The sequence below is a fragment of the Dasypus novemcinctus genome, chromosome X (genome assembly GCF_030445035.2).
Source record: "Dasypus novemcinctus isolate mDasNov1 chromosome X, mDasNov1.1.hap2, whole genome shotgun sequence".
In the NCBI taxonomy this organism is placed as follows: Eukaryota; Metazoa; Chordata; class Mammalia; order Cingulata; family Dasypodidae; genus Dasypus; species Dasypus novemcinctus.
In genome coordinates this window covers 122,435,526-122,557,421 of record NC_080704.1, presented here as the reverse complement: position 1 = coordinate 122,557,421, position 121,896 = coordinate 122,435,526, and the positions used below count along the sequence as shown (strand labels likewise).

Here is a 121,896-nt window from a genome sequence, read left to right as displayed (position 1 = left end):
TTATACTCTCCTCCAAGCCTCCCTCTCCTGTCTTTTTCTTTCAGGCTCTAAGACTTCCTTTAATATTTCCTACAAAAATGGATTCTTTTTATGAACTCTCTTGGATTCTGTTTGTGAATATTTTATATCCACCTTCATATTTGAAGGACAATTTTGCTGAATAAAGAATTTTCAGGTGAAAATTTTTCTCTTTCAGTAACCTAATTGTATCATACCACTGTCTTCTCACCTCCAAGGTCTTTGATGAGAAATCTGCATTGTCTTATTGGGTGTTCCTTGTATTTGATGGTTTGCTTCTCCCTTGCTGCTCTCAAAATTTTCTTTTTATCTTTGACACTTGACATTCTGAGTAGTATGTGTCTTGGAGTAGGTCTGTTCACATTTATGTTAATTGGGCTACAGTGTACTATTTGGATATGTAAGTTCATTCCTTTAGTGAGAGTTGGGAACTTTTCAGCTATTATTTACTCAAATACTCTTTCTGCTCTTTTTTCCTTCTCTTCTTCTGGAGCTCCCATGGCATGTATGTTGTTGTTTATTGTGTTGTCATTCAATTCTCTGAGCCCCTGCTCAATATTTTCCATTCTTCTCTCTCTTCAATTTCAGCCATTCTGTCTTTAGTATCACTTATTCTTTCTTCTATCATTTCAAGTCTGTTGTTGAATGCCTCTAATGTGTTTTTGGTCTCACCTATTGTGTCTTTCATTCCCAAGAGCTCTGTTAATTTTCTGTTTGGGATTCTAAATTTTTCTTTGTGTTTGTTCAAAGTTTTCTTGACATGGCTAACACTTTAGCCATGTTTTCTTTGAACTCATTAATTCAATTTTAGAAATTTTGTTCATCTTTTTAATTAGTTCTCTCAAATCCTGCATCACTTCTAGAGCTTTGATATATTCCTTTTCTTGGGCCATGTCTTCCATTGTCTTAGTATGGCTCATAATTTTTTGCTGATTTCTAGGCATCTGATTAAAATGGTAGTTTACTCAGATGCTCATTTCTCTTTTGTACAATTTAGTGGTGGGAGACTGTGTGTTACTGCTGCTCTTTGATAATTGGTTAGACCTGGATCAATAGGATTGTCCCTGTTATTTGCTCAAAACTGAGCTATGGACCTAGTAATGGGTTGCAGACCTGCTTCTGAGGGCCTTAGAGCAGGACGCTAAAAAGGCTGGAAAAAGCCTTTCTTATTTATATATAATTTTCTCCCATGCACTTTCTTGGTCTGCCAGCAGATGACTTTCTTTGGAAACCCTCTCAGTTCAATACCTGGTTGGAGTGTGTTTGAGTTTTGCCATCACAATTCCCCTCCTTTGTCCCCCTCTCCTGGATGGTGTCCAGAATTCACCTGGTGCCCTAAACCTTAGAAGATCTTTTTCCAGGCCATTCAGCCTGTCCTCTAGCCATTTTTCTGGAAGAGAAGAGACCACTATTAATTTTTGAGCGTTGACCTTGCTTTGCACCACTCTGTTGAAGTATTTTATTAGCTTTAGTGTTCTGCTCTCGGGATTTCATGACTTTCTATACCTGGGTTCATGTATTCATGTCATAGTGAATATTTTACTTCTTCCTTTCCAATTAGGAAGCCTTTTATTTCTTTGCCTAATTACACTGGCTAGAACCTCTAGCACAATATTGCATAACAGTGGTGACAGTGGGCATCCTTGTTTAAGATCTTAGAGAGAAAGCTTTCAGTCTTTCACCATTGAGTACTATTTTAACTGCGGGTTTTTCCTATATGCACTTTATCATGCTGAGGAAGTTTCCTTCTCTTCCTACTTTTCTAAGTGTTTTTACTAAGGAATGATGCTGGATTTTGTCAAATGCCTTTCCTGTGTCAATTGAGATGATGTTTTCATTTTCCCTTCATATTGTTAAAGTACTATGTTACATTACTTGATTGTCTTGTGTTGTACCTTCCTTGCACACCTTCGATAAAACCCACTTGATCATGGTGTGTAATTCCTTTAATGTGTTGTTGGATTTGACTTGCAAGTATTTTGCTGAGGATTTTTACATCTATATTCTTAAGGGAAATTTGTCTGTCATTTTCTTTTCTTATAGTATCTCCATCTAATTTTGGCATTAGGGTAATGTTGGTGTCATAGAATAAGTTAGGTAGTGTTCCCTCCTCTTCAATTTTTTTTGGAAGTGTTTAAGCAGGATTGGTATTCATTCTTAGAATGATTGGTAGAATTCACCTGTGAAGTCATCTGGTCCTGAGCATTTCTTGGTTGTGAGGTTTTTGATGACTGATTCAATCTATTTGCTTGTAATCGGTCTGTTGAAGTCTTCTATTTACTAGATTCAGTGTAGTTTGTGAAATTCTAGGATTTTTTCCACTTCATCTATGTTGTCTAATTTGTTAGCATAGAGTTTTTCATAATATCCTCTTATGACCCTTTTTTATTTCTGTGAGGTCTGTAAAAACGTCTCCCCGTTTCATTTTTTATTTTATTTATTTACATCTTCTCTCTTTGGTTCTTTGTCAGTCTATCTAAAGGTTTGTCAATTTTATTATCTTTTTAAAGAAGTAACATACAATATTGTTAAATCTTTCTGTTTTATTTTCTTCTCAATTTCATTTATTTCTTCTCTAATCTTTGTTGTATCTTTCTTTGCTTTGGGATTAGTTTTCTGTTCTTTATCTAGTCACTCCAGGTGTGCAGTAAGGTCTTTGAATTTAGCTCTTCTTTTTTAATGTGCCTAGGGCTATACATTTCTCTCTCAGCACTGTCTTCAGTGCATCCCATAAGTTTTGTTATGCTGTGTTCTCATTTTCACTCATCTCAAGATATTTACTAATTTCTCTTGCAATTTCTTCTTTGACCCACTGATAATTAAATCATGTGTTGTTTAACTTATATATGTTTATAAATCTTCCAGTTCTCTGCCCTGTTATTTATTTCTAGCTTCATTCCATTATGGTCACAGAAAGTTCTTTGCATAATTTCAATCTTTTTAAACTCATTGAGACTTGTTTTGTAACCCAAATTTAGTCTATCCTGGAGAATGATCCATGCTCACTTGAGACGAATGTATATCCTGCTGGTTTGAGGTGCGATATTCTGTATATGTCAGTTATGTTTTATATATATATATATATATATATATATATATATATATATATATATCTCATGTGTCTGTATGACAGTATTTATCACATTATTCAAGTTCTCTGTTTCCTTATTGACTCTGTCTGGAGATGTTCTATCCATTTGTGAGAGTGGTGTGTTGAAGTCTCCAACTCTTATTGTTGAGGTGACTATTTCTCCCTTCATTTTTGTCAGTGTTTGCCTCATGTATTTTGAGGCACCATGGTTAGGTAAATAATATTTATGATTGGTATTTCTTCTTAGTGGACCGCTCCTTTTGTTTGTATATAGTGCCCTTCTTAGTTTTTTGTAACAGTTTTGCATTTAAAGTCTGTTTTGTCCTATGTTAGTATAACTACCACACTCAAATAATTTTTAAGAATATCCGAGACCTCATACCATTTCATATATAAATATTTCAGTATGCATAAAGATGAAATTTTTCAAAGTGAAAAATGTAAAGCCCTACCCCTGGAACTAAAAAATGTAACCGACCAAACAATCACAACCTTTGTTTGACCTTGCCACTTATGAAATTTTGTTTGATACTACAACTCCTACTTTAAACCGAAACCAAAATCTTTCATAAACTGGAGGTTCTTATTTTCCCACATCTCACATATTAAAGGGTAGAATATATTCTTTGCTCCTCAGTATCAGTTTCAAACCATTATTTGTATTCCACTCATATTAAAAGCTCTGGGTTTTTAACAATCCTGTCATACAGCTGCTCCTTGTTACCCTCAATTACTTACTTTGTTCGTATTCCAAATGCACTAATGATTTAAGCCCTGGATCAGTGTTTTCCTCTTCAGTCCAATATACATTGTCCCCCTGGATGACTTCAGTGTCCACATGGACCCCCAAAACAATACCTTGGCCTATCAGTTCCTTGTTCCCTCCAACTCCATTCATTTCCACATCGACTCCATTGCAGCTCACTGTGCTCATGGCTAACCCAGATCAGATCATCATTCAGAACCGTTCCATTGTGGAAATCTTGTACATCAAAGCCCCCACTTTGGCCACAATCCTCCATCTTCCAAGTTTTCCTAATCTGATTCTGTCTGCCCTTTGATTTCAGAAAGATATCAAGTCCTTCAGTTCCTCCATTTCCTCCCAGGCTTTTATCCCTTAGCTACCTGATCTGGGCCCTTACGGTCCATCACCTGAGTCCTCCATTCACTGATACCCTCTAAAAACTCAACCACTCATCACAATAGAGAAAATCATGAGTCATTCTTGACACCTTCTTTTCCTCATATCCATTTTCCAATCTATCATCTATTGAAAGTGTAATTTTATTCAGATGTTGCTTATATATAATCCATTGTAAGGTATACAAACAGAAATTTTTAACAGTAGTTATTTTTTTCTTTTAAATACCACTTTAAATTCACTTTACAACAGCACTGGCAATAACTAGAAGTTGACAGACACTCTGATTCAGTAAAGAAAAATTATCTGCTACTCCAGCTGTTACATTCTCACTTGTCTTTAATGAATTAAAATATACCATGTATTTCAGTTTTATATTATTACAAGGCTTTCACACAGTTTAGTCACTTGGCACTCAGAAAAGTTAGTGAAGTTCTAAAATTGTACTTAAATGAAAATCTCAAAGTGCATTCCCTTCTTTCCATCTCTATTGTCAGCAACTTATTGTAAGCTACCATTCTATCTTATCTGGTTTATTTCAATATCCTCCTAAGGGATCTGCCAATTCTATTCTTGTCCTTTTTATAACAGACTCTGTTCAGAAACAAATGTAATCCAGATAATGGTGTTCCCCTGCTTAAAATCCTTCAAGAGTTTTCCATTTAAATGTGGTTAAAATGGGGTCAGGGGAAGTAAAACAACTAAAAGTTTGTTTTGTAGTTATTGATGAATTAGGAACTAGGACCCAGATATTCTCTTATTCCATCAGAATCATTGTTGTGCTTTGTTCCGAGTACATTATTTTCCTTGTGCTCAAAGGAAACCATGGACATGACATTATTTTCTCTAACATTAACCCAGAACAGTGTTTCTTGAAGTGGTTTCCAAACCATCTGTATTAAAATCACTTTAGATGCTTAATCAATACAGTCCCTGGACTTATCTCTGTATAAGCTTATCCAGTAGTTCCAGGAATTTACATTTTAACAAGCTTACCAGGAGATTTTTATGTAGCTGTTCTTTTTTAAAATTTTTTTATTACATTCAGAAAATATGAGGTCCCCATATACCCCCCAACCCCCTCTACCCACTCCTCCCCCCATAGCAACAATCTCCTCCATCATCATGAGACATTCATTGCATTTGGTGAATACATCTCTGGGCACTGCTGCACCTCATGGTCAATGGTCCACATCATAGCCCACAGTCCCCCAAGTTCCATCCAGTGGGCCATGGGAGGACACACAATGTATGGTAATTGTCCCTGCAGCACCACCCAGGACAACCTCCAAGTCCCGAAAACGCCTCCACATCTCATCTCTTCCTCCCATTCCCCACATCCAGCAGCCACTGTAGTTGTTCTTGAAAGTATTTACTTTGAGATGCACTGCAGGAGAATTTCCTAAAATTTATATTACTTCGCGTCCTCTACAGTCCCTCTTCTACATAACAGACTCCCAATTGCCCACTGTCAAATGGATAAACCCACTCTGGATGTTAGCTATCACGCACACCCTTACTGCAAGGGACAGTCATTTCCTTCTTCATTTACCCTTAGAACTTATGGTGAAATGGCTACCAAGTTTATCCCAAGATATGACTCTAAGGGTTGGATTTACTGCTCTGATCTAATACAGTATGTTGTTGGTTACCTTTGTTATTGGTTTACATGGTTTATAGTCCTTGAGGCAACCACAACCACATTTGTAATCTTGGACAACTCATTTAGTTCCAGTGACCATTCTGTAATATGAGGTCACTGGATTATGATCTCTAATATCCCTTCTGGCTCTTACATTCCATGATTCCATGAGACTAAATACTGCCTCTGAGGTAATAAATTCTTTCACGTGGATCCAAAATTGGCTATGAGGCACAGATAAAATATATTTTAAAATTTAAATATACTGAAAATATTCTACTGGCCTGGAGATCTATTTATTAAGCCTCAATTGTTTTTCACTGGTTCTGAACAGATTTAACATTTTATTCTCCTATCTTGCTTATTCTTACTCCATTCTCATATTTTGCATGCTGTTTTCCTAAGAAATCACATCCATGATAATAAATTCCCCAATGGGAAGGCAAGATAATTTGCAGTTCTTTTCTTATAAATATTAGGTTGATTTATAAGAGTTGCTCTGGGCAGTTACAGTTTGTTTTCAATGAGGAAGGATCTAACTGTGAACATACTGTACATGGCAATTAGACGTTATTGGTGACCATAGGAATTGCTGAGGACAGGGAGAGGGAGGAAGAGGTGTGATATGGGGCATTTTTAGGACTTGGAGTTACCCTGAATGATATTGCAGGGACAGATGTAAGACATTGCATATCCTGCCATAACCCACTGGATGGACTGGGGAAGAGTGTGAACTACAATGTAAACTATGGTCCATGCAGTGTGGCTGTGCTCCATGGTGTATTCACTAAATGCAATGAATGTGCCTTACTGATGAAAGGAGATGTTGATGTGGGAAGAGCAGGAGGTGGATTGGGGAGTCGGGTATATGGGAAATGCTTATGTTTTTAATGTAACATTTTGTGTGATCTATTTATCTTGAAAAAAAAGACAATTTTAAAAAATTGAAAAAAAAAGAAGTTATTATGGCAAGAAAAACCACAACCTACTTCTTACAGCAGCACTGAAATAACCAGAGAACAATAGCCAAAATTTAAGGATTAAGGTAGTGTTTGTTTTTTATTTATAGAGAAAAAATACCTTTACAGAAATCTTAAAGGAAAGAAATAACTTGCACTCATAGAAAAAGATATCAGAATATAAAACTGCAACTATGTGACTGCAGTCCTTCCCTATCTCCTCAAAGAGCAGATTGGAAGAAGGCAGTTTCAGTGAAGCCAATAAGCAATCTGCAAAACAGGAAGACTTAGAAACTGTACAAATACAATTAAAATCTAAACTTGTTTTGCTTTTTTTAAAAAAATTAATAAATTGAAAGTCCTGCTTTAGTGACAAACTACTCCCAACAGAAAATAACCCCAATACACTCTTGCTGGGAATAAACTTAAGTTTACCAGCCAACTTATATTGCCAAACTCTGTGTGTATATAAGCATATATGTATCTTTTAAGTAGTTTTCTCCTTTAGAAAAACACACATATCCACACACCTGTATATATTTACATATAAATGTATGTATAAATTTACATATAAATATAAAATACTACTACTGCTCTGTGTTATAAATGGAAGACAAAGGAATAAGAGCTTTTTCTTCTTCTTAAGGTATGTATATCCATTGAGTTAATACTCTGGGCTTTGCTTTCAGGTTGGGGCATTCAGCTTCAAGCAAGGGAAGCATAACAGCCAAGAGACCAAAGGGATTTTCCTCCTGATCTCCCTAACCCTTCCTTCTCTACTAATTTCAAATTCAAAAAGAAATTTGGTTATAATCTTTTCAAATAATGAAACTTCCCACCAAAATGGGGTGATGTTCTAAGGGAACTACAGAGTAAATCAGGGCTCCCTTACCTTCACCTACCTCACAGAAAAAGGCCTGCTCTCCCTTCACAAACACAGATGCTCTCAGTCCAGATAGCTATGCCTACGGGACAAACACACCTGCTTAAATGGAAGCTGTGGTTATATCTCCCCACTCCCTCTTCCCACCAGTGTACTGTTTTCAAAAGCTCTAGTGATAGGAAAAAAAGAAGGATGGAGTGGGTTTGCAGAGATTAACAACTTAACCCCTCTACCTTAGATCAAAAAAGCAAAAATTGTTAACTGGATATAAGGAATAAAAAAGACTTTGATATTCTGCCCTCTGATTTACAGTTAGTAGGACAATTGGGAGAGAGAAAAAGTGGGAATGAACATGAAGAACTGGGAGAGGTTTGATGGCTAGAGGTCTGGTCCACTTAGTTTTTGTATTGGAAGTGTTCTTCACCGGTCTTGTTGAGAAGACTTGTGCATATGAGGACTCCTGTTACTGTATGGTGGTCACAACTGGCAGAGAAGAAGCAGTCTTCAAAGTAACCCTTCTTGGAGGTGGACTTGGCCCAGTAGTTAGGGCATCCACCTACCACATGGGAGGTCCGCAGTTTAAACCCCGGGCCTCCTTGACCCATGTGGAGCTGGCCCATGCGCAGTGTTGATGCGTGCAAGGAGTGCCCTGCCATGCAGTGGTGTCCCCCACATAGGGGAGCCCCATGCGCAAGGAGTGCGCCCCATAAGGAGAGCCGCCCAGCATGAAAGAAAGTGCAGCCTGCCTAGGAATGGTGCTGCACACATGGAGAGCTGACACAACAAGATTACGCAACAAAAAGAAACACAGATTCCCAAGCCGCTGACAATAAAAGTGGACAAAAAGATGATGCAGCAAATAGATACAGAGAACAGACAACCGGGGTGGGGGGCGGGGGGGATGGGGAGAGAAATAATTCTTTAAAAAAAAAAAAACAACATCAAAGTAACCCTTCTTCTCCTGGTCAACAGTCTGAGGAATGTGGATATTCGAGCCACAGTTGGCCATGCTGGCAAAAAAAAACACAATTTATGTTGCTTGTTTCATGTAATCCAGTTAGGCACTGGGCATTCTCCAGGTCCCCTTGGGATCATAGGAGCAGATGTGGTACTTGTGTCACTTTGCTTAGTCTCTCAATGGACTCCTCAATGTACTTCAAACCATTCTCTTCTCACATGGCAGTGATGCTGAAGTTGGTATGGCTGCGTGCACCATTCCAGTCCCCAGGAATGGGCTTAGAATTAAAGGTCACTATTCACATATATGGTATAAGAAGAAATGGGGCACCCAAAGATGATCTCCCATGTTGATTCTTTCAAAGGGTCCTACTTGGAATTCCCACTGGGCAGGCATGACCTCATCATTTGTTCCCTCAATCCAGTGCACAAGCAGGCTCAGAAGTGGGCCTCCATAATGTCTAAGCCATAGGTTCTGTCTGCAGTAATATGTCATACAGTAATATGAGCCATGGGACCCAGAGAAGCCTTTGAAAGACCAGCTGAAGGAATGTTCATCTGGCCCCATCACGATATATTACTGCTCCATTCCAAACCAGGGGTGCTGTTTGCTCACCATGCCTATTATTCATTTACAGGTGTGCCATAAATTGGTCTCCACAGGCTTTTGGTTATACTTGAAGTCTTCACAGAACACCAGTTTGTTATGTTTGTTGGGGACCTTTTGGAAAGTGTCCCAAAACATGACAACGGGGAAGAGATACATGTCACTGTTGGAGTTTTCACACTGAAGATTCCTAAAGATATCAAAATTGTACCTGGACAGCTCTTCAACACACTTGGGCTCCCTGTGCAAGATGTGGGTCTTGCAGCACAGTCTTTCTCAGTGCCATTGATCCAGATATACATAGTTTGGATTTTCTCACCCTGAAGCAAAGTCAGGTATACCTTCTTAATGTCTTTGTTCAGGTGGGATCTTGCTGAGGTGGCCGTGGTGGAAGGTGTTTTGGGTGGTGAGCAGAACAGAGGGTGAGCAGTCCATGAGAGTGATGTGAGGAGAGGAGTCTGGGCTTGAAGGTCAGATGCGCAATTCTTCTCTATTCTCAGTGTTATTTTTAATGAGTCTTTGGTAATTTGCACTTATCCAATTCTAGAGGACTGAGTGACAAAAACAATGGAGAGTAAATGGGAAAGAATTAGGGCATAAGCCATGTTTTAATAAACGACCAAGAGAAGCATGGAGGTCACTGAACCACCATGGTACCATTGTGACTACCTAGAGCTTTGAAAAGCATAAGGAAAATAAAACCATTTTGTGACCTGCTAGAGGTTAAAAACTAGTTTTATGGCAGACATATAATTTATGTATTCTTCCCTACAGTAAATGTTATAAATAATATAAAAAGCATATCTTTCTTTCACTCTCAGTGGCAGATCCACCCAGCTCAGAATATATGGATGGCCCTCTTCAGGATAAAGAATTTTAAAACTATGCATATAGAATGAGATAGTGAAGCATTTAATTAGAACCAGAAATCACAACTAATTGCATATTTAAAAAAACTGGCAATGCCAAAATATGACAATAAAAAGAAAAAACAGTATTTTTTTAAAATAAATCACATTTTAATTACCTGGCTTTGTTCAATCCACAAAAATCAGTACACAGCTTTTTCTAATATATTTTCCCTATGTGGCCAAATGTATTTTCTAAAACCTTTCACGTTCCACCTTTCATTTTGCAACCCCAGAGCCAACTCCCCTAACATTCCTCATCAATGGCTATTGCAGTCACCTCAAATAATGATGGAGCGGGTGATGAACTATAGTTGCCCAGACCTTCACAACAATAAAGAACTAAAATAAAGGTCACCAAGGAAGATAGCTTCCAAAGTCCCCTGGAATACCTTTTCTTGAATGTTTTAACCCTCCTGAAACTTTCCCTCCCTGTGGCTGCCATGGTCTTGAACTTGCAGCACTCCTTTCCTTCTGTCATTTACTTCAGGGGCTGCAAGGATCGTAAGGTGCTCCTCGGAGGGGTATGAAGTATTTCTGTGCTTATGACCTAACCTGTGTTTCTTCCACGCTGGGCGAGCGGGTTTGTATCCACAAGCCCACAACCAGCTGCTGTCTTCTGGCAGCACTTTAGACCCTTGGCATTAAGCATAAGTCGTTTTTAAAAGTATCAACATAAAAAAACAGAAATAAGGATTTTATTTGCTGTACTTTCCACTCTTCCTTTGGAAATTTTCTCTTTGGTTCCCCTGAGGCTGACCCCCCCTCAAGCATGACCTTGACCTCTCAAAGGATAAAGAACAAAGAATGTTGCCTGGGGGTGGGAGCCCTGGGAAGTGAGAGGGGAGCAGTCAATTTTAAAGTTAACTGCCTAACACAACTCCGTAACAATTTTGGGTTGTATTTTCTTTGTTTTCTTCTTCATCTGTCATTGGTTTATGATATGATTTTCTGTAGAGAAAATAGATAATTCAGTCTTTTCACAAGAATGGTTGATAAAAATTTATCATTGCTAGTTAGGAAGCTAAAGCATGCAACTTCACATGCAGATGTTCTCAATGCTTATAGAACTGCTACAGTTTGTGCCCTGTTAACATATGAATCATGATAAACTATATTTTACACAATTGCCATCAAAGAATAAATAAAAGTATTATGCACAGTTTCATACACTGTATTTTTGAGTGCATTCCTGTCAGAAGGAAACTTCCTTTTGGTTAATTAACAGTGAGAACTGAATCTTCTGCATATATTTTTGCACATCAAATGATTGAAGAAATTTTCCATAGACTAGTTTCTGTCTATATACATTTCCAACCTTGCCTGTCTTCAGATAGGCACATACTTTCATTGCCAAATGCCGTACAGTACATTCATATAGGGAGGATATCTCTGGCTTTGTAACTTTCTTTTACTATGCTGAATAAGTCTGACCAGTGAGGAACAGGAGTATTTCTGGGAACTATTCCTTTTTCAAGATGGTTAGCAACAATTTATCTATACATAAGACTAACTGCAAGCCATATAAATATATTCCACTACATTTAAGCTAAACTCAACTTCTCCTTAACTGGCTCTGAAAAATATTCACAGCTACTTCAACACCCCCTGACCTTAGAGAAAGGGAAATGGATGGAAATCAGAGTAGAAAGTGATAGTAGTCAATCAATGTAATAAATAGGTTAAGAAATCCTATTTTTCACATTTTATAAAAGCACACTACCATGTGAATCCATTGCTGGGGATGATCCCAGGGCCAATTAGCACCTCTCATCTAATCCATCATCCAATCCCATCAGCTCCACTTTGAAAATAGCTCCAGAACCAGATCATTTCCATTGAGCTATACCAGCAAAAGTTTCATGTCCTTCTGCTGAATCATCAGCTCTTCCAGAGTTCATTAATCTCTGTTTTGGTTTGTTCATTCATGGAATTATTATTTCATTATTTTATACAATTTTATGAAGGAATATTCAGATATAATTTTTGTCCACACAGGAAAATCATTGTGGTTTGTTCCTCTGTTGCTCTTTTCCACTTTTGGAAAATAGAGTATTTTGACTGATGCTTTGACAGTTCCTTTTTATTCATTAATTATCATTGAACGATTTGGATTATCCTTTCTCACTTATTTGCAAGAGGCTCCAATAATGAAAAATGGGTCAGGGTAGCATTCCATATATCACATTCCAAAGACTCTACACTCTGTTGGCACAGAGGCAGAATATTTTCTGCAAATATGGTTACCGTGTTTGGTTCTTTGTCTATCCACACTTCTTTGACTTCTCTAAGTCAAATCTACTTCAGGGGGACTGTATTAGTCAGCCAAAGGGGTACAGATGTGAAGTACCAGAAATATTTTAGCTTTTATAAAGGATATTTATTTGGGGGAAAACTTTACAGTCACAAGGCCATAAGGAGTCCAACTCAAGGTACATTAAAGGCATTTTCTTAACCAAAATCTGTTTCCACGTGTTGACACAAGATGGCGGGCGATATCTACAAGGGTTCAAGGGTTCAGCCTTCCTCTTTTTTTCTGAGTCTCTGTGGTCACAGAGTCTTCTGATCTCAGCTGTAGGCTGGCATAAGGCTCATCTCCCTTCCCACAGCTCCTTTCTTTACAGGCTCATGTGTTCTGTTCTCTTCACAAGGTCAGCTGTAGACTATCAGTGTCATCTCTTATGTTAATTATTTCAAATCAGTGTTATCTCTTAGGTTAATTATTTCAAATCACTGAGATCATGCAATATTTGTCCTTTTGTATCTAAGTAATATTTCGGTTTATGTACATATCACATTCTATTCTTCCATTCATTGATTGATGGACACTTGGGTTGCTTCCATCTTATGGCAAATGGGAGTAATACTGATATGAACTTCAGTGTGTAAATATCTGTTTGAGTCCTTGAGCCCTTGCTTTCAATTCTTTGGGGTATATACCAAGTAGTGGGGTTTCTGGGTTATGTGGTAGCTCTACTCTTAGCTTTCTGAGGAACTGCCAAACTGTCTTCAACAGCAGATGCACCATTTTACATTGCCACCAGCAATTAATGAGTCTTCCTATTTCTCTGCATCTTCTCCAACACTTGCTATTTTGCACTTTGTTAGCAGCTGTTCTAATAAGTGTGAAATATTATCTCACTGAGGTTTCAATTTGAATTTCTCTAATGGTTAATGATGTTGAGCATCTTTTCATGTGCTTTCTGGCCATTTGTATATTTTCTGTGGAGAGATGTCCATTCAAGTCTTTTTAAAAAACATATTTTAATTTATTTTTAAAAGATACATAGAACATACAAAATGCTACATTAAAAAATATAGGAGCTTCACATCTGCACCACTCCCCACACCCCCACCCCAATTTTGCTACATCAACAACTTCTTTCATTAGTGTGATACATTCATTGCATTTGATGAATACATTTTGTAGAACTACTAAACAGCATGGATTATAGATTATATTGTAGTTTGCACTCTCTCCAAGTCCATTCAGTGGTTTATGGTAGGATATATAATGTCCTGCTTCTGACTCTGCAATATCATTCAGTATAACTCCAAGTCAAAAAAAAAGGCCCCCATATCACACCTTCTTTCCCTTTCCCTGCCTTCAGGAGCTGTAGAGGCCACTGTCTCCACATCAATGGTGTAATTTCTTCCATTGCTAGAGTCATAATAAGTCTACAGGAGAGTGCCAGTAAGTCCACTCTAGTCCATATTTTATTCCTTCATCAGAGGACCATGGGGTGGCAATGCTCACTCTGATTCTCAGTTGAGAGGGGATTTCAGTCCTACACTACTGATGAATGGTACTCTCCCACCAGCAACTGTAGACTCTCTCAGTTCCTTGGTGTGGTGGTTGTCCATTCTAACCTCCCTGTCAACTGACCTGGTTAAGAACAACAAATGGAGAGTAGGTGCTGCAACATCCCTGAGGCTCAGGGCCCATCTGGCACATGGACATCCCAGAGATTCAAGTCTCCTGGCCATACAAAAACCCTAATACCAATCACAGGTTCAGTAAAAGTGACAAAAGAGGCATGCATAGAGAGGTCACATCTGAGTCCAAATCCATCACAGTCAGGAACACAAATTCCAAAGTAAGGCCCACTGGCAAGGCACTGAACTCCAGAGCCATCTGCCATGACCATAGGACCTGGGTGTCTCCATAGCCCTCAGGAGCACCAATACCTGGGATTGTATCTTCTGTGGCTGCCTCTAAGATCCTGTTGAGATGTGCATAAGCATGACCCTTCTGAAGACATCCTGATTTTTAACCATATAAACTCATTTGACTTTACAATTTCCCTTTTTTATTCAAGATATTTTACTAGTTGCAACACCAGTTGGTGCTTGGTAGTAATCTCTCAGTGCCAGGGAGGGTCATCCCCAGGAGTATTGTCCCACACGGGACAGGGGTGGGGGGAAAGTAATGTATTTATTTGCTAAGTTTGGCTTAGAGAGTGGCCACATTTGATCAACATGGAGGCTCTCAGGAGGTAACTCTTAGGCACCCTGCAAAACTACACCAAGTTGAAATTTCTAGCACAACAGGCTCATAAGCATAGTAATCACTATCAAGGGCCCATCATTGGACCTTCCTTCTTCACTGGGCATTGCCCTTGCACTTGGTGGATTGTTGCTGTTCCATTGGGTAATGTGGCAACAGCTCCCCAGGATGTGAACACAGCACACCCTCAGTTGTCGTGTTTTTCTCTACCCACTGTGTCAATACACAATGAACATCTGAACATATCTATATACACTATATGCATGCCCAGGTGAACTCCCTTCATGCATCCCCCATTAATGACACCCTAAACCAATGCTCCTGACCTGCCACAGTTGAAACCCTCTATTATCAAGAACTTCTTTGAAAATGAAGCCTAATATACCAGGAAATTCAAATAATAGGAACATGAAATAGTAATAATAGGTTTAAACATTAGAAATAAAATACATAACAATTTAGAAAAACTAAAATAAAGTAAAAATTATTAAGGGTATTAAAATGAAAAATATTATAAAATTTTTCTGATATTTTACCTTTCATCACTGTAATATATGTTCTCATGTGTGCACAGTGTCAAGACAATCTCTTCCTTTTCTTCCTCAGTGTCTTAGCTCTTTTTTTTTCATTATATCTTCAAAGAAATTTTAGGTCAAAGTAAAGTCACATACAGAATACAGGAGACTCCCATGGACCCGACATCCTCTCCTTTTTGACTCATCCCCACCAATGATTTTTTTTACATGTGGATGTTACATTTGATAAAACTGATGTACAAATATTGAAACATAGTTACTAACCATGCACATTAGTTTACATTATGGTTTACATCAAGCCCACTCAACTGTTAGAGAATGCCTTCTTCAACAAATGGTGCTTGGGGAACTGGATATCCATATGCAGAATAATGAGAGAGGAACACCACATCACATTTTATACAAAAATCAACTCAAGATGGATCAAAGATCTAAATATAAGAGCCAAGACCATAAGGACCTTGGAAGAAAATGTAGGGAAGCATCTACAGGATATTGTAATATGAAATGGCTCCATGAACTTCATAACCAAAGCATAAGCAGCCAAAAAATAAAAATAGATAAATGGAATCTCCTCAAAATTAAAATATTTTATACCTCAAAGGAGTTTGTCAAGAAAGTGAAAAGACAGCCTAACTAATGGGAGAAAATATTCAGTAAATATATACCTGATAGGAGCCTAATATCCAGCATATATAAAGATTTCCTACTCCTCAAAAATAAAAAGTCAAACAACCCATTTTAAAAATGGGCAAGAGAATTGAACAGACACTTCTCCAAAGAAGAAATGCAAATGAGAAAAATGCACATGAAAAGATGCTCAACATCACTAGCTATTAGGAAAATGCAAATCAAAACTACAATGAGATACCATTTTACACCCATTAGACTGGTGGCTATTAAAAAAACAGAGGACTACAAGTGTTGGAGAGGATGTGGAGGAATAGGAAACCTCATCCACTGCTGGTGGGAATGTAGAAGGATCCAGTCATTCTGAAGAACAGTTTGGCAGTTCCTCAAAAAAGTAGCTATAGATTTGCCATATGACCCAGCAATTCTACTGCTGAGTATATACCCAAAGGAACTGAAAACAAGGACACGAACCAATATACGCACACCAGTGTTTTTAGCAGCATTATTCACCATTGCCAAAAGCTGGAATCAACCCAAATGCCCATCAACAGATGAATGGATAAACAAAATGTGTTACATACATACAATGGAATAGTACTCAGCTCTAAGAAGAAATACTGTACTAACACATGGGATAACATGGATGAATCTTGTGCACCTTATGTTAAGTGAAGTAAGTCAGGTATTGAAAGACAGATACTACATGGCCTCTCTGATATGAATTAAGCAAACCAAGCTGTCTCAGAGAGCTTGAGTGTGCAATATAGGCTTATAGAAAATAGTGGGGGAGAGGAAGGTTGTGAACCAATGCCTACATGGGCAAAATCTATGATAAGGCAGAGGTAAGTAGTTGTGCAGTGAAGGGATGTGACAGTGGCTTAAGGACAATATTGGCTTGGACTGTGCAGGCTTGAGAGGGGCTAGGGTTGGGAGGATGGCTCGGATGGTCCACGGAATTGGGGGACATTGTTGGGGGGAGCAGGTGAACCCGGAGATTGGCGGATACATGGTTGAAACTATAATGTTGAGAAAACTCTTTTCACAATATAATAAGGAAGGGTTACAGTTTTAGGGTATTGAATGGGGAGCATTTGACACAGGGTGCACCTACAGGAGGCTTCTAGGGAGTGTGAGTGCTCATGTTGTCATAGAGCGTTATATCAGTGGGTGGCGACCCATACAATTAGCAGGAAGTTGTTGTACCTCCCTCTTGGGGAGTCCTGATGTTCTCAAACAGAGGACAGGGTGTCTCTTTAGGGCATGGGGGCTCCCAATATGCTAGTATAGAATAGTGTGTCTTTTCAAGACTTTTCCCCATTTAAAAAAAAATTGGGTCTTCATGTTTTTGTTAAGTTGAAGGATTTTTAAAAATATATTGTGAATATTAAACTTTTTTCCAATATGTGGTTTCCAAATATTTTCTCCAATTGTATAGGTTATCATTTTACTTTCATGATAATATCCTTTGAAATGCAAAATTTTTAATTTTGATGAGGTCTCATTTATCTATATTTTCTTTTATTGCTTGTGCTTTAGGTATAAATTTTAAGAAATGATTGACTCACTTAAGTTGTGAAGATACCTCCCTGCATTTTCTTCTGGGAGTTTGATATTTCTAGCTTTTATATTTAGGTCTTTGAATCATATTGAGATGGTTTTTGTATATGAGGTAGGAGTCCTCATTTTTTGGAAATGGAGATCCAGTTTTGACTTCACCATTTGTTGAAGAGACTATTTTTTTCCTAAGTGAGTGGTCTTTGCCCCCTTGTCAAACACCACATGTCCATAAATATAATGGTTGATTGCTGAGCTATCTATTCTATGCCTTTGTTCTATACAATACATTAGTCCTTGTGCCAGTACTGTGCTATTGTGATTACTGTTGCTTTGTAATAAGTTTTATGATCTAGAAGTGTGAGTGCTCCAACATCATTCTTCTTTTTCATAATGACTTTAGGTAATTGGGGATTACACTTACTTGATGTGGAGACATAAGTTTGATGACTGACTTTTCCATTTCTAAGGAGAAGGTAATTGAAATTTGATTGGGATTGCATTGTTTCTATCTATTTCTTTTTGTAAGATTGACATGTTAAAGATATTTAATCTTCCAATTCATGAACTTGAAATGTCCTTCCATTTATATAGGTCATTTTTAAAATTTTTAATTTAAAAATATCTAGATTATGAAAATGTTACATAAAAATATATATGGGATTCCCATATGCCCTTCTCTCCACACTGCCCATATTTTCTCACATTAACAACTTCTTTCATTAGGGTGTTACATTCATTGCAATTGATTAACAAATTTTGGAGAATTGCCACTAAGCATGTATTACAGTTTATATTGTAGATTACAGTCTCTCCAATACAATTCTGTAGGTTATGGCAAGATATAAAATGACTTGTATCTGTCATTGCAATATCATTCAGGACAATTCCCAAGTCCCCAAAATGCCCATGCATTACACCTGTTTTCCCTCTCCCTGCCCTCAAAACTTCCAGTGACCACTGCCTCCACATCAATGATATAATTTCTTCCACTGCTAGAATCACAATAAGTCTCTGGTAGAATAACATTGAGTCTATTTTAGTCCATTGTTCATTCTGCAATCTTGAGGATTCTTGGATGGTGAAATCCACTCCACCTTTAACTGAGAGGGGTTTGTGATCACATAGGACTGATGTATGGGACTCTCTTGCCTGCAGTTGTAGACACTTTCATTTCCTTGATATGGTAGTTGTCTATCATCACCTCCTTTTTAGTGTCTTGAATGAGGCCAATGAACTGGAGAGTAGGTATTGCAATTCCTTTGAGATTCAAGGCCCAATTGCCATATGGACAGCCCAAAGATTTAAGACTCTTGGACGTACACCTAACAACTCTAGTACTAATTATAGGTCCACATAGAACAACAGAAGAGTCTTGTGTAGGGAAACCACAACTAAATCCAAATCTGTCACTCTGGGTAGCATAAATACCAAAGTAAGTCTCACTGGCAAGGCACCAAACTCCTGAGCTATCTGCCCTGACTACAGTGTCTGGATGTCTTCAGAGCCCTCAGGAGTTCCACTATTTGGGGTGCTATACACTTTGGCAGTCAATGAGATCCTGCTGAGACATGCATAAGCCTAACCTCTGGAGTGACCTCCTGATGCACTTTAAAGTCTCTTAATCATGTAAACTCATTTTCTTTACCTTTTCCCCTTTTGGTCAAGGTCTTTTTCCAGTTGCACTGCTAATTCATGCTTGGTAGTAATCCCTTGGTGCCAGGGTGGCTCATTGCTGGGGGTCATATCCCATGCTGGGAAGGAGGTAAAGCATTTATATGCTGAGTTTGGCTTAGAGAAAGTACACAATTGAGCAACAAGGAAGCTCCACGGAGGAGAACTCTTAGACACCCCATAATACTAGGCTAAGTATCCATTTCAAGAGTAAAGGTTCATAAGCACAGTCATCTATATCAAGGGTCCATCAGTGGACCATCCTCATTCACTAGTTATTTCCCCTGTACTCAGGGAATTCTTGTTGTTTCAATAGAGAACATGGCAGAACTCCCCAGGATGGGAACTCAACATTCCTTCAATTATTGTGTAAATCTTCACCCACTGTGACAATGCCCTATGAACATGTGAACAAATTTGTATGCCTTATATGTATGCCCAGGTGAGCTTCCTCCCATGTATCCACCATTACTGGCACTCCACAACAATGATCCTCATCTCCCACAGCTGTTACCCTTTTGTGATCCAAAACTTCTTCAAAAATTAAACCAATAAAATAGCCAAACACAATTAATAAGAAAATTAAATATTAATGAAAGTTTCAAAAATAAATAAAATGTAAAAAATTAAAAAAATACAAAAATTAGGATAATAGAAACTAAAGAAAAATATTAAATTTTTTTACACTTTGCCTTTATTCTTTTATATCTACAGTGACATTTTCTTCTATTTATTACTGAAGTGTCTTACTTTTTCCATTTTGTCTTCAAAGAAGGCTTAGGTTACAGAAAAGTCACATATTAAATACAGGAGATTCCCATATACGCATCAACCTCCCCAATTTCCCCCTTCCATTATTAATAACACTTTATATGTGGATGTTACTTTTGTTACAGCTGATGTACATATATTAAAACATAGCTACCAACCATGGTCAAAGGTTTATATTATGGTTTACACTTTGGACCATACACTTCTTTAAAAATTAATTTACTGAAGTATATCACTCATACATAAACATACATAAAAAGTAAGTGTATAATATAGTTGTGAACTTACAAAACAAGTGTATATAACATCATACAGGAATCTCATTACTCACTATACCACCAATAATTTGCATTGCTGTTAAATCTTTTAAACTAATGATTAAAGAGCATTGTCAAAACATTACTACTAACCAAAGTATTTTCCCCCAACCAACCCTGTTATTGTTATCTTTATATCATTTATATATGAGCATACATAAAAAATTAAGTGTATAGTAAAATTTGTGAACTTACAAAGCAAACATGCAGAACATCATACAGGGGTCTCATACATCAACCCTCCACCAACACCTTGCATTGTCATGAGACGTTTCTTACAAATTATAGAAGAATATTGTCAAAATCTTACTACTAATCATAGTACTTGCCTTACATTTGGTGTGTTTTTCTTCCAGTCCACCCTATTTTTTTTAAAATATTTTTATGACAGAAGTTTTAAACTTATGAAACAATCATGCACGTGTGCAGAATTCCCATACAACACTAATCCATCAACACACCACACTGTGGTGAATTATTCGCTACAGATAATATCATCTGATTGTTACCATGTCCATAGTCTATATTTGGCTCACATTTTTCATACTGCCTCATTATCAACACAGTACATCTTTTGCACGTATGCAAGAATATTATATTATTACTGCTAACCACAGTTCATAGGTCACTCCAACTGAATTTTTCCCATGATTCTCCACATTGCCAGCACCCTGCAGTAGTGATGAACATTTTCTCTAGCTCACAAAGGACACTCTTGCATCTGTACCATCAACCACAATTCTCCCCCATCTCTTTATTTACTGTGCTATGCGGTTCCTAGATTATTCTCTAGAATTCTGTCAATTGGCATTTACATACTTAGACTAACATTTTCAGTCACATCCCCATTTATAAATTAGCTGTTACTGTGTGTTACCATCCTCTCTATACATTTCCACATGTTTACCATAAAGCTAATTAAAACTTCTATATACATTATATATCAGTAGCCTATCTCAGTCCTCCTCCTATCTCCTTTAAGTATCCAGCACCTACTCCAGATCATGAAAATATTTTCCTATAATTTCTTCTAGAAATTTAAAGGTTCTTGCTCGTATTATCGGTTTTTTGATACATTTTGAGTTAATTTTTGGGTAAGGTGTGAGATAGGGATCCTCTTTCCTTCTTTCAGATATGGATATCCAATTCTTTCAGCACCACTCATTGAATGCACTGCTCTGCCCAAGCTGTGTAGGCTTGACAGGCTAGTCAAAATCACTTGACCATATATGCGAGGGTCTGTTTCTGAACCATCAGTTTGGTTCCATTGGTCTGTGTGTCTATCTTTATGCCAGTACCATGCTGTTTTTACCACTGTAGCTAGGTAATATGATTTAAAGTCTGGAGATAAAGGTTTGCTTTTAATTTATGTGTCTGGCTATTCAGGATCCCTTACCCTTCCAAATAAATTTGATGATGGTGTTTTCAATTACTTTTTTAATGCTGGTGGAATTTTTGCCGGGATTGCATCAAATCTGTATATCAATTTGGGTAGAATTGACATCTTAATATATTTAGTCTTCCAATCCATGAGCATGGAATGTTCTTTCAGTTAATTTAGGTCTTTTTAGATTTCTTTTAACATTGAGCTGCAGTTTACTGAACAGAAGTGCTTTACATCATTGCTTAAGTTTATTCTTGCCTATTTGAGTTTTATCTGTCATATTTTATTTTCATGATTCTTTTGATCATTATAGTTACTTTTATTGATAAACTCTTCATCTCTATACTCACAACTAGGTCTCTCTTTCCTGTCTCTTCTTTTCAGGCTCTAACACACCCTTTAGTATTCTCTGAAAATCTAGTCTCTTGCTTAGAAATTCTCTCAGTTTCTGTTTATCCGTGAATATTCTAATCTCACCCTATTTTTGAATGACAGTCCCTCTGGATATAAGATTCTTGGCTGGAAGGTTTTCTCTTGTAGTATCTTTAATATATCATACCACTACCTTCTTGCCTCTATGGTTTCTGGTGAGAAATCAGCACTTAATCTTATTAGGTATCCCTTCGATGCTATGCATTGTTTTTCTCTTACTGTTCTCAGAATTCTCTCTTTGTCTTTGGCATTTGACATTCTGTTTATTATGTGTGTTAATGTTGGCCTATTCAGATTTTTTTGGATGGGAGTATGTTGTGCTTCTTGGACATGGCTATCTATGTCCTTCAATAGGGTTGGGAATTTTTTTTTTTACCATTATTTCTTCAAATATTCCTTCTGCCCCTTTTCCCTTTTATTCCCCTTCTGGGACACGCATGACATGTATGTTTTCATGCTTTTTGCTATAATTTATTTCCATGAAACCTTGTTCAATTTTTTTCCATTCTTTTCTTCATCTATTCTTTTGCATGCTCACTTTCAGTGGCCATTTTTTCAAGCTGACCAAACCTTTCTTCTGCCTCCTCAAATCTGTTATTATATGATTCCAATGTTTTTTTAAAATTTCATTTACTGCAGATTTCATTCCTATAAGATCTGCTATTTTTTTATGTATGCTTTCAAATTCTTCTTTGTGCTCATCCAGTGTCTTCTTAATATCCTTAATCTCTTTAGCCAACTTATTGAAGTTATTAAGGAGATTTGTTTAAACGTCTATGATTAGTTGTCTCAACTCCTTAATGTCATCTGGAGGCTTATCTTGTTGCTTTAACTGGGCCATAGCTTCCTGTTTCTTGGTATGGATTGAAATTTTAGGTTGGTGTCTTGGCATCTGGCATACTAGAGTATTTATTCTGGGTACAGTTTTTCTCTTTAGTTTATGGCTTCCTCTCCTTTCTCCCTTGCTGGTTGTGCAGTAGGAGCCAAGGTTGTAATTGGTGCTATAAGCTGTGGAGGCTCAAGCTGCCCTCATTGCACCAGGAACCAATGAAGCTTTTCTCAACTTTCTCTTTGCCAGGCATAGGGACAGAGTCACAGCTGTGTGGAATAATACAAATCATGCAGGCTTAGACTGTTGTCACCCAGAGATACTGATGAAGCTTCATGCCCCTTTCTTTCCTGCCTGCAGCTGCAGGTGTGGGGAGCAATCTGTGCAGTGTGGGTACAAGATGAACACAGTTACCCCAGGAGACTTACAATTTTCATTCCGTGCCAGCCAATGGTACCTATAGCTACCTGGATAGGCTGGTGCAGGGGTTGCCAGCCTCCTCCCTGCCTGAGGTGGGGCTGAAGCTTAGTCTAGGGCTGCAGGCTGATCTGGGAGAAAGAAACTTATTCCTACATTCACTGTGATTTTTTCAGTCAGCCGGGCTTTCCCTCAGGCTCTGGGAGGAGTCAAAATACTGTCCGCTGGCCTCTTTCTGAGTTGGGAAGATTCACTGCCCAACTCTTCCCAGGCTTATATCTTAGCCAGCCGAACCTACCAATCAGTAGCTGAAATCAACAGCCAACTGTTTCTTCCTCCCCTGTGTTTGGGAAATGGTGCTTCCAACTCCAGACACAAAATAGCTCCTGGGGTAGCTCATGCAACCAGAGTAGGATAATCACCAGCCTCCATGGCTTGGCCAGTAATTTCCAGGAGAGGCTGACACAGGTTCACACTGCTTCCTCCCTGCTGGAGGTGGCCGTGGGGCCTAGGCTAGAGCTTCAATCTGACTTGGATGGAAAGAAGTTGGTCCCCACCAGCACTATGATTTTCAGTCTGCCTCACTTCCCCTCATGCCAGATGCAGAGTTAAGATGGCAGCTACCAGCCTCTTTCAGGCTTGGACAGGTTCAAACTTTAGCTGTTCTCAGGATTATACTGTAGCCCACTGAATTAACTCATCAGCAGCTGAAGTTGGTGCCCAACCATCTCTTCCTCCTCCATTTTTGGGAAGTGGAGCTTTTAATTCCTTCCATGGAAGAGCTCCCGAGGTGACTTATGCCTCCAGTGGAAGATGTGCCCTAGCCTCCATGGCATGGAGTGCTCTACTTATGAGTCTTCTCTGCAGATGGGCAGTCTCCTCCTTCCATTCTTTCAAATATGTTGCAGGATACTCTGCTGGCCTCCTGGAGTTCCCAAACAGTTGCTTCAGTTACCTCGAGATATCTCTGGGTGTTTACTAACTGCTGTGTACCAAGAACAGTCTCTAGGAGTTCTGTACTCCACCGCCATCTGGCTGGTTGTCTGGACCATACATTTTTATAAATTTTTGCTGAAATTTAAAATGGCTTATATCCATCATAGCTAGATCAAGTAGAACACTTCTGTTGCCGCCCAAATACCCCAATTTCATCTATTCTATTCCTCCCTTCCCCTCTGCTCAGGACCCATGGCAATCAAAAGGCTTCACTAATTGAAGTCCAAAATACATAGTTACTTGCAACAACATGGAGGATTTAATATTATGGATTCTTCTCCCTGTTAGGCACTACCCATTCTCTTGAGAGACACTTGACCCTCTATTTCAGATCATAACAGTCCTCCCCATGATGGGAGTCCCCCACCTTGCTGATCATTATGTTGGTCTTCACTCAGTGATATAACTCACTATGACAAGATGAACACACATGCACTTCCTAGAGGCCTGCCCCAGGTGCACCCTATCCCGAATGCCCCCAGCATACAACACCAACATACAACACCCCAAACCATCAACCCTCACTAGCTCTATTGTCCACAGAGTATTTCCAACATTGTAGTTTCAACTATATACCCGCCAATCCCCAATATTCACCTGCTCCCTCCCCCAATCCTCCCCCCAGTTCCTTGGACAGAACCAACCCATCCTCTCCACCCCACCCCCCTTACAAACCAGCACTGCCCCTCCCAACAGTATCATTACACTATGGTAATGCACCTCCAATATAAAACTACACACTTTCAACTTACAGATTTTGCCCATATGGGTGTTGGCTCACAAACTTCTTCTCCGTTTCAATTTCCAGCAAACCTATCTTCCAGACTCTAGTTCTGTGAGTCTGCTCAATTTGCTTAATTCCTATCAGTGAAGTAATGTAATATTTGTCCTTTAATATCTGGCATGCTAGACACAACATAAGGCCCTCAAGATTCATTCATATTATCCTGTGTGTTAATGCTGTATTTCTTCTTACAGCTGATTAATATTCCATTGTATGTATATACCACAATTTGTTTATCCATTCCACAATTTGTTTATCCATTCATCTGTTGAAGGGCATTTGGTTTGATTCAAAATTTTGGCAATACTGAGTAATGCTGCAATGAACATTGGTGTGCGTATATCTGTTCGTATCCTTGCTTTCAGTTCTTCTGTGTGTATATCCAGTAATGGAACTGTTGGATCATATGGCAGGTTTATAATTAGTTTTCTGAGGAACCACCAAAATGTCCTCCACAATGGCTGCACTATTCTATGTTCCCACCAGCAGGGGATGAGGGTTCCCATTCCTCCACATCCTCTCCAAAACTTTTAGTCTTCTGTTTTTTAATAGCTGCCAGTCTAATGGGTGCAAGATAATATCACATTGTAGTTTTGATTTGCATTTTTCTAATAGGTAGTGATGCTTAGCATCTTTTCAGGTGCTTTGAAGTCATTCGTATTTCATTTTTGTAGAAATGTCTATTCAAATCAGTTGTCCATATTTTAAATGGGTTATTAGGCTTTTTGTATTTGAGGTGTAGGATTTCTTTATATGTGATGGAAGTTAGGTCCCTAACAGTTATATGGTTACTGAATATTTTCTCCTGTTGAGCAGATTGCCTATTCATTTTCTTGACAAACTCCTTTGAAGTGCAAAAGATTTTTTTAATTTTGAGGAGGTCCCATTTATTTATTTTCTTCTTTCACTGCTCATGCTTTTTGTGTGAAGTTCATGAAACCATTTTGAAATATAAGATTCTATTTAAGCTTCCCTACCTTATCTTCCAAGGTCTTTATGGTGTTGGCTGTTATATTTAGATCTTTGATCCATCTTAAGTTAATTTTTGTATCTGCTTTGAGATGGTGTTCCTCTTTCATTCTTTTGGATATAGATATCCAGTTCTCCAAGCACCATTTTTTGAAGAGACCATTCCCTCCCAGTTGAATAGACTGGTGGCCTTGTTGGAGATCAGTTGACTGTATATGCTAGGGTCTATATTAGAATTCTCAATTTATTTCCAGTGGTCAGTATGTCTATCTTTGTGCCAATACTATTCAGTTATGACCATTGTAGCTTTGTAGTATGTTTTAAAGTCAGGTAGTGTGATTGCACCAATTTCATTTTTCTTTTTCAATATGTTTTTGGCTATTCAGTGCCTCTTGCCTTTCCAGATAAATTTCATAGTTTTTCCAATTAGTAGAATATGTTGTGGTGATTTTATTGAGATTGCATTAAATCTGTAGAATAATTTGAATTGTTTAGATATCTTATTGATGTTTAATCTTCCTATCCATAAAGAGGGAATATTCTTCCATTTATTTAAGTCTTCTTTGATTTCCTTTAATAGAGTTGTGTCATTTTCTTCTTTAAGTCATACACTTCTTTAATTATATTCCTAGGTATTTTATTATTTTATTTGTTATTGTACCTGAGATTTTTTTTCTTGATTTCCTCATTAGATTGTTCATTATTGGTGTACAGAAATGTGACTGATTTTTGTGCATTAATTCTTTTTGATTTTTTAAAATTTATTGAAATGTATCACTCATACATAAACATACATAAAAATAAGTGTATAGTTATAGTTGTGAATTTACAAAAAAATCATATATAACAACATAGAGGACTATCATACTTAAACCTACTACTAATAACTTGCATTATTGTTAAACATTTTTAACTGATTAAAGAGCATCATCAAAATATTACTACTAGCTAAATTATTTCCCCCTAACCCACCTTATTATTCTTATTATCATTATATCATTTATATATGACATACATAAACAATAAATGTATAGTAAAAGTAGTGAACTTACAAAGTAAACATGGATAACATCATACTGGTGTCCCATATATCAACCCTCCACCAACACTTTGCATTTTTGTGAGATTTTTGTTACAAATTATGAAAGAATATTGTCAAAATCTTACTATTAATTATAGTCCTTATCTTTCATTTCCTGTATTTTTCCCCAACCCACCCTATTGTTATTATTTATTATTTTTATTATCTTTTTTCAAGATACATAGATCACACAAAATGATCCATTAAAAAATATGAGGTTTACATATACTGTACTCTCCACAACTCCCACTACTCCCACAACGACATCTTCTTTCATTAGTGTGGTAATTTCATTACATTTGATGACTACATTTTGGAGTATTGCTACACAACATGGATTATAGTTTATGTTATAGTTTACATTCTCTCTCAGTCCATTCAGTGGTTTATGGCAGGATGTACAATGTCCTGCATCTGTCCCTGAAATATCATTCAGGACAACACCAAGTCCCAAAAATGCCCCCATATGACACATCTTAAACACTCTCCCTACCCTCAGCCATCCCCATGGTCACTGTCTCCACATCAATGATATAATTACTTCCATTCTTAGAAACACAATACTTCCACAGCAGAATACTATTAAGTCCACTCTAATCCATATTTTATTCCTCCATCCTGAGGACCCTGGAACGGCAATGTCCACTCCACCTCCAAATCTAGAGGGTGCTAAGATCCCTCATGATTGATGGATGGAATTATCCTACCTGCAGCTGTGGACACTTTTGGTGACCTGGTGTGGTGGTTAACCATCCTCACCTCCCTGTTAGCTGACCTGGGTAAGTCCAATGAACCAGAGAGTAGGTGTTGCAACTCTGCTGAGGCTCAGGGGCCAGCTGGCACATAGACAGCCCAGAGATTCAAGTCTCCTGAACATACACCAATCCTACCACCACCCACAGGTTCAGCAAATTGAAAGAAGAAGCATGCATAAGGAAGTCACATGAGTCTCACTCCATCACACTAAGGAACACAAATTCCAAAGTAGGGCCCACTGGCAGGGCAATTAATTCCAGAACTATCTGTCATGGCCATAGGAAAAGGGTGTCACTGTAGCCATCAGGAGCATGCCTACCTGGGGCTCTATCTACTTTGGCTGTCTCTGTGATTCCTGCTGAGTTGTACATAAGCACAGCAACTCTGATGACCTCATGACTCATTTTGAAGTCTCCTGGCCATATAAACTCATTTGTCTTTACCATTTCCCCCTTTCATTTAAGGACTTTTTATAGTTGCATCATCAGCTGGTGCTTGGTAGTAATCCCTCAGTGCCAGGGGTCTCATCCCCAGGAGTTGTGTCCCAAACTGGGGAGAAGGTAATACATTTACATGCTGAGTTTGACTTAGAGAGTGGCCACATTTGAGCAACATGGAGGCTGTCAGGAGGTAACTCTTAGTCACCCTGCAGCTCTAGGCCTAGTTGAAATTTCAAGGACACAAGCTCATAAGCATAGTTATCCGCATCAAGGACCCATAACTGGCCCATCCTTCTTCACTAGTCTTTGTCCTTGCACTTGGGGGATTGTTGTTGCTCTACTGGGGAGTGCCACAAATTTTCCCAGAATGGGAACTCGGCATACCCTCAGTTGTCATGTGAAATCCCATCCCCTATGTCAGTACCCAATGAACATATGTACATAACTATACGCTATATGAATGGCCTGGAAAACTCCCTCTCACCCATGCATCCCCCATCAATGACACCCCACACCAATGCTCCTCCCCTGCCATAGTTGATCCCCTCTGTGATCCAAAATTTCTTCATAAATGAAGCCTAATATATTGCCTAATTCAACTAATTGGAAAATGAAATAGTAATGATAGGATTAAAGATTAGAAATGAAATACATAACTTAGAAAAATTAAAGTAAAGTAAAAAATAAATTAAGGTGAAAAAATGAAAAACATAATAAAAATATTTTTGATGATTTGCCTTTCATCCCTGTAATAGGTGTTGCCCTAAATTTACAGTTTAGCAAGACAATCTCTTCCATTTCTTTTTCAGTGTCTACATTCTTTTATTTATATGTCTTCAAAAAAGTTTTAGGTCACAGCAAAGTCACATATAGAATAGAGAGAACTCCCATATACTCAACATCAAAACCTTTTCCCCTTTCCCAAGCAATGATCCTTATAACTGTGAATACTATATTTGCTGCAGCTGATGTACAAATATTGAATCATAGCTACTCATCATGGTTCCATTATGGTTTACATTATGGTTCACATTTTACACCGTACACTTTCATATATTTTCTGTTACATTGTGGTTCACATTATAGTTTACATTTTCAGCTGTACTCCTTTATAAATTTTGGTGATATTTAACATGGCCTGTATCCATCATTGCGGGATCAGGCAGAACACTTCCATTGCCCAAATTTACCCCCTCTTCCAAATATTCTATTCTTCTCTCCCCTCCCCTTTGGGACCCACAGTGATAACCAAGCTTCACAGATTGTAAGACAAGATTCATAGATACTTACAACAATACTGAGGGTTTGACACACTAGTCTGTCCTTCCTCATTGGGAGCAACCCATGCTCTTGAGAGACAACCTCCCCTCTGTTTGAGAACATCTGGCTCCCCAGGATGGGGGCATAACACCTTCCTGCTCATTGTGTGGGTCTCCACCCACTGACATAACACAATATGACACGAGGAGCACTCACACACTCCCTAAAAGCCTACCCTAGTTGCACCCTGTGCCAGATGTCCCCTGTCAAACAACTTATATCAGTAACTCTTATTATATTTTCTAAAGAGTTTTCTCAACATTAGAGCTATGAGTTTCCTTCTCAGTGCAGTTTTTTTCTGCATCTCATAGGTTTGGATACATGGTGTTGTAATTTTCATTCATTTCAAGGTAGGTACAGATTTCTTTTGCAATTTCCTCCTTGACCCACTGTTGGCCCATGAGTGTGTTGTTCAACTTCTATATATTTGTGCCTAGTCTGGATCTCTGTCCTTACTATTTTACAGCTACATTCCATTGTTGCCAGAGAAATTTATTTGTATGATTTCAAACTTTCTGAATTCATTAAGTTTTGTGCTATTATCTATCATGTTGTCTCTCAAGGAGAATGATCCATGTGCACTCGAGAGGAATGTATATCCTGTTGTATTGGGGTGTAACGTTCTATATATGTCTATTAGGTCCAGATCCTCCAATGTATTACTCAAGGTCTTTATATCATTATTTATTCTCTGTTGAGATGTTCAGTCTAATGGTGATAATGGTGTGTTAAAGATCTCCATTATAATTGTAGAGCCATCTTTTCCTCCACTTAGTTTTTCCTGTGGCTGCATCATGTATACTGAGGTGCTTGGTTAGGTGCATCAATGTTTATGTTTGTTTTTTCATCTTGATAAATTACCATTTTCATTACTACATAGTTTCCATCACTGTCTCTGGCAATAATTTTGCATTCAGAGTCTATTTTTTTCTGATATTAGTATAGCTACTCTCACCCTTTTTTTGGTTATTGCTTGTTTGTAAAATTGTTTTCCAAGCATTCACTTTCAACCTCCATGCATCCCTGGGTCTAAGGTGGGTTTCTTGTAGACAGTATATAGATGGATCATATTTCCTTATCTATTCTACCAATCTGTGTCTCTTGACTGGTGATTTTAAGCCATTAACATTCCATGTTATTCCTGTCAAGTAATTACTTATATTAACCCTATTTTTTAATTTATGTATGCCATATGTTGTTTTTATTTCTCTTCTTAACTTTTAGTTGTGTTTACACTCTCCTCCACCTCTCATTCCTGTTTTATCATTTCCACCTGTAGAACTCCCTTTGTTATTTCTTGAAGTGCAGGTATCTTACTGACATATTCTGTTAATTTTTATCTCTGAATATTTTTAACTCTTCTACATTTTTGAACGCTAGTTTTGCTGGATAAAGAATTCTCAGCTGGATATTTTTTCTTTTTGCATCTTCACTATGTCATACCACTGCCTTCTTGCCTTCATGGTTTCAGATGAGAAATCAGCACTTAATCCTTTCCAACTTCCCTTGTATGTGATGGCTCTCTTTTCCTTTGCTGTTCTCAGTATTCTCTCTTTGCTTTGAGCATTGGACAATTTGACAAGTACATGTCTTGGAATAGGCCTGTTACAATTTACACTGTTTGGTGTGTACTGCACTTCCTGGACATGTAGGTCCATGTCCTTCAGTAGGGTTGATAAATATTTAGCCATTCTTTTCTTCACCACACATTCTGCCCCCTTTCCCTTTTCTTCTCCTTCTAGGATACCTATAATATGTATGTTTGTTCATTTCATGCTGTCATTCAAATTCCTGAGGCCCTGGTAGATTTTTTCATCTGTCTGTTCTACCTTCTGTTTGATTTCAGCTGTACTGTCTTCCACATTACTGATTCTTTCCTCTGAATGTTCAAATCTGCCATTATGTGCCTTCAATGAATTTTTGTTTTCTCATATTATAACTTTCATCACCATTATATCTATTATCTTTTTTATGTATGCTTATAATTTCTTCAGTGTTTTCTCTCAGTGTCTTCTTTATAACCTTTATCTTTTCCTTCACTTCATTAAGTTGATTCATGATTTTTTTGGAACCTCTGATTAGTTGTTCCACGTTTCAAATCTCCCCCTATGTTTTAGTGTGTTGAACTGGTCCATGTCTTCCTCTTCCTTAGTATGGTTTGAATTTTTGTTGATGTCTAGACATTGGTCTATCTTGATTAGTTTGCTCAGAGGATTAGGTTCTATTTCTAATCTAGCGTTTTGTTTTGTGCTTTGCATGTGCGTGTGGTAAGTATTCACTTTGACTCTTTGTTCCTCTTATATTATTTCCTTGCTTTTGTCTATGTTCCCTTGGAGAAAATATTAGGGCCAGAGAAATTGAAAGAATTATGGCAAGAAAAAGGGTAGTAGTAATAATAATAGTAAAAGATAGAAGAGAAACTATATAAGACTTAGGAGAATGAATAATGGCGTCAAGTAAGAATTGCAAAGGAATAAGAATACAAAATTGGATTACAAACAATGAAATGAGAGAAGTATATAAAATGGATTAAATGGTCAAGATGATGAGAAGAGAGGGAAAGAGAAAAGTCAAAAAGAAAAAAAAATAAAAAAGGAAGTAAACTGAAAAAAGGAGAGAGAAGCCTAACAAAAAATAGAAGATTAACAAAAAGAGGCTGAATGAAAATAAAACAGAAAACAGAAGGTAGAAAAATCAAGGAACAAAAAGAAATAGTGTAGGTAGACAAAACTGGTAAACAAAAAAAGGGAAACAAAGGAAGGGGAAACAAAACAATGAAGAAAGAAGACAGCAGCTACTAAATAACAAATAATGGGGGGAAGAAAGTGGATAAAAAAGCAACAAAAGAACAAAAAAACAAGAACCATGGAAATACATCCTTACCTCTTAAGCTCCTGAGGAGCTTCTCAGGATGCCAGTGTTCATCAATCAATTACCCTGCAGCCTATTTTCAGCAGATTGTTGGTTTTTTTTAAAGATTAATTTTTAAATTTATTTCTCTCCCCTCCCCCCAGCTGTCTGCTCTTCTGTGTCCATTCGCTGTGTGTTCTTCTGCGACCACGTCTATCCTTATCAGCGGCACCAGAAATCTGTGTTTCTTTTTGTTGCATCATCTTGCTGTGTCAGGTCTCCATGTGTGTGGCGCCATTCTTGCACAAGCTGCACTTTCTTTCACACTGGGTGACTCTCCTTATGAAGCACACTCCTTGTGCATGGGGCTCCCCTACACAGGGGACACCCCTGTGTGGCACGGCACTCCTTGCGCACATCAGCACTGCACATGGGCCAGCTCCATACAGGTCAAGGAGGCCCAGGATTTGAACCACAGACCTCGGATGCAGTAGGCAGACGCCCTATTCATTGGGCCAAGTCCACTTCCTCCTCAGCAGCTTTTGAATCAGGTTTTAGTGAGTAAACTAAGTTAAACTGAAAAAAGTAAACTTTTTTATAAGAGATCCAAGAAAAGCTAATACAAAATGAATGTCTATATATTTCTTGTCCTAAAGTATCTGCTGAATGTCTGATAACTGTTGGATCACTTCTCTTAAGAAGACCTGGAAATTGAAGCCTCTGGCTCATATATTCAAGGCAGGAACTTCTCCACTGAGCTAATCTTTTTCCTTGGGTCAGTTAGCCTTTGAGAATGCTATCCACCCACTTTCCCTTGGTCAGATTAGAATCTTTACACTTGGACAGATTCTTGCTCATTAGGCATCTGTCTGGCCCTGCGGCCTTTCTATTCTAATTGTCTTCTCTCCCAGGGCAACTGGGTGTGACATCCTTTGTGAGCAGATTCCCCCCTCCCCTCTTCTGGTCAGGTTAAGATCCCTTCTGAGATTCAAAGGGGACCCTGGAGATTGAGCCCACCACAAAGAAACTACACTCGCCCCTCTGCTAGAGCCCTCCTCCCAGGGGAACCTAAATAGGCCCTTGAATTCATATTGAGGCTTCGTACCACTCATGTCCATTAGGGGAGTTAGAATTTTTATAGTGTTCAGCACAGGACTAGTTTGTTGTTTGTATCTACCCTCTCCCCACCCAAGTTCCTGTTTCCCAGGGTGGCTGAGTGCATCAGGCTGCCTGAACAGATTCCCCTTTCAACTCTTCATTGGGACACCTCAGTGCCAGCTGGCATGATCTCCAAAGTTCAAAAGAGGCCCACATAACCAAACCCACAGAAAGGAAACACCTCTCCACCCTTCACCAGAACCCTCTTCCTGCCAGAAAATGCTGCCTCCCACTTAGTGGCTGGTGGAGTTAGGAGACTCCCAGAGGTTATTGCCCTGGGAATAGAGTTTAGACACCTGCCATTTCCAGCCACAAGGGTAAAAATCTCACGATTTTGCCATGGGCTTTTATCTCTATGTCCAGTTTCCTCCAGATGGATGCCCTAAAGCCTCCTGCTTTGTGAGTTCACAAAACAGCTCACTCAGGTAGGATTTTGCCCCTTCCCAGCTGTTTTTTATGAAAGCTCTCAGGAGTGCACACCTAAGCCAACACCTTCTTGCTGGAACCCCCATCCCCTGGTGTATATTTCTTTTAATGTGCTGTTGGATTTGATTTGCAGGTATTGTGCTGAAGATTTTTGCACCTATATTCATAAGAGAAATTTGTCATTTTCTTTTCTTGTAGTATCTCTATTTGGCTTTGGTGTGAGGATGATGTTGGTGTCATAGAATAAGTTAGGTAGTGTTCCCTCCTCTTCAATTTTTTGGAAGTGCTTAAACAGGATTGGTATTAATTCTTCTTGGAGTGATTAGTAGAATTCACCTATTTTTTAAATTTTATTTTATTTATTCATTTTTTAAAAAATATTACATTCAATAAATATGAGGTCCCCATTCACTCCCACTGCCGCCACCCCACCACTCCCCCTGCATGTAGGTTCATGCTATATGCAGATAATGAAAGTTTTACTTCTTCTTTTCCAATGTGGATACCTTTTATTTCTTTTTCTTCCCTAAATGCTGTAGCTAGAACTTCTTACACAATGTTGAATATGAGTGGTGACAGTGGGCATCCTTTTCTTGTTCCTGATCTTAGAGAGAAAGCTTTCAGTCTCTCACCATTAAGTAGGATGTTATCTGTGGACTTTTCATATATGTCCTTTATCATTTTGAGGAAGTTTCCTTCTATTAGTGTTCTAAGTGCTTTATCAAGATATAGTGTTGGATTTTGTCAAATGCCTTTTCTGTAAAAATTGAGATGATCATGTGCTTTTTTTCCTTCATTTTGTTAATGTGGTGTATTACAGTATTTGATTTTCTTATGTTGAATTAACTTTGCATATGCAGAAGAAATCCCACTTGATCATGGTGTATAATTCTTTTAAATTGCTGTTGAATTCAGTTTCCTAGTATTTTATTGAGAATTTTTGCATCCATATTCTTAAGAGGTATTGGTCTGTAGTTTTCTTTTTTTTGTAGTATCTTTATCTGGCTCTGGAATGAGGGTGATGTTGGCCTCATAGAATGAATTAAGGAGTGTTCCATTTTCAATTTTTTGGAAGAGTGTGAGCAGAATTGGAATTTGGTCTTCTTGAATTGTTTGGTAGAATTTCCTTGTAAAGCTGCATGATCCTGGACTATTCTGTGTTGGGTGGTTTATGATTACTGACTCAATCTCTACTAGAAATCAGTTTGTCAACATCTTCTATTTTTCCTTGTGTCATTTTAGGTATCTTGTGTGCTTCTAAGACTTTGACCATTTCACCTAGGTTATCTAGTTTATTAGAATACAATAAAATATCCTCATAGAGTCCTTTTTATTTCAGAAAGTTCATAGTAATGTCTTCCTTTTTATTTCTGATTTCCATTATTTGTATCATCTTTCCTTTTTATTTAAAGATTTATTTTATTTATTTCTCTCCCCTCCTCCCCCCAGTTGTCTGTTCTTTGTGTCCATTTGCTGTGTGTTCTTATTTGTCTGCTTTTGTTGTTGTCAGCTGCACGGGAATCTGTGTTTCTTTTTGTTGCATTATCTTGCTGCATCATCTTGTTGCTCTCCTTGTGTGTGGCACCATTGCTGGGCAAGCTGCACTTTCTTTCTCACTGGGAGGCTCTCCTTATGGGGCATACTCATTGTGCGTGGGGCTCCCCTATGCGGGGGACACCCCTGCGAGGTATGGCACTCCTTGCGCGCATCACCACTGTGCATGGGCCAGCTCCACATGGGTCAAGGAGGCCCGGAGTTTGAAACGCAGACCTCCCATGAGGTAGATGGATGCCCTAACCAAAGGAGGCCCAGTGTTTGAACCACAGACCTTGCATGTGGTAGATGGATGCCCTAACCACTGGGCCAAGTCTGCTGCCCAACATTAAGGAATTTTAATGAGTTCATCCTCTTGCCACAGCCCTGTGCTAAAACTTGGGGGTAATACAGTAAATTACAGGTCTAGGTCCCTGATTTCAAGAAACTTGTAATTCAAAAAGACCGAATGAATGTATATGAAGTACTTAGAAGAAACTTCAGTGCTAAAGTCTGTGGTGCTCTCTGCATAACAGAATTTTCTGCTCCCCAGGGGACTAGTGTGTCTCTGTTAGTTTATTGATGACTGCTGAGATTCTTTATAACTTTAATATTGACTCCAACACTAACCTCTTGAGTGATGTTCGACACTGTCATAGCTCATTTATATCTATTTCTTTCTCCATTGAATGAAATAATAAACCCTGGTTCATTTTAAGGGTCAAATGAGGTATTGAACTAGAACATACTTCTTTTAAAGTATGCTCTACAAATACAACTATGATCTTCATTACAGAAGCATTTTATATTTGTTTTTGTGTTTTATATTAACATTCATTTTTCTTATTTAGCATGTTTACAGTTGGAATCCAATTGATCCAATTTCCCTCTCCTTCTTAGAGGGAAGATAACTGAGTCCTAGATAACTGGGGTACCTAATGAAATATGGCCTAAAGCAAATACCTCTTGGCAGGATATACACATCTAGCCATTGAGATGGCAATGAGGTAGGAGTGAAGGGTGGGGGATAAGGAATGTAGACTGACAGACACATTGACTGTTGTCTCCTTTATCCTATGTGTGCATCACTTACCTGCCTTTGCCTTTACAGATAATGCTTTCAGGCTACACTTGATGTCTGTTTTCATTCTGCCTACAGTACTTACCCACACTTCAGGTATAGGCAGCCTTGCACACAGGATCCATGGAGGAAATGGCTACAAATCAAGAAGAATAAGAACCCCTTCCTGGTTGGATGCCTAAAACACAGGGAGGAGTCATGTATGGTGTGTGAATGAGTGGCATCTGTACCCCAGACAAGGATCACTAAAATTCAGTGTTAGGTTTGTCAAATTGACAACTAGTTTCTAGCAGCGGGTTCTTTGTGTTTTAAACTGAAGCCACATTTCTAAGCAAATTGCTGATTCCTGTGGGAAGGCTGGCCAGATTAGTTCATGAAAAGCTCAGTTGCTGAAGCAAGGAACAGTCTGTTTCTTTTTTAGTGGTCAAGTTCTGTGGAGGCATTCTGTAGCAGATGGGGTTATTTCTGCATATTCTATTGTTATTTTTGTTGTTGTTTCTTTAAAGCTAGAAGTAAAATTGTAAATTGAAGTCAATTTAAAAATTAAAATCATTTTTAATTTTTATTTTGTTTTTTTAAATACTGCTGTTGCTGCTTCTGATTTGTGTTCTGTTTAACGTGCCTATTTATTCCTAGGAACCCAAAGGAACAGGAGCTCTTTCAGACTGTATCAACTTAGTAACCAGTGCATCAAGACAGAATAAAAAATCACAGGCTTGGGGTCTTCTTTCTGCACATGCCAATCTGCTGGTCACCCTTGCCTGTTACTAAGCTGCCTAAGAAAACATTTGGTTTCTAGATGCTATGTTTGTTCACTGGTAGTATTGTATCCCAGAAGAATATGTTCTTAATCTTAATCCATTCCTGTGGGCATGAATCCATTGTAAATAGAACCTTTTGAGGAGATTACTTCAGTAAAGGTATGGCTCAAATAAATCATAGGGGTCTTAACCCTATTACTGAAGTACTTGTAGAGAAGGTCATAGAGAGAAATGCAATGGGGGAAGAGCCAGAATCCAGAAAAGAGGACCCCCATTTACATTGCCATGTGATGTCAGAAAAGCCAGGAACCCCAAATTTTGCCAGCCAGCTAGATGATACCAATCCTTGGAGGAAGTAAGCTTTTTAGCCTCTGAAATTGTGAACCAATAAATTCCTGTCATTACTCAATGATGATATGAAATAAGCAAGCTGCCTCAGAGAGCTAGAGACTGGAAGATAGGCTTACAGGAAATCAGGGGGTGGAGGAAGTATGTGAGCTGACGTCTGCAGGGGTGGAATCTATGATGAGCTGGCGGTAAGTATGGGCACAAAGGAGAGATAAAATGAGGGCATGGGGTTACCTTTGGGTGGGGCTTTGCTGGTTTGAAGGGAGCTGGGGACGGGTGGATGGGTAATATTGCCCAAGAAATTTGGGGGGAAGGAGGGGTAACATACGAACATAAGAGATTGTCAGTTGTTGATTGAGAGTAAAATGCTGAGAAAACCGTATCAAAATATAATTAGGAGGGTTACCTGTTTAGGATGCTCGGAGGGGATGGTCTGACTTGGGATGGACTCCTGGGGAATGTCTGAATGCTCATTTTGCCAGGGTGGGTTGTACCATTGGGTAGAGACCCAAGTAGTGAGAGTGGGGGTGGACCCACATCCTGGGGAGGACTAATGCCATCAAATAGAGGAAACTGTATCTCTCGAGAGAAAGGGTGGCTTCCAGGGCATTAGGGCAGTTGAGCAAGTCAGGCCCTGAACACTGTTGAAAGTATCTCTGGACATGGCTCATCGGGAAATGGAGATTGGCTGTCGCTGTGGGCCCCAAGGGGAGGGGGAAATGGATGTTGAATGCATGGAACCAAGGTAAATGTGGGGGCAAGTGAGGTGTTTCGCGAGAGTATATAATAATGTGGAATGGATGTGGGAAGGGTAGCCATGGTGGCTGCTGGGTTTGGGGAATGGGAGGAAGAGATGAGAAGTGGAGGCGTTTTCGGGACATGGAGTTGTCCTGGGTGGTGCTTCACGGACAATTACAGGACATTGTAGATCCCCCCAGGGCCCACTGGATGGAACGTGGGAGAATGTGGGCTATGATGTGGACCGTTGACTTCGGGGTGCAATGATGTTCAGAGATGTACTTACTGGGTGCAATGGATGTCTCATGATGATGGGAGAGAGTGTTGCTGTGGGGGGAGTGGGGGGTGGGGGCGGTGGGGTTGATTGGGACCTCGTATTTTTTTAATGTAATTTGTAAAAATAAATAATTTTAATGAAAAAAATAAATAAATAAAATCCGAAGGAAAAAAAAATAAAAATTAAAAAAAATAATAAATAAGAATGGATATAAAACATTTTATATTACACCAAAAATATATAGGGGACGACAGACTAATAATGTAAACCATCATGTAAAACATAGGATAACTAAAAAATTTAGAAAAGTGTATAGCCTAAAGTATGGACCACAATGTAAGCACAGATGTCACCTTGTTTGAAAGTTATTGTCTCAGAGTCTGTACATCAGTTTCAGTGAATATGATATGAATAAGTTAAAAGATTATTGCTGTGGAAGGGAAAAGGTTTTATGGTGGATGTGTGGGAGTACTGTATATTGTATATATGAATTACTTTGATCTAAGACTCTTGTGAAGAGAAGCTCAATAATTAGGAAAAAAGAAAAGAAAAAGATAGGATGTAGAATTTTTTCAAATCAATATGTATTCTATATCTAACCTTTAAACTCATCGCTATATTCCATTTTACTAGTAAGGGAACCTGACATATTGGGCTTCACTTTTCAGGAAGTTTTGGATCACAGAGTGGTTCAACAATGGCAGTGGAGGAATACTGGTATGGGATGTTATTGACAGGCGATATATGGTTGACAGGGAGTTTATATAGGGCATGTGTCCAGGGTGCATGGAAATGTTGGATATACTCATAGTGGAAACAATTAAAAACAACAGCTGGGGGGTATTGGGTTCCTGGCTGGGGGGGGGGCTCTGTCGTGGTCCCTAGGGGAGCAGCGGCAGTCCCCCAGGTGCAACGGTAAGGACCATGAAGGAATGAGGGTCCAACAGTGAGCCCCTGATACTAATGACTATGCTTGTGAGCCTATACACCTGAAATAAGAACAAGGCCTAGAGCAGCACTGTGCCTAAGAGTTCCCTCCTGAAAGCCTCCGTGTTACTCAAATGTGGCCAGTCTCGAAGCCAAACTCAGCATGTAAATGCAATGCCTTCCCCCCAGCGTGTGACATGACACCCGGGGATGAGCCTCCGTGGCAGTGAGGGATCACTACCAAGTACCAGCTGATGATGTAACTAGAATATGAACTTGAATTAAAGTTTCAACGTGGACCAGCAGAATATCCCTGTCTACCTATAATAACAGGAGATAAAAATGCTGTTTGGCCTAAAGTAATGGGGAAATGTAAAGGACAAATGAGTTCATATGGCTATGAGTCTCTAAAAAAGAGTCTGGAGGTTGTCAGAAGGATTGTCCTTATGCACACCTGAGCAGAGTCTCAGAGACAGATAAAATAGATACAACCCAAGGTATTGGTCCTTTTGAGGGCTAAAGAGACCCACAGGTTCTATGATCATGGCAGATGGGGTTCACTGCCATGTCAGTTGGCCCTTCTTTGGAGCTGGTGTTTCTGCGTGATGGAGCTGGACTCAGATGAGATCTCTTTTCACAAGCCTTTCATGCTACTTTACTGGAATTGTAGTTGGTGCTGGTATTTAAGATATATCTAGGGGATTTGAATCTCTGGACTGACAATATGACAGCCCTGAGCCTCAACATACTTCAGCTCCTACACTCTGATTTATTGGACTTGCCCCACACAGCTAACATGGAGTTGAAGAATGTCAACCACCACACCATGGATCCTAGAGGGCCTAGAACTGAAAGCAGGAGGATTACATCCAGTATCCATGTGGAATCTAAGCCCCCTCTTGACATAGATGTGGAATGGACACAACCAAGCCAAGGTCCACAGGAAGAAGGAATACAGTAAGGATTAGAGTGGACTTAATGCTTCATGAACTATTGTGGTTGGTAATCGAGAAAATGTGGCATTGGTGTGGAAAAAGTGGCCATGGTGGCTGCCGGGTGCAGGGAATGGGAGGAAGAGATGAGATATGGAGGCGTTTTCGGGACTTGGAGTTGCCCTGGTTGGTGCTCCAGGGACAATTGCCGGACATTGTATGTCCTCCCATGGCCCACTGGATGGAACGTGGGAGAGAGTGGGCTATGGTGTGGACCACAGGTCATGGGGTGCAGCGATGCCCAGAGATGTACTCACCAGATGCAATGGATGTGTCGTGATGATGGGGGAGAGTGTTACTGTGGGGGGAATGGTGGGGTGGGGGCGGTGGTGGTGAATGCGGACCTCATATTTTTTTAATGTAATATTGTTTAAAAAATGAATAAATTGAGTAGAATTTAGAAAAAAATAAAATAAATTCCTGTCATTAAGCAACCCATTATCTAGTGCTTCTTTTAGCAGCTATGCAGGACACTATGTAAACCATTATGTAAGGTCATGGCCCTTCTTGTTTTGAAACTAAATCCTTTATACTTTTTAATTTTATTTTTGTGTTTTTGAACTTTAGAATTGGTATGGTGCCTTTTTAGTCTTTATTTTATTAAAAAATATAAGAGGTCCCCATACATCCCTCACCCCCCTCACCCCGCCTCTCCCACAACAACAACCTCTCACATCATTATGGGACATCCATTGCACTTGGTGAACACATTTCTGAGCACTGCCGCAACACATGGTCAATGGTCCACACTATAGTCCACACTCTCCTCCAGTCCACCCAGGTAGACCATGGAAGGACACACAATGTCCAGCAAATGTCCCTGCAGTACCACCCAGAACCACTTCAAGTCCTGAAAATGCCCCCACAACATATTCCCTCCCCCACTCCCTACCCCCAGCACCTACCATGGCTACTCTCTCCATGTCAATGCCACACTTTCTCTGAATATTAATCACAATAGTTCATGAATAGAATATCAGTAAGTCCACTCTAATCCATACCCTATTCCTCCACCCTGGGGAACCTGGAATGGTTATGTCCCCTCCACATCTATATCAAGAGAGGCCTTATATTACACATGGATGATGGATGCAAGTCTCCTGCTTTCAGTGTGGACCCTCTTGGCTCTGTGGTGTGGTGGTTGACCTTCTTCACTTCCATGTTAGTTGGCTGGGGTAAGTCCAATAAACAAGAGGGTAGGAGTTGCAAGTCTGTTGAAGCTCAGGGTCTGGTTATCACATGGACAGTCCAAAGATTCAGGTCCCCTCAGTATACACTAAACCACAGCACCAAACACAGGTCTGGTAAAAGAAAGAGGAGAGGCTTGTGAACAAAGATCATATCTAAGTCCGATTCCATCACACTCAGGAATACAAATTCCAAAGTAGGGCCAACTGACATTGCACTGAACTCCATCTGCCATGACTATAGAATCTGTGGGTCTCTGTAGCTCTCAGAAGAACCAACACCTGGGGTTGTATCTACTTAAGCTGTCTCTGGGACTCTGCTGAGGTGTGTATAAGGATGACCCCACTGATGACCACCCAGCTCTTTTTTGAAGAGTCATAGCCATATAAACTCATTTGTCCTTTCCATTCCCCCTTTCATTCAAGGCAAAAAAATAATTTCTAACTCCTGATATTACATGTAGGCTGAGATATTCTGCTGTTCTGAGTTGACCCTTTTATTCAAGGTCATTTTCTAGTTACATCATCAGCTGGTACTTGGTAGTAATCCCTCAGCACCAGGGAGACTCATCCCCAGGAGTCATATCCCATGCTAGGGGGAAGGCAATGCATTGACATGCTGAGTTTGGCTTTGAGACTGGTCACATTTGAGCAACATGGAGGCTCTCAGGAGGTAAATCTTAGGCACCCTGTTGCTCTAGGCCTAGTTCTTATTTCAGGTGCACAGGCTCACAAGCATAGTCATTAGTATCAAGGGCTCATGTTGGACCATCCTTCTTTTTTGGTCTTTGCCGTTGCACTTGGGAGATTGTTGCTGTTCCATTAGGGAATGTGATACAGCTCCCTCCTTGGTTCAGAACTCAGCACCCCCTCCGTTGTCATTTTTAACAGTAAACACAATGAAAATATCCAAACATTTTTATGTATCCACTGTATATCCTCTGGAGAATGCCCTCCCAACCATGTGCCTCCTATCAATAACATCCCACACCAGTATTCCTCCCCTGCAATTGTTGAAACTCTCTGTGGTCCAAAACTTCTTGAATAATGTAGCCCAATATATTGCCAGGTTTCATTAATAGTAAAATGGAATATAGTGATGGGTGTAAACGTTAGTTATAGAATACATACTAATTTAGAAAAATTAAAGTAAAAATTAATTGGGGTATCAAAAGTTTAAAAAAAGACTTCACTTTCGATGTTTTGTCTTCTGACACTGCAATAAGTGTTGCCCTGTATGCACATTGGCAAGGCAACTTCTTCCAACTCTTCCTCTGTATCTATGTCCTTTCTTTTTCTTTTTTTCTAATTATTAAGCTTGTCTTCACAAAAGTTTTAGATCACAATAATTCATATATACCATATATGGTACTCCCACACATCCATAATAAGACACTTTGTCCCATTCCCAGCAATAATCTTTTTACATGTCCATATTATATTTAGTGCAACCGATGTACAGATATTGAGACAATAGCTTTCAAACAAGGTAACACTTGGGTTTACATTATGGTCTATATTTTAGACTATACAGTTTTCTAAATTTTTAGTTATCTACTGTTTTACATCATGATTTACATATTACCCTATAGGCCTCTATACATTTTTGGTGTAATTTAATACATCCTATATCTCTCCCTGCATAATCCTGTGGGAAACTTCTACTGCCCCACAGTTACATTGATTCCATCTATTCAATACCTCTTTCTCCCTCCCCTCAGGGCCCACAGTGACAATCAGTCTTCATTGCTTCAAGGGCCATGTTCAGAGATATTTGCAACAATGTTGAGGGCTTGACATGCTCGACTGCCCTAATGCATTAGGAGCCATCATTTCTCTCAAGAGATACAATGCCCTCTATTTGAGAACATCATTCCTCCCCAGGATGTGGGTATGCCTTCACTCCTATTGTGTGATTCTCCATCTAATGATATAACCCACTATCACAAAATGAGCCCTCACACACTCCCTAGAAGCCTGTCTTGTTTCAGATTTCCCCCTTTAAGCATCTTAAACAGTGAAACTTCTTTATTATATATATATTTTTTAAAGATTTATTTATTTATTTAATTTCCCCCCCTCCCCTGGTTGTCTGTTCTTGGTGTCTGTTTGCTGCGTCTTGTTTCTTTGTCCGCTTCTGTTGTCGTCAGCAGCACGGGAAGTGTGGGCGGCGCCATTCCTGGGCAGGCTGCACTTTCTTTTCACGCTGGGCGGCATTCCTCACGGGCGCACTCCTTGCGCGTGGAGCTCCCCCACGCGGGGGACACCCTTGCGTGGCACGGCACTCCTTGCGCGCATCAGCACTGCGCATGGCCAGCTCCACACGGGTCAAGGAGGCCCGGGGTTTGAACCGCGGACCTCCCATATGGTAGACGGACGCCCTAACCGCTGGGCCAAAGTCCGTTTCCCTCTTTATTATATTTTTGAAAAAGTTTTCTCAACATTATAGTCTGAACCACATACCTGACAATCTCCTATATTCATAAGTTCCCCCACCATCCCCCCAATTTCTTGGACAATATTAATCATCCTCCCTTCCCTAGCCCCCCAAAGCCCCACCCAAAGGTATCCCTGTGCCATTTTATCCCTTCCCTGTACAAATACTTACCTCCAGTTTATCATAGATTTCACCCAGTTAGGTGTCAGCTCAAAACCTTCCTCTACTCCCAATTTCCCGTAGGTGTGTCATCCAGTCTCTAGCTCTCTGAGGCGGCTTGATTTACTTATTTCATATCATTGAGATCATGTAGTATTTGTCCTTAAGTGCCTGGATTGCTTCATTCAACATAAGGTTCTCAAGATTCATCTATGTTATCACATGTGTTTATAGTGTATTTATTCTTAAAGCTGAGTAGTATTCCATTGTATGTATATACCACATTTTATTTATCCATTCATCTGTTGATGGGAATTTGGGTTTAATCCAACTTTTGGCAATAGTGAACAATGCTGTTATGAACATTGGTATGCATATATCTGTTTGTGTCCTTGTTTTCAGTTCTACTGGATATATACGCAGCAGTGGAACTGCTGGGTCATATGGCAAATCTATAGCTAGTTTTTTGAGAAACTGCCAAACTGTCCTCCAGAATGGCTGGATCCTTCTGCATTCCCACCAGAAGCGGATGAGTGTTCCATATTCCTCCACATCCCATCCAGCACTTGTAGTCTTCTGATTTTTTCATAGCTGCCAATTTTATGGGAGTAAAATGGTATCTCATTGTAGTTTTGATTTGCATTTCCCTAATAGCTAGAGATTTGGAGCATTTTTTCATGTGCTTTTCAGCCATTTGTATTTCTTCTTTGGAGAAACGTCTGTTTAAATCTTTTTCCCTTTTTTAAAATGTGTTGTTTGTATTTTTATTTTCAAGATATAGGTGTTCTTTATATATGCAAAATATAAGTCTACTTTCAGATATATGGTTACCAAATGTTTTCTGACATTGTGTAGGCTCTCTTTTCACTTTCTTGACAAACTCCTTTGAGGTACAGAAGGCTTTAATTTTAAGCAAGTCCCATTTATCTATTTGATCTTTTGCTGCTTGTGTTTTTAGTGTGACTTTCATGAAGCCATTTCCTATTACAAGGTCCTGTAGATGCTTCCCTACATTGCTTGCCAAAGTCTTTATGGTCTTGGCTCTTATACTTAAGTCTTTGATCCATCTTGAGTTGGTCTTTGTATAAGGTGTGAGGTGGTAATCCTCTTTCATTTTTTTACATAAGGATATCCAGTTGTCCAGGAACCATTTTTTGAAGAGGGCATTCTCTCTCCATTGAAAGAGTTTGGTGGCCTTGTCCAATACCATATGGCTGTATATATGAGGATCTGTATCAGAACTCTCAATTTGGTTCCATTTGTCAGTGTGTCTCTCCTTGTGCCAATACCATGCTGTTTTCACTACTGTCACTTTGTAGTATATTTTGAAGTCAGGTAGTGTGATTCCTCCAATGTCATTTTTCTTTTTCAATATGTCTTTGGCTATTTGGGGCCTCTTTGCTTTCCAAATAAATTTCATAGTGAATTTCTCTAGTTAATTAAAGAATGCTCAGTTGATTTTTATTGGGATTGCATTGAATCTGTAGATCAGTTTTGGTAGGATAGACGTCTTAATAATATTTAGTCTTCTTATCCATGAACAGGGAATATTCTTCCATTTATTTAGGTCTTCTTTGATTTCCTTGCACAGTGTTGTAGACTATACTGTGTATAAGTCTTTTACACCTTTAATTAAATTTATTCCTGGGTATTTGATTTTTTTTACTATTGTGAGTGGTATTTGATTTCTGATATCATCCTCAGATTGCTCATTATTGGTTACAGACATGCTACTGATTTTTGCACATGTATCTTGTAACTTGCAACTTTACTGAACTCATTTGTAAGTTCTACAAGTTTTGTTGTAGACTTCTCAGGATTTTCTATGTACAGTATCATATCATCTGGAAATAGTGAAATCTTGAATTCTTCCTTTCAAATTTGGATGCCTTTTATGTCTGGTTCTTGCCTTCATGCTCCAGCAAGTACTTCTAAGGCGATGTTAAATAGGAGGGGTGATAGTAGACATCCTTGTCTTGTTACTGATCTTAGAGGGAAATATTTTAGGGTTTCACCATTGAAAACGATGTTGGCTGTGGGTTTTTCATACATATCCTCTATCATGTTCAGAAAATTTCCTTCTATGAAGATCTTTTGCAGTGTTTTTATAAAGAAAGTGTGTTGTATTTTGTCAAATGCCTTTTCCGCAGCTATAGATAGAATCATGTTATATTTTTCCTTCCATCTTTTTATGTGGTGCATTACATTGATTGATTTTCTTAATGCTGAACCATCCTTGAATACCCGGAATGAAGCACACTTGGTCATGGTGTATAATTTTTTAATGTGTTGCTGAATATTTTTAGCAAGTATTTTGTTAAGGATTTTCATGTTTAGGTTCATTACAGAGATTGGTCTCTAATTTTCCTTTCTTGTCGTGTCTTTTTTTGGATTTGGTACTAGGGTAATGCTGCCATCAAAGAATGAGTTAGGCAATGTTCCTTCTCTTTCAATTTTTTGGAAGAGTTTAACAAGATTGGCATTAGTTCTTTCCAGAACGCTTGGTAGAATTCACCTGTGAAGCCATCTGGCCCAAGACTCTTCTTAGTTGGGAGGTTTTTTGTTTTGTTTTGTTTAATTTTAATTTTATTTATTCATTTTTTAAAAATATTACATTAAAAAATATGAGGTCCGCATTCACCCCACTGCCCCCACCCCACAGTAACACTGTCCCCCATCATCATGACACATCCATTGCATCTGGTGAGTACATCTCTGGGCATCGCTGCACCCCATGACCTGTGGTCCACACCGTAGCCCACACTCTCCCAAGTTCCATCCAGTGGGCCATGGGAGGACATACAATGTCTGGCAATTGTAGTTGGGAGGTATTTAATGAATGATTCTCTCTCTTTAGTTGTGATTGGTTTGTTGAGATCATTAATTTCTTCTTTTTCAATATAAGCTGCTTATGTGTTTCTAGGAATTTGTCCATTTCCTCTAAATTGTCATTTTTGACAGAATATGGTTTTTCTATGTATCCTCTTCTGATAGCCTTCATTTCTGGAGATCAGTGTTCATGTCTCCTTTCTCATTTCTTATTTTGTGTACTTTCAACTTCTCTCTTTTTTCTTTATCAGTGTAGCTAAGATTTTGTCAATTTTATTGCTCTTCTCAAAGAACCAGCTCTTTGTTTATTTTTTCAAGTGCTTTCTTATTTTTCATTCATTTTATTCTACTCTGATTTTTGTAATTTCTTTCTATCTTCTTCCGTGGTGTTAGTTGGTTTTTTCACTAATTCCTCCAAGTGTGCAGGTAGTTCTTCAATTTTAGCTCTTTCTTCTTCTTGGATGTATGGATTTATGGCTAAAAATTTCCCTTTTAGTACTGCTTTGGCTACATCCCATAAGTTTGGATATATTGTGCAATAATTTTCATTTCTTTCAACATAGTTACTAATTTCTTTTGTGATTTCCTCCTAGACCCACACTTTTTCTAAGACTGTGTTGTTTAACTTCCAAATCTTGGTGCCAAATCTGTGTCTCTGGCCTTTGCAGATTTCCAGCTTCTTTTCACTGTGGTCAGGGAAATTATTTTTTATGATTTCAATCTTTCTGAATTCACTGAGACTTTTTCTGTGGCCTAGCATGTGGTCAATCTTGGAAAATGATCTACGTGCACTTGAGAAGAATGTATATCCTGATGTATTTGGGTATAATGGTCTGTATACCTCTATTAGGTCCAGCTCTTCTAATATATTGTTCAAAGTCTTTGTTTCTTTATTGATTCTATTTTGAGATGTTCTGTCCAAAGTTGATAGTACTGTATTAAAGTTCCCCACTATAAATGTAGAGGCATCTATTCCTTCACTTAGTTTTTTCAGTGCTTGCCTCACATATTTGGAGGCACCCTTGTTTGAAGCATAAATATTTTTGATTGTTCTTTCATTTTGAAAGATTGTCCCTTTCACTAAAATGTACTGTCCATCTTTGTCTCTCATAATTGTTTTGCACTTAAAGTATATTTTGTCTGATATTAATATAGCTACTCCTGCCCCTTTCTGCTCATTGTTTCCTCGTAAGATTTTTTTCCAGCCATTCACTTTCAACTTCCTTGAATTCTTGGGTCTAAGATGTGTTTCTTGCAGACAGCATATAACTGGGTCATATTTCCTTATCCAATCTTCCAGTCTGGGTCTCTTGACAGTTGAGTTTAAATCATTGTCATTCAGTGTTATGACTTTCAAGGAATTATTTATATTAGTCATATTTTCTTTGAATTTTTGTTTGTCATATTTTCTTCAATGTTCTTTTTCTTTTTCTTTTGTCTTTTTATTTGCTCTTACACTTTCCTCCAACTCTGCCTCTCTTATTTTTTCTTTCTTCCTGCAGAACTCCCTTTAGTATTTCTTGAAGGGCAGGATTCTTATTGGCATACTCTCTTAGTTTCCGTTTATATGTGAATATGTTGAACTCTCCATCATTTTAGCTTAGCTGGTTGGAAATTTTTTTATTTTATACCTTCACTATGTCATACCACTGCCTTCTTGCCTCTATGGCTTCAGGTCAGAAATCAGCACTTAATCTTATGGAGCCTCATTGTATGTGATGGCTCTCTTTTCTTGTGGAGCTTTCAGTGTTTTCTCTTTTTCTAGAGCATTTGATAATTTGACAAGTATGTGTCTTGGGGTAGGCCTTTTGGGATTTATGCTGTTTGGGGTGTTTTGTGCTTCCTGGACATGGACATACATCTCCCTCAATTTGTTTGGGAAATTTTCAGCCATTATTTCCTCCAGCACCCCTTTTGTCCCCTTTCTCTTCTCTTCTTCTTCTGGGATGGCTATAATGCATATGTTTACAGATTTGGCATTGTCATTCATTTCCCTAAGTCTCTGCTGGTTTTTTTTCTTTTTATCGATCAGTTCTACTATTTGTTTGATTTCAGATGTACTGTCCTTCACATGAATAATTATTTCCTCTGCCTCTTCCAGTCTGCTGTTATTTGATGAGAGTGTATTTTTGATTTGTTGCATTGTACTGTCCATCACCATTATATCCATTATCTTTTTGTGCGTGATAGCAATTTTTTTCTGTATTCTCTCCAAGTGTTTACTTCATATTCTTAATCTCTTCCTTCACTTCATCAAATTTTTTCCTTATATATATTTTGAGAGCTTTACTTGTTCAATGTTCCGCTCCTTTTCCTGGTTTTTAGTTTGTTCATTGGATTGGGGCATATTTTCCTGATTATTGCTTTGGTTTTTCGTGTTTTGCTCTTATCTGGTCATCATTTTATCTTGACAAGTTTACTAATTTCTTAGCTTCTTTGTCTAGTTTGTGGTTTAATTAGTTGTTTTGTGTGTGTGTGTGTGTATGTTAAGTCTTCTATTTGTCACATTTTCTTCTTATTCTATTTTCTTGTTTTTGGCTAAGTTCACTTCATGGAAAATATCAGGGCCAGAGAAAGCAAAAGGAGTAAGAAAAGAAAATGAAATATAGTAGTATTGATAGTAAATATTCACAGAGGAACCATGTGAGATATAGGAGAATGTATATTTGACTCGTTTAATTTATGTACATTTATAACAATAATAAGTGTAGAGTACGTATAATAAGTTAGTAAACTGAATATAGGAAGGAATATAGTGTGAATTAAAAGGCCAGTGTATTCAGGAGAGAGGAAAAGAGGAAAAAAAGGACAATAATTTAAAGAGTGTATATTAGACAGAAAAGAGAACAAAGGTATTAGAAATAAAAAATCAGAAAAATAGGGGGCAAACAAAGAGAGGTGAAATATAAGAGAAACAATAAATAACGGAGGATAGAAAGATGAGGAGGGAAGGGGATAGTGTTGTTTGCCAAAATCAATACACACAGAAAAGAGGAAATGGAGGATGAGGAAATAGAGCAAATGTGAAGCACTCCCTGCATCACCCAATGCAAAAAGAATAAAAAAGAAGAGAAAGAAAGAAAAAAAAAGGGAGGAAAGGAAGACTGGAAGCAAGCAAGAAAAAAATAGAAAAAGAGAGAAAAGAAAGAAAAAAGGACCTTGGGGGGATAAAGAGGAAGGAAAAACAAGAAAATAAACCAACAAAACACTAGACAAAGTTTCAAGCAAGGAATCCTCTTTGTAGTTAAATAAAATGCTTAGGGATTGGACGTTCCCCCTTTCTCCCTTCCTCACTTCCGTCTGTCCCTTGCAGCAGGAAAGCTGCCTGAGAGTTCTGGTAGGAGATTCAAGTGGGTCCTTGTTGAACCAGCTCTGCATAGAAATAGTCACTCTTTATTTCCAGAGAGAGAGAGAGCACTCACACCTCCCAGGAACACCAAGTATGTTACTGGAAACTTGAAAAGCACGTCCTACAGTCCCTCCCCCTCAGGTTTGCTAAGGGAGGGCTAATTGATTTTCTGACTCCACCTTCTCCCAGACCAAGTTTCCTATTCCAGGGTATTTAGGTGAATTGGGCTTTCTCAGCAGATTCACCACTCCCCTCTTCCCAGGATCTTCCCAAGCCAGATGGTATGCTCCTCCAAGTGCAAACACATACACAAAAAGTGTGGGGAAACCAGAAAATTGAACCCATCCTTGCCCAGCCCCGCTGCTGCACCTCCAACCAAATCCCTCTCACTCATGGAGTCAGTCCCAAACTAGACGGCTAGGGCAATCCCGGACCTCTGGGAGCACTAGACTTGGGAAAGGGAAGTCCAGGACACTGCAGACTCAGGGTATGTACATCTGTGGATCATGGGCTATGGGGGTTTAGGGGACATGGACCTACAGATCATGCATCTGAGGATCACAGGGTCCAGGAATGTTGCTGTACCACCAACAATTCTCAGCGAACAGCGTGGCAGCCAGCTCTAGGGGGAAGGTACCGCCTTCCCACAGCCTCCAACCTCCATACTTGCAATTGGCAATTCTACCTTTAGCAAGCACTACCTCTGTCACTGTCTCTACAAATCAGCAGCCACACACCTCCTGCCTTGCAATCCCCTAAAACAACCCCCTCTGGCAAGATTCCAATCCCACTCAGTTGCCTCTTTGCAGAAGAGACTGTGAGGGGCACTCACTCAGACACTATTTTGCCCCACCTCCACTAACCACACTTCTTATGCCCATTCTTTAATGCTGTCATGACCCAAGGGTCTGTCCTTTCCTCTTTTCTTTTTGTACTCTATATGTGTTTTCTAGGCTGTGTAAATCACTCTGTGACCTTTAACACAATGTACAGGTTGACAAATCCAAAATATTTATCTGCAGTCTAGACAGACATCTCTTAAGCTTTGGATACACATACCCTTCTGCTTACCTGTCATTTCAACCTGGATGTCCCACAATTCCTGCAAATTTAACTAAATTAAATTTAGTTATATTTAATTTAACTAAACTGATTATCTGTACTTCTGTCCTTCAAATATACTCCTCCTCCAGTGTAATTTCATGCATTGCACCACTATTCTCAAAGCCTATCAAGCCAGAAACCTGGGAGCCATTTAGAGTCCTCTCTACCACTTCCCCCAACACGTTAAATTACTCACCAAGTCCTGTGAATGCTTCCTCTAGTTATTTCAAATCCATTCCCTCCTCTCCATTCCCATTGCCACTACTTTCCCTAGTTTGGGCACTAGCCATTTATGAATGAAAAAGAAAAATAAAGATTGTAAGAACCCACTTCAAGTACTCTTTTGATGCACCCTTTAGACTTTTGTCAGTGATTTTTTTTAAATGCAAAGCTGGTCATGACCCTCACCCATGCTTAAAACTTCTAGCTCTCCGAAGTATTAAGTCCAGATCCCTGGGTGGGCTTCTGCCTACTTTTCCTGATTCATCTTTTCACACTATTCTTCAAATAAGTTCGTCCCCAGCTATCCTGAGCATCTTGCATTCCTCAAAGCCAAAAGCACCATGCTGCTTCTTACCTTTTTGCCTTTGCCTAAAATGTCCTTCTCTATGTCTGCCAACCCCAGTTAAGCTTTCTATAGCAATCAATTTACGGCAATATAACTAAGTGTCTTTAATGGATATAAATAAGAAAGTTTGTCCCTAGGCAAAACTATGACTTTTTGTCCTTCCTACTTCTATCCTCAAATATGTATCTCTACAATTGATTGTTCCCCTCTTCTTATGGTGGTGCTTCATTCTTCCCAAGTTCTTTGACCCCAACCTACTGAAGTCCCAGCCTGTAGCAATAGCACTTCTAAGGCCAATCATTTCTGGATCAGGTCATGTTCCAGCTATTGCCCTCTCATATTACTAACTTCCAGCATAAGTTACAAATCCTATAGCCCATCTTCTCAGAACTTTGCTAGTCAACCAGCTAGCTAATACCTGATAGATGTGCAAACTGAGAGAGCTGATTTTGACTTCTTGTCACGTAAATATATATATATATATATTACTAGTTATAGCCAATAATTCTGTAATACTTACCACGTGACAGGAACTTTTCTAAGCACTTATAATAACCCATTTAATCCTCATGACAACTCTATGAAATAAGTACTGTTATGATCCCTGTTTAACAGTTGAGGGCACTGAATCACAGTCACATACCTCATAGTGGTAGGACAGATTCAATCCAAGCATTCTGTTTCCAGAGTATATATTATAAAACACTGCTCTCTTGGTGTAACACTGCCTTACTTTTGTTACCACTTCATGAAAGGCAGTATAGAAAAGAAGTTGAGAGAGAAAGCTCTTCAGATAGAACTTAATTCAAATTAGGTTCACTTAATTTGCCACTTCCTAGTGGTATGAACTTAAACAAGTTAATTAACCACTCTGATTCTCAGTTTCCCCATTGTAAAATTGAGTTAGTTGTTGTGAGGATTAAATTGCATAAGTAATACATGTTAGGTGCTTAGTACAGTACTTGGTACATGTTTAATAAATGCTACCATTGTCAATAGTTATAGTGAATAAAAACAATGCCTTTCTAATGGTAGAGATTTTAGATATCCAAGAGAAGGGAATATAGTGAAGTGGTTAAAAGAAGGATTTTGAATCCCAGATCTGCTTCTTAATAACTGAGTGATCCTAGGCAAGCTAATTAATCTCTCTGTGCCTCATTTGTAAAATAGAGATAATAATAGCATCTATTTCTTTGCATTATTAAGAGAATAAAAAGAGCTAATAGGTGTAAAATATCTTGAACCATGCCTAGTACTTACTAAGTGCCATGCAACTGCTACTTTTATAAGAAACATATTTCCTTTAGGCCCTTGCCTCTTCTGCCCATGTATACTGTCCACCCTATATAGAACTCTGTTTAGGTAACATCTGTTCCAGGGTGCATCTGCTTTTTAAATCAGAAATGTGCTTAAAGTTATTACCTTGACTTCTTTATGATATCCCCACAGCCAACACTATTTCTGCAACATGGGCTGATGAATGAAAGGATAAATGAAACTATGGATCTGAATCCAAATTTGAATAAATAAACAAAAGAATGAAAGCTTCAGTTGAAATTCTGGTGCTGGTATAAAATCTTCAAGGAGGATCAATTTTTCTGACTAAACAATAGAATCGAAATTTACCTCCTTTCCACTGTGGGGACTTTTTATTAAAAATTCATTAAAAAATATTACATTAAAAAATATGAGGTCTCCACTCACCCCCAACTCCCCCACCCCACCACTCCCCCCACAGCAACACTCTCCCCCATCCTCATGACACATCCATTGCATTTGGTGAGTACATCTCTGGGCATCGCTGCACCTCATGGTCAATGGTCCAAATCATAGCCCATACTCTCCCACGTTCCATCCAGTGGGCCATGGGAGGATCTACAATGTCTGATAATTGTCCCTGCAGCACTATCCACTGTGGGAACTTTTTACATATAAAATTAATAATATTTAATTAGCAACATGTAAATGGCATATTCCATTTCATTTATCACAATACATGTCATAGTTCTTCATCTAAAAGAGTGCACAACAGATCATTAATTTTGCCTGACATCTCAAGCATCAGTTGAAACGGCTTCCTTTTTTCCAAGCATGGCAGCCTGAGGGTCGGGAACTTATCTAGCAAAGAAAGCTGAGATGAGCATTTGTGCAGTTTTGTCTACCTCTTAATTATGGAGTGTTTCTAAAACAAGGGTTTCAAGTCATGGCTGTGCACCTAAATCACCTGAAGAGTCTATTAAAATGCAGATACTTGGGACCCATGGTCGGCTTATTCTTACACAGGATAATGACACTGTGTATGAGAATCTATCACGTTATATGTCTACCCAAATGACTCTAAATCAGTATCTTTAGAATAAGTCAATTTTTTTTCAACTGTGAAAAGAATGAATTTATTTTCTTTTTTAAATTTTTTAAAAATTTAATTGCCTTTTTTAAAAAATACACAGATAACAAAAAATGCTACATTAAAATATATGAGAGGTTCCCATATTCCCCAAACTTCACCCCACCCCACTCCTCCCACATCAACCTCTTTCATCATTGTGGCACATTCATTGCATTTGGTAAATACATTTTGAAGCAATGCTGCACCGTATGGATTATAGTTTACATTGTAGTTTACACTCTCCCCCAGTAAATTTAGTGGTTTGTGCAGAATATATAATGTCCAACATCTGTCCATGCAATATTTAGGACAACTCCAAGTCCCAAAAATGTTCCCACATCACATCTCTTCAATATTGGTTTGTAGATGTCACTGAATCCTTCCTAGCCTATAGCACTTACCTGTTCAGAAGTCCTGACCTTTACATAATTAGAAAATAATATCTATAGCAATCTGCTCTGAGACAACCCAGAGGATTCCATAACTCAGGTCTTAAGGACCATAAAAAAGAAGGGCCTGAGAAAGGTAGGGCAAGATGGCATCTGAGTGAGTGCACCTCATAATCTCTCCTGCAAAGAAGCAGCTGAGTAGGGTTGAAGTCCTGAAGGAATGGGCTGTTTCAGGTGCTTGCAGGACAGGACTTGTCCAGATGTCGATTGTTGAGACATTAACAGAAGAGGTTCTTGCAAAATAATTTTGGGTTTCTCACAAGGAGATCAGAAGTTGTGGGGGGGACCCTTTCCCCTAGGGCTGGAAGCCAAGGGATGTGGTGTTCCCAAACCCCATGTATACAGGATGTGTGGTTCTCAGGTCCGTATCCACTAAACCACCATAGCCCACGCTTCACAGACTCAAATACCTTGGGTCTGCAATATCCCGGACTCCCCATTCCCAAATCCAGCTTGCCTTGAGGTCCTTCTGGGGCCCATGATAACCCTACCCCTCTGATTTTTTTTTTGAGCTTGGAGAAGCATAACAGCTAGCTTGCAGAGAGCTGGAGAAGAAAGGAGAAGTGAATCTGTTGAGAAAGTTCAATTTACCTAAATGCCTGGGGATAGGAAACTTGGTCTGGGAGAAGGTGGAGTCAGAAAATCAATTAACCTTCCCCTAGCACACCTAAGGGGGAGGGACTGTAGGACATGCTTTCCAAGTTTCCAATAGCATATTTGCGGTTTCTGGTGAGGTATAGGTGCTCTCTCACTGGAAATAAAGAGTCACTGTCTTCGGTGTTGAGTTGGTTCACCAAGGACCCCCTTGAATCTCCTACTGGACCACTCATGCAGCTTTCCTGCTGCCCTAGGAGAGAGGGAAGTGAGGAAGGAGAAAGGGGGAATGGCAGATCCCTAAGCATTTTATTTAACTGCAAAGAGGATTCCTAACTTAAAACTTTGGTATTTTTTGTTGTGGTGGTGGTTATTGCTACATTGTTTCCTGGTTTTTTCTTCCTCTTTATCAACCAAAGGCCCTTTTTCTTTTCTTTAGTTTTTTTCTCTTTTTCTTCCTCTTGCTTGCTTCCACCCTTTATTTCCCCCTTTTTTCTCTTTTTCTTTCTTTCTCTAATTTTAATTTATTTTTTATATAATAGGTGCTGCAGGGAGCACTTCACATTTGCTGTGTTTCCTCATCCTCCATTTACTCTTTTCTGTGTGCATTGATTTTGGCCACCAACACTAAACCCTTTCCTCTACATCTTTCTATACTCCATCATCTATTGTTTCTCTTACATTCCACCTCTTTTTTTTTGGTCCCCAAATTGTCTGACTTATTTCTAACATCTTTGTTCTGTTTCCTGTCTTTTATTCACTCATTATATTATTGTCTCCCTTTTCTCTTTGCCTCTTTCATGAAAATACTGGCCTTTTATTCATACTATATTCCTCTCTATATTCAGTTGACTGTCTCATTGTAGGTACTCTACTTACTGCTATAACTTTACACAGCTTACATGAGTCTAATATCCATTCTCCTATATCTCACATGTTTCCTCTGTTAACATTTATTATCAATCCTACTTTACACATTTTCTTTTCTTACTCATTTTGCTTTCCTTAGCTTTAATATTTTCCTTCAAAGTGAACTTAGCCAGCAACAAGAAAATAGAATAAGAAGAACAAAGTGACAAAAAGAGGACATAACACTTATGCAAAAAATAACAACTAATTAAACCTCAAGACTAGACAAAGGAGCTAAGGAACTGATTAAACACGTCAAGATAAAATGATGACCTGACTGTAACAAAAAACTACAAACCAAATCAATAATCAGAAAAAAATGCCCCAATCCAATGAACAAAGTAAAAACCAGGAAGCGGAAAAGAACTTTGAACAAGTAATTAAAGCACTCAAAACATGTATTAGCGACCAATTTAATGAAGTAAAGGAAGAGATTAAAAATATGAAGAAAACACATGGAGAGAATACAGAAGAATTGTAATCATATACAAAAAGATAATGGATATGATGGTGATGAACAGCACAAATCAAGAAATCAAAAATATACTTTCAGCAAATAACAACAGATTTGGAGAGGCAAAGGAAAGAAATAGTTATGTGGAAGCAGCACATCTGAAATCAAACTGATAGTAGAACTCATTGATAAAAAGATAGAAAAAAATCCAGGGGGGACTAAGGGACCTGAATGTCAATGCAAAACACACAAATATACACATTATCAGCATCCCAGAAGGAGAAGAGAAGGGAAAGGGGACAAAAGGGGTGTTGGAGGAAATAATGGCTGAAAACTTCCCAAATCTATTGACGGAGATGGATGTACATGCCAAGAAGCAAAATTCACCCCAAACAGCATAAATCCCAAGAGGCCTACTCCAGGGCATATACTCTGTGAAATTACCCAATGCTCAAGACAAACAGAAAATTCTAAAAGCACCAAGAGAAAAGAGACCCATCACATAGAAAGGAGGTTCCATAAGATTAAGCACTGTTTCTCATCAGAAACTATGGAGGCAAGAAGGCCATGGTATGACATAGTCAAGGTATTAAAAGAAAACATTTCCAGTGAAGAATACTCTATCCAGCTAAGCTAGCACTCAAAAATGATGGAGAGTTCAAAATATTCGCAAATAAACAGAAACTAAGAGAGTATGCCAAAAAATCCTGCCCTTCAAGAAATACTAAAGGGAGTTCTGCAGGAAGAAAGAAAAAAACAGGAGAGGAAGAGTTGGAGGAGAGTGTAAGAGCAACTAAAAAGGCAAAAGAGAAAAAAATCAAAATATGACAAACACGAGTCCAAAGAAAATATGGCTAACATATTCAGTAACAACACTGAATGTCAATGGATTAAAATCACCTGTAAAGACACTGAGACTGGAAGATTGGATAAGGAAATATGACCCATCTATATGCTGTCTGCAAGAAACACATCTTAGACCCAGGGATTCAAGGAGGTTGAAAGTGAACAGCTGGAAAACAATCTTACAAGCAAACAATAACCAAGAGAGGGCAGGAGTAGCTATAATAATATGAGACAAAATAGATTTTAAATGAAAAGCAAGTGTGAGAAACAAAGATGGACACTACATATTAGTGAAAGGGATAATCTTTCAGGAAGAATGAAAAACCATAAACATTTATGCTCCTAACAAGGTTACCTTCAAGCACATGAGGCAGAAACTGGAAAAACTAAATGAAAAATAGATGCCTCTATAATTATACTGGGGGATTTAAAATCCACCACTACATACTTTGGACAGAATCTCTCAAAAGAGAATCAATAAAGAAACAAAAACTTTGAACAGTATATTAGAGGAGCTAGACATGATAGACATATACAGAACATGACACCTGAATACAGCGGGATATACATTTTTCTCAAGTGCATATGGATCATTCTCCAAGACAGACCACATGCTAGGCCACAAAGAAAGTCTCAATGAATTCAGAAAGAGCAAAATCATACAAAATATTTTCTCTGACTGTAGTAGAGTAAAGCTGGGAATCTGCAAGAGCCAGAGGCCCGGATTTTGCACTGAGATATGGAAATAAAACAGCACACTCTTAGAAAAACAGTGGGTCAAGGAGGGAAGCTAAAAAGAAATTAATAACTACCTTGAAATTAATGAATATGATAACACAACATAGCAAACTTATGTGATGCAGCAAAAGCAGTACTGAGGGGGAAATTTATAGCCATAAATTCGTACATCAAAGAAGAAAGAACTAAAATTGAAAAACTAACTGCACACTTGGAGGAATTAGTACAAAAACAACAAAGTATCCCCAAAGGAAGAAGAAAGAAAGAAAGAACAAATTTAGGAATAGAACTAAATGAAATAGAAAAAAAAGAAGGCACTTGAAAAGATAAACAAAACCAAGAGCTGGTTCTTTGAGAAGATTAATAAAATTGACAAACCCTTATCTAGAATAACAAAGAAAAAAAGGGAGAAGATGCAAATACCCAAAATAAGAAATGGCTCCTGGGGAACTGGATATCCATATGTAAAAGAATGAAAGAGGATTACCAACTCACATCTCATGCAAAGATCAACTTGAGATGGATCAAAGACCTAAATATAAGAGCCAAGTCCACAAAGACCTTAGAAAGAAATGTAGGGAAGGATTTTTAGAACTTGTAATAAAAATGGCTTCATGAACTTCACACCAAAACATCAGTTGCAAAAGAACAAATAGATAAATGGGACTTCCTCAAAATTAAAACCTTCTGCACATCAAAAGAGTTTGTCAAGAAAGTGAAAAGAAGGGAGATCCCATCTGAGTCCAGATTCATCACACATAAACACCATTTCCAAAGAGGGGCCATCTGCCCTGGTAGTTAACCCCATCGGCCATGACCATAACTCCCGTGGGTCTCTTTAGCCCTCAAAGGAACCAATATCTTAGGGTTGTATCTGCTTTATCTGTCTCTCTGACTCTGCTCAGTTGTGCATGAGGGCAAACCTTCTGCCAGCCTCCAGACTCTTTTTTAGAAACTCGTAGCCATATAAACTCATTTCTCCTTTCCATTTCCCCCTTACTTTAGGTCAAAAAGCATTTTAAAGTCATGGTATTTTATGTAGACATGGATATTCTGCTGATCCGCATAGAACCTTCCGTATAAGGTCATTTTCCAGTTGCATCATCAGTTGGCAGTTGATAGTGGTCCCTCGTTGCCAGGGAGGCTCATCCCCGGGTGTCATGTCCCACGCTGGGGGGAAGGCATTGCATTTACATGCTGAGTTTGGCTTCGAGACTGGCCACATTTGAGTAACATGAAGGCTGACAGGAGGAAATTCCCAGGCACAAAGTTGTTCTAGGCCTTGTTCTTATTTTGAGTTTATTAGCTCACAAGCATAGTCATTAGCATCAGGGGCTCACTGTTGAACCCTCACTCCCTCCCGGTCCCCACCACTGTACCTGGGAGACTGTCGCTGCTCCCCTAGGGACCACGACAGAGCACCACTGGCCAGGAACCCAGTACCCCCCCTACTGTGGTTTTTAATTGTTGCCACTATGAGTATATCCAAACATTACCATGCACCCTGGACATATGTTCTGTACAGCTCCCTGTCAGCCATATATCACCTGTCATTGGTACCCCATACCAGTATCCCTCCATTGCCATTGTTGAAACACTCTGTGATCCAGAACTCCCCGAAATTTGAAGCCCAATATAATTTCATGGTCCCTTACTAGGGAATGGCATATAGCGATGAGCTTAAAGGATAGATAAAGAATGTGCTGGAGGTGCAGTTAATGTTGGGGTTTAAGATATATTTAGGGGATTTGAATCTCTGGACTGACAATGTGATAGCCAGATCCTGAGCCTCAACAGACTCCAGCACCTACAATCTGATTTATTGGACTTACCACACTCAGCTATGATGGAGTTGAAGAAGGACAACCACCACACCATGGAGCCTAGAGTGATTACAACTGAAAATGGGAGGATTGCATCCAGCATCCAGGTGGAATCTGACCCTCCTCTTGACATAGAGGTGCAATGGACACAACCAATCCAATGTCCACATAGAAGAGGTGGCATTGGAATGGGAAAAGTGGACATAGTGGACGAAGGGTAAGGGGAAAGGCAGGAAGAGATGAGAGGTGGAGGCGTCTTTGGGACATGGAGCTGCCCTGGATGGTACTTCAGAGGGAATCACCGGACATTGTAAATCCTCACAGGGCCCACTGGATGGAATGGAGGAGAGTATGGGCTATGATGTGAACCAATGTATATGAGGTGCAGAGGTGCCCAAAGATGTACTTACCAAATCCAATGGATGTGTCATGATGATGGGAACGAGTGTTGTTGGGGGGGGGGGGGGGAGAGGGAGGGTGGGGGGATGGGGTTGAATGGGACCTCACATATATATTTTTAATGTAATATTATTACAAAGTCAATAAAAAATAAAAAAATTAAAAAAAAAGTGAAAAGAGTCTATACAATGGCAGAAAATATTTGGTAACCATATATCTGATGGGAGACTTATCTTGCATATATAAGGAACTCCTATATCTCACAAATACAAAGACAAACAGGTCATTTTAAAAATGGGAAAAAGATATGAAAAGACAACTCTCTAAGGAAGATATACAAATGGCTATAAAATACATTAAAAATGCTCTAAATCCTGAGCTATTAGGGAAATGGAAATCAAAACAAGAATGAGATACCACCTTTCTCCCATACGACTGGCAGCTATCAAAAAAATCAGAAGACTACAAGTTCTGGAGGGGTTGTGGAGGAAAAGAAATATTCATCCATTGCTGCTAGGAATGCAGAAGGATCCAGCCATTCTGGAGGACAATTTGGCAGTTTCTCAAAAAACTAGCTATAGATTTTCCGTATTTCCCAGCAATTCCACTGCTGGTTATATACACAGTAGAACTGAAAACAAGGATACAAACTGATATATGCACACAAATGTTCATAGCAGCATTGTTCACCATTGCCAAAAGTAGGGCTCAATCCAAATGCCCATCAAAAGATGAATGGGTAAATAAAATGTGGTATATACAAAGAATGGAATATTACTCAGCTATAAGAACAAATATAGTTCAATCACATGTGATAACATGTATGTATCTTGAGAACCTTATGTTGAGTGAAGCAACCCAGGCATTGAAGGATAAATACTACATGACCTCTCTAATATGAAATTAGTAAGCAAAGCTGTCTCAGAGAGCTAGAGACTGGATGATAAACTTAAAGGAAGATGATGGGTAGAGGAAGGTTGCGAAATGACACCTACATGGGTGAAATCTATAATAAGCTGGAGGTAAGCATTTGTACAGGGAGGAGATAAAATGAGGGCATAGGGATACCTTTGGGTAGGGCTTTGTGTGTGTGAGGGGAGATAGAGATGGGAAGATTTGTCACATGGCCCAAGAAATTGAGGGGAAGGGGGGGGATATTTGAACATAGGAGATTGTCAGTTATGTGGTTGAAATTAAAATGTATACAAAACACTTTAGAAATATAATACAGAAGGTTACCTGTTTAAGATGCTTTAACATGGGGCATCTGACACAGGGCAAGTTTCTACAGAGTGTGTGAGTGCCCATTTTGTCATAGTGGGTTATGTCATTGGGTGGAAACCCATACAATGAGAGTGATGGTATACCCACATCCTGGGTATCCAACAGAGGGAATGATATCTTCGAGAGAATTGATGGCTCCCAATGGGTTAGGGCAGTCAAGTATGTAAAGCCCTCAACATTGCTTTAAATATCTCTGAATATGGTCTTTCAAGTAATGAAGATTGAATGTCATGGTGGGCTGTTAGTGGATGTGGAAAGAGCTGTTGAATACATGGAATCAGTGTAACTGTGGGGCAATGGAAGTGTTCCACAAGATCATATGATGATGGATATAGGACATGTTAAATTATCCAAAAATGTATAAAATTCTATAGGCTAAAATGTAAACCATAATGTAAAACATAAGATAACTACAAATTTAGAAAATTGGAGAGCCTAAAATATAAACCATAATGTAAACCCAAATGGAACCATGTGTGAAAGCTATTGTTTCAATATTTGTACATCAGCTTCAGCAAATATAATATGAACATGTAAAAAGATCATTGCTGTGGAAGAGACAAAATGTTTGATATTGGAAATGTGGGAGTAGCATATATTGTATATGTGAGTTACTGTGATCTAAAACTTATGTGAAGACAAAATTAATAACTAGAAAAAAAAGAAAGGATGTAGACACTGAGGAAGAAATGGGAGAAATTTCCTTGCCACTGTACATACAGGACAACACCTATAGCGGTGGTGAAAGGCAAAATGTCAAACTCAAAGCTTTTTCATTTTTCTTGATATCCCAGTTTATTTTTCCTTTATTTATTTTTTCTAAATTTCTATGTATTCTATATCTAACCTTTAAACCCATCATTATATTCCATTTTACCATTAATGGAACCTGGCAATATATTGGGCTTCCTTTTTGAAGAAGTTTTGGACCACAGAGAGTTTCAACTATGGTGTGGGAGGAGCACTTGTGTGGGGTTTTTTTTGGTGGGGGGCACATAGTTGGGAGGGAGTTCTCCAGGGCATGTATACTGGATACATAGAAATGTTTGGATATTTTAATAGTGGTTTCAGTTGGAAATGACAGCTGAGACAGTGTTGAGTTCCTGGTCAGGGGTGCTCTATCACATTCCCCAATGAAACAACAACAATCTCCCAAGTGAAATGGCAAAGACCAACAAAGATGGATGGTCCAATGATGACCCCTTCATACTGATGTCTGATTATGAGCCTGTGTGCCTGAAATATGAACTAGGCATAGAGCTGTGGGGTGCCTCAGAGTTACCTCCTGAAAGCATCCATGTTGCTAAAATGTGGCCACTCTCTAAGCCAAATTCAGCATGTAGATAGATGCATTGCCTTCCCCTCAGTGTGGGACATGACTCCTGGGGATGAGCCTCCCTGGTGCCAAGGGATTACTACCAAGCACCATGTGACGATGTAACTTGAAAAAGACCTTGACTAAGGGGGTCAACTCAGAGTGGCTGAATATCTCAGCCTACATGTAATATCAGGTGTTAAAAACTGCTTTAGACTTTGCATAAAAGGGGGAAATGGAAAAGGCAAATGAGTTAATATGGCTATGAGTCTCCAAAAAATGTCAGGAGATCATCAGACAGGTGATGCTCATGCACACCTCAGCACGGTACCAGAGACAGCCAAGGTAGATGGAAACTCAGGTGCTGGTTCTCCTGAAGGCTGCAGAGACCCACAGGTTCTTTGGTCATAGCAGATGTCTCTGGAGTTAAGGGTCATGTCAGTTGGCCCTACTTTAGAGTGTGTGTTCCTAAATGAGATGGAGCTGGACTCAGATGTGATTTTTATACACATGCCTTTTCTGTTACTTTTACCAGACCTGTGGTTGGCATTTGGGTTGATGTATACTCAGGAGATCTGAATCTCTGGACTGTTAATGTGATGGCCAGTCCCTGGGCCTCAGCAGACTTGTGGCTCCTACACTCTGGTTTCCTGAACTTACTCTGGCTAGCTGACAGGGAGGTGAAGAAGTTCAACCACCACAACGGGGAGCCAAGAGTGCCTACAGTTGCAAGCAGGAGAATTGCATCCATTGTCCATGTGGAATCTAAGGCCCTTCTTGATGTAGAGGAGGACTGGGAATAATCATCCCAGGGTCCACAGCATGGAGGAATTGAGTATGGATTAGAGTGGACTTACTGGTGTTCTGCTGAGGAGCTCTTGTGTTTAGTAAGGGAAGAAGTTGTAGTAGTGATGTGGAGAGGGTGACCACGGTGGCTGTTCATGGTAGCGAGATTGAAGAGGTGATGTGGTGTGGGGGCATTTTCAGGATTTGCAGTTGTCCTGGGTGGTGCTGCAGGGACAGATGCTCAACGTTGTGTGTCCTGCCATGTCCCACTGGGTGGACTGGATGAGAGTGTGGGCTACAATGTGGACCACCGTCCATGTGGTGCAGCGGTGCTCCAGAATATGTTCGCCAGGTGAAGTGGATGTGCCGCAATGATAGAAGAAGTTGTTCGATGTAGGTCGGTCGGGTGGGTGTGGCAGGGTATATGGGGACCTCTTATTTTTGAATGTAACATTCAAAAGAAAATAAAGAGGACAAAAAAAAGAGAGTGGTTAATAATAGAGTTGGAGAAAGAACAGCCGAAATTAGAAAAGTGAACCATTAGAAGTTTTGGTTAGAAATTGGGGGAAATTTTGACAGTATTTATACACTACATGTCTATAGTATCTGGGATGCTGCAATCCTTCCCTGCCACATACCTATTCTTCTCATGAAATTCCATATGGAAAGATTTTCAAGATAAAGTAGCCAAATAGGGGACAAAGTATTGATTTAATAGAAAAGCTAAATCAGTTCCTGAATACATAATACATGGCTTTATGGAAAGTTGGGTTGGAATACGTGGCTTTATCCAGGGATCATAGTAGGGCTTCTACCTCCTTTCAAAATCAATCAGCCTCTGAGTAGAATGTAGAGTAATCTGAGCAGAGTAACAGAAATAAGGGCAAATCCTGCGACCACTTTATTCAACCAGTTGCTGGGAAGAGTGGCAATAGGAGAAAAGAAGGCCCACCCACAATTACCAACCCAGTTTCATAGAAGAGATGAAATAAAAGAGACACAAGAGTAGCTAAAGAAACAGTAAAACAGGATAATAAGGTAGACAGAGAGGGAGAGAAATATGAGCATATAGAGAGTTTCAAGAAGTGAGTGGTCACATAAGATAAGGAAGCAAGGGAAAGTGTTGGATCTCTCTCTTCATCTTCATTCTCTATCCTCTACCCAAGCACTTTAGCATCTGCAGTGAAGCAGGCTATCTTAATGAGTTCAATTGTTCTTGCTTTCTTACTTAGTCTGCAATAATAGTGAAATGCATGGCTCTAACAAAATCTGAACTTTGGGCTTCTTGCATGTTAGAAGCCCAAGAGCACAAAGTGTAAGCTGGTAGTAGGCATACAGGTTTTATTTGACGTGAATAAAATTTAACAATATGTAAAAGTCAGAAGAGTTTACATAAAAGCCTGAATTTCTGTCTTTTTTAATGTTAGAAGTACCGGCAAAACTGTACTTACTTTATGAATGATGTTAAGTCATGACTGCCAGTTTTAGACAGCCATGTACACTTTTGTTTGCCACACTTCCAACCATTCCTTACTGTTTTTGTACAGGTTGCTTCATTCATTTATGTCAATAGCCTGGCATTTGGCAAGTGCAGACTTTGTGGTAAGAGTGGTGATTAATAGATGGGCATACACTAGAACTGCAGTTAGCAAACTTTACTGGTAAGAGACTGATAGCAAGCATTTTAGGCTTTGTGGGCCATATGGCCTTGCTGCAACTAACTCTGATATTGTAGTAGAAAAGCAGTCATAGAAAATATGTAAACAAATGAACATGGCTGGGCTCAAATAAAACTTTATTTATAGTACTGAATTTTGAATTCCATATAATTTTCATTAGTCATGAAATATTATTCTTCTTTTGACATTTTTTCAAACATTAAAAACATGCAAAAAACAGAGAGTTCCAGGAAATTGGCATCAGAGTATGTTGGCTGGGCTCACTGACCTTACAAATAACATGGAGGAAGGACAGAAGCTGACATAAGTTGATGCTTTGGGTATCCGCAAACCAGGAGAGTGCCACATGCATCGTCCAGGAGAGACTGGGGACAGAGAGACAAAGAGGCCAAAAGAAAGACAGTGAGTTACACATCCCTGTGGTTTGAAATGGTCCCAATTGCCCACACTTGAGGCAAACATCCTCAGTAAAACCCATGGCTGATGGCAGCTATCTGGGAGGGTAGTGACATTTTCCGTCCTGAGAGGAGGGAGTGTGCAGTGGAGAATTGCATTTAGAATATATTGAATGAAAAACAGAAGAACTGTGAAACAAAACCACTAGGCAAGAAACAGAAATTGAACACCAGAGTAAATTCATCATCATAATCATATACCTATTCATCCGTAAAAATCCACAAGCTGTACTAAGGAACATGGAGATATGGCCTAGTCAAAGGAAAATTTAAAATCCTGATAAGACATTGGAATTTTTTTAAAAAATTGATGAATTTCATGCAAATTTCCTAAATCAATCCAATGAGTTGAAGGAAAACGTGATTAAAGAGATAAAGGATATTAATAAGACATTGGGTGAACATAAAGAAGAATTTGAAATCTTTCACAAAGTAATAGACTTTATGGAAATGAAAGACACAATATATGATATTAAAAATACATTAGGAGGAGACCAGCAAGATGGCAACATAGTAAGGAGCTCCTACAATCAGTTCCTGCTACAGAGCAGTTAGCAATCACCCAGAGCTCTCTGAAGTTAGCTGAAGCACCTGTTTGGGGGCTGCAGGAGACCAGAAGAGCATACTGCAAGATCCTTGAAGGAATGGAAGGAGGAGACTACCCATCTGCAGAGAAGACTCTTAAGTAGAGCACTGCATGACCTGGAGGCCAGTGCCCATTCTCCACTGGAGGCACAAGCTTCCTTGGGGGCAGCTCCATGGCTGGAATTGAAAGCTCCACTTCCCAAAAAGGGGGAGGAAGAGAAAGTTGGGCACCAAATTCAGCTACTGATGAGTAAATTCAGGGGGTAAAGTATAATCCTGAGAACAGCTTAAGTTTGAGCTTGTCCAAACCAGAAAGAGGCTGGGAGCAGCTATCTTAACTCTGTGCCTGGCATGAGGGGAAGTGGGGTGGACTGAAAATCCCAGTGCTGGTGGGAACCAGCTTCTTTCCATCCAGATCAGAATGCAGCTCCTGCCTACGTGCAAGTGCCAACTCCAGCAGGGAGGAAGCTGTGGGGATCTGTGCCAGCCTCTACAGGAAATTACTGGCCAACCAATGGAGGCTAGTGATTATCCCTTTTTGGTGGTAGGAGCTATTCTGTGGCTGGAGTTGGAAGCACCATTTCCCAAAACCAGGGGAGGAGGAGATGGTTGGCCACCGATTTTTCCTACTGATTGTTAGGCTCAATTGGCTAAGATGTAACCCTGGGAACAGCTGGTGTGTGAATCTGCCTAAGTCCAAAAGAGGCCAGTGGCTGTCATTTTGACTCCTCCACCAACATGAGGGGAAGCCAGGACCAAAAATCTCAGTAATGGTAAGAACCAGTTTCTTTCACCCAGATTAGCCTGCAGCTCTAGCTAGGCTTCAGCCCCACCTCTGATAGGGAGGAAACTGGCAGGCCCTGCAGCAGCCTATCCAGATTACTGCAGTTAAGTTTGGCTGGCACAGATTGAAAATTGGAAGACTACCAGGGAAACTGTGGTCATCTTGGACCTGCACTGCATGGACTACTGCCCACACTTGCAACTCCATCGCCACCCCAGGCAGTGGAGAAAGAGGTGTGAAGCTCCATCAGTCTCTCTGGGAAACTACAGTCTAGGCCTGCACTACTTGCAGTATTCCAAACAGCTGTGACTCTGTCCCTACCCCTAGTAAAGGAGAAAGTTGGAAGAAGCTTCATTGTTCCCTGGCACAATGAGGGCAGCTTGCGCCTCCACAGCTTACAGCACCAACTACATGCTGGGCTCTTACTGCACAACTAGCAAGGGAGAAAGGGCAGGAAGCCCTAAAGTAAAGAGAAAAACTGCACCCAGAATAAATACTTGAGTAAGTGAAATGCAAAGACACCAACAAAAAATTACAATCTACACCAAGAAACAGGAAGCTATGGCATAGTTAAAGGAACAAGATAAGCCTACAGATGACATAAAGGAGTTGAGACAACTAAATATAGATGTACAAACAACTCTCCTTAATAAATTCAATGAGATGGTTATAGAGATTAAACATATTAAGAAGACACTGGATGAGCACAAAGAATAATTTGAAAGCATATACAGAAAAATAGCAGATCTTATGGTAATGAAAGGTGCAATAAATGAAATTTTAAAAACTTGGGAATCATATCATAGCAGATTTGAGGAAGCAGAAGAAAGGATTGGTGAGCTTGAAGAAATGGCCTCTGAAAGTGAACATGTAAAAGAACAGATGAAGAAAAGAATGGGAAAAAAATGAACAAGGTGTCAGGGAACTAAATGACAGCAAAAGATGTGCAAACATACATGTCATGGGTGTCCCAGAGAGGGCAGAGAAGGGAAAAAGGGCAGAAGGAATATTTGAAGAAATAATGGTAGAAAATTTCCCAACCTCATTGAAGGACATAGATATCCATGTCCAAGAAGCACAACATACTCCCATCAGAAAATATCCAAATAGAACAACTCCGAGACACATACTCATCAGAATGTCAAATGCCTAACACAAAGAAAGAATTCTGAGAACAGCAAGAGAAAAACAATGCATAACATATAAGTGATATCCAATAGGATTAAGTGCTGATTTCTCAACAGAAACCATGGAGGCAAGAAAACAGTGGTCTGATATATTTAAGAAACTACAAGAGAAAAACTTCCAGCCAAGAATCTTATACATGGCAAGACTGTCTTTCAAAATGAGGGTGAGATTAAAATATTCATAGATAAACAGAAACTGAGAGAATTTCTAAGCAAGAAACCAGATTTTCAGGAAATACTAAAGGGTGTGCTAGAGCCTGAAAAGAAAAGACAGGAAAGAGAGGCCTGGAAGAGAGTCTAGAAATGAAGATTTTAGCAACAAAAGTAATGAAAAGAGTCAAAAGAATGGTTAAAATAAAATATGACAGATAAAACACAAATAGTCAGGAATAAACTTAACCAACCATATAAAGCACTTGTATTCAGATAAGTGCAGCTCAATGTTAAAAGAAATAAAAAAAAGGCCTAAATATCTGGAAGAACATTCCATGTTCATGGATTGGAAGATTTAATATCATTAAGATTTCAATTCTACTCAAGTTGATATATAGATTAAATGCAATCCAGATAAAGATTCCACCAACATTAAAGAAAATATTGAAAACACAACCATTAAATTTATTTGGAAGGGAAATGGGTCATGAATAGCCAGAAATATCATAAAAAGGAAAAGTGAGTCCTCATCTCCAAAATTCAAATCTTATTACCAAGCTATAGTAGTAAAAACAGCCTGATATTGGCCGAAAGTCGGACACCTTAGACCAATGGAACCAAATCGATGGTTCAGAAACAGACCCTCACATGTATGGTCAAGTGATTTTTTACTAACCTGTCAAACTCACACAGCTAGAGCAGAACAATCCATTCAACAAATGGTGCTGAAAGAATTGGATATCATAGCTGAAAGAAGGAAAGAGAGACCCCTATTTCACACTTTACCCAAAAATCGACTCAAAAAATGGATCAAAAGCATTAGGAAAAAAAAGCAGAACCATAAAATTTCTAGAAGAAATTGTAGGTAAATTTCTTCATAACCTGGTGGTAGGTGGTGGATTCTTAAAGGAGATAAGAGGAGGACTGAGGGAACTACTGATGTTTGATGTATGTAGAAGTTTTAATTAGCTTTACTGTGAAAGTGTGGAAATGGATAGAATGGATGGTAACATACAGTGAGTAACAGTTAGTTTATAAATGGGGATGAGTCTCTAAATGGTAGTCTAGGTATGTAAAAGCTAGAGAATAATCTAGGAACTGAAGAGATGGATGAGAATTGTGGTTGATGGTAGAAATGCAAGAGTGTCCTTTGTGAGTGAGAGAAAATGTATATCACTACTGCAGGGTGATGGGACTGTGAAGTAACATGGTAAAAATACAGTTGGAGTGCCCTATGGACCATGGTTAGTAGTGATAATAAAATATTCTTGCATCTATGCAAAAGATGTACTGTGTTGGTAATAAGGCAGTGTTGAAAATGTGAGCCAAATGTGCACTATGGATATGATAACAGTCAGATGATATTATCTTATCTGTAGAAAATGTTCTACCACAGTGTGGTGTTTTGATTTAGGTGTGTTGTTTGGGAATGCTGCATATGTATGTGATTGTTTTAAAAATTTACAACTTCTGTCATAAAAAATTATATAAAAAATAACAATAAGGTGGTTTTGGACAAACACACCAAATGTATGATAAGAATTATGATTGGTAGCATGATTTTGACAATATTCTTTTATAATTTCTAACAAACATCTCATGACAATGCAAGGTGTTGGTGGAGGGTTGATGTTTGGGACCCCTGTATGATGTTATGCATGTTTGCTTTGTAAATTTACAACTTTTACTATACACTTTTTATGTATGTTCTTATTTAAATGATACAAAGATAGTAATAATAGGGTTGGTTGGCAGAAAATTACTTCTGTTAGTAGTAATATTTTGACAATACTCTAAACATTAGTTAAAAAGGTTTAACAACAATGGAAGTTATTGGTGGTAGGGTGAGTTATGAGAGTCCTGTATGATGTAATATATGTTTGTTTTGTAAGTTTACAACTGTTTTATCCACTTATTGTTTATGTGTGTTTATGTATGTGTGATATACTTCAGTAAATTAGTTAAAAATACATTAGACACATATAATAGCAGATTTGATTTGGTTGAGGAGAGAATAAGTGAGTTGGAGGATGGAACATCTGAACTGGAAAAGAAAGTAAAACAAAAAGATAAATGAATGGGAAAAAAAATGGAACAGGGTCTCACGGAATTGAATGATAGCATAAAACACACAAACCTATGTGTTATGGGAGTCCCAGAAGGAGAAGAGAATGGAAAAGGAGCAGAAAGAATATTTGAGGAAATAATTGCCAAAAATTTCCCAGTTCTTATTAAAGACATACATATCATTATTCAGGAATAACAATGGACTTCAAATAGAATAAATCTAAATGCGCATACTCTGATACACACGATATTCAGAATGTCAAATGCCAGAGATAAAGATAGTATTCTGAAAGCAGCAGGAGGAAAGCAATTCATCACATGTAAGGACACTCAGTAAAATGAAGTGCTGATTTCTCATCAGAAACCATGGAGGAGAGAAGAGAGTCATATGATAGAGTTGAGATACTAAACACAAAATCTGCCAGCCAAGAATTAGTTATTTGGGAAAACTTCCCTTCAAAAATCAAGGTGAACTTGAAATATTCAAAGATAGACAAATTGAGAGATTTGTCAACATGAGAAAGGTTGTACAAGAAATACAATTTATGTAATCTAAAGTTTCTTTAAAATAAGAAAATTAAAAGAAATACCAAAGGGAGTGCTGCAGGCTGCAAGGAAAAGAAAGGAATGAAGAGAGGCTTGGAGAAGAATGCAGAAATGAAGATTATTAGTAAGGGTAAATAAAAAGGCAAAAAGACATATAATAGTAAAATATGATAATGGAAAGTCAAAGAATAAAATGAATACAGTAAGACATGTCTTTACAGTAGTAACATTGAATGATAATTGATTGAACTCCCCAATCAAAAGACACAGATTGGCAGAATGGCAAAAAAAATACCATACATATGCTGTCTACAACAGGCTCAACTTAGAAGCAAGAATACAAATAAGATGAAAGTAAAAGTTTGGAAAAAGATATTCCATTCAAACAGGAACCGAAGAGGTGCAATGGACACAACCAATCCAGTGTCCACATAGAAAAGGTGGCATTGGATTGGGAAAAGTGGACATGGTGGCTGATGGGTATGGGGAAAGGTGGGAGGAGATGAGAAGTGGAGGCATCTTTGGGACATGGAGCTGCCCTGGATGGTGCTTCAGGGGCAGTCACCGGACAGTGTAAATCCTCACAGGGCCCACTGGATGGAATGGGGGAGAGTATGGGCCATGATGTGAACCATTGACCATGAGGTGCAGAGGTGCCCAGGGATGTGCTTACCAAGTGCAATGGATATGTCATGATGATGGGAATGAGTGTTGCTGGAGGGGGGAGAGGTGGGGTGGGGGTGGTGGGGTTGAATGGGACCTCATATATATATATATATTTTTAATGTAATATTATTACAAAGTCAATAAAAAATAAAAAATAAAAATAAATAGAATTTAGACAAGACACACACACACACACAAAAAAGTGTTGGAATAGCTACACTAATATCAGACAAAATAGATTTTAATGACAAAATCATTGGAAGCAAAGAAAGAAACTTTATAGTAATAAGAGACTAAAAATAATTAACAATCATAAATATTATGTACCTAACCAGCATGACCAAAATACATAAGGCAAACACTAATAAAAGTCAACGAAGAAATAGATGCCTCTACAATAATGGTAGGAGACTTCAATACACCACTCTCATCATTAGCCAGACATCTGGAGAGAGATGCTATAAGGAAATAGAGAGCTTGAATAATATAAGTGAACTACACCTAACAGACTTATATAAAATAACACACCTCCAAACAGCAGGATGTATATTCTTCTCAAATGTTCATTGGTCCTTCTCCAAGATAGACCATATATTGGGTAACAAACAGGCTTCAGTATATTTAAAAGGATTGAACTTATGCAAAGCACTTTCTCTGATCTTAATGAAGTTAAGCTGGAAATTAATAACAGGCAGAGAAAGGGAAAATTTACAAATATATGGAAGTTATCCAACACAATATTAAACAATCAGTCAAAGAAGAAATTGCAAGAGAACTCCATAAATAAATCAAGACCAATGAAAAAGAGACCACAGCATGCTGAAACAATGGGATGCAGTTAAGGCAGTGCTGAGAGAGAAAATTAAAACTCTATATGCTTACAGTATAAAAGAAGAAAAGGTAAAGTCAAAGACCAAACGGCACACCTCGAACAACCAGAAAAAGAACAGCAAATTAATCCCAAAGCAAGAAGAAGGAAAGCAATAACAAAGATGAGAACAGAAATGAGAGATACTGAGAAAAAGAAACAGTAGAAAGAATCAACAAAACTAAAAGTTGGTTCTTCAAGAACAATAAAATTGACAAACATTTTCACAAAGAAAAACTACAGATGATTTAAATAATAAAACCAGAAATATGAGGAGTAACATTATCACTGACCCCACAGAAATAAAAGTGATCAGAAAAGGACACTATGACATACTGTAGGCTAACAAATTAGATGATGTGGATGAAATGGACAAATTCCTAGAAACATACGAACAATCTGCACTAACCCCGGAAGAAATAGAAGACCTCAGCAAAACAATCACATGTAAAGAGATTGAAACAGTCATCAAAAAAAAAATACTTGCTAATCAAATCCAACAGCACATTAAGTAATTATACATCAGGACTGAATGGAGTTTATCTCAGGTATTCAAGGGTGGTTCAACACAAGAATATCAGTCATTGTAATATGCCACATTAATAAATCAAAGAAAAATCATATGATCATATTGAATGATGCAGAAAATTCATTTGACAAATCCAACATACTTTCTTAATAAAAAATGTCCTAAAGTGTAGAAATAGAAGGAAAATTTCTTAGCATGATAAAGGGCATATATGAAAAATCCATATGCAACACTATATTCAATGCTGAAAGAAGGAAAGCATTCCCATTGAAATTGAGAACAAGACACAGATGACCACTGTCACCACTATTATTCAAAATTGTTCAAGAAGTGCTAGCTGGTGCAATTAGGCAAGGAAAATAAATAAAATGCACACTGATAGGAAAGGAAGAATTAAATCATTCACTATTCACTGAAGATATGATCCTATTTCTAGAGAATCTCAAAAAATTCACAACAAAATTACAAGAGCTAATAGACACATTCAGCAAAGTGGTGGAATACAGATTAATATACAAGAATCAGGAGCATTCATATGCAGAACTAATGAGGAATCTGAGGAAAAAAATTCCATTTACAGTACTGACTAAGAATCAAATATTTAGTAATAAACTTAACCAAGGTAATAAAGGTCCTGTATTTAGAAAACTACAAAACATTACCAAAAGAAACCAAAGAAGACCTAAATAAATGGAAGTAAATTCTGTCTTCATGGATTAGAAGGCTAAATATTAAAATGTCTATTCTACCCAAGGTGATTTACAGATTCAATGCAATTCCAATAAAATTTCCAACAGCCTTTGTTTTTCCTGCAGAACTGGAAAAGCCATTTATAAAATTTACTTGGAAAGGTAAGTGGTCCCAAATAGCCAAAAATGTCTTCAAAAAGATCAAAGTTGGAGGACTCTAACTTCCTGACTTAAAAGTATATTATTTAGCTCTTGTGGTCAAACAATATTGCAGTGGCAAAAAAGATAGACATATTGACCAATGGAATCAGATTGAGAGTTCAGAAACAGACTCTGACATCTATGGTCAAAGGATTTTTGACAAGGTTGAGAAACCCACTCAGCTGGGTCAGAACAGTTCATTCAACAAATGGTGCAAGGACAACTGCCAAAAGAAAGAAAGCAAACCTCTATATCTCACCTTATACAAGAATGAAACCCAAAGTAGATCAAAGGCCTAATATAAAAGCTAGAATCATAATACTCTCAATAGAAACTGTAGGGAAACATCTTCAAGATCTTGTGGGGGGAAGCAGATTTTCCCAATGGATAGGGCATCCGCCTACCACATGGGAGGTCCAAGGTTCAAACCCAGGGCTTCCTGACCAATGTAATGAGCTGGCCCACACACAGTGCTGATGCACGCAAGGAGTGCTGTGCCACGCAGGGGTGTCCCCTCTGTAGGGAAGCCCCACACACAAGGAGTGTGCCCTGTAAGGAGAGCCACCCAGTGCAAAAAACTGCAGCCTGCCCAGGAATGGCACCACACACATGGAGAGCTGATGCAGCAAGATGACGCAACAAAACGAGACACAGATTCTGGGTGCTGCTGACACAAGTGGACACAGAAGAACACACAGCGAATGGACACAGAGAACAGAAAATTGGGGGGGGAAGGGGAGAGAAATAAATAAAAAATAAATAAATCTTAAAAAAAATGTCATGGGAAGTGGATGTGGCTCAATTGATAATGCTTCTGTCTACCATCTGGGAGTACCTGGGTTTGATCCCTGGGTCCTCCTGGTTAAAAAAAAAGAAAGCATGCCTGCATGGGGAGCCAGTGCCCATATGGCAAGCCAGTGTCTGCGCCCTGAGCCTAATGCTCATGTGACTGCCTGTACGGTGAGCTGAGTGTCCATGCAAGTGCTTGCGCAGTGAACCAGTTGCCCTTGTGAGTGCCCACATAGTGAGCCAAGTAACTGCATTGCGAGCCGAGTGCCTGTGAGCGTGAGCCAGTGCCCATGGAAGTGAGTCACTAAGCAAGATGATGACATAACAAAAGAGAGAATAAGAGGAGAGTCAAGGAGAAGTACAGCAGAAACCAGAAACTGAGATGGCTCAGCTGACAGGGAACCTCTCTCCACGTCAGAGATCCCCAGCTTCTAATCTTGTGAATCCTACAGGAGAAAATATGTGAAGAGAAGACAAAAAGAGAAATAGATACAGAAGATCACACAGTAAATTGACACAAACAGCCAAAACAGTAGGTTGGGAGGAGGGGGAGGGAGAGGGGAAGGGGAAGGGGAAAAAGGGATCTTGTGGTAGGTGGTGGTTGGTTAAACCTTACACCCAAAGCGCAAGAAATGAAAGAGAAAATAGATTAAAGCGGCATCCTACACAACTACTTACCTACAATTTATCATAGATTTTGCTCATGTAGGCATTGGCTCACAACCTTCCTCTCCCCCTTATTTCCTTTAAGTCTATTTTCCAGTCTCTAGCTCTCTGAGACAGGATGATTTGCTTAATTCATATGAAAGAGGTCATGTAGTATTTTTCCTTAAATGCCTGGCTTGCTTCACTCAACATAAGGTCCTCAAGATTCATCCATGTTATCCCATGTGTTAGTACTGTATTCCTTCTTACAGCTGAGTAGTATTCCAATATATGTATATGCCACATTTTGCTTATCCATTCATTTGTTGATGGGCATTTGGGTTGATTCCAACTTTTGGCAATAGTGAATAATGCTGCTATGAATATTGGTGTGTATATGTCAGTTTATGTCCTTGTTTTCAGTTCTTTTGGGTATATACCCAGTAGTGGAATTGCTGGGTCATGGCAAATCAATAGCTACTTTTTTGAGGAACTGCCAAACTGTCCTTCAGAAAAGCTGGATCCTTCTACATTCCTAGCAGCAGTGGATGAGGGCTCCCCTTCCCCTACGTCCTCTCCAACAGTTGTAGTCCTCACTTTTTTTAATAGCCACCAGTCTAATGGGTGCAAGATGGTATCTCATTGTAGTTTTGATTTGCATTTCCCTAATAGCTAGTGATGTTGAGCATCTTTTCATGTGCATTTAGCCATTTGTATTTCTTTTTTGGAGAAGCATTTTTTTCAAATTTGTTGCCAATTTTTAAAATGGGTTCTTTGTCTTTTTATTTTAGAGATACAGGATTTCTTTATATATGCTGCATATTAGGCTTCTGTCAGATATAAAGTTACCAAATATTTTCTGCCATTGGATAGGTTCTCTTTTCACTTTCTTGATAAACTCCTTTGAGGTGCAAAAGGCATTAATTTTGAGGAAGTTCCATTTATCTATTTTTTTCTTTCATTGCTCTCAATTTGGGTGTGAAGTTCATGAGGCCATTTCCTACTACAAGGTCCTGTAGGTGCTTCCCTACATTGTCTTCCTAGGTCTTTATGGTCTTGGCTCTTATATTTAGATCTTTGATCCATCTTGAGTTCATTTTTTGATAAGGTGTGACATGGTATTCCTCTTTCATTCTTTTGCATAAGGATATCCACTTCTCCAAACACCATTTGTTGAAGAGGCCATTCTTTTCCAGTTGAGTGGGCTTGGTTGCCTTGTTGAATATCAGATGACTGTATGTGTGAGTATCTATATCAGAACTCTCAATTTGGATTCATTGTTCAATATGTCTGTCCTTGTGCCAATACCATGCCATTTTGACCACTATGGCTTTGTAGTATGTTTTAAAGTCAGGTAGTGTGATTCCTCTGATGTCATTTTTTTTTTCTTTTTCAATATGTCTTTGGATCTTCAGGGCCTCATTCCCTTACAAATAACTTCCATATTTAGCTTTTCCAGTTTAATAAAAAATGCTGTGTTGATTTTTATTGGGATTGCATTAAATGTGCAGATCAGTTTGGGTAGTATAGACATCATTTTTCCCCCATATCATCCTTGTTTTTGCATGTTTTATTTTCACATAATTATCTTTGTAGCTTTTAACATTGGCCAAATATATAATTTCAGTAGCTGAGCACTTAGCCCAGCTGTCTCAGGCATTTGTAACACAAATTTTAAAATTCTCCATTATACTTTTATCCTGCTGATCCAATATAATCTATTTTCAATCTATACATACATTTCTGCCTATCTTAGTATTTGTGAACAAAATAATCTTCAAGTCAAACCAAATTCCCAATGTGACCTCTCTTTATATATGTTTTTGTTTTTCTTTATTTACGTTTCTATTGTTTATCTGTTAATAAATTACTGATTATATCTAAGATATATTGAGTTCATACGTAATGATATTCAGCCTGATAATTGACCCTATCATTTTGTCTTTTTTCATTTTAATTATCTTTTTAAATTTAATAGATCACACAAAACATTACATTAAAAAACATAATATACCCCACTCCCCACTCCCCCATATACCCCACTCCCCACCCCCCACTCTGATCAATTTTTATTGTATTTTTGAAGATACATAGATCTTAAAATTGTTACATTCAAAAACTATAAGAGGTTCCCATATACCCTCCCTCACCCCACTCCTCCCACACCAACAAACTCTTTCATCATTGTGGCACATTCATTGCATTTCGTGAATACATTTTGGAGCACTGCTGCACCACATGGATAATAGTTTATATTGTAGTTGACCTTCTCCCCCAGTCCACTCAGTGGGTTATAGCAGGATATACAATGTCCAGCATCTGTCCCAGCAATATCTTTTAGGACAACTCCAAGTCCCACAATGCCCCTACATCACATCTCTTCTTCCCTCTCCCTGCCCTCAGTAACTACCATAGCCACTTCCTCCATATCAATGTTACAATTTCTTCCATTACTAATAACAATAATTCCATAGTAGAATATCAGTAAGTCCACCCTAATCCATATTTTATTCCTCCATCCTGTGGACCCGGGGATGCTGATGTCCTCTCCACCTCTTTATCAAGAGGGGGTTTAGATTCCACATGGATGATGGATGCAATTACCCTGTTTGCAGTTGTCAGCACTCTCAGTTCCCTCGTGTGCTGGTTGACCATCTTCACCTCCCTGTTATGATATTTAGTATTTCTATCCATGAACAGGGAATATGCTTCCATTTATTTAAGTCTTTTTTTAAATTTTCTTTAACAGTGTTGTGTATTTTTCTGTGTAAAAGTTTTTTACATGTTTAATTAAATTTATTCGTAGGCAATTGTTGTAGATTTCTCAGGGCTTTCTACATATAGGATCATGTCATCTGCAAAGAGTGAAATTTTGACTTCTTCCTTTCCAATTTGGATGTCTTTTATATCTGTTTCTTGCCTCAGTGCTTGAGTGACACACCAAGGTCCTAAAGTAATGGTAGATGGTTCTGGAGTTCAGTGTCTTGGCAGTGGGACCTACTTTGGAATTTGTGAACCTGAGTGTGATGGCGATGGACTCAGATATGAACTCTCTAGACATGCCACTTCTGTCACTTTTACTGAACGTGTGGCCAGCTCTGGGGTTGTTGTATACTCGGGAGACTTGAATGTCTGGAACAGCCATGTGCCCGCTGGGCCCTGAGCCTCAGCAGAGTTGAAACACCTACTCTTCTGTTCATTGGACTTACACAGGTCAGCTAACAGAGAGGTGAAGATGGTCAACCACCACACCAGGGAACCAAGAGAGTCTAGAACTGCAAGCAGGAGAATCCCATCTATTAGCCATGTGGGATCTAAGTCCCCTCTCGATTTAGAGGTGGAGTGGACATCGCCTTCCCAGGGTCCTCAGGATGGAGGACTTAAATATGGAAAACGTTGGGCTTACTGGTGTTCTACTATAGAATTATTGTGACTCTAACAATGGAAGATATTATACCAGTGATGTGGAGAAAAGTGAACACTAGAGTTACTAAGGTCAGGGAGAAGGAAGAAGAGGTGTAATATGTGGGTATTTTGGGGACTTGGAGTTGTCCTGAATTATATTGCAGGAACAGATGCAGGATGTTACATATCCTGCCATAACCCACTGAGTGGACTGGGGGAGAGTGTAAACTACAATGGAAACTATAATCCATGCTGTGTAGCAGTGCTGCAAAATGTATTAATCAAATGCAATGAATGTGTCACTCTAATGAAAGAGGTTGTTGATGTGGGAGGATTGGGGTGGGGTGTGGAGTGGGGTATATGGGAACCTAATATTTTTTAATGTAACATTTTATGTGATCTATGTATCTTTAAAAAATATATTTTTAAAAAAATAAATTGGCGTCCACCATATTAAATGCTTTTGGGCGTCAAAGCACTTTTGTCAAGACATTGAAAAGACAGCCTACTCAATGGAATAAAATATTTGGAAACTACATATCCTATTAGGGTTAGATTTCCATGTTATATAAAAAGATCACCAATAAAAAGACAGGCATTCCAATTAAAAAATGGGCGAAAGACTTGAACTGAAAATTTACCAACGAAGAAATTCAAATGGGCAAAATGCACTTAAAAGATGTTCAAAAATTCCTAGCTATTAGGGAAATGCAATCACTACTACAATGAAATATTGCACACTTTATAGAATCATCAATATTTTTCAAAAAGCAGAGAAAACTAAACACTGAAGAAATTGTGGAGAAACAGGACACTCCTTCACTTTTGGTACAAATATAGAATGGTGCAGTTTCAGTGGAGGACAGTTTGGCAGCTCCAGAAGAAGCTAAATATAGAACAGCCTTCTGATCCAGCAATTTTGCTTCTAGGAATATATTCAGAAGAACTAAAATCAGGGGTACAAACTAATTTGCACACCAATGTTCATAGCGGCAGTATTCATAATTGCCAAAATTTTGAAACAACCTAAATGTTTATCAACCAATGAATGGAAGATAGAATGGAGTGTTGAGAAGGGGATGCTAGTGCACAAAGTAGGTTGAATTTTTATTAACAAATCAATGTTTGATACATATTAATAAATCATAAACCCATCGAATGTGTACAACCAATGGTATTCATTGTAATCACATATTTGTGCATTAATTACTTCAATCATTCTTAGAGTATTTTCATTATTCCAATAAATAATAATAAACAAATAACAAACAACCAAATCTCATCACCTCTCAATCTCTCTATGCTTCCCTTGCTGTACATAGCTGCTATTGTTTTTCCTTCTCTCTAGTATATGTGTATTTATAGTTTGAAAAAACAGCCTCATCTACGCAATATCACCCATATTCTTGATTTTCATGAGGTTTTAGTATTTTATAGAGCTCCATGTTACAGTTTTAGCTTTCCCTCTAGAAATATATATGACCTTAGACTATTCCCTTTCAACCAGTCTTAGCCATACAAGTATTGATAGTCACAAACACCATGATTTGCTTTAACCATTTCTATTCATTTCCAAAGTTTTGCAAACAAGCTTTTTTTGCCAGTTATGCACTTACTAACCCTCAACATTTCATTCTATACCTTTATTCCATTTTCTGGTGACCTATACTCTAATTACTAACTCCATAACTTTACACTATATATGTAGTTAATAATACACAATTATAGAGTGCCTGGCTTGCTTCGCTCAATATAATATCCTCCAGATACATCCATGTTGTCATATGCTTCATGACTTCATTTCTTCTTACTGCTGCATAACATTCCATTGTGTATAAATATCATGATTTATTTATCCATTTATTAGTTGATGGACACCTGGAATGTTTCCAACGTTTGGCAATGTTTGTAACGTGACTGTGAACATTGGTCTGCAGATGTCTGTTCATGCCTCTGCTCTCGGTTCTTCTAGGCATATCCCTAGTAATAGAATGGCCAGTTCTCATGGCACGTCGATATTAAACTTCCTTAGGAACTGCCGAACAGTCCTCCACAGTGGCTGCACCATTCAGCATTCCCACTAACAGTGATAAGACAAAACCCAACAAATATCTGAACATATCTATGTACCCTACATGCACGCCCTGGAGAACTCCCTCCCACCCATGCATCCCCTATCAATGACACCCCACACCAGTGTTCTTCCCCTGCCATAATTGAACCCCTTAGTGATCCAAAACTTCTTCAAAAATGAAGTCTAATATATTGACAAAATTAATTAGTAGGAAAATGAAGTAGTATTGACAAATTTAAAGATTAGAAATGGAATACATAATAATTTACAAAAACTAAAATAAAGTAAAAAATAAATTGGGGTATTAAAAAATGAAAACTATCATAAAACTTGTTTTTCACATTTTGCCTTTCATCACAGTAATAGGTGTTGCCCTGCATGTACAGGGGCAAGGCAATCTCTTCCATTCCTTCTTCAGTGTCTACATCCTTTATTTTTCATTTTTAATTTTGTCTTCTAAAAAGTTTTATATCACAGTTAAATCACATATACAATACAGGGCCTCCCATATACCCAATATCAAGTCCTTTTCCCCCTTCCCCAGCAATGATCTTTTTACATGTGGATGTTGTATGCTACAGCTGATGTACAGATATTGTAATATAGCTACTAACCATGGTTCCATTATGTCTTACATTATGGTTTATATTTTAGACTATACACTTTTCTCAATTTTTGCTTATATTATACTTTGCATTGTGGTTTACATTTTATAAATTTTTGGTGAAATTTCAATGGCTTATATCCATCATTGCATGATCTTGTGGAACAGTTCCATTGCCCCCTAGACCCCCACTTCCATCTATCATATTCCTCTCTCCCCTTCCCCTCAGTGTCCACAGTGACAACCAAGCTTCACTGCTTGAAGAACAAGACTCATAGATAATTAAAACAATATGGAGGGCTTGACACTCTAGTCTGTACTCCCCCATTGGGAGCCACCCATTCTCTTGAGAGACACCCTCTCCTCTGTTTGAAGCATCAGGTCTCCACAAGATGGGGTTACAACACTTTCCTGAACATTGTATGTGTCTTTGTCCACTGATATAACACAATATGACAAGAGGAACACTCACACACTCCCTAGAAACCTGCCCCAGGTACACCCTGTGCCAGATGCTCCCTGTCAAACACATTAAATAAGGAACGCTTCCTTATTATATTTTCTAAAGAGTTATCTAAACATGATATTTTCAACCATGCACCTGACAATCTCCCATGTTTGCTCACTGTTCCCATACCCTCCCTCCAATTCCATGGATCATCTGACCTATCCTTCCAACCCTAGCTCCCTCAAGCCTGCAAAGCCCCATCCAATAGTTGATAGAGTTACAGATGACAACTGAGGGAGTGTTGAGTTTCCATCCTGGGGAGGTCTGTTGCATTCCTCAATGGAACAGCAACAATCCCCCAAGTGCAAGGGCAAAGACCAATGAAGAAGAATGGCCAATGATGGGCTCATGATACTGATGACTATGCTTATGAGCTTGTGTGCTTGAAATTTCAACTAGGCCTAGAGCTGCAGGGTACCTAAAAGTTACCTCCTGAGAGCCTCCATGTTGCTCACATGTGGCCATTCTCTAAGACAAACTCAGCATGAAAATGCTTTACCTTCTCTCCAGTGTGGGACATGACTCCCAAGGATGAGCCTCCTTGGCAACAAGGGATTACTACCATCACTAGCTGGTGAAGCAACTAGAAAAATACCTTGAATAAAATGGGTAAATGATAAAGAGAAATGAATTTATGTGGCTAAGAAACTCAAAATGAGTCTGGAGGTCATCAGAAGTGTATGCACACTTACACTCATATCAGCAGGATCCCAGAGACAGTCAAAGTAGATACAACCCCAGGTATTTTGCTCTTAAGGGCTGTGGAAACACACAGGTTCTACAGTTATGACAGATGGCACTGGATTTCATTGCCTTGCCAAGGAACCCTACTTTGGAATTTGTGCTCCTGATTTTGATGAAGTTGGGTTCAGATGTAACCTCTCTAAATATGACTCTTCTGTCACTTTTACTGAAACTGTGATTGAGCCTGGGGTTTCTGTATGCTCAGGAGAATTGAATCTCTGGACTGTCCATGTGCATGCTGGGTCCTGAGCTCAGCAGAGTTGCAACACCTACTGTCCAGTTCGATGGACTTACCCAGGTCAGCTGATGGGGAGGTGAGAATGGACAACCACCACACCAGGGAACCAAGAGTGCCCAGAATTGCAAGCAGGAGAATTGCATCCATTAGCCATGTGAGATCTAAGCTCTCTCTTGGTTTAGAGGTGGAGTGGACATCACCATCCCAGCGTTCACAGGATGGAGGAATATAATATGGATTGGAGAGGACTTGCTTGTATTCTACTATAGAACAGGTTGTGACTCTAGCAATGGTAGAAATTGTATCATTGGTGTGGAGATAGTGACCACAGGAGTTGCTGAAGGCAGGGAGAGGGAGGAAGAAGTGTGATATGGGGCATTTTTAGGACTTGGATTTGTCCTGACCATTATTGCAGGGACAGATACAGGATATTGTATATCCTATCAAAACCCACTGGATAGTCTGGAGGAGAGTGTGAACTACAATGCAAACTATGGTCCATGCAGTGTGGCAGTGCTCCGGGTGTATTCACCAAATGCAATTATTGTGCCTTACTGATGAAAGGGGATGTTGATGGGAAGGAGTCAGGGGATTGGTTGGGGAGTGGGGTATATGTGAACATCTTATGTTTTTCAACATAACGTTTTGTGTGATCTATTTATTTTTGAATAAAACAATAAAAAAGTCAAATAAAAATAATGAATAAGCATTCTATCTTTCTACATCCTCTTCAACATTTACAGTTTTTCAACTTTTTAATAGTGGCCAGTCTGATAGCTGAGAAATGAGATCTCATTGTAGTTTTGATTGGCATTTCCCTAATTGCTAGTGAGTTTGAACATTTTCTCATGTGTTTCTTCACCATTTGTATTTTTTCTTTGGACAATTGTATTTTCAATTCTTTTGCCCAATTTTTAATTGGGTAATTTGCCTTTTTATTGCTGAGTTGTATGATCTCTTTTTATATCATGGGTATTAAACTCTTATCAGATATGTGATTGCCAAACACTCTTTGACAAATTCCTTTTAGGTGCAAAAGTATTTAACTTTGAGGAGGTCCCATTTATCTATTTTTTATTTTGTTGCTCATGATTCAAGTGTAAGATTTAAGAAGCTTCCACCTACCACAACATTTTCTTCTAGGAATTTTATGGTTGTCACTTTAATATTTAGTTCCTTGATCCATTTCGAGTTAATTTTTGTATAAAGTATGAGATACTGGTCCTCTTTCTTTCTTTTGGATATGGATATTCAGTTTTTCCAGCACCATTTGTTGACTAGACTATTCTGTCCCAGGTGGGAGGGCGTGAGAGCTTTGTCAAAAATCACTTGACTATAGATGTGAGGGTCTATTTCTGAGTTCTTGATTTGGATCCATTGGTCAAAGTGTCTCTTTTTATGCCAGGACCAGGCTGTTTTTAGCATTGTCGCTAAGTTATAGGCTTTAACATCGAGAAGTGAGAGTTGTCTAATTTTGCTCTTCTTTTTTAAGATCTTTTTGGCTCTTTGGGTTCCCTTACCCTTCCAAATAAATTTGATAATTGGTTGTTCCACTTCTGCAATAAAGACTGTTGGGATTTTCATTGGGATTGTGTTGAATCTGTAAATCATTTTGGGGAGAATTGACATATTAATGATAATGAGTCTTCCATTCCATGAACATAAAATGTCCTTTCATTTATTTCTTATTCAGTTTCTTTTAGCAATGTTTTGTAGTTTTCTGAATATGGGTCCTTTATGTCCTTGGTTAAGTTTATTCTGAAATATTTGATTGTTTTAGTTGCTATTAAACATGGAATTTTTTTTTCCTGATTTTCTCCTCAGATTGCACTTCAGTAGTGTATAGAAATACTATAGATTTTTACGTACTAATCTTGTATCCTCCCACTTTGTTGAACTTGTCTATTAGTTCTAGTAGCTTTGTTGTGGATTTTTCATATTCTGTATAGGATAATATCATCATCAAATAGTGAAAGTTTTAATTCTACATTTCCTATTTGGGTGCCTTTTATTTCTTTATCTAGCGTAATTGCTTTAGCTAGAACCTTTAGCACAATATTCAATAACAATTTGTTAAGTTTGATTTTAAATGTGTAGAAATGGACAGAATTGATGGTAACTAATTATAGTGGGTATAACTAATACCTCTAAGTTATAAAGAGTGATTATGTTTAATAGGGATAGTCTAGAGACATAAATTTCAATAAAAGGGAAACTAGAGGATAGTCTAGGGACCATGTAACACTGTGAACCCACTGGTGGTTTTTCATTGTGGTTAATAGTACAAATACAAGAATGGTCTTTGAACTGGAACAAATGTACATCACTATTACAAGGTGTTAAGAATGGTGACACATGGGAAAATACAACTAATTTTTCTTATGGACTTCAGTTAACAGTAATATTGTAATATTTTTGCATCAATGTCAGGGAAGGTACTATATCAGTGCTAAAGGTCAACAATAAGTAGGTGTAAGGTGGTATGGTATTTTTCTTTTTGAAGTAATGAAAACATTCTAAAATTGACGAAAGGATGACAGCACAACTCTGTGATGAAATTGAGAGCCACTTGGTATATAATTTGGATTGACTGTTCAAGATATGATATTGTAAAACATAGTAAACTCTGTGGTAGATGATGGACTATGGTTAAGAATACACATTTGAGAATGTTCTTTCATGAACTATAACAAATATGCAATATTAATACATGGCTTGAAAGATATGGTGGCCTGTGGGGAAAACACACCAAATATAACTATAGTTAGCAGTAATATTTTCATGATGTTCTTTCATCATTTGTAACAAATGTTCCACAAGAATGCAAGGTTTTGGTGGGGAGGTGATGTATGGGAATCATATATGTTATGCATGATTGTTTTGTAAGCTCACAACTTCTTTAATTAAAAAAAAAGCATGCAAAAACCATTCTTAGCTCATAGACCACAGAATAATCGGCTGCAGACCAGACTTGGTCCATAGGCCATAGTTTGCTAATCCCTGGTCTAGAGAATCAATATGTTTAAAATGATAGATCACATGTTTATCAGAGATGCTGTCTCCCAGGTAGTACATGTGTAAATGCAGATAAGCTGAGGAAAATATGATTATGGCTATGAGAAAGGGAAAACTATTTTGAGGACACAAATGTACACTTAAAATGTTGGATACTTAAAGGATCAAGCTCCACTCTCTGTGGAAGTCCCAAGACAGAAATAAAGAACCATGAAAATGCATCCATCATAAACTAATCATGCAGAAGAAATTTGGTGTCAAATAGAAACCCAAATAAGGCGGACTCTGTTGTTTACCTCTTTGGTTCTATTAATTCTAATAAACAGCATGCCTATTATCCAAATCTTTGGAGAAGTCAAGTGGGCAAACATCTGAGAGAGAGACTAGCCAAATTATGGAGTTAAAACCAAGAATGAAAAAGCAGTTAAAATGATCAAATAGTCAGTGTGAATGATGTGAATTAGAATGAGCCTGAAAAGTAGATATATGTGAAGCAGAGAAAAGAGAAAAAGTCTTTCTTAGGAGGAGTGGAAGGGTGTGATTCAATCTGAATTGGAGTTTATTAAATGGGCTTGTGGCAGAACAAACTTTATGGCTAGCAGAGCTTCCCTGAGATCTTGTATGTCTGAAAGTATTTCAAAGTGGGAAATTTTAGGTTGTTTAGATTTTGCAAAAATAAAATTTTTTAAAACTCATAGAACTCTACAACACAGAGTGAACATGAATGTAAAGTATACAGTATAATTAATGTAATTATAATATTATTGGTTCCTCTATTTTAACACAGGTATCATACTAATGCAAAGGGTTAATAATAGAGAAAACTGCATGTGTGAGTGAGGGAGGTATACGAGAAACCTGTACCTGGTCTGCATAATTTTTCTGTAAGCCTAAAACTTCTATAATAAAAAATCAAGTACATATAAATCAATAAAAAATAGTGGTAGCTAAGACAGCAGAGCAGTCTATGATAAGGATGGAAGGAGTGTGTCCCAATAGCCACAAATATTCAGAGGTACACGTGATACCTGTAGCTTGAAAGATAAGGAAAACCTTCATAAGGGTGATGGAACTGAGCTGGACTTTACAGATATAGAGGACTCTGTTTGTAGAGATAATAAAAAGTCAGTTGGGAAAGATGGTCTATCTAAAGTAGGAGTGCTTAACCTTTTTTGTTCCATGAACCCTTTTGCCATTCATGTGAAAAGCATGGACCCTTTACTAAGTCCACACTATACTGTGTATTATTTAATAAATATATCACACATGCACCAAAATGTCCCTACAAAAATGTTTTGTTTCTATAAAATTTTTAATTCAAGCTCATGGACTCCATGAAATCTTTCCACAGACCCTTGGAGGTCTGTGGAACCCTGGTTAAGAATCCCTGATCTAAAGGCAAGTTAGTGAGAATGAACAACTGCAAACTGAAAATTTGGGAGGCTGCATGATGTGAGGAATACCACTTACCTAGAAGATTCAAAAGACGGAAGAGTGAAAGGTGGATTCATTTTGCACTTAAATTTGTCCTTATTTTCAGCTTGGAGGGCATCTGCTACCAAACTGGGAGGTATGAAGTTAGTTTGTCTCCTATACTCATCCACCCTTAACACCCCCCCCCCACTCATTGCCTCTGTTCTCTCCCACTCACAAGCTTTTCATTAAATAGATGCTTTTATAATTCTCAGGACCCGAATTGTTGCTTTAGAAACAGTCACCACTGACACTTCTGTGCATATTAAAGATATGCGAAGAATAACTTTGGGAAGATAATAACTTACAGAAATTTAGTCCAACATCCACATACACTAGAAAGTGAATATGAGGCCTCAAGAAATGAAGCACCTTGCCAAGTGATATAGTCTGTTAGTGCAGAGCTCCAAATATAACCCAGTCTTCCACCTTATAAACCAGTTTTAGCCTACTCCTCTTCCCCCTTGTGTTTTCTGACCAGAATTTTATTTCCCAGACTAGCCTGAAATCTGATAAGATGTCAGCATGCTGTTGATATTCAGAAAAGTGAAACAAAATATTAAAGCATATGGAACTGGGTGGTCACTAGAGAAGCATCATGTTAGCTTTTATAGATTGGAGCCTGGATACTAGGGCGTTGTCATGGCAACATCTGGGCATGCATTTCAGGCTCAAGGGAGAAGATATAATTCTCATGTCCTTCCTGGCTTCTCATTCCTGTCAAATCATGATTCATCACTCCAAGAAAATGGACCTCTAACTGCCAAGTGTGTGTATGTGTGGGAGGAGGAGGAGGAGGGAGGGTGATGCAGAAGGGACACTTCTTTTCCTCCCGTTTGCAATAAACTTAATTTTAAAGTTGGAATGAAAGGAGGATTGAAGGGAGGAAGGGAAGAAGGCAAAGATGAAAGGAGGAAGGGAGGAAGGAAGGAAAGAGAGGGAGGGTGGAGACAAACTTTTTCATTGTTAATTTTTTGCATTATAAAACACTGCCATTAACCCTTCCTGACCTGAAAATGATTGTTCTGGCTATGTTGCCTTATACCCAACCTTATACCATTCTCCAGATTCAATAAGCTACGATAGAAATTGACTTGTGATGTGACATGGCTGAGAGATTCACAAGCTTTTGTATCAAAAATGAATGCTATTATTCTTAAAGAGCTATACCACAATAAATGAAACCCAAGTGTCAGGATCAGCAGTAAAGCAAGATATTTAGACGAGGGCAGGAATGAGTGTATGGTAACGTTCTAGTGTGAATCCCTGAGGCGGGGAACCTAAGGCAGGGAATGGGCCAAGTTTAACACAGAATGCTCAAGGCTGCTTTCCTGACTCAAACTGTGCACCTTGTCAAACCTCAGTGGGATGTACAAATGATACACAAAGTAATGGCTTAGCTTAAATAAAGAGACCATGGCCTTGGAAACTGATGGTATAAAATGTGGCCATGGAGCTTCTTTTGAGGGTAAGTTAGAGGAATGATTTAGAAAGCATCATCATCTAAAGTGGATAGATTGAAGTCGCCTGGGTATAATCCAAGTGGGACAGCAGTGCTCCAAAATGTATTCATGAAATGCAATGAATGTTCCACACTGATGAAAGAGGTTGTTGATGTAGGAGGAGTGGGGGTGGGGGGTGGGGGAGGGGTATGTGGGAATCTCTTATATTTTTAATGTAACATTTCTTTTTGTGATCTATGTGTCTTTTAAAAAAAGACAATAAAATAAATAAATGCAAAAATAAATTAATAAATAAAGTGCATAGAGTCTGAGGCAATAAAGCAAAAGATTGCGCCTAAGTGTTGTTAGTCATTGAATATTGCTATTTTTTGGACCAGGAGTCAATTGTTCAGTCTGTAAAGTTGGAAGGAAGGTGCTATCAGCGTGATTTCCCATCTTTCTCCAATGCTAACATTTGGATAAATCAGGTCAATCTATTTCCTTTACTCCACACACATAAGATTCAATTCTACCTTCTGTATCCAGGGATTTCTCTACTTGGAATTCCCCTCCGCACTCCTTTTGTTTTTCTAAATTCTAGGATATGATTCAGAATCAAATAGAGATTTCCATCTCCTCCACTGAGCATTCCATTTTTGCCTCAGCCCATGACAATTACTCCTTGCACAAAATTCACATTTTATATTATATAGTTATTTAATTCTCTGTTCTTCAATGAGGTGATGGAGAAAACAACAGATGTAATGTTAATGGTAATTAAATAAAATAATGTATGCAAAGTGCTTAGGGCAGTGCCTCAAACATATTTAGAGCACAATATGTCATATCTTATTATTATCATGGAGGGACAATATAGAGTCCCAAGTTAGGGCAATCACACATTGTTCTGTATAGTACTCTGTAAAGCTCAGAAAGCGGCAGGCAATATGTCTATTTGTTCTTTGGATACACAAGAAGATACCTTGCTGCGATGGTCTGCAGTTGCATGTACACCCAAAATTTGTTCTTAAACTTAATCCATGCCTGTGGGTGTGAACATATTATAAGAAAGATTGTTGATGAGTTAAGGTGTGACCCACCTCAATCAGGTTGGGTCTTATTGCTAATACTGAAGGCCTTTATATGTGAAATGAAATTTTGACAGAGAGAGAAAGCCATGGAAGCAAGAAGCTGAAATTCAATAGAACCTGAAAGAGAAAGGAGAGGCCAAGAGAGGCTGCAATATGCTATGACAGAGGAGCCCAGGGACAAGGATCACCAGCAGCCAGCCCCAGAACACCAGTCTTTAGGAAGAAAGCATTATTTCAATGACACCTTGATTTTGTCTTTCTATCAGCCTCAAATCCATGAGCTAATAAATTCCCATTGTTTATACTTACCCATTGCATTGTGTTTGCTTGAGCAGTCAAGGAAACCAAAACACTCTCCTCCCAGAATAGGTCACAAATAATACCCAACACTCTGTGAGTGCTATGAGTCACACAATCAATGTTCTAAGTGCTTTATTTGTACGAATTTATCGAATCTTTGCAACACTGAGAGTCTGGGACTGATATTACTATACCCATTCTGAGGAAGAGGAAAGAGGTTTAGAGAGGTTGGGTAAATTATCCCAGGCACTCGAATAGCTAGTAATTGTAGCAGAGCTGGTTCTGAACTTAGTAAATCTCCAGATCCTGTATTCTTAAACATCGTGCTATTTCCTTTGCAAATTGGAATATGAAATCTTGGGCAAGGTATGGGAAGCAAGGAGGCCAGAAAGAAAAAGCAAAAGGGATTGATTTGGAAAGAGTCCAGACACTTAAGAGAACACAGGCTTTGGGGTGGCCCATATTTGTGGAGAATGATCATACTTTTCATGTGAACTGGGTGTACTTATGCTATCCTTGTTGCCCATCTAAGAGTAGTTTCAGCTGTACTGGGAAGCTCAGCTTGAGAGTCTGTGGCTGTGATAATGTAATGACTCACTGTGAGGAAAGGGGTGTGAGATAAAGGAAAAGGAGAGTGGCAATACAAGATTCTGTGCACCAGAAGAGTCTTGGCAAGCTCTGGGATGGTGGCAGTGAAGCTAGGAGAGAAAAGTCTGCCAGATGCTGCTGGCCACTGAAAGATATGAGCAGTGTTCAGAAACCCAACTTCATATATACAGCCTCAAGGTCTTATTGCTAACTTCTTTCTTGTCTCCTTATTGGCCACAATCCTGTTGTTTATTTGAGAGGAAATTCAAGGGTTACACTAAACTGAGAGGGAAGATAAATACTTGGCTTTGATGAAATACTACTCAGAAAGGAATAGAAAATCTCATCAGAGCCAAGGTTGGGTGGAGCTTTCAGAAAAAGAGAAGCTGCCAGAAATACCAGACCCAGAGCCATAGGAGCTAGGAGGTTACCAAGTCTGCCCAACTTCAAATTTCACAACTCTGGGGTGAGATATTTTTTATTTGCTTTGCTTCAGGCTATTTTCAAATCTCTGGTGATTTTGCAGATACTTGGAATCTGAGATACCACGAAGAACTGCTACAACCAGAGCTTGGCTGAAAAGTAGAAAAATGTCATGGTATTGAATCTTAGGGAATACTAGACAGAACCTTGTCCTCAGAATACTGGTTTCCCCCACATATTATCTTATAATTGATGTTTAAAATATTGGATTCTTTTTTTTTTTTTTTTTTTTTTTTTTTTTTAAAGATTTATTTATTTTATTTAATTTCCCCCCCTCCCCTGGTTGTCTGTTCTTGGTGTCTGTTTGCTGCGTCTTGTTTCTTTGTCCGCTTCTGTTGACGTCAGCAGCACGGGAAGTGTGGGCGGCGCCATTCCTCGGCAGGCTGCTCTTTCTTTTCACGCTGGGCGGCTTTCCTCACGGGCGCACTCCTTGCGCGTGGGGCTCCCCCACGTGGGGGACACCCTTGCGTGGCACGGCACTCCTTGCGCGCATCAGCACTGCGCATGGCCAGCTCCACACGGGTCAAGGAGGCCCGGGGTTTGAACCGCGGACCTCCCATATGGTAGACGGACGCCCTAACCACTGGGCCAAAGTCCGTTTCCCTAAAATATTGGATTCTTGAAGGTTTATTCCATCTTCCATAATACCCATCTAAGAGTGAGAAGGGCATCTAAAGCTCTTTTGATTAAACCCAGATAATCTCTGTTAAAACGTGAACACCCTTTGATCCAGATAGCATACTTTAGTTTATGAGTAGGTTCTATGAATTCCTTGTGATTATACATAAAAGCTCATGTGAATGTGCATACATGCATTCTAAATTTTTTACCCATTGCAAAGCTCTAATCAGCTGAGAGTGTATGTAGTTGATAGTGTTAATACTAAAATGCCCATATAGCTCAGTGGAAAGTATGGGCTTTAGAGTCAGAAAAACCTGGCTTTGAATTCTAGCTCTACCCCTTTATTAGTTAAGCGATCCTGAAAAATGTACTTAACGACTCAGAGCATCATCTGTAAAATGGGGATAATAAGAACGTATCTTGATTTGCTATTCTGAAGATTTAGTGAAATAAAATAGATAAAAGGCAGAGCATAGTACCTGGGCACAACCTAGGTGCTCAATAAATATCAATTTATGATTCCTCATTCATCCATTCAATAAATTCATTATTTTCCCCATTTATCTATTCTTGTATTCAGCAAATATTTATTGAGTGCTTACACTATGACATTCACTCTTCGATGCCCCAGAGATACAGCAGTGAACATAAATCCCTGCTCTCACAAAACTTACATTCCAGAGGGTCATATAGTGTGACTATTATTGTCTCAGGCACTGTTCATTCAATCACCCATTCAGTCAATGCACATTATCAAGTATTTCCTATATGTGATCCACTCCACTGGGTAATGAGGCTACAATTTTGAACAAGACAGGCATGGTCCCTTTTCTCATGACAATTTGATGAGAGAGGTAGACTAAAAAATTGGTAAAATTCAAATAAACAAAATAGCTAAAATAGTGATAGTGGTCATGAAAGAAGCAAACAGTTGGGGGCTGAGAAGAAAAGTAATGGGTATGGAAGAGAGGAGATTCATTTTTGGTAGGATGATCAGGAAAGAACCCTTGGCTACTGTGATGCTTAAGCTGAGATCTGAAAGATGGGGAGGAGATAAACATGAAAAGGGAAGCATAGTGTATTAGTGTTCTGTTGTTGCTGTAACAAATTACTATAAATGTACTGGGTTAAAAGAATACTTATTTATTTTCTCAGTTTCCATGGGTCAGCAGTTTTGGTAGAGTGGCTTAACTAGGTATTATCCCAAGGCCAAAATCAAAGTATAGTCCAGACTGTATTCCTTATTGGAGACTCTGGGAGAGAATCCATTTCCAAACTCTTTTCCTTTCCATGTTTTCCACGTGGGCTCTTCCATCTTTAAGTCAGCAAAGGTAGGTCAAGTCCTTCCCATGTTTCAAGTGTCTTGGGCTTCCTCTTCTGCTACAACTCCCTGCTTTTAAGCATTAATGTAATTACATTGGGCCTACTTGAATAATCCAGGATAATCTATCAAGCTGAAGTCAGTTGATTAGTAATCTTAATTACATCTGCACAATCCCTTTTGCCATGTTATATAAAATATAACCTAACCACAGTTGTGTCACTAGGGGGCAAATGTCATTGGGAACAATATTCTGTCTACTGCAGATAAAAAGGTTATTCCAGGCCAAGGGGAGAGCATGATGTAAAGGTACAGTGTTATGAACTCTAGCTTGGCCTATTTGAGGGACCGAGGGAAAGTCAGCATAGCTGAAATGTTGTGAACAAGGAGGAGAGTGGTGCAAGATGAGATTGGAGAGGTAGACAATGGTCAATTCATGCAGGGCCTTGTGGGCCAGGGTTTGTGTTTTATTCTAAGGGCAGTGAGAACCCATGCAAGAGGCTAAAGCTGGGAAATGACATTATCTAGTTGACATTTAGAAAAATCATTCTTCTTTCTGTGTGGAGAATGAATTGGAAAGGAGAAAATAAAAGTGAGAAAATCCTTAAGCAGAATAAATGCAATGAGCCCAATTCTTAATTCGAGAACTTCTAAATTTGTTTGTGTGGCACAGCACTGGAAATGACTGAGCTGTGTGTGAAATACCATGAAATAGTCATATTTAAATTTAAAAAATTACAAATAAAATGCTATGCTAATTCAGATGCTAACTTTTATATTCTAGCATAAGCAAATAAGAACAAAGAGCGTTTCATAAAAAATTCATGGGAGCACATTTTAACCATTATCTCATTGCTTTTCTTTGAAAATTTGGTGGAAAAGATAATTTTCTTTTATTTCATTTTTTTTCATAGCCAAACACTCTGGGTTCTTCACAGAACATAGCATTCTCTAAGAGGATAGTTTGTAAAGTGCTGTTAAGAAAAGAGCCATTGAATAAGGCATAGATGTTGACCTTGTTTAGATGCAAGGGAAGACCCTTCCTATATCCATTCAGTCTTAGCTGATCCTATTTGCTGGGGGTTTTAGCTTGTTTTCTGAAATGTGGTATTACAATGGGAAGAAACCAAAGTCCAAAGTCTATACAGATAGGAAAAAAAACAAGATCACTGTCTAGTTTAACTCATCAGTAGGAAGACATATCCTTATGTCCCGATTCATAGGTAGGCTCTTTGGTCCCAGATTGAAACTGTCCTGAGTCAACCTGGCACCCCAATCAGACAATACTCGCATGGTTTCCTTTCCTAGCACTCTGAGAACAAAGCCCACAGCCTTAGGCATTTTTCCACCCGGGCTCCTCTTCTGCTCTGTGGCTTTCAAGGATTCTCTCATCTATGCTCTTTGTAGGCACTTAGACTTGTCTCCTACTTTCTTTTGCTGTCCATCCATTTACACACTTCTCATTAGTCCTTCAAGTGTCCCATTATTTTAAATAAAACATATGCTTCTTTTCTCTTCATTTCTTGACCTGCTTTTCCCAGAGTCACACACTTCTGGCACTTGTCTCTGATGGTACTTGTCCAGTCCTGCCCTCATATCAACTTTGTTCAGCTCATCCCTGTTCAAACCATGCATTTCCATTTATAAAGTCCCATTTACATTATGATTATGCCTTCCCATTCATCCTGCAGCTTTCGGAACATCACATATGTTGAAAGAAGGGAAAAGATTTCTATAGGAGCCAGAATGCAGGTGTCAGAATTGTGAGTGAGGACTTAAAGGTGATGCTGTTGGATTTTTTTTTTTTTTGTCTTTTTTAAAGATACATAGATCACAAAAAAATGTTACATTAAAAAGTATGAGGGAAACGGACTTTGGCCCAGTGGTTAGGGCGTCCGTCTACCATATGGGAGGTCCGCGGTTCGAACCCCGGGCCTCCTTGACCCGTGTGGAACTGGCCATGTGCAGTGCTGATGCGCGCAAGGAGTGCAGTGCCACGCAAGGGTGTCCCCCGCGTGGGGGAGCCCCCACGCGCAAGGAGTGCGCCCGTGAGGAAAAGCTGCCCAGCGTGAAGTGAAAGAGCAGCCTGCCCAGGAATGGCGCCGCCCACACTTCCCGTGCCGCTGACGACAACAGAAGCGGACAAGGAAACAAGACGCAGCAAATAGACACCAAGGGCAGACAACCAGGGGAGGGGGGGGAATTAAATAAATAAATAAATCTTTAAAAAAAAAAAAAAAAAAAAAAAAAAAAGTATGAGGTTCCCATATACCTCACACTCCACACCATCCCTCTCCTCTCACATCAACAACCTCTTTCATCATTGTGGTACGTTCATTGCATTTGGCAAGTACATTTTGGAGCAATGCTACACAGCATGGATTAGAGTTCACATTGTAGTTTACACTCTCCCCAAGTGCAGTCAGTGGGTTATGGCAGGATATATAATGTCAAGCATCTGTGTCTGAAATATCATGTAGGATAACTCCAAGTCCCCAAAAATGCCCCCATTTCACATCTGTTCTTACCTCCTCCTGCCTTCAGCAATGTCCCTAGCCACTTTCTCCACATCAATGAAACAATTTCTTCCACTGTTAGTCATAATAGTTATATAGTAGAATACCAGTAAGGCTACACTAATCCATATTTTATTCCTCCATCTTGCAGACCCTGGGATGGTGATGTCCACTCCACCTCTAAGTAGAGAGGGGGCATAGATTCCACATGACTGATGGATGTGATTCTCCTGTTTGTATATATAGGCACTCTTGGTTACCTGGTTTGGGGGCTGACCATCTTCACCTCCATGTTAGATGACCTGGATAAGTCCAATGATCTGGAGAGTAAGGTTTGTAACTTTGCTGGGGTTCAGGGTACAGCTGGCATATGGCCAGTCCAGAGATTCATGTCTTCTGAATATACACAAACCCCAGCGTGAACCACAGTTTCAGTAAAAGTGATGGAAGAGGCATGTGTAGAAAGGTCACATCTGAGTCCAACTCCATCACACTCAGGAGCACAAATTCCAAAGTAGGGTCCACTGACAAGGCACAGAAGTCTAGAGCCATCTGCCATAACCATAGAACTTGTGTGTCTCTGTAGCCCTCAGGAGCACCAGTACATGGAGTTGTATCTTCTTTGGCTGTCTCTGCGATCCTGCTGAGAAATGTGTAAGTACGACCCCTCTTATGACCCCCTAGGAGTCATGTCCTGTGAATGAGGTAAGGAATGCATTTACATTCTGAATTTTTCTTAGAGAGGGCCACATTTGAACAACATAGAGGCTCTCAGGAGGTAGCTCTTCGGCACCCTGCAGCTCTAGGACTAGTTGAAATTTCAGACAAATAGGCTCAGATTCTTAAGAGCCCTGGCTGAAGTAGCTAGGAGTGAACTGAAGGGGCACTGGAATGTCCATTTCAGGATTTGTGGCCTATTTTAGTATCTGAGAAATAAAAGCAATATTTTAACCTCTTTGTATATGTCTACCCTTATTCAGATGGAGTAAGACCTGTGTATTGCCACACCTTTAGATCTATTTGAAACCTTGGGGAACTTATTTGGTGCTGGCAGGGGACCAAGGGTGTGAATAGAAAGTGTGAGAGGGCTAGAAAGGCAATAAGACAGAGGAGAATTTGAGAAAAGAGAAATATTTCAATGTTTTGCAAAAGCAAATGAAAAAGTGGGGAGGGTTCAGGCTAGTCTGGAGTACTGAAATTTCTGCAATCAGTCTGAATGCAAATGGGCATTTCTGCAAAATATGGCTCAGTTGGCAGTTATCTCTTGTACTACACTCATATTAATGTTGAACAATTTTTAGTGCTTATTGCTATATTATGTCCTTGTACCAGGCCTTTAACTTGCCCTAACTCATTTAATCCTCACATTAACATTAGGAAGCATAAATTATTATTATATTTGCAATATGGGTGAGAAAACTGAGGCACAGAGAGAGGATACAACAAGTTCAATGTCACATATGTGGTTACTGACAGATATGTGATATTCAAGCTCAGGTCTGGCAAAGTTCAGTGCCCATGCTCATAACCATTAGACTATACTGGAATTCTTAGCCAGTCAGTGAACCTCTGTAGAGGCCAGGAAGTTCCTTCTCATCTAATGCACCTCTGTTCAGAATACCTCTCTCCTGCTTCCATCCCCAATACATTCAATACTTTCTAAGAGGTCAAAAGCTTCAGGAGTGAGAAAGATGTGGAGCAGGAGTATAGTCAATTCACAGCAGAAAACACCCATTGATGTCTGTACTAAAAGCAATGATTACCAAAGAAATCACAGGCTATCTTCATATGAGCCAAATGCTTATTTTTTTCTTTTGTATAGAGGGAATTAAAAAAAAATCGTACACCCCTTCCACATCTGGTCCTGTGTCAAGCATCTGTTGGATATAGTAAAGACCAACACTCCAATCTGGATTTCTTCAACTCTTTATCCTTCACTTTGCCTTCCTCCCCTTTGCCTCAGCTCTGCCTCCTGCATTTTCTGTTTCTTTATCTGCTTTGTTTCCCACTTCTTTTATACCCTTTATATATTTTCTTGCTAAGCCGAAGCAGAAAATAGTTATACTTTTACTCTCCAGGATGATTTCCTTGTTGGTCATATTCTCCTCTGCTGACTGCCTCTGATTGTTATATTCTCTCAGCAGCTACCCCAACATCTTTTTAAGATTTGGAAAAAGAAGGGGACCTACTATGTTAAGTATGGACAAAGTAGAAATCTAGTCCTTCCATTAAAAAAAGTGGTGTGAAATGCAAATTAAAATCAATAGTGTCACTTTGTTAATCTACTACTATCAGTTTCTCAGAATGTTTTTCAATCTTTGCTATTACAAGTTTCAGGAGTGGCCTATGGAACCAAAGAACTTTGTATTCAAACTACTCACTCTTCCTCTTAGGTTGAAATTCTGTGGGATAGATTATGCAAATATGATTAATGCCATTTACAAACAGGCAAGTGATTCACCCAGAGTCATACTGCTACAGAGAAGCAAAGTCAAAAGTAAAATTCAGGTATCCTATCCTTAGCTCCAGAAATGTTTCTACTGTACACAGCCCAATGGACATGCTCCTTCTGTCTTGTGCTCTAGAGGTTAGGAGCCTGCAGTTGAAAGCAGCAAATGGATGGCACTCTTAAGTGACAAGAGATATGATTCAGAGGCATAAAGACAAATCATTCTGGCACTAGAGGCATTAGAGGAGTTCAAATCCCTCCAATCACTGGCTGTTTGACCATAATAAATCAACCACTCTGTAACTCAGTTTTCTCATCCATAAAATAGGGACAATAATCATATCTCGCACATTAAGTTTTTATGGAAATTTAAATGGTAAATATTTGTGTAAAACCAGTAAAGCTTCCAGAAATGATTAGTCACTATTTTTATTGTATTTTTCCTGTACTTACTTCTATTACTTTTTTCTAATTTACGCATATTTAATTTTTTTAGTAGAGAAGTTGTGAGCTTATAAAACAATCATGCATAATGTGCAGAATTCCCACGCATCATCCCTCCACCATAATTTGACATTGTCATGGAACATTTGTTACAGATTATGAAAATATGATCAGATTATTATCACTCTGACCCATAGAGTACAGTTGTTATATTTTTCCATACCCCCCCTATTATTAACACTCTGTGTTAGTATTGTACATTTGTTATAGTTCATGAGAGAATGCTCTCATAATTCTAATGTTAACCAGAGTCCATCTTGTACCACATGGTTCACTGTGTTATACAGTCCCATGCCTTGTACAATCTTTCCAAAGTGGTTCTCACTTTCATCACAGAGTTGTGCAGTCATCATCCCAGTAAACCTTTGAACATTTTCCTTATTCCAAAAGAAAAAAATCCCATAATCCCTATTATTGACCCTTAACATTGATATAGTACCTTCTTTGACATTGATGCTTTCTAAGCCTGCTCTCAATTAGAGGCAGATTGAGCATCACCATCCCAGAATCCTCAGAATTGGGGAATGAATGATGGACTAGAGTAGATTTACTGTTATTCTACTATAGACTTATTGTTATTCTAGCAATGGAAGAACTTTTATCATTGACATGGAGGCAGTGGCCACCAGAGGTTCTGAGGGGAGATAGAAGGAAAAAATATATGTAATATGGGGGCATTTTTAGGACATTGAAATTGTTCTGCATACATTGCAATGATAAATACAGTCCATTATATATCTTGTCATAACTTAAAAATTGTGCAGGAAAGAATATAAACTATAATGTAAACTACAATCCACACTTAGTGGCGATTTTCCACTATGTTCATCAATTATAACAAATGTACCACACTAATGACGGAGGTTGTTAATGTGGGAAAGTGTGGGAGGGTAGGGAGTGGGGCATATGGGAATCCCCTACATGTTTTATGTACCATTTATGTAATCTAAGTATCTTTAATAAATAAATATAAAAAATAATATTATAATATTGCTGTTAACTATAGTCCATAATTTACATTAATTGTATTTCCCCACGCATGACTATATTATTTCTTTTGGAAGTCTTACTACCCATTATTTAAGAAAAAAGCTGGGACAGAAGTGAAATAACTTGCTCAGTACCTCTCAGAATCCACTATCTTCCTGATAGTGTGGTGTTGGTTCCGTGAGCAACAAGAGCTACACCTCAGGGATCTGGCTCCCAGGTGACTTAGTATGTTTTAAAGGACCCCACTGAAAACATATGAGTTGTAATCACCATCTCCCAATCCTTCTCTCTCTCTCTCTCTCTCTCTCTCAAATGAAACCAGGTGCTATAAGAAAGAGTCTTGGGGAAATCCCAGGAAAGACTTGTTTTCAGTTCATTTTATTTATTGGCACAGTTTGCCTTTCCCTTCTCCTTTCTTCCCCCAGTCTCTTTTCAACATTGCCTTCATCTGCACTTAAAATGGCCAACGTGAACAATGCAATATTAAGTCAGTGGGGGCAGGATGGTCTCCCATTTAGGATAGATTCTGTGTCTTTGGAAAATGGCTTCTTTTTATGCTGGGCTGAGAAATAGTTCTTGTCTCTTGGGACTCAAAGAGTCTTAGGTTCCTTCCTCCAGGTTCTCTGAGCCTTTGCTGGGGGCAAAGAACAGGCAAGACCCCCTTCCCTGGTCCCCTCTCCCTTCCCACCAACTCCAGTTTCCTTTATAGCAGCTGCAGCTTCTGGGACTGCCTGGGCACCCAAATCTCCTCCCCACATCCTTTTCCCCAGGTAAAAGTAAATACAATGTCAGAGAACCAATTGCTTTTTGGATTGAACCTCACTTCTCCTGTTTTGGGCCTTCTGGTTTCTTAGTGGAAATAACAAACCTTGCCTTGACTACACAGTGTGTATGTAATTTCCTTTCCTTTGGCTCTTATCTCACTTTTTCCCTACTCCCTTCTTTCTTATCTTGACTCTTATTTTTTTCTAATTTGGATTTCACACAAGCAAAAGGATTCCATCTTTTCCCAAATTAGTAGATATATTAGTTTGCCACATGACTGCCAAAGCAATGCGCTGGAAATGTGTTGGCTTTTCTAATGAGAATTTTATTAGTAGAAAATTTTACCATTCCCAGGCCATGAAATGTCCAAATTAAGGCACCGTCAGAGATGCTTTCTCACCAAATTCAGCTGCTGGTGATTTTGACATCCTGCCATGTGGCAAGGCAAAATGGCAGTCAGTCACTGCCAAGGTCCCTGCCTTCTTCTCAAGGCTCATCATCTCCAGAGCTCAGCTGTGGAAGATCAGGCATTTAGCTTTTCTCTTCCCAGGTCTCCTCTCTCAGCCTCAGCTGCTCTGCTTTCTCCCCAAGTTCAGCTGTGATCAGGCATATGACAGGACTCATCTCTTCAGCTTTGAATTGTTCCAAGGGCTGAACCCCTTGGGAGCCTCTTTCTGTGCTTCTGTGCTTTTCTAATTTCAGACTCTGGGATCTCTTTTAGCTTCTCGGGGATTCTCTATTTTCCTATAGTCCTCTCTCACACATGGCAAGCTTAAAATGATGGCTTCCTTTATTCTTTCTGTCTCTCTGTATGTTCTCAGTTTATGTAGCAAGAGGTTGTAGACACATCCGGAGCCATGCCAAACTGACATAGTCCAATAAAAAGCTATCTATGTAATCAAGTGATATAATCAAACACCCTTTAACAGACTTTCATACAATCAAAAGTCCCCACACCCACAGGGATGAATTAGTTCAAGAACAATCTTTTCAGGGATCCACAAGATTCAAACTCTCACAGTAGGTGTCTTGAAAAGACAGTAGAATCATTAATTTTTTTTTTTGCAACCTGGCAATTAATGTAGAGAAGTGAAAACTTCTAATTCAACATTTTACTCAAGACTCATTATACTACTGTGAGCCATTCTCAGTGGTAGTGCTGATGGTTGGCTTGGGGAAGTGGGCATTGGCCACCATGAAGTTTTCCAAATAAGCTTACAAAAGTGTGCTTTCTCTACAAACACACCTTCAAGACAAATCCCCTAATCTTCAACAGCTCCATCAAGCCCTTTCACAGAGATAGGAAATACAAACAGTAGAGGCTATAAGGGCAGCTTTTCTTTTTTTTGTTATTACTATCATTTTTTCATTTTTTCAATTTTTCATTTTTTTGAAGTCTTTTTTATTTAATTTTTTACACTTTTTAAATTAAAATTAATAGATTACAAAGACCATTACATTAAAAAACATAAAAAACACAAAAAAACATGAGATTCCCGTATACCTCACTCTGCACCCTTCAAACCATTATTTCTGTAAATTGTATTTTTTTTTCAAATTCTACTCAATTTATTCTGCTAATCACTTTATATGCTACTCTTTTTCAAGCCTGAAAAATGTTGCAAAATAATACCAATATATGACATCCTTGGAACTGACTGAGATGCTTGTATAATTTAGCTGGTGTATATGAGCCTCCAAATGTGGCTTGGGCAAATCAGAACAGCAGTCTGTGTGGTGCCTTTGCAGTTCTGTTTGTAACATTATAAAACTCTATGCCATAAAACATTTAATGACCATCTATTGAAATTGTTTTTCAGTGTTGAGCTCTTTTCTGTTCACCTGAGTGCATCCAGGACCTCCTTGGGTAAATCTGGAAGGCATTAAAGTCATTGAGGAAGTGGGAAGAGGCAAAGCAGCAGCTGGAAACAGTCTTTAGAAATGTAAAATACCTTGCTCTAAGGCAAGATTGCTGAATTGCAGGAGTAACTAAGCGGGAGAAGCAAAGTGCTGGCTTTCTAAGCAGCGGTGAGGGCTGGAAATCTGCATCTCTATAACCTCATGTTAACAGATCTGAGAGAGTTAGAGAATGGGAGTTTAACTTAGATAGGGAAAGGAAACTTCTCTAGGAGTTCACATTTTGTAAGGATGGGAAAAGTGTAAACAGTTGCATTATGGTTAAGAGCATAGATCTGGAACAAGGGCTCAACCAAATCTCACACTAAACAGTTGTGTGACTTTTGGGCAAATCATTTCACCCTCTGAGCCATGGTGTCTGTGTCATTTAGAATATGGAGGCAATAGTTTTACCTACCCTGTGGGACAATGAAATGAGTTAATTCATGTAAAGTGTCTGACACATACTGAGACTCAACTGATGTTAGTTACTATTTATTTAGTGCTTACTATGTGTCAAGCCCTGTGTTACATACTTTATGTAGATTGTACCATTTAATTCTTAAAACTACCCTAAAAAGTAGAAATTATTATTATTTTCATTTTCCAGATGAGGAAACAGGTGTAGAGAAGTAAATAGATGCCTATAATTGAGTGTAGAAAGTGCTAGGATAGAGGTTAAATAGGTACAATGGGAGTACAAAGATGGGCATGTCTAACTCTGCCTGGGAAATTTGGGAAAGGAGTCATATAGAATGGCATATTTAAGGTGGACTGTAAATGATACATTAGGGTTCAGTAAAATAGTTCAGCATAGCTGGAGTGCAGCTATTGGCAGGGCATGTATTGACAAGAAATAAGACTGAAGGTTGGCTGAGATAATAGCCAGTTTGTGTATACCACACTAAGGAGTTTGGTTAGGGATAAGGTTGTCATTCCAGGTAGTAGAAGTAACACAAGTAAATGTAAAGAGGTATGCAAAAACAGTAAATTTGGGAAGAACTACAAATATATTAGTATTTCAGAGTAGATAGTGCATTAAAGGTAAGGACAGGGGAAACGGACTTTGGCCCAATGGTTAGGGCGTCCATCTACCACATGGGAGGTCCGCGGTTCAAACCCCGGGCCTCCTTGACCCGTGTGGAGCTGGCCCATGCGCAGTGCTGATGCGCGCAAGGAGTGCCCTGCCACACAGGGGTGTCCCCCGCGTAGGGGAGCCCCACGAGCAAGGAGTGCACCCATACGGAGAGCCGCCCAGCACGAAGGAGGGAGCAGCCTGCCGAGGAATGGTGCCGCCCACACTTCCCGTGCCGCTGACGACAACAGAAGCAGACAAAGAAACAAGACGCAGCAAAAAAACACAGAAAACAGACAACCGGGGGAGGGGAGGGGAATTAAATAAATAAATAAATAAATCTTTAAAAAAAAAAAGGTAAGGACAGGAGGGTGGTAGAATTTGAGGCTAAAGAGCAAGACAGAGGCCATGTTTAGGAGGCTGTGTATATGACATGACAAGGAATTTGGACTTAATCTGGTAGGTGAAAAGGAGCCATTTAAATATTTTAATAAGGAAACTACCACAATCAGATGTACCTTTTATATTGGTAGCAAAGTGGGGTTGCAGGGGTGAGATTAGAAGAGGCAAGACCAAAAGCAGGAAAATTCGGTAGGAAACTATTGCAACAGTTCACACCAAAGATGATGAGTGCCTCAACTAAGACAAGGCTGAGGTGGTAAGAGGGGAGTTGTTTTAGTTTCCCAGCTACTAAAACAAATACCTTACAATGGGATGGATTAAACAATAGGAATTAACAAGTTCACAATTCTGAGGCTAGGAGAAGTCCAAAACCGAGGCATCAGCAAAGCTATGCTTTCTCCCTTAAGAATGTGAAATTCTGGGGCTGGCTGCTGGAGAGCCTTGAGGTACTTTGGTTTACCTGTCATATGGTAAAGCACAAGGCGGTGTCTTCTCTTTTCTCCTCTAGGTTCCATTGATTTCCAGCTTTTGGCTGCTCTCCATGGCCTCACTCTGTGTCCTTCTCTACAAAGCCTCTAGTAATTGGATTGGCCCATTCTGATACAACTGGGCCACATATTAACTGAAGTGACCTCATCAAAATGTCCTATTTACAATAGATTCACACTCACAAGAATGGATAAAGATTAAGAACATATTTTTTTCTGGTATACATAATTCCAAGCCACCACAGGAATGATTAAGGAATTTAAAGTGAGAGAACCTGGGGACTGGTTTGATATGGGGATGGAAGGAAAAGGAGTCAAGGAGAACCAGGTTTTTGGCTTTAATGATGAGTGAGTTTTGGTTTCTCCACCAAGATAAATAATGTAAAAAAGATCCTGAAGAAAAATTATGAGTTTTGTTTTTGACATCTTGAGTTGCATATGGCTGTTTGATATTCAACTGGAGATGTTCACTAACATTTTTGATATACTAGTCTAGAGATCAAGGGAGAAGTCAAGACTGGAGATTTATATTTGGAAAGTATCAGCATATGGATGATAGTTAAAATCATCAGAGGATGAGATCACCTAGAGGGAAGATGTATTGTGGGAATAAAAGAGGGCCAAAGATAACTTAGAGGACTGTCAACATTCAAGCAGCAGACAGAGAGGAGCATTCAGAAAATGTCAGTGCTTGCCATGGACTATATTTTACAAACTGTGGGACTGACTGAGGATTCCCAACACAGGAGCCCTGATCTTTCCTTCTTGGAACGTTTAAAAACTTTTCTGTGAACTACATGATTCAGGATATTGAAAATTTTTAGGACTACATATTTTCCAACTTCTAATGAGAATTGATGCAAATTATTTTGCATTAATGTTCACAATAAAGATTTCTAAGGTTTTTTTTTATGTTTTTATCTGAAAGTCTCTTTAAGCAGAAACTTGTATTTATATTATTTGTCCCATGAAGCTAAAATGTTTTTTAAGGGACCACGAAAAGCCATAATTGTCTTTTTAATTTTTAAAAAAACTTTTAAAAGATATTTAGATTACAAAATGTTACATAAAACATATAGGGGATTTTCATAAGCCCTCCTCCCAACATCTCCCACATTTACCCCCATTAACAATATCCTTCATTAGTGTAATACATTCAATGGAATTGATGAATACATTTTGTAGCATTGCCATTAAGCATGGATTATAATTTACATTGTAGTTTACACTCTCTCACACAATTCTTTAGGTTATGGAAAGATATATAATGGCCTATTTCTGTCATTGCAATGTCATTCATGACAATTCCCAAGTTCTGAAAATGTCCCCATATTATACCGGTTTTCCCTCTCCCTGACCTCAGAACTTCCAGTGGCCACTGCCTCTACCTCAATGATTTAAGTTTTCCATTGCTAGAACCACAGTAAGTCTATAGGAGAATACCAGCAAGTCCACTCTAATCCGTAGTTCATTCCCAAATCTTGAGGATTGTGAGAAGGTGATGCCCACTCCACATCTGGTTGAGAGGGTGCTTCAGTCCCATATGGCCGATGGATGGGGCCTTCTTACTTGCAATTGTAGACACTCTTGGTTTCTTGGTGTGGTGGTTGATCATCCTCACCTCCTTGTTAGCTGACCTCGGTAAGTCCAATGAACCTGAAAGTAGGTGTTGCAACTCTGTTGAGGTTCAGGGCTCAGCTGACACACGGACAGCCCAGAGATGCACGTCTCTTGGACATAAACCTACCAACTCCAGCACCAACTATAGGTTTAAATAGAAGGGACTGAAGAGCCATGAGTAGGGAAACCACAACTAAGCCTAATTATGTCACACTGGGGAGCACAAACCCGAAAGTAGGGCCCACTGGCAAGGCATCAAACTCATGAGCTATCTGCACTTACCATAGCACTTGGTTGGCTAAAAAGTTTTTGAAGTATCACAATCCTTTTGTCCCAGGAAATTTTTTTCTTCCTCCTAATTTAGACATTGGTAAAGCACCAGGAACAGTACCTAGAATACACAAGGTAGCCAACACAATTCAAGGGGCATTACCTGAATGTATTGGCATTAACGAAATATGCTTATCCTTTCCATTTAGCCACAGATATACATCCAAGTGAAGTATTCAGAGAATAGTGATTATTCAATTTAAATCCTGCCTTCCAGGTTTTTGTTTTAATTTTCTAATTAAACTGAAGGGCAAATTAGGAAAAAAAAAAAAGGCATGTAGATTCCAGAGGCTGCTTCCTTTCCTTTAATATTACTGCAGTATGTTAAAAACCAATCGCAGTTGATATACAGCAGCTTGCCTGCATCTCTCCAACATTCCTCAAATGCAAAATCCTTGGTGATAGATGACTGTGGGTAAAAACATACGTGCATCATATTTCTTTTCTGATAGCTTCCAGACACCATTTCAATGGGTATGACTCCCAAGGCAATCTCATTTTAACAGCACAGAAGTAGCTCTCAGTCTTTGTCCCCACATGTGGCCTCCATTCAGCAGCCTGGCCTAACTAGCTGCTTATATACTCTCCCTCCTAAGGGAGAAGAGAATTTAGAGAACTCCCTGGTGAGCAATGAGCTGTGATCAGTCCATAGGGTTTTATATGGGAGGAAAAAAAACACCTTACTTTCAGTATATTTAATTAAAATACATCTTAGAAGAGACTCTGGGTGACTTAACTGAGAGAAAGAAAGAGTAAGAGAGAGAGAGAGAGAGAGAGAGAGAGAGAGAGAGAGATGCACTATTTTTCTGTGTGCTTTTTAATTATAATGGTTAATACCCACATATGTTCTAAACTCCATGAAGCATTTTCCTTTCCTGTGGCTAGTTGTAACCACCCAATCCAAATGTGTCCTGTGATTTTTTCATGAGCAGTGTTTAAAGTCCTTTGTTTTCTACCTAACTTCTTTCTTCTTTTTTAGGTACATCTTTAAGTTGAGTAGAGATCAAAAAATTAGGCAGGGGCGGTGGACTTGTTCCAGTGGTTAGGGCATCCATCTACCACATGGGAGGTCTGTGGTTCAAACCCCAGGCCTCCTTGACCTGTGTGGATCTGGCCCATGCGCAGTGCTGATGCACGCAAGGAGTGCCCTGCCACGCAGGAGTGTCCCCCACGTAGGGGAGCCCCACACGCAAGGAGTGCACCCCAGAAGGAGAGCCCCCCAGTGGGAAAAAAGTTCAGCCTGCTCAAGAATGGCACCGCACACACCAAGAGCTGACAAAACAAGATGACGCAACAAAAAGAAACACAGATTCCCGTGCCGCTCACAACAACAGAAGTGAACAAAGAAGACTCAGCAAATAGACACAGAGAACAGACAACTGGGGTGGGGGAGAAGGGGAGAGAAATAAATAAATAAATAAATAAATAAATAAATAAATAAACAAATAAATAAATAAATAAATCTTTAAAAAAAAATTAGGCAGATGTTCCAAAAACTTGCTCATCACTGTCTCCCTCTGCTGCTCCACAGAAAAGCTTTGCTTTAAGGCTAAACATTACTCAATCAACTAAGGTAACCCTGCAATCCCCTTGCATAGCTATAAGCTACCACATCCAATACATCAGCCTTCATCAGCACCAAGTCCCTGTTACTGTTGCCACTCTACTGATCTCCGCCTCTAAATTAAGGTAAGGGAATTATTCTTTTCCAGCCTTTGGGAAAAAAGAGAAAAGAGAAAAAGGTAAAGAAAGGAAAGAAAAGAAAGAGAGAACAAAGGGAAGGGAAGGGAAAGAAAGGGAACGGAAGAGAAGGGAAGGGGAGAGGAGGGAAGGGAAAAAGAAGGAAAACCTTTTGAAAACTGCCCCCCAGGTTTTATATCTATTTCATGCTGCTTTCCCTGCTTCTCCACTCAGGAATTCATTAAACAAGTGATCATTCTTTGAGCCACTGCTTTTCCATTCTCCACTGTGGGGTAAAGGAAAATATGTGATATAATAGAAAGAGCACAGGATTTGGAATCTGACTAACCTAGGACATCATTCCAGGACCTAGTACAGTGTGTGACCCACAGTGCAAAATAAACTACCTTATAGAATTTGTATTTGAGTTCTTTATTATATCGCTAATGATGCTGAACCACATATGTTATTTTACCATTATGTGGAACTGGTAATAGCTCACAGGGAATTCACTTCATCAAATTTGTTTGGCCGGAGAATCACATTCGTTGGCCATATGGGACCTATACCGCCTCTCAATTTAGAGGTGGAGTGGTCATCATCATCCTAGGGTCCACAGGATGGAGGAATAAAGTATGGTTTAGTGTGTACTTACTGGTATTCTACTATAGAACTATTGTTACTCTAGCAATGGAAGAAATTGTATCATTGATGTGGAGACAGTGGCCCCAGGAGATGCTGAGGACAGGGAGAGGGAAGAAGAGGTGTGATGTTGGGGCATTTTTGAGACTTGGAGTTGCACTGGATGGCATTATAGGGACAGATGCAGGATATCATTTATCCTGCCATAACCCACTGAATGGACTGGAGAAGAGTGCAAACACAATGTGAACTATAATCCATGCAGTGCAGTAGTGCTCCAAAATGTATTCACCAAATGCAATGAATGTGCCACAATGATGAAAGAGGGTGTTGAAGTGGGAAGAGTGGAGGGGTGGTGTGGGATATATGGGAACCTCTTATATTTTTTAATGTAACATTTTTTGTGATCTATGTTTCTTTTAAAAAAGACAATAAAAATAAAAAAAGAAGCAAAATATATTTTATTTAACACACAAAAAAATTGCTTGGTTATTGGGGAAAGAGATTCCAATTGACAGGTAAGATGTGCTGTTTTGCTTGGTTATTGGGGAAATAGATTCCACTTGACAGGTAAGGTGTGCTGTTGGTTAACACATGCATATATGCACCTCGGCATGCACATTTTTACACATACAACATGTACATGGCAAAAATCCAGACATAAAAGGAGCTATACAACAAAAAGTCTCTACACCCTTTTCCATAATAACTTTTAGTTATTATTACAAATGTAACCACTAACACTGATAACTGTTCCTTGTTTGACACATATACTATATTTTAGAGAGAAAGATGGTTTGCACTGCTGACTCTGTTTTGCACAGGGTGCTGTAGTGGAGGGTCTTCAACTCTGTAGGGTGGAAAACATTCAGGCCTTGTACTTTCATGGGGATGATAACCTAGAAAATAGAGGTAAGACAAGAGGATGGGAAACATCACCTGCTTTAGTGTCTTGCTTCAGATAGTTACTTTTAGATCAAAGCAGCCCTAAATTTAGAGAAGAACAATTTTTGTCTTTCTATTTAATAAGATATTTCTGATAGATAATATTACACATGATCATTGGAAAAAATATAAATTACAGAAGAATATTAGGAAAATATAAACAAGCCTTTCATCTTTTTCATCAAGTGCGAAGTAAATTCCCATTCTGAACACAAGAGGGAGTTTTTAGCTGAAATGAAAATAAAAGTAGGCTAACGTAGGCCAAAGCTTCTTTATTTTCTTTTCGTTAAAACTTTTGGATTTCTTGTCTTTGAAAACATATTAAGTAATTAATCATGGACTCAGGAAAAAGTAGACGTGAAAGACACCTTAGTCATTGTGAACTTAAAGAGGTAATAATGCTGCCTAACACTATCTTTTATAAAAAAATAGTTTTATTTATTTTTAAAAGATACATAGATCACACAAAATGTTATATTAGAAATATAGGAGGAGGTGGGGCAAGAAGGCATCTGAGTGAGTGCACCTCACAGTCTCTCCTGCAAAGAAGCAGCTGAATGGGGTTGGAGTCTTGCCAGAGTGGGCTGTTTCACGGGCTTGCAAGGCAAGAGGTGTATGGACATCGATTTGGAGAGACAAGGACAGAAGTAGTGCTTGCTAAAGGTAGAATTGTGGGTTACAATCACAGAAGTCTGAAGCTGTAGGGAGGCGGGACCCTTCCCCATAGGGCTGGCAGTCTCAGGGTTCCCAGAGAACTGTCGGTGGTGTGGTGGCGTTTCTGGGCCCTGTGGTCGCCAGATACCTGGTCCCCAGGTCCATGTCTCTGAAGCCCCCATAATCCGTGTTCCACAGGCCTACATACCCTGAGTCTGCAGTGTCCCGGACTTCCCTTTCCCGAGTCCAGTGCTCCCAGAGGACCGGGATTGCCCTAGCCCTCTGGTTTTGGACTGACACCATGATTGGGAGGGGTTTGGTGGGAAGTTCAGCAGAGAGGCAAGGCAGGGCAAGTGCAGGTTCAATTTTCTGGCCCCCCATTTTTTTGGGGGGCGGGGCTTGGAGGAGCATACCAGCTAGCTTACGGGAGAGCCTGGGAAGAAAGGAATGCCGAATTTTCTGAGAAAGCCCAATTCACCTAAATAGCCTGGGATAGGAAACTTGATCTGGGAGAAGGTGGAGTCAGAAAATCAACTAGCCCACTGGTAGCACACTTAAAGGAAAGGGACTGTAGGAGGTGCTTTCCAAGCTTCAAATAGCATACTTGGGATTCCTGGTGAGGTGTAGGTGCTCTCTCTCTGGAAATTAAGAGATATTGTTTTCTGTGCAGAGCTGGTTGAACAAGGATCCACTTGAATCTCCTACCAGAACTTTCAGGCAGCTTTCCTGCTGCCCTGGAAAAGAGGGAAGTGAGGAAAGGAGAAAGGGGGAACGTCAGATGCCTAAGCATTTTATTTCACCTCAAAGAGGATTCCTTGCTTGAAACTTTGTCTGGTATTTTGTTGGTTTGTCTTTTGTTTTTCCTTCTTGTTTATCTGCCCTAGGCCCCTGTTTTCTTTCTTTTTTCTATTTCTTGCTTGCTTCCACACTCCCTTTTGTCCCTTTTTCCCTTTTCTTTCTATCTCTTCTTTTTTATTTATTTATTTTTATATTGGGTGTTGCCGGGAGCACTTCATTTTTGCTGTATTTCTTCATCCTCCATTTCCTCTTTTTTGTGTGCATTGATTTTGGCCACCAACACTATCCCCTTTCCTCTACATCTTTCTATCCTCCATCATTTATTGTTTTTCTTACATTACACCACTCACTGTTTGCCCCCCTATTTTTCTGACTTTTTATTTCTAATACATTTGTTCTGTTTCCTGTCTTATATTCACTCTTTTTATTATTGTCCTTTCTTTTCTCTTTCCCTCTCTCCTGAACACACTGGCCTTTTAATTCAAGCTATATTCCTCCCCATATTCAGTTTACTATCTCATTATATGTACTCTACTTTTCTTACTGAAAACTCTATATATATTACATGAGTCTAATATCCATTATCCTAGATCTCACATAATTCCTCTGTTAACATTTACTGTCAAACTACTATTAATCATATTATTTTCTTACTCTTTTTGCTTTCACTGGCCCTAATATTTTCCTTCGAGTGAACTTAGCCAACAAGGAAATAGAAAAAGAAGAACAAAGTGACAAAGTGAAGACTTAGCATGCATGCAAAAACAATAAATAATTAAACCCCAAACTAGACAAAGAAGCTAAGCAACTGATTAAACCCTCAAGATAAAATGATGACCAGACAGCAACAAAAAACTACAAACCAAACCAATAATCAGGAAAACGTGCCCCAATCCAGGGAACAAACAAAAATCCCGGAAGAGGAGCAGAATATCAAACAAGTAATTAAAGCTCTCAAAACTTCAATTAGGGACCAATTCAATGAAGTGAAAGAAGAGATTAAGAATATGAAGAAAACACTTGGAGAGAATACAGAAGAAATTGCAATCATATGCAAAAAGATAATGGATATGATGGTGATGAACAGCAAATTTGAGATATCAAAAATACACTCTCAGCAAATAACATCAGTTTCAAACAGGCAGAGGAAACAATTAGTGATGCAGAAGACAGAACATTTGAAATCAAACAGGTAGTAGAACTGATTAATAAAAAGATAGAAAAAATGCAGCAAGGACATAGGGACCTGAATGACAATGAAAAATGTGCAAAGATATGCATTATAGCCATCCCAGAAGAAGACGAGACAGGAAAGAGGGCAGAAGGGGTGCTGGAGGAAATTAAAAATCAAGCAAAATATGACAAACACAATTGCAAAGAAAATACGGCTAATATAAGTAATTCCTTGAAAGTAATAGCACTGAATGTCAATGGATTAAACTCACCTGTCAAAAGACTCAGACTGGAAGATTGGATAAGGAAATATGACCCATCTATATGCTGTCTACTAGAAACACATCTTAGACCCAGGGATTCAAGGATGTTGAAAGTGAATGGCTGGAAAACAATCTTACAAGGAAACAGTGACCAAAAAGGGCAGGACTAGCTATATTAATATCAGACAAAATAGACTTTAAATGCAAAACACTTGTGAGAGACAAAGATGGACACTACATATTATTGAAAGTAATAATCTTTCAAGAAGAAGAAACAATCATAAACATTTATGCTCCTAACAAGGGTGCCTCCAAATACATGAGGCAAACACTGGAAAAACTAGGTGAAGGAATAGATGCCTCTATAATTAGAGTGTGGGAATTTAATACACCACTATCAACTTTGGACAGAACATCTCAAAAAGAATAAAGAAATAAAGACTTTAAACAATATATTAGAGGAACTGGACCTAATAGATATAAAAAGAACATTACAGCCAAATACAGCCAGATATACGTTCTTCTCAAGTGCAACTGGATCATTCTCTGAGATAGACCAAATGCTAGGCCATAGAAAAAGGCTCAATGAATTCAGAAAGATTGAAATCATAAAAAATAATTTCTCTGACCACAGTTGAATGAAGCCGGAAATCTGCAAGGGCCAGAGACTGAAATTTGGCACCAAGATTTGTAAGTTAAACAACACAGTCTTACAAAAACAGTGGGTCAAGGAGGAAATCTCAAAAAAAAATTAATAACTACATTGAATCAAATCAAAATGATAGCAAAAGATAGCAAAACGTATGGGATGCATCAAAAGCAGTACTGGGAGGGGGCAAGATGGCGGCTGAGTGAACATCCCTGTTAGAGTCTTCTGCAGGGAATCGGCTGGGCGGCGTTGGAGACTCTTTGGGACCGGATTGTTTCGGGATTTTTGCTGGTCCGGAGGTGTCTGGACATCAATTTGGAGGGAAGGTAACAGAGAGGATTCGTCTGTGAAATATACACGGAGATCCCAGCTACCTGTACAGGATTCCCTTCTTGGGTAGGCGGAGACGAGGCATCTAGCCCCGCTCGGTGGGGCTGAGCCAGGCCGTGCCGCAGCGGCGGACGCCGGAGCCGGGCCGCGCTGCGCCGGCGGTGAGCGGGGCCGGGCGGGGCCGAGCCAGGCCGAGCCGGGCCGCGGTAGCGTTTGGAGCCGGGCGGGGCCGGTTCAGGCCCCGGCTGCGGGCCGCGGTAGCCTTTGGAGCCGGGCGGGGCCGGTGCAGGCCCCGGCTGCGGGCCGCGGTAGCGCTTGGAGCCGGGCGGGGCCGGTGCAGGCCCCGGCTGCGGGCCGCGGTAGCGCTTGGAGCCGGGCGGGGCCGGTGCAGGCCCCGGCTGCGGGCCGCGGTAGCGCTTGGAGCCGGGCGGGGCCGGTGCAGGCCCCGGCTGCGGGCCGCGGTAGCGCTTGGAGCCGGGCGGGGCCGGTGCAGGCCCCGGCTGCGGGCCGCGGTAGCGCTTGGAGCCGGGCGGGGCCGGTGCAGGCCCCGGCTGCGGGCCGCGGTAGCGCTTGGAGCCGGGCGGGGCCGGTGCAGGCCCCGGCTGCGGGCCGCGGTAGCGTTTGGAGCCGGGCGGGCCCGGGTCAGGCCCCGGCGGCGGGTACGGAGCCGGGCAGGGCCGGTCCAGGCCGCGGTGGCGGGAGGTGGACGCCGGAGCCGGCTGGGCCGCTGTAGCGAGCGGAGCTGGGCGGAGCCAGGCCAGGCCAAGGCGGCGTGAGGAGCCGGGCAGAGCCGGTCCAAGCCTCCGCGGCGGGCGGAGCCGGGCCTGCGGAGGGGTTTCTGTTTTTTTTTTGTTTGTTTGTTTGTTTGTTTGTTTTTTGTTTTTTGTTTTTTTTTTTTTTGAGCATCTGCAGTACTGGGGAGTTCGTGGGCCCTGGGCGGCCTATTGGGGGTTTGTGGGAAGGGAGGTACTTGCAGACCCATTTGGGCAGACAGACGGGGGGGTTTTAGGGAAAAGCGGGGGGAAGTTGTTGTTTTAGATAGTGTTGCAATTGTGACACGTGTGTACCGGTATCTCTCTTCTCCCTATCCATTCCCCACCATTTGCCCATCCTCTTTTTCTTTCTTCCTTTCTTCTTGCCTTTCTTTTTTCTTTATTATAATTAGTTAGTTTTTTTTTTTTTTTCGGTTTTCTCTTTCCCTCTTGTCCCTCATCTTCCACTTATTTTTACTTTAATTCAAGTATACAATAGGTGCTACAGGGAACACCTCACATTTGCTGGGTTTTCCCATCCTCCACTGCCTCATTTCTGTGTGAACTGATTTAGGCTACCTACACTATCCCCCTTCCCCTGCATCTTGATACCCACTATCATCTACTGTCTCTCCTATATTCCACCCCCCACCTCCCGTTCTTTGATCCACAAAGTGTCTAACTCTTAATTTCTAATACCTTTGTTCTGTTTTCTGTCTATTATCCACTCTTGAAACTATTACCTTTCTTTTCTTTTTCCCTCTCTCATGAAAACAATAGCTGTGTAGTTCATACCATATTCCTCCCAAATTCAGTCATCAACTTCATAAAAGGTACTCTACCTACAGCTATAACTCTATACAATCTACATGAATCTAACCTCCATCCTTCCAGATCTCATATTCCTGCTTTATTAACATACATCACCAATACAACTTTACACTTTACCCTTGCTTACACAATTGCCTTTCCCCAACACTAATACTTTCCTCTAAAGTGAACTTAACCAACAACAAGTAACTAGAATAAGAAGAAAAAAGTGACAAAGAGAAGATATAACACCTGTGCAAAAATAACAACTAATTAACCTCCAAGAGCAGACAAAGAAGCTAAGGAACTGATTAAATTCGTCAAAATAAAGAGATGACCAGAAAGCAACAAAAATCTACGAACCAAACCAATAATCAGGAAAACATGGCTGAATCCAATCAACAAACCAATAATCACGAAGGGGAGCAAAACTTGGCACAAGCAATGAAAGATCTCAGAACATTTATCACCGACAAATTTGATGCAGTAATGAAAGAGGTTAACAACATGAAGACATCACTTGGAGGGGAAATTGCAGACATACGCAAAAACATAACAGATATGATGGGAATGAACACCACAGTTCAAGAAATCAAAAATACACTGGCAGCAAATATCAGCAGACTAGAAGAGACAGAGCAGAGAATTAGTGATGTGGAAGACAGTACATCAGAAATCAAACAGATAGTAGAAGGGGTCAATAAGAAGATAGAAAAAATCCAATTAGGATTTAGGGACCTGAATGACAATGCAAAACGCTCAAACATACGTATTATAGGCATTCCAGAAGGTGAAGAGAAGGGAAAGGGGTCAGAAAGAGTGTTGCAGGAAATAATGGCTGAAAACTTCCCAAATCTACTGAAAGAGACAGATGTACATATCCAAGAAGCACAGCGCACTCCACAAGTCATAAACCCCAACAGGCCCACCCCAAGACATATACTTGTCAAATTATCCAATCCTCAAGACAAGGAGAAAATCCTAAAAGCAGCAAGAGAAAAGAAAACCATCACATACAAGGGAAGCTCAATTAGATTAAGTGCTGATTTCTCTTCTGAAACCATGGAGGCAAGAAGACAGTGGTATGATATAGTCAAGGTACTAAAGGAAAAAAATTTCCAACCAAGAATACTCTATCCAGCTAAACTAGCATTCAAACATGATGGAGAGTTCAAAATATTCGCAGACAAACAGAAACTAAAAGAGTATACCAACAAGAAACCTCCCCTTCAAGAAATTCTAAAGGGAGTTCTGCAGGAAGAAAGGAAAAAACAGGAAAGGCAAAGTTGGAGGAGAGTATAAGACCAACAACAACAACAAAAAAGACAAAAAAAAATATACAAACAAAATATGACAAACACAAATCCAATCAAAATATGGCTAACACAAATAATTCCTTGATAGTAATAACACTGAATGTCAATGGATTAAACTCACCTATCAAAAGATTCAGACTGGGACACTGGATAAGGAAATATGACCCATCCATATGCTGTCTACAAGAGACACATCTTAGACCCAGAGACGCATGGAGATTGAAAGTGAAAGGCTGGAAAACAATCATACAAGCTAACAATAACCAAAAAAAGGCAGGAGTAGCTATATTAATATCAGACAAAATAGACTTTAAATGTGAAACAATTGTGAGAGACAAAGAAGGATACTACATTTTAGTCAAAGGGAAAATCTGTCAAGAAGATCGAACAATCATAAATATCTATGCCCCTAACAAGGGTGCCTCTAAATACGTCAGGCAAACGCTGGAAAAACTAAGTGAAAGAATAGATACATCTACAATTATAGTGGGGGATTTTAATACACCACTATCAACTCTGGACAGAACATCTCAAAAGAGAATCACCAAAGAAACAAAACATCTGAATAGTATATTAGAGGAACTCGATCTAATAGACATATATAGATCGCTACACCCAAACACAGCAGGATATACATTTTTCTCAAGCGCACATGGATCATTCTCCAAGATAGATCATATGCTAGGCCACAAAGAAAGGCTGAACGAATTCAGAAAGATTGAAATCATACAAAACATTATCTCTGACCACAGTGGAGTCAAGCTGGAGATTTGCAAGGGACAGAAGCCCAGATTTCACACCACGATTTGGAAATTAAACAGCACACTCTTAGAAAAACAGTGGGTCAAAGAGGAAATCTCAAAAGAAATCAATGACTACCTTGAAACAAATGATAATGATAACACAACATACCAAAATTTATGGGATGCAGCAAAAGCAGTACTGAGAGGGAAGTTTATAGCCATAAATTCATATATCAAAAAAGAAGAAAGAGCAAAAATTGAAGAACTAACTGCACATTTGAAGGAATTAGAAAAACAACAACAAAGTAACCCAACAGGAAGAAGAAGGAAGGAAATAACAAAGATAAGAGCAGAACTAAATGAAATAGAAAATAAGAAAGCACTTGAACAGATAAACAAGACCAAGAGCTGGTTTTTTGAGAAGATTAACAAAATTGACAAACCTTTAGCAACACTAACAAAGAAAAAAAGAGAGAAGATGCAAATACACAAAATAAGAAATGAGAAAGGCGATATCACCACTGACCCCACAGAAATAAAGACTATCATAAGAGGATATTTTGAAAAACTATATTCCAACAAAAATGACAATCTAGAGGAAATGGACAAATTCCTAGAAACACATAAACAGCCCATATTGACAAAAGAAGAAATTGATGATCTTAACAAACCAATCACAAGCAGAGAGATAGAATCAGTTATTAAAAATCTCCCAACTAAGAAGAGCCCAGGGCCAGATGGCTTCACAGGTGAATTCTATAAAACATTCCGGAAAGAACTGACACCAATCCTGCTGAAACTATTCCAAACCATCGAAACAGTAAGAACATTACCCAACTCCTTCTATGATGCCAACATTACCCTAGTACCAAAGCCAAACAAAGACATCACAAGAAAGGAAAATTACAGACCAATTTCTCTAATGAACCTAGACGCAAAAATACTTAACAAAATACTTGCTAATCGTATTCAACAACACATTAAACGAATTATACACCACGACCAAGTGGGATTCATCCCAGGTATGCAAGGATGGTTCAACATAAGAAAATCAATCAACGTAATACACCATATAAACAGATTGAAGGAAAAAAATCACATGATTATATCTATTGATGCAGAAAAAGCATTTGACAAAATACAGCACCCTTTCTTGATAAAAACACTCCAAATGTTTGGAATACAAGGAAATTTTTTGAACATGATAAAGAGTATATATGAAAAACCTAAAGCCAATATTGTTTACAATGGAGAAATCCTAGACTCCTTCCCTCTAAACTCAGGAACAAGACAAGGATGCCCACTGTCGCCGCTCCTATTTAACATTGTCTTAGAAGTACTTGCTCGAGCACTGAGGCAAGAACCAGAAATAAAAGGCATTCAAATTGGAAAGGAAGAAGTCAAAATTTCATTATTTGCAGATGACATGATCCTATACATAGAAAACCCTGAGAGATCTACAACGAAGATTCTAGAACTCATAAATGAGTTTAGTAAAGTCGCAGGTTATAAGATCAATGCGCAAAAATCAGTAGCATTTCTGTACACCAATAATGAGCAAGATCAGGAGGAAATCAAGAAACAAATACCATTCACAATAGTAAATAAAAAAATCAAATACTTAGGAATAAATTTAACTAAAGAGGTAAAGAACTTATACACTGAGAACTATGCAAGATTGTTCAAGGAAATCAAAGAAGACCTAAATAAATGGAAGACTATTCCTTGTTCATGGATAGGAAGACTGAACATTATTAAGATGTCTATCCTACCAAAATTGATCTACACATTCAATGCAATCCCAATAAAAATCAATGCAGCCTTCTTTAAGGAACTAGAAAAACTAACTATGAAATTTATTTGGAAAGGAAAGAGACCCCGAATAGCCAAAGACATACTGAAAAAGAAAAACGAAATTGGAGGAATCACACTACCTGACTTCAAAACATACTATAAAGCTACGGTGGTGAAAACAGCATGGTATTGGCATAAGGAGAGACATATAGACCAATGGAATCGAATTGAAAGCTCTGATATAGAACCTCACATATACAACCACATAATATTCGATAAAGCCACCAAACCCTCTCAACTGGGAGAGAGTGGCCTATTCAACAAATGGTGTCTGGAGAACTGGATAGCCATATGTAGAAGAATGAAAGAGGATTACCATCTCACACCTTATACAAAGATCAACTCAAGATGGATCAAAGACCTAAATATAAGAGCCAAGACCATAAAAACCTTAGAAAGCAGTGTAGGGAAACATCTACAGGACCTTGTAATAGGTAATGGATTTATGAATATCTCACCAAAAGCACGAGCAGCAAAAGAACTAATAGATAAATGGGACTTCCTCAAAATTAAAGCCTTCTGCACCTCAAAGGAGTTTGTCAAGAAAGTAAAAAGGGAGCCCACACAGTGGGAGAAAATATTTGGCAATCATATATCTGATAAGAAACTTATAACTTGCATATATAAAGAACTCCTACATCTTGAAAATAAAAAGATAAACAATCCATTTAAAAAATGGGAAAAAGACTTAAACAGACACTTCTCCGAAGAAGAAATACAAATGGCAAGAAAGCACATGAAAAAATGTTCCAAATCTCTAGCTATCAGGGAAATGCAAATCAAAACCACAATGAGATACCATCTTACACCCATAAGATTGGCAGCTATGAAAAAAACAGAAGAATACAAGTGCTGGAGAGGATGTGAAGGAAGGGGAACACTCATCCACTGCTGGTGGGAATGCAGAAGGATCCAACCATTCTGGAGAACAGTATGGCGATTTCTCAAAAAACTAGCCATAGATTTGCCATATGACCCAGCAATACCACTGCTGGGAATATACCCAGCAGAACTGAAAACAAGAACACAAACCAATATATGTACACCAATGTTCATAGCAGCATTGTTCACTATTGCCAAAAGTTGGAATCAACCCAAATGCCCATCAACAGACGAGTGGATCAATAAAATGTGGTATATACACACAATGGAATACTACTCGGCTGTAAGAACAAACACACTACAAACACATGTGATAACATGGATGAATCTTGAGAACCTTATGTTGAGTGAAGCAACCCAGACATTGAAGGACAAATACTACATGACCTCAATGATATGAAATAAACAAGCTGCCCTAGATAGCAAGAGACTGAACGATAGGCTTGCAGGAAATCGGAGGGTGGAGGAAGGATATGAGCCGATGTCTGCAGGGGTGGAATTTAAGACGAGATGGTGGTAAGTATGAACACAAAGAAGAGATAAAAGGGGGGCAAGGGATTGCCTTTGCTTGGGGCTTTGCGGGTTTGAGGGTGGCTGGGGAGGGACGGGTGGGTAACGTTGCCCAAAAGTGGGGGGAGGGAGGGGTAGCATACGAACCAGGAGAGGGTCAGGTGTTGGTGGAGAGTAAAATGCCGAGAAAATCATATCAAAATATAATAAAGAGGGTTACCTGTTTAGAATGCTCGGAGGGGAGGGTCTGATGCAGGACGGGCTCCTGGGGAATGTCTAAATGCTCATTCTGCCAGAGTGGGTGACACCATGGGGTAGAAACCCAAGTAGTGAGAGTGGGGGTGGACCCACATCCTGGGGAGGACTAATGCCATCCAATAGAGGGAACTGTATCCCTCGAGAGAAAGGGTGGCTCCCAGGGCATTGGAGCAGTTGAGCAAGTTAGGCCCTGAACACTATTCCATCTATCTCTGGAAGTGGCTCCTCAGGAAACGGAGGTTGGCTATCACTGAGGGCACCAAGGTGGAAGGTAAAATGGACGTTAAATGTGTGGAACCAAAGTAAATGGGGGGTAAGAGAGGAGTTTCTTGAGAGTACACAAGGATGGATATAAAACATGTAATATTACACCATAACATATAGGAGATGACAGACTGATAATGTAAACCATAATGTAAAACATAGGATAACTAAAAATGTAAAGAACTGTGTATCCTAAAGTATGCACCATAATGTAAACACAGATGTCACCTTGTTAGAAAGCTAATATCTCAGACTCTGTAAATCACTTTAAG

At 39.1% G+C, this 121,896-nt stretch overlaps 1 pseudogene; it reads right to left on the bottom strand.

The window, feature by feature from the left end:
• Window positions 1-8,129: 8,129 nt before the first annotated feature.
• On the bottom strand, window positions 8,130-79,304 carry LOC101436103 (glutamine synthetase pseudogene; annotated as a pseudogene).
• Window positions 79,305-121,896: the final 42,592 nt, after the last annotated feature.